Source organism: Platalea leucorodia, assembly GCF_965183815.1.
Source record: "Platalea leucorodia genome assembly, chromosome: 1".
Classification (NCBI taxonomy): Eukaryota; Metazoa; Chordata; class Aves; order Pelecaniformes; family Threskiornithidae; genus Platalea; species Platalea leucorodia.
Genome location: NC_138823.1, coordinates 145,802,000 through 145,929,068, shown reverse-complemented (window position 1 = coordinate 145,929,068; position 127,069 = coordinate 145,802,000). Strand labels below are relative to the sequence as shown.

Below are 127,069 nucleotides of genomic sequence, written 5' to 3'. Positions count from 1 at the left end.
AGGTTTTAGGCAAGAATCGGCTTGGCAAGAAGGTTGTCATTTTCTGCATTTCACCAGCCTGGAGCACAGCTCAGCTGGAAGCCACAGGTGAAAGGGCGGGGGACGTGTCCCCCAGACGGCTCCCTGCCACTGCTCTGTGGTACGTTCGTTTCTCTCGTTAAAAGCGGATCACGCCCTGACGGACAACGCGTTCTCAGGTTAAACCCTGGCCTTGTCAGGAGCACGACAAAGCATAAACTGACAAACAATAGAAACCTGTACACAGGTTTAATGAATGAAGTTAATGAGTGGCTTTTTGAGACCGGTACCAGCCACACGTCATACGGTTTATGGGCACAGAGTTGAGTTCCCCCAGGGCCCCCCCCCCGTCCCCCCCGTGCTCGCCGCGCTGAGGCTGGCCTACTGCTGGCTTAGTGAATAGTGTGTAGGTGCCGCCTGGTGCCCTGTGACATGCATGGGGCCATTCCGGTAACACGACCGTTGGCCTTAGGCTCTAGAGGGGAACTGCAGTTAAACTGATGAGTTTTCTGAAATCCATACTTCAAAAAGATTCATTTCACTAAGAGAAAAAGCATGTTTCACTTTAAAGCAGATTAAATGTTTTCGGACATTTTTTGGTAGGATCAATACTTGCTCTTGGCATGACTTTCTGTCACAATGCCAAACAAATTTTCTGGAATCACTGAACTTCTGCAGAAGAAAAGACTAAAGAGCACTATGAATGGGAAGAAGAGAAATCGGTAAGATTTTTTTTTTTTAATCTAATAATAACTAATGCTTGGTGCATCTTTAAATGTTACAAATACTCCATACCTGTGCATAATTTTATTTACAAATTAGTAAAATGCATGAAGTTCTTTAGAAAAAAACGAAAGTCCAGCAGAGAATTTGTGCTCATGAGGACTGCTGAATGAAGCTGCTGGTACAAGGTTCAATTGATCTAGCCCAACTGACTCTCGCCAAAAATAGTCAAAGTCTAAAATTAGAGTAAATTATCAAACCCATTCTTTAAAAAAACAGGAACAAAGTAACCCACTGCTGTCCTCTAACATTTTATATGAGGAACCACAACAGAAATACCACTGCAGAAGTATTGAAGTGGAGGTCCTTAGAGGAGAGAGGTGGTGCTAAGCCATGTTTCTGTCTTGGAAGGTAAGGAGCCATTTAAAACACTTGCTTTAAAACGAATGCATGGCAAAAGCAAACAGGAACAGCTAAACAGATAATTTTAAAAGAATTATTACATGAAACTTCTATGTGTTCTTCGCAGTATACAATTCAAAAGACAAAATCTGTGTTTAGTAACATTTATGGCTTCATCTCACAATACTGGCATGAATATCTTTGGGTTTCTGTCTCTGCACATTGCTGTCTATTTTATAGCTAATGTCATCGTTCCGAATGCTGCCCGTCCGTATCACAATACCTGCACGGCTACAAACACCCTCCCCCCGCCAGTGACAAAGCACGGACAACGAACGTGCACGGTTTCACTTCCTAGAGCCTGCATGCTTCTAATTTACATGTAAATCATCTTCTGCATGTTACTATACATATTTATTTTTATATAAAGGTATACTTGACGAGACAGTTATATACGAATGGCAAGCATTCCGAAGACTAGGATTTGAAGAATAAGCACTAAAAGGTCCATAACAGTATTTTTTAATTGCCCTTCCCATGTGGCGGGGCTATTCTTTATAAACATTCAATGAGAAGTAATACCAGAATGAGATCATTGGGGCTATAGCTACTTGAAGTAAAGGAGACAAAAGACACACCGCTAAAATGCTAGAAATCGCGGTGCTGGTCAATTTAAAACATTAGCTAATTTTACTTAAATTTACAAAGCAATTTTGGCTGAAAAAGAGTTTTCACTCAGCTCATAAAGCAAAGGAGGAGGTGTCTCAGTTGTCTCAGTTTCCCACAGTAACTCAAAATAAGCGTCCTAGGCACCAGAATTAACATATTTAGTGTAGTTATTTTTTGTCAGCTGCCAAGCTAAAACCACAGAATTATTCTGCAGTCCTGATTAAAATGAAATGTAACAAAAATTCATAGCATTGACTACTGTTCATAATAACAACAGCAAAAATACAGGATTACTAACAAATAAATGTTTAAAATGTTTATTACCTGATAATAAAAATAGAGGCCAAATTCTAGAAGTTTGCTTTTATAAGGCAAAGATCAGCAAAATATCGTGTGCCAGTTATCAGACATCTTTGCTGTAATGTTGCTGGGTAAATTTTTAGTAGCAGTGCCTAGCAGTATACAACTGTTTTTGCAGGTGCATGCTGCTGTTGTATCGTTTTGACGATTAACTCTGTGTTAATATTTACCATTATAATAGCTTTTCTTGGAGAGGGAAAAAAGGATAAAAATAGAATAATAATGTCAAACCTCACTTCCTTGGTTAGAAGTACCTAGGAGAGCCAGAGCAAGGGCAGCGTCAGAGCCGCTCGTCCCCTTGCTGCTCCCCAGCAGGCGAGAGGAGCCAGCGGAGGCACGTCCAGCGCTCGCTGCCCGGCCGGAGCAGGCTGGGGGCAACCAGTGCAGGGAGCATCTTCTCCCTCCTCTTGCCACCACAGGGCAGCTGCAGCTCTGCCATACCACCCTGGCCATGCATCTGCCTTACCGTCACCGACTTTAGCCTGCTGTCCTAAGGACAGAAGGCATATGCCAGCCTCTGCAAAGAATTCAGGCATTTGCTCTACAAACATTTAAGCCAAGTGACAAATTTAGAACAAATCTGACAGATATCAAAGATATTTTATAGTTGTTTCATAAGCAAAAAAACCAGTTGCTGAAGAGCACAGCGAGACTTAAATTGGAAAAGCCGGTACTGTGAGCTCAACCGCCGTACATGGGGGGAGGGCTCTGCTGGCCAGTCCCCAGACACGGGCTGACCAGCCCTCCGGGGGGGTACAGAGAGAGCTGAGGGTATTTGGGGTCTAAGGCATTACAGAAGAACTGGATGTACTGGGAAAGAGGTGGTAGGGGATAAGAGAGGGGAGACAGGGTTACTGCAGTGACATAGCCCCTCTGCAGGAAATGACTCTTTGTGAGTATGACTGCTAATGGAACAGCCTGAAAATTAAGTTTTCAAGATCGAGGAATGACCTGACCCTTGGACAGTGTGGCATGTATACTTACTTTCCCACGCGTTCTCATCCAATTGATATTTAGGGCTTCACGAGGAGCTGAGAAGCCTTAAAAGGAAGGCTTGACAGCAACTCCTCTCTGCCAAATCCAACGCAGACCTGACTAGGGCATTGATTAGCGCATTTACTCAGATGAAAGGTTTGCTAAAGCAAGAACCAAAGTAGATTGCATAGAAGGCGTCAGTGATAGATGAACTATTTACACAACAAGAGGATATGAAATTAGGTGGATGCTAAAAAAACCCCACCATCCTGACAAAAGGTACTAATGGCAATATGTTTATTAAGTGGGGAGTAATTAAATACTTCTACGGTAGGGGTAGACTGTGGCCATCCGGGCCACGTGCAATGTAATACACTATTGTTTTGGCCACTGCATAAATGGGGCAGTGAGAAGCCAGGTGAGCTTCTCATTAGCCATGACGACACTGTTTTGCGAGTATCTTGTGACAGTCACGTGTGCTTTATCTGCTTGCCGGAATAAGCAAGTTAGGACCATATTTTATAGACAATTAATCTGCCTAAGCCTTTGCTACTAAATGAAGCCTGCAGCAGTTCTCCATGAAACAAGAACAGTAGACATGCTGGCACCTAGCTCTTCGGGACAACTGAGTGGTGGCAATCTGAGCATTTTCTTAGACAGGAAAGGGATCCGGATTCATGTTCCTGCAGACAAAAAGGAACTGTACATCGTTGTCTTGTACATCTGAGTGACCATGTGTTCTGCTGAGCAATCTAGATAAAAGGAAGTTATTCTAGTTGTGTTTTCTATGAAAGACCTGAAAGCAGCCTGCAACTTCAGGAAAGGACTCAAGGTAGCAAACGCCATTTAGGGATGAACATGCTACAATTCTGCAACTCAGAATTAAATCCTTACATTCCTAAAAAATAGAAAAGCTGAAGTTACACCTCCAGCAGCATTTCTCATTTGCTGGTTTAGGCACCTTCCCATCCATCATCTTGGTTTCTGTGGGTATTATTTTTAGGCTTTGAAGGAACACTGTGCAGTGCATAGGGAGAGTATATGCAAAATTCAAGGCTGTGGTTCTCAGTGGGTGGCCAGGCCTTAGGCCATTTTATAGATTTAGTCACTAATTGCTTTGAGCTTCCGTATCTGTCGAATGACAGTAAGTAGGAGCTTCTTAACCCCTATCGAAGACGTTATACACATAAATACATTCTAAGCAGTAGGGCTGTAATGCCAACATCATGGTGGCAAGGTCAACTATAAGTGCTCAGAACCTGGGCCCAGCCTCGTGACTAATTTTGCAAATAGAGCTGACTCGAAAATCCACAAAGAAACCTTAAGAAATGGAAATTCATTGAACCCAATTTTTTTTGCCTCAGGTAGCCTTTGCCAAACTTCTGAGTGCTCTGAAACCCTACCTGGTCAGTTCCTAGGGAGCCTGAGCTTTCCAGCTCCACAGCTCTGCAGCTTCTCCTCCTTTCTGCCGCCGCTGAGCGGGCAGAGCCGGAGCCCCCAGGCTGCCGGGCAGCGCTGCCCACCGCCCCCAGCACAGCCCGCCCGGGCACCGGGAGCTGCCCCCGCCAGCAGCGCTCTGCGGGCAAGGGCCCCTGGACGCACATCTCTCCTCTCTGCAAAATGCTGCCATATCCGCAACCCATCTTCTCGGGTTTATGACATGCTTCCAAGTGCTGAAGAAATGGAAACGGGCGTTAGCATTGCATTTTGATACGACAGCTGTGTAACCATAGGAGGCTTGCAACAGGGAAGGGCAGACTAACCCCAGACACTGCGCTAACCCAAGATCCCCCTCCTACCCAGAGGTACGAGCGCCCTGGCGAGCCTGCTGCTGGCGGACAGGCCAGCTCCCGGGCAGCAGCACCGACCAAGCCCAGCTTCCCCCTAAGGCGCCAGCTCCCGCCCCAGCCCGTCCCCGGCGCCTGGCAGCCTGGTGGCAGCCCCTCCCTCAGGGCCGCGCTCCTCTACCGGGCAGGCTGCTTCTGGCGTCCGGCGGTGGCACCCGGCTGCCCGAGGCCCGGGCCTGTCATGGCCCGGGCCACGACAGGCCCAGCGACCACGCCTGCGGCGGGCACGGCGCTCTGAGGGGCGGATCCGCCGAGCCGAGCCGAGCCGAGCCGAGCCGAGCCGAGCCGAGCCGAGCCGAGCCGAGCCGAGCCGAGCCGCCGTCAGCCTCCACCTCTGCGCATGCGCCAAAGCCTCACTGGCGCTTAGCGGCTTGCGGCCTAAAACCCGCTGTCACCGACGGGGCGCGCTTATTGGCCAGCGAACCTTCCTCCGCCGCCCCCAGCCAATGGCCAGCGGGCCGGCACGGCGGAGGCGCGCTGATTGGCCCGGCGCCTCCCCCGCCGTGGGTGGGGCCGCCCGTGCGGCCGGCCGCTGCCCGGGGAGGGGCGGCAGTGCGCCTGCGCGCGAGGGCGGGGGCGGTGGCGGCGGGCTGGGGCGGGGCGGGGCGTGGCGGGCGCGTGCAGCCGCGGGGAGCCGCCCTCCGGGCCAGCGACCGCCGTCCCGCCGCGTCCCGCCGCAGCAGCGCGCGGTGAGTGCCCCCGGGGCAGCGGCGGGCCCGTCCCTCCGCCCGGCGGCGGGAGGGCGGCCGGCGTCCCGGGCGGGGCTCCGCAGGGCAGGGCTGGGCTGGGGCGGGCGCGGGGGGACGGGGCGGGGCGGGACGGGACCCCCGGCGGCGCGGAGCGGAGTGGGTGGGCTCGCCGCCCTCGGCCCCCTCAGGGCGGAAGCCGTGTCCGCGCTGTCCCGGCGGGCGGCCGCCCGCGGTCGGCCCCCCCCCGCCCCGCCTCACGGTGCCCGTTTCTGCCCCGCCCAGACCATGTCCAAGTCGCTGAAGAAGATCGTGGAGGAGAGCAGGGAGAAGAACCAGCCCGAGGTGGACATGTGCGACCGCGGCATCTCCAACATGCTGGACGTGCCCGGCCTCTGTAGGTACCGGCGGCGGCGGGCGGGGAGAGCGCGGAAACTTCCTTATTTGTCCCGGGACCGGCCGGGGGCAGCCGGGCCCTGGGCGCGGCGGCTGGGGCCCGCCCCGCTCCCGCCCGCCGCCCCGGCCCTGGGCGCTGGCAGGGCGACCGGAGCCTCTTCTGTGCCGGGTGCCCCGAAGCTTTGGGTATCGGGGGCTCGGGGAGGGAGTGGTGAGCGGGGGGAAACGCTCTGCTTCCAGCTCCCGGCAGCACCGTAACGAGCTGAGAGCCTGTCCAGGAGAGCCCCGGCTCCACCGCACCGGAGAGACCGGCCTGGGGAGCCGGGGCTCCCGCCTGCCTCTCCCCTCACCCCTGCCCGTGCTCCGCCCGCAGCCCTGAGCGCTCCCTGTCTGTCCCTGCTGTCCGTCTGGCACTCGAGTGATGGGGAGACATTGCCTCCTGTCCATCCTGGCCTCTTCCTGCTACCGAAGCAAAAACACCCGCCAGGTAGCATCTCCGCTGGTTTTTGAAAGGGATAGGGTGAGGTGAGCCTGGAGCTGGGCACAGCTGGTCCCTGAAGGAGAGTGAGGTAATACTGTATTACAGGTACAGCAATATCATACTTTGGATATTGCGTGATTGCATGTGCTTCCAGAATTGTGACGGTATGTTGTTATTGGTAGGTTGCGTTTGCTGTAGATAACTTACAGCAAATGCAGCATACCAATAACAAAACCGTCAGAATTCTGGAGAACTCATAAATGAAGAGCAAGGCAGGTAACTTTGCCTTGCTTTTGCTTTGGCTAAGAGTGCATATGATGTTACAGTACAGCTGATACGCAGTAAGTTAAAGTTGTGGCTGGCTGTAGCATGCCACAGGCTGAAATTTTCCTGAATGCATGATGTAATGAGAAAAAAGTAAAATTTAAAACAACCAATGTACTTGAAACTCTAACTGTATCCTGGCTGCGCTCTTTGCCATGTTCGTTAAACTTGGTAGCAATCAGGAGCAAGTTTATGTAACTCTTCTTACATGATGGAAATGAGTCAGGGAAACACGGCTCACTACCAACTCACCATCATCTGCAGAGTCAGGACCAGACCAAAGTATCTTCAATCCCATCAGTAAAGGACAAAGACTTCAGTACACTCTTGCAGAACTAGGTGCTGTACCGAAGTCTTCATCCTTTGCTGATTCTTTTGCTGCTTCTGAGTTGTGTATGGATTTCAGGAAGATGACACTGTAAAGCCCGTATATGTGAACTCATGTTAAATAGAAAGTTTCACTGTATTTCTGTTGGATGAACAGTTGTTTGAGACAAAGTCGTGTTTGGCTCGCGTTAACTACAGACCCATTTTCAGAACTATACTTATCCCTTTCAGATAAACTAATGCAATAAAAGTGTGGGGCAGCAGCAGAGTACTGTTGCTTTTGTTAAGTAGACTTGGTGCCTGTTAAACTTATTAACACTAAGACACATAATTAATTAGCCAGCTTTGATCTTTCAGATGGGGGGAAAAAGATAATGTTGAAGTATATCAGTAATGCTAAAGTAAAAAAAAAAACCTTTTCTTGTACAAAAACTGTCTCGGGTTTGTTCTGCAGGCAGGGTTAGGGACCACAGTGTGGGACACTGGTCCACAGGTGGTCCCTGATATCAAGTTGCTAATTAAGCATTTGAAGCTTGTTTGGCAGGGAACTCACTATGTGAAGTGGGGGCTCGTGGTACCCTAGTTAGACTGCATCAGACAAGTCTATGTGCAGATACTCTTGGTGCACATTGTGTGACTTGCTTTAGTTGTGGGGATTTGGGGCCTTCTCCAGTTTGAGATGTAAGTTAGGGGAGGGGAAATGATGACTAGTTTCTGGTCAGTTAATTGAGACCTCCTTGCTTTTTCAGTTACTCTGCACTCTGGCAGAGAAGGCATTACAAGTTGGCTTTTTTGTTTTGTTTTTTTTGTTGTTGTTGTTTTATTGTCAAGGTATTTGCCACTTTTCATGTGGAGAAGGAATAACTTCCTCCAAATATGCCTTTTAAAAAGTAATGAATAGGTATTACCTCTGAATTTTAGGTAATGGTTTAAGAAAATGTTAAACTTGCTTGTTTTCTAACCCTGTCATCTGATTCCTAATGGATGACCTTTTCTAGTATAGATTGGGTGTTTTGGTTTTCTCTGTCTCTCAGAACTGGCAGGGAAGCTAAATGAGTGTGACCTGGTGCCTTCCCTTCTAGGTGTGTTGGATATCTTTCCAATGCAGTGCAGTGTTAAAGCTTGCCTTTTCACAAAATTTGTTTTTTCCATGAAATAAAAATTTTTGTTAAAAACAACCATCATGATTCATGCCCAGTGACCGTTCTTTCTTAGCATCTTGTCTTTAATGAGGGCCACTAGTAGATGTTCGGAGATAAGCATAAGATTAGGTTATGATTGGAGAGAACATATTGGTGGTGTTTTCCCTGGTTTTGGTCATTTGAGGTTTAAGGACTTACTAGGTTGGAGGATACTCCTAAGTTACTGTGTTCGATAGCCCCTGATAGGGATTTTGTCTCATGTAATTATTGAATGGTTGTGAATGCCCATCCCTCCCAGTGGCCAGTAACTCCTAAAGTAAGCTGCTCCCTATAGTCTTTGCTATTCTTCAAGAAGAGGACCAACCCTTGTCCCACTGCATATTTGAGTACTTGCTGCGGAGTGGCTAGTGGGCTCGTATTTAAGCTTTCTTAACTTAATTCACATAGAGTTAACGCAGACACAAGGATTTGGAAGCAGTGCACCGTGTAGCATCTGCTCAGTGTGCCCATCCTCTTCCATCAGGTGCAGACCTGTTCTTGTCATGTGTGGTTTTTAAACAAAAACAAAACAAAACAAACCCAAAAAACCCAACAACAAAAAAAAAACCCAAACAAATCATAAGTGATCATAGAAAACTGGTGCTATGTGGGGCCAGAGAGGAGAAAAGAGAAAGGGGAATATATGCCCTGGCTTGGACAGGATTCTCTTCTGGCTTCTTTTTCCAGTCTAGTGAATGACATGCTACAATACAGGGTAGCCACTTGTATTTTCTTTTGCCTTGACTTCCACCCTCTGTAGTAGCTGTGGGAGAGACAAAACAGACCAAACTTGCCTCTGTCAAATACCAATGTCTCTTTCCAAATCAAGATGAAATACTTTTCCTACCTGGATGGAGACTGACACTCGGTATCTGAAAAACTGTCTTAAACCAGCTTAGGCCTAGAAGCTTGGCAACCTCTACATGTCTTCCTGCTTTTGTGTTTAGTAAAGGGAAAGTGGAGTTATCAGCTTGTTTATAACATGGTGTTCAGATTCACAAAGAAAAGTTCAGTAGTGCTGGAACCACTGCTTGCTCAGGAGTTCGTTAAAGTCATTACAAGTTGAGTTCTATTTTTGGAATATTCCTCGAATCCAGGCAGTTCCGTGTTTTCTATTAACAACTTAAAGTACAAACTGGAATTATGCTAGAGGCCTTCAGAGCATCTGAATTTTCAAGGCTTTCAGAAACATAATATGAGAAAACTCTTTTCAAAGATGTTCTGTAGAAAAGAGATTTCATTTGAGACTAAAAATATCCCTTGATCTAGGTGTTCTGTACTTTAGCCCATCATACTAATGCAAAGACCATGTGAAACAGTTTTAACCTTTAAAGGCTTTTCTTATTATTCTGGCATGCGATAAGACAAATGCCATACCATTTGTGAGCACATCTTTACTATAGTTGTGCATCCATACACAAATAGTTTTAAAAAATGTCTTGCCCTGTGGAAGTGTTCTAATTTCTTTTTTTTAATTCCATATTGTGAAATAAACAGATCATATTTGTATGCAAAGCACCCAGATATTGACAGGTAGTGGCAGAGAGCATTAATAGACATCGTGTAGGGTGAACAATCGGATTCAGCAAGTAGGGCATGATGTGCCTTTTCCCTAGCCTGATGGTTAGGGCATTTATCAGTAGGACTTTAAACAGCCATGAACAACTGTGGAATTGTTCTTTGAGTAGGGAACAGTCTCTAATCTCCGATTTATCTTTAAGTGATCGCTATGGGCAAGCTATGAATTAAGGAATTATTTTGCCCAAATAAATTGAGACATCTGCTGCTCTCTAGTCTTACTGTCAGGGAAGGAATATTGGATGAAATCCTGTTTACTGTGTAAGTGTTAATTTGCTCTCGTTATCATTCCATCTGTAAGCTATTCATATTTTACATAAAGTACATGCTTGTGTGGTAGGAATTAACATGCCTAGAATTTTTTATCAGAAAGTTAGTGTTGGTATAATTGTCCGCTCCTAAAATAACCAAAGCACAGAAGACAGAGGGGCAGGCTACTTGTAAGTCATTTTGTAGGATACTGTAATGCTCATCCTGCATTAACTTCCTCTGATGGGACAGACAGTGTCTTATCTTGGTTCAGCAAGGTCTCTGGAGTCTTCCTGTTTTGTGGGTTTTTGTTTGTTTTGTTTTGTTTTTTTTAATTCAAGTTTTGTCAGCTAAATAGTTTATGTAAAGCTAACTTGCAGTGCATGACAACAGTGTATGAAAAGGCTTGATACTAGGGCCAAAAGGGAAGAGCTTAAATATTCTTCCCGTGACCCACTCTTTTTTTGAAGCAATAGTGGGACTGGGACCATAATGGGAATTTGTAATTACTGTGTATGTAAATTGTTCTGGCAAACGGTAGTATCCTGACTCTCAAACTTCTGTGTGGATATTTGGTGCGTTCTTGAAATCAAAATAACTTATCGCCTGTGTGCTAATTACTGTAACGTTAACAAGGCATCTGAGGTCTGCAGTCCTCAAGGAGCTGCTGCTTCGTGTCTAGGAGCATCTCCGGTGGCATCATACGGAGGTTATAGTAATTCCCCTGTGGGAATCGCGGTGCCCTTCGAATCTCAGGGGACTGGCGCTCGGGGTGAATCGTCTGACCTGTTGAGTGATCCTCAGCGGGTCCTGCTAGTTATGCTTGCCTGAGCTGCATACGTACAAAGCAAAATGGCTCCCCTAGGGCCCCTTCAGCCTTCTAGATGTTACTCAGGGATGTTAATTAGTTGCTTAAGACATCTGTCTTTATCAGAAGAGCTGATAGTTTAGTTGTCATGCAGAATTGATTTTATATATAGGATGAGATAAAACAGCTCTTCCCACTGCACAGTCCTTTTCGCAGGAGTAGGCGAGTGGCAGCGTACTGAAAAACTTAGTATTTCCAGGGGCTGGTTGTTTCACACAGGTCAGTTCAATGTAAGGGAGCAAATTCCCCTCCTTGTAAGGAGTGACCCGATGCCGCTTTATATCTAGGCTCCCTTTCTTAAAATGCTTGCGGACCTGTCTCCGAACTGGTACGAAGCTTTGGACCTTTCAAGACTGAAAATCTTTTTTGTCTAGATATGGCTAAAATGCTGCTGGAAGTATTCCAGAGCACAGATACCTAAACCTTTGCTCTTTTCAAAGTAATATCAGAGTGTTACCTTTTTGTTGCTTTGGGGGATGTCAGTCTGCTTTGCAGGTCAAAGATGCAATGGGATTCTTTGTCATGGATTGACTGAGATAGTGGAGTTTCAGACAAAGTGTCTAGGCTTCAGTCAGATCTGGACAGTAAAGTCCACATTGAAGTGTCTTTGGTCTAGGAATTTTGGCCTTGACATTTTTGATATTGGGACTTCATTCTATTCTGTATAGACACGTGAGAAGAAAATACTCATTTGAAGAAGACAGTGATGTGACAAATGTGGAGAGGGAGTAGTGAGAATAATGCTTGTAAGCTTGTGTTGTTAAAGGCCAGCAGTACGTGTGGCTTGATGGTTTAGTCAGCAGACTTACCTTTAAAAACTAAATATGCACAGAACTTTTTATGATATTTAAATTCAGCAGGAGTTTGATGTTCAGAAGACCCGAGTCTGCAGTCCCAAAGCTTAATTGCCCTTGAGTAAGCATCCTCACTTCCTATGTATAGAAATGATGAAATCATGTTAGGAAGGGTCCTCCATATGCGTACACGTGGATTAGATCAGAGTCTGTCTCAGTTCTCTGTTAGTAAAACACTTCCTTTTCTTACTGTTTTGTTTCTTAGGTCAGTTTGTAAGTGATCCAGAGCAGGTACTTGCATGTGTGCTGCTGTCTAGCACTTAGTGCAGTTCAGTGACTTTATACTTCTGTGGTGCAAAGAAGTTGCATGCAAGTAGTGTCTCCTCATAAGCTGCCTTCTTGCAGGGTTATGAATATTATTTGGTATGTTTTTTCTTTTAAATATTGAATTACATCTTGAGCACAGAAACAGAAAACCTTAAAGACTTCTTTTAGTCTATTTGAGTTGTCATTCTGATTTGTGTGCTTTAAGTGGGTGTTTCACGTAGTGGGGCATGGGGGCGGATCAGGACTGCTTCCTTACCACTGCCTTGAAGAGTTCGTTTTATTTTGATAACCTTGGACATGTCTAGCCTTAGTGTTAACAAATAATCATTCATAGAAGTAATACCCTCTTCGAAGAAGAGGTGGTTCATAGGCAGAAGAGTTGAGAAAGGCCTGTCATATTGGTGGATGTATGAGCTAAATTTGATGCTTTCCTCACATAGTTTCTCAAGTCAGTCTAGCTGCTTATTAAGAGGCACGTAATGGGGATTGCTGGTTTTAATGTAATGAAGTTCATTCTGGACTCCACCAAAGTAAAGAACAGATTATCTGAGTTTTGGATTCCGTCCTGAAGCTGGCAAAGCTCTGTGCAAAACTGGAAAGAACTGGTCAAGGCCACAGAAGTGTGGTGACAGCTTCCGTCTCCGTTCTGCTTTAATAACCAAAGAAAGCATCAACTTCAAAGGGGAAAAGAAATAGTGCAAAAGTTCTCTTAGAACTCACTCTGTGCCTGGAGGCCTGATTTGACTTCCCAGTCCCTGCAGTTTAGCGTGGGTGTTGCAGCCCTTTGCCTGGCAGCAGCGATGCAGGGGTCCCACCTCTTGGGAGTCCACTTGTCCCTCCTGCGTGTGGTGAGGTGCTGGCTGTTTAGTATGAGGTTGTGTTAGTTGGTCTCGTTCTGCCACTGTAGGTCAACTTTTCTGCTTCAAAAACAAGTCTTAAAGTGAGGTGGGAGCAACTTTGTACAGTATCAAAAAACAATAATGAATTTTTTTGTGAAAAAGCAGGTTAAACAAAATCGTTACTTTCCAATGCTACTGTCATGGGGAGGGCAAAGGAGAAATGCTGAAACGTTCCTGTACCCCAAATCGAGAACAAAGCTGGAATGCCATCTCGTCCTGCTCTTTGCAGCGCTCAATGCTTCAGCCTTAAAGGCTCTTCTCTTCAGTGTCCTTAACACGCAGAGCTGCCTGACATCCCAGCGTGGTGATTTGTAAAGGCACAGGGACCTAGCTAGTCCTCACCATCGCCTGTCTGAGACAATTGAGAATATGAAGCTGGTGGAACTCTTTGGTATGTGTTGTATGCTTTTTCCTGCCTTTTTGATCACCTAGGATTTATTTGAACATCTGAGGCTTGGGGAAGATATTACGTGACTAATCAGACCTTTCCTATATTGGCTAATGGGGGAAAGGAGGCATCTTGGACAGGAGGACATTACATGGATAGGCACACAAGCCGTTTGAATTGTGGTGCAGAAGATACCCATTACTCTCCTTGTGGGGTGGGAGGAAACGGGCGAGGGCAGAGTAGGTAACTCCGCTGCCTGGTAGGAAAATCTTTGACTCTTTAAATACAGTGGAGCAAGGCTGATTTCTTGTCGATGCTGGTGAGTCTAGCCAAAGCTTCAGAGCTCTAGAATGACTTGGTTTCTTAAGTTAAATGCAGGAAAAGGTATTTTTTCCTGGCATTGGTGATGTCAGTTTGGATCTGGCTCAGATCTAGATAAGGTTGTCTTAGAGCTGGAGATGTCAGACTAGAGCACTTAATCTCGGGATGCCAGCAGATGGGTTTCCCTACGGATGGCTGGGCTCTTACCAGTCAGGGCTGGATATCAAGGGCCTGTAAAATGCTGAGTTTCGCTGATGGTCACAATTATTAAAATAGCTAAACCAAGAGAAATAAATGCTGCATAAGGACTACTTAGGCATTTGTTCACGAGCTTGTAACTTATCCTCAGCACCTTCTCTCAATTACTTTGTGTAAATTGAGTTCATATATTTAGCTTTATGTGTAAGTAATCGCTAGTGTAAGTGGTTGCTTGTGGTTCAGATGCTGATGTGCCTTTTATGTTTTAAAGCTTAGAGCTCTTTGTGGAGGCTGCTGCACTTGTCTGCCCCTCAGTGCTGGTTTTTATATAGTAGTCTTACAGGCTTCCTATGGGCTTCATTCTCTGTCCTCCTGTTCTGCTTCATGGGCTGGTGCAGGCAGTACTTAGAACGCTCGTATTTTAGGAGAAATTTAGGGTGGGTGCACTGTTTCTTCCTTTCTCCTCCCTGCCTTTCCTTCCTCCACAACCTGCAATTGAACAGGGAACTGTGGCAATGCTTTTGGTTTTTTGCGCTGAACTTTACAATCTGTTCCTGCCTTGGAGTGACTGCTTTCATTCTGTTAACAGGTTATATTTGCCTGTTGTAAGTCATGAGCTTTCAAGGGTTAGCTGAAACAGGTTGCTGTATCAGTAAGTAAAAGCTCTCCAAGGTGTTTGCTTCAACTTGCAATTTAGTAAGTATTGATGAGCATGGCCAGTTTTCACGCATGCTGCGTTAGGGAACGAAGATATCCTGGCGAGCAAGACCCCTGTGGGCTATCTCTGGGCTTAATGCTAATGATGTTTGTTGCTTGAGGAAAGGTCTGAGGGATGAGACACGTACCACTGTCAGCTGTCCTCCAGGCAGGAAAATTTCCCAGCTGCCTAGGAGGGCTGGCCAGGTAGTTTCTATAGCTGTTTTGAAGAAGCTATGCTGGAACTAAGGAAAAAGGTGTAGGGGAGGAAAATGTCTCAATTTTTCTTGTTCAATAAAGTATATCAAACTTTTTAGAGGGAGGAGGAGGATGTTTGAGAACTACTTCAAGGTGTGAGTTTCTCCTCTGACTATTTTAGCATGTTTTTCTGATCAGATAATGTTGTCAGTTGTAGGCTATGGAGCTTCTAGGGAAAGCAGTAGTGGTGTGGAGGGTGGAAGTAGGCAAGAAGAAATGTGAAGGATGATGAAGTGTTGGGGGAGTGCTGGACTCTGTGGCTGCCTCATGCCCCGCACTTGTTTGTTCAATAAGGTGGAATCTGAGGGGCTTGGATCAATCAGATCATTCAGTCAATTTGAGTAAATATTGCACATTGTCACCTGGCCATTTACCACACAAAAATGATGCTAATCTGCTACTGTGCTTTATGGGTGCAAGGTTGTAATTGCCGCTATTGGTACTTAGGACTTAAATTTAGCAGTGACTTGAAAATAATGAACTGGGAACGTGTGGAAATATAATTGCTCACGTGGCATGTGTTCCTGTTGGGATAAATGTTGCAGTACCTGTGGGGTTTCCCTTGGGAAGGATTCAAAGGGTGGAAATGGGAAAGGCGTTCATGTGTGCCCAGAACCAGACCTCTGCTGGGAGACACCAGTAATTACCACTTACGTTGTTTGATGCGGTAACAGAATCGCAAAGGGGCAGAGGAGTGGCTGGATACGTCCTTAAGTCTTGAGCTTGCCTTGTGTTTTGTGACTGTGCATATGAATCTGGAGTTACTGGAGTGGAGAGAATAACTTGCCTCTTTTTCAGCTGAAATAGATGCAAGCTCTCAGTTGCCATGTCCATAAACTGACTTCTTTCTCTCTTCATTTGCAGTTACGTTGTCTCATATCACACAGCTGGTTCTGAGTCACAACAAGCTTACAAGTAAGTATAATCCCGTTTTTGGACTTCGTTACAGGCAGTTGAGCAGTATCGAAAACCTGACACAGCTAGCTTGATTTTTTTTTTTTGAAGAGTGTAATGTCACTGTTAAGAGTGTTGCTTGGTGAAGCACTTTATTAAAACTAAAGAGATTGAGGATGTGACTTAGCAGCCGTGTTCAACATGCCTTTCCAACTTTAATACAAATCTGCCACATACTGCAAGATCTTTAATTCTCTGTCTTGTTACCAGTTCAGCCAAAAATCCATTCCCTACTACAGCTCTGAAGTCCTTATCTTTGGGTGAGGACTTCTGATTTTTTTTTTTTTCTTTTAACTGTATCAGAAATGATACAGTTTTCATTTTAGTGGCTGGATAACTAATTTGACTGAAGCAAGTGAAAATAAATTACAACTCAACTGCATTATATCTATAACCAAACATATGTGAGCTTCAGGCGTGAAAGTCAATCTACTCCTGTCAAAAAAAGCATCTTTTAGAGTGTAAGTTGTCTTGCTTGTACTGCACACACCACCTTCAGTTATTACCTCGTGGATTCTACTTCCCATAGTAAAAAAGCCCTTAAGTGAAGTGTTGGTGAATAGCATGTCATGAGAGCAGCATAAACATGAGACTTAATTTAGTGGAAGTAGGTATCAGACTGGCTTTTGCAAGGCAAAAGAAATTATTTCTTTGTAGGAGAACACTTCAGGCTTACCCGTCAGTGTCTTGTGCAAACACTCCTGCTTCTTGGTTGTCGAAATAAAAGCAGTGAGTTTCATCTAATCCCTGTTACTGTGCATCTTCTGAAGAGAAGTGTTGGTTTTGTTGATATTCTGCTTGTCCTTGTCTGCTCTCTGCATGTGCCAGTGGACTTCTGTCTCAAACAGACCTTCCCTTTTGGAACTGAAGTTTTTAAGAGTGCAGGAAACGGGGAGGGGAATGAAGCCGCCAAAGAGGGAGGTGCTGGGGAGCTGACTGCGCAGGTGCTGTAGCACGTACCAGGCTATACCCAAGAAAAGCTTTACAAATTGAGACTGAGGTTAAAAAACCAACAGAAACCTATTGAATCCTAAACTATTAGCTGCATGAGCTGCAAGATATTATTAATTAATAATATTACATATTAAAACATATGTATTAATGCAAAAATCTCGCTTTAAGGCTTTGAGCATTTGCAGAGGATTAAGCATGAGGAAAAAATGAAAATATTCTCAGATTCTATCACATAAACTGCATCCAGAGAAGTGTTTATTGGGTACTAATGCATAGCTTAAAGGGTTTGAAGCAGTAGTAGGAAATAGATAAAAGTATTGGCACTATGTGAGTGGCTGTGAGAAGTATGAATTAGTTATTCTAGGCCCTGCTTCTGATTGTATAGTGTCGTCTAAACTGGCATCTTGCTGCTTGTTTTTGTCCTTATAGTAGTTTTCAAAGAAATCTCAATTTATTTATAAATATGGCCAGCAATTTCCAGCCATCTAACATGTAAATGATGACTGATGGGTAAATTCATGGGCAAATTCAGGAAGGGAAAATTGTAAGCATTGCTATGAAGCACATAGTTCTACCTCTAGTTGAGAAGGACATGAAGTTATGAATAGCTGGCAGCTGAGAGAATGTTTTGGGAAAGCATTATGGTAAACTTGGTTTGGGCATATTGCCGTCTGGCATCTGTTATCAGCCACTGATGGAGTTGGGCTACAGAGCCACGCAGCTGGTGGCTTTTGTGTTCCCTCAGGTCACCGCAAGGAGATGCCTGTCTCTGAACTTGAGCTGCCTAAAAGCTAGGCAGTTAAATGTATTGAGCCACTTCGGCTTTCTCTGCAGCTTTTGGAGGGTTGTGGGCGCCTTGAGACAGCAGTTCATTTTGCACACCTCTGTCTGTGTAACAAGGTTGGACGACTCGTCCAAAGTTGGGTACCTAGCGCTGCCAGGCAGAACTTCTCTCTGGTGCCGATTATCTGCTGTGGTATCTTCTGCCTGAATGACTGCTTACCTGGGCTGCTTACCTGGCACAAGGATGAAATGAGTTGTAAGCATTACTCTTGGAAAATTTGACTGTTCTTTCTCCGAGGTTTGTAAAAATCCTACAACTTTTGAAAGCTAAGACTTCCAAGGACTTAATCAGCTCTTCCACATGACACCTTACGAATCTTAAATGTAGCTATAAAGGGTGAGTTCAGCTGAACACAAAACTGGCTGGGCAGGCAGCAGATATCTACCTTGCTCTGAGGAAGAGAAGACAGGCTGAAACTCCTGCAAGGAGACTCGAATCACGGCAAACTTGGCTGTCCGAGAACTGAGCCTGCGGAGGGTGACGTACTTGAACATGAGCGCCAGAATTAAAAGCTACGTAACTAACCTGTGTCCTAGCTATGAGTCTTAGCTCTAGACCTGACTGGGAGAAGAAAAAGATACAGTAATAAGGTTTCCAAGAAGGTTGTTTAACTATTCAAGAAAAATGCAGACTATGCCATTTGTTTAAAGCAGTTTTAGTTTTCAAAATACCAGTTTAAGGATTGCCACTTCTCTAAAATTGTGTTATATTAAATCTCAACGTTTAATTCCTGCTTTATTCTAAAGTAGCCCTTAGATCAGCAGGCGGCAAGTATATCTGTTCTCTCAGCCAAGGGATTCTGTCAGCCTTTCTAATTGCTATGTTTTGGTTTCTTTTATGGCACGGTAAAACCTCTGCTTTTCCTGAGAAGTAACTCATCAAGTCTGAACCTTACTATTCTTTCACAAATTGATGTGGACATTTAAATAGACAGCACAAGTTTTAAAAGGCTAAATTTCAAGTTCATATTCTCGTATCTGACACGGTTGACCTAATCTTTTAAGCTATGTAATTAATTGTCGTAGCAGATTGTTCTTAAAATGACTAGGAAAGTGGTGGCAGTGACACTTGACATGCTACACTAAGGTCATATTAGCATCTTCTACTAGTTTTATGCCATTTAAATGAGAGTTCTGCTTGCTGTTTTTTTCTGCTGTTTAGAGTAAATATGTCTATCTGGAAGAATAAATACATGTAAAAACTGGATATGCATATTTTTATGTAACCATAGTTCATATTTTCGCCAGCAAACTCTATTAAAAGTAAGTAAAGTTTCATTAGCAAGTATGAGGACCGCACTATTAAATCCATCATACTGCTTAGAATATTTTTGTGGCATGGTTTTTGTTAGTATTTCTAGTAAGCCATTCATACTGCTACGTTTGTTCATTTGCATGTCTGTAAATCATTCGTTATCAGAAGTACTCAAATCCACATTGATTTTTTGGTGGAGAATATTAGGCTGTATTTTTTCAGATGTCTGGTGCTGTACTAATGGAGGCGTCTTAAACTGGCTGCTTCTGCTCCAGGTAACTTCTGAAATAGTCGAGTCTGTCCTCTGCTGCTTGATGAGAACTTTGTGCTTCAAAATCAGAAGCAAAACTCTAGGGGAAGCTAAATAGCCATGATTCTGCAGTCCTGTTGAGCCAGTTGCTGTGTAAGTGACAAACCTGGGACGATTCCACTTTGGGGTCTCCTGTGACAATCCAGTTGAAAGCAGAGGGAGAAAGTGAGTATTGGTGGTTTTTTTCTTAACTTAATGTAGACATACGTATGGGCCAGTGTCTCCATGTATTGTACTGGGAGTTTTTTGTTCCATCATTTAGTGATTTAATGAGAAGCAAAATTAAAGACAGTCATGCTTATGCTATTAGCCTGCATAGGTTGTCTGATTGTGACCCAGATGTCTTTTGAACCCATTGGCTAATATCAAAATAAATGAAATGGAAGTCCTGACAAATGTTCCTGAAATTTGTGGAAATGAGCGGCTGAACGATAAGAGATCCGCCCTTCAGTGTGGCGGATTAATTTGGGTAGATGTGACTAAGTTGTCTTTGTTCCATGCCATTTGATGGGAGCTGGGGGACATACAGGTGGCATTCACCTCCTGCTCAGTGAGACCATTAATAGGACACGAATAGTGGTAGGGAGTTAGGGTAGCTGTGCTGGAGGGGTATGGAGGGAGTTGGAGCCACAGGACATACTTCTGTAGAAACTGTGCTTGATCACTTTGGTCAATCACAAATATTGCATCTTCTGTGCAACAGTCATAATTTTTATGGGTATCCATTCTACTGTTTTGTGCTCTTCTACTTAGGACTGCTTCACCCAAGTTGAAGTGGAACTTAACTTCTCTCAGAGTCCGCAGCAATCTTGGCCACTTGCTCTTTCTGACACCCCTACGCAGGATGAAAGTGAACTTAGGGTGTTGGTGTCGATCTCCATGTTTTGCAGGGCCAGCCAGCATGCTGCTGCTCGGGTTCCTGCTCCGTGGTTGATGCTGGGGTGGCCGTGCCAGTCGCGTGTGCTGCTGTGTTTTCGTTTCCAATGGTTTGGAGTGGCAGGAGGCTTCTGAAGTTTTGTGTTACGGAATTTGTCATAGAAGTTCTTGAAATCAAACTTTGTCCCACTTTGTTCAAACCTCTTCTGCGAGAGTTTGAGACTTCATAACAGTTCTGAGGGACAGTTGTTGGGAATTGCAGAATACTGGGATGTGCAGGGAGCCCAGATCAGGGAGAGGAAAGGCATATTGCCAAGCTTGGCTGTCTTTTCTACTCTGGGACTTGCCCCATGTCATTTCAAGCAGAATAGTTTGGATCTCTGGGAGAGAGTAAAATAGGTGAGGGCGGGTGGTGGGGTATCCAGCTGGGAATAAGGTTTGTGTATCGCATTGTCTTGAAGGCTTAGCTTTTTTAAAAATTGGTTGCACTAGAACACCAAATAGCTGCCTTTGACTGGAGGAAAAAAAAGTACCTTTGCAGGCTCGAACTGAAGTCAGCAGGGTAGATTAGGCTTCACCTTTTGGTCCCCTTATGCCACTAGATTCGTAAGTGAGCAATAATTGGAGTAGAATTAACAACAGAGAAATGTCCCTTTTTAAAGGAAACATCTAAGACTGTTTGAGCGTATATATTGTGGCTTACACCTTACCTGACTTTTTTTTTTCCTTGCGGAGCAGCTTTTGTGAACTATTTTGCCATGAAGTGGTACTGAAACTTCTAGACTTTAGATAGCTAGGCTAACTCAAGGTATTCTCCAACTACTTAAAGCGTATACAAAATTTCACATCCTAGTATAGTCACGCTTAATACCCGTACTTGGTATGCTGATGAGGTTTAACAACGAAGATCCCTGTACTGCATGATGAATAGGAAGCGTGCTTGAAGAGCTTCCAGAAGCTCAGGTTAGCAGTAGTCCAACCCAGGAGCGCGCAGAGGGGAAGACGTGACTGGAAAGCAGGCTGGGATGTTAAAGGTTACTTCAGCACTGACAACAGGTACGAGCCCTGGTCATCACTCTGCGCGCAACTATTGCGCTGCCAGCTTGACGTGTTTTATTTTCACTTATTTTGGGGATATGCTGTAACTTTTTGATGGCTTGTAACTACTGCAACAGTCATTTGACTTACCTACCTGATAGATTAATTGATGCTGTAATCATTTGGAGAATCTGTTCAGAGATTATAGCTCTTGTGTCATTATTCGGTCGTACCTGGAGTCCATGAGTGTTTCTGCTGTCAGTGGAAATGCTGGTATTATATGATTTGTCCATTAGAGGTCACTGTTTAAGTATCTTTAGCAGTTTCTTCCGTGGGAAGAGGCTTATGCTCCTGGTAGCAATTCAGTCTGCCTGGTAGGTAGTAGCGAACAGCAGCTTAGCTTTGCTATTCTCCTCAGTCTCCTTAACCTTAGGTGATCCTGTGCTTGCCAGCTTCACCATATTCTTGTGCTGCCTTTAAATGCCCTCAAAAGTTGTTTGCTATTCATAGCTCACTCCTGACGATTTTTCTATCCATTTGCTCTTGTGTTCTGATTCCTTGCCCAATATTATCAAACGTCTGAATGACAACAGATTGGGAACAACTATTTTTTTTCTGAAACCTCCCCTGTATTACTCGATGTCGCATTCTCTGTCCTCCTCTCCCTTTCCTCTGAGCTGCTGTCCCTTCCTGTCCTCTGCTCTTTCCACTGCTTCTTCCTTGATACTCAATCCTTTCCTCATCTTTAGTCCTTTCCTTTTTGTGAGGTGACCCATTAGCTTTTAGCTGCTGGTTCTCATTTCCATGCCTGAATTTTGTTTCTGAGTTAACTTTCTGATCCTGTCAGAATAGCTGTTTCTCGTTCATCATGTTCCTTTGACAGCCACATGGTCACCCTTTATCATCCTTGTGCACTTTGCCTTCTTCCAGCAGAGCAGTTACCCAGTTCAAAACTTTTCTCTCTCTCTCTTTTTTTTTTTTTTTTTCCTGCTCCCACAGCTTACTGCTTCTTTGCTCCACCATCTCCTTCCAAATTGTTTTGCTCTCTGTGTGTGACCAGCACAGAAGCTTGTCCCTTCATCGCTGCTAACCCTCTTGAGGGTGTCCTTGATCTTATTTAATATGCTGCTAATTTCCCTTGATGTCGTCCTTACAATAGGCCATCTTTATAAGTCACCTTTCTGGCTGTAGTGTATACCTAGATGTACTGGAGGTAGTCCAAAGACAGTTAGCGACCCCGCAGCTGTCTGTCCTGAACTCCTCCCAGTCTAGCTGCTTTGTCTTCTCCAGACTGCTGAAATGCGTTATGGTGTCTCCCACTGGTATTGTCTGACGCTTTGCATTTTGCCTGGTATCAGGTTATTTATATAGCAACCTTGCTGACTTCTGGAGGGAACTAGATGCCCGTATACTCTTTACTCTTTGTTGCTTCTTGTATTCTCCTCTGCTTTGGTTCTGCTTCTGCTTCCTTCTGGTAAGTCATTCCACACTGTTGTACTGACATGATATACCCCAAAATGGTGCAAGTAAGCTTTCTGCGTACTGAAACTAGGGTTGTGTCCAAAGCACAAGACTTCTGCCTGACAGTGGCCTCTCAACTATGCTGGGGAGTGGTGCTTTAAATTAACTGTAAGCCTTTCATTTTTGTTATATATTTCGATTTGCTTTTACTTCCCATTTCTGGTGCAGGGATCTCTAAAGGGAAATCTCTTTATGAATGCAGTGCACAGGGGGACGTGAGAAGGAGGGGAAAGGAGATCCCTATACGTATGCCTTACTACATTCATGACATCAGAGTTCTGCACAAATGTTTAGATTAAGTACCTTGTTAGCTTTTTTCTTTTCTCCCTGAAAAACACCCAAACCTTTGGTTCTGAGAAAGTACAGATAGTAGAGCATTTTAGCTTTAAATAATATAAGTTTTGGTTTTAAGAAGCTTTGGGAGAATGAAGCAGAATATTTATGAGAGAGTTTTGTGCTGTAATGGTATAAAGAGTGCATGCTGAAACTACCCTAATTTATGCATAAATTAAACTGTCAAAGTTTGTGCTGTATGGCAACAAAGTCAGTTTTGCATCATAAGTAAGCATATGTACTAATTACAGCACTAGCCACAAACCACTTGTCTTTAACATAGTTCTTCAGAAGCTGTTCTTCTTTTATTAAAAGGCATCTGCAAACATATTAACTCCTTTTTTGTAAGTATCAATGTTTTCTGACATGTTTTAGTATAAATTTCTTGTGTCTTCACTTATCTCCTAGTGGCTTAAAATGACTAATTTTTTTTGTGGAAGCCCCATACAGATGATCTTTCTCCATGTGTCGGAAAAAGGTTGTAATGTAAAATTGTTGGAAATCCTCTTGCCAGATACAGACTATTTTGAAGTTGGCATTTTCAAAGCTAGTGAATGTTGCACAAGTGAACTCACTTCATTAAAGAGCTTAACTTTGTATCATCTTAAACAATTTACTGTCTAAAAAGCCCAGTGGATTTTTTTTTTTGTTGCTAATATTGAAGGACAGAGGTGAGAAGGTAGATTTGGTCTAGACTGAGGGGAAACTGGGTTTAGTTTTTTTGTACTTGGGTTTGTACTCTATTTTCTACATATTCATAGAATCACAGAATGCTTTGGGATGGAAGGGACCTTTAAAGGTCATCTAGTCCATCCCCCCTGCAATTGGCAGGGACATCTATAACTAGATCAGGTTGCTCAGAGCCCCATCCAGCCTGGCCTTGAATGTTTCCAAGGATGGAGCATCTACCGCCTCTCTGGGCAACTCATTCCAGTGTTTCACCACCCTCATTGTAAAAAATTTCTTCCTTATATCCAGTCTGAATCTACCCTCTTCTAGTTTAAAACCATTACCCCTTGTCCTATTGCTACTGGCCCTACTAAATTCTTTTTGTTCTTCTAGTAATCAGGTGTGTTGGTCTGAAGTGGGTAACCACACAGCATTTCCTTTCAGACCACTCACCCATCTGGCCTCTTACTCTTTCCATTGGTGCCCTATGTCAAAAATACTGTAGAGTGAAATAATCCTTAGGGTGAAATAATTTCCTGATCTTTATATGAGGATGGGTAATTTGTGGTAACATGGTTTCTCTTGTCTAGGAGGAACATCTGCTGTAGCTGGAAATGAAACGTATAGTCAGCTGAAGCCTGGGATCAGCTAACGTAGAGGTGCACGGCGGTCTCTACCACACAGACTCGAAGAAGTGGCTTTAAGTACTGGGTATAGGCAGCCCAAACGAGGAGGGAGTTTAATTCATTCCCTGCTCTGAGGGCTGGAATAAGAACACGTTTAAACACATGCGCTGACTTTGCTTTTGAGCAGTGAGGTTTTTTACTGCAGCCTCTTCTTGTGCGTGTGTGCTTAGAGGACAGACTGGTGTCTGGTAAACAGTGTCAGTGTGGCAGGCCCTGATGCCGAATGGGGGGAAGTGGCAGTGAAAAACAGTCCTACGGGAGTTCTTAAAAACATTCCAGTGGCATAAAAAGTGTAAACTACTAATGCTGTCCAATAAAGCAAATGAAATTGTGGACTATTTGTTTAGATACTCAAGTGAATGCAGGATTTTGTAAACAAGCACTGCTAAGCACACGAGTAGATCGTGTAAGAGGCTGAAGTGACCTTCACCTGTGAGGGGTAACCTGTAGTACCTGTTCAAGACCTGGCGTTCAGGGCATCTTTGGTTAGTCCCTCTTGTAGACTGCAGAAAGCATGTTAAATAGTCTGAAGTAAAGAGAATGCTAAGGGAGGGGAAGGTGAACATGCTGAACTTCATTCAACTGGTTTGATTTACTTAAAGCCAGCTACTGTGCAGTAGTGTGAAACTCTGAAAAGATCATGCTTAAACAACTTAAACGCCTGAAGGAGACTCGCTGAGACCATTCACAGTTGCATTTTGTGGAAGCGTAATAATAAATCTCAATTTAACACTATCAGCTGAAGTTCTTTAGTCCTGCAGAAGTTATTTTTCTTAACCATTCCCTGCTGTTGAAATATCAACACATACAGATGATCTGACCTGTAACAACGGTATGTAGCCTGTGTTCTTCAACTTTTTGCATGGTGTACCACATGTTTTTATTTTTCTCCTGGCATAAAAGTAAGCAAAGCCTCTTGGCTGAACTGTGCACTCCTCACAAAACCATTACTGAAGCTGAAGATGCTGTGGTCCACCACAGTACTTGCATGTCACACTAATTCAAAAAGCTTGGCTAATACTCTGTTTTCTTTAAAATTATTTGTAGAAATGAAGCGGCATGTTTATATCCACATTTTTGTACCCATCCTCACTTGAGCAGTACTGTTCCTTACTGCTGTAAAAAAGCTAACAAACATCAGATTTTTGTGAGCTCTTTTGGTGTGGCTTCAGTTCTTTGCTGTTAGGTGGTTTATTTTCAACCTAGTAATCCCTTCCTAACCTCAGCCCCTGGTTTCTAGTATTTCTCTGCAAACTCTGAAGTGCATCTTCAGCTTTCTTCTCAGCGAAGAACAGATTTGTCCTTTGTCTTCACTAGGTGTCACTTGATTCCCAGTCTCTTCCTCAGCCTTTCTTGTGCTCACGGCACTTCTCCTTAGACTCTGTCTTCTAAATTAAAACTGTTTATTGATAAATTGTTTTGTTAGCACAGTAGCACATCAGTGAGCTGTAGTATAATTTAAACATGTTCATCAGAACATTTTCATAACTGCAGTGCTTCTGAGGATAATTGCAAAAACGAACTACTGGTTTCTGGAAAGAGCTGAAGATTAAGGAGACAAGTTTGGTTTTAATGTTTTCAGTATGAGGAAGGTTGGTATCCATCTTTGGAAGAGAGCGGAGAGAGGGCAAAAGGGGAAACTTGAACTACATAATGTGTAAATTAAGTACTGTATGCTTCACTTGGGATAAAGATTCTCTCCACTTCACTGCCAAGTATGATATCAGCATGCCTATGAATATTTAAAATGAAAACTGTTGTGTTCTCCCTCTGCTAATTCCTCTTTGGTGAAGCTGATTGCTTCTCTCTCAGTATAACAGAACCCTTGTCAAATTAATCTAAACATGACTCTAGTTCTACGACTACAGTTATATTGGATGCACAGAATGCATTATATATTTAGTATTCTAAATTCTTCCTCCCCCATGAAATGTGAGTAACATTTCATGTCTTTATGACCTTTATTCTAAGGGATCCTTACTCATGAAAAGTTCCTGTTGACGCTAACTGGATTAGCAACAGTCTGCAGAACTGCGTTTATTATATTGTATAGCCCGCAGGTTTTACTTTAGGCTTAAGAAGTAGGTTCTTGCTCTTGGCAAGAAAACCTTACCTGGTATCTACAATGGACTGATAGCACTCTCAAAAGTCTGTACTGCGTTCTCTTTACTCTGTATGACTCGACCAGGTTTTAAGTGGAACAGTTTAATGAGAAACTGTCAGAGTCTTCTAAATCTCTTCTCTGACAAGTAGTGCTATTTTAATAGCTCTTCTGGATAAATATTTCCTCAGAACCTGTAAAGGTTTAGAGTACTATTGAACGTCATGTTTCTAGGTGCTGCAAAATTCCTTCGTTAACCAAAGAAACATTCTGAAAAAAACAGAGATTCTGCAGCTTAAAGTTTCTAAAGATATGAATGCCAAAGAAACTAATCATGTTTTAAATAATTAAAATTCCTATTTCACTTGATGTCTGATTCAAAACCCATTGAATTTAATGGGAGGTTTTCTGTAGCCTTTGAATTGTATTTATTGAGGAGATTGTAAGCTTACTTGTGCACAACTTTATGAATAGGCAGGTGTTATAGATACGGTTTTCCAAGCAGCAGTGGGACAATGTTTATTTTGAACATTCAGTGTTAAGGTATACATGAATTGAAATGTTTATCTCAGTTTACATACCCTGTGTTCCTCTCATGGAGACTTACAAAATCATTTCACTTGTCCAGTTGGGTGGTTTATTGACTCCTGTCATAGTTTTCATCTGAGCTTCCTTGTCTAAAATGTTTTTTATATTAGTTTTAACTTGTAAAGGAAATTTTTATATGGGTCTTTTTTTTATTGAGTGTCTTTAGAAATGTTTGATTTAATGTCATTATCTACTAAATATGAAAAACCAGACTAGATTTTATCTTTTAGATGAAAAGCAAATGAAGACTTAATCTTGCATACACCTGAGTTTGTTTACTTTTAAAGTTGTGAGGATTCCTGTTGTTTTGCAGTGCTCCACAGAAGCTTCAAGAGAAATAATCCTGGAGATCATTTGCAGAAATAGACACCAAAGCCTGGGCATTCTCAGCTGTATGAAGGGCCCTGCCACCACGAGAGGAATTGTATTGAAACCTAGATGAATGACTAAAGCATGGCAGAGTGGAACTGGAGGGGGGGAAAAAATGCACTTCCTTTTCTCCTCTTCTGTTTTCTGTGTCCTTCCTCCCTCGTCAGAGGTTGGGTGTACAAATGGAGCTGGATCTAGGTGTCAGTGCTAAGTAGCGGTATGAGAACCACTCGACTTCCTGCTTCATGAGAAAGGCTGACATCTGAGACATTTGTAACTCCAAGCTGCTTTAACTGATATAAATGTTCTTAGCATGTTTCTCTGCATGATAGCTGTTTCGGATAAAAGGTCCATCTAACCCAGTATCTGTTCTCCAACAGAGGGCAACATCAGACCTCTAGTAACGATAGATGTCTCTTGTTGGCCTCTGGCTCTTGATGTGGAGAGAGAACTAAGGGCCAGATCCAGTTATATATAGGCCATGAATAGTAGCGTTTAACCCTTCTTGTGTATGTTTTGGAAATCATATCAGAACTTTTGAAGAGCTGCTGCTTATGTACGAATAAAATTTAATAACTTGCCTTGAGTGAAAGGCTGCTCTGACGGGAATATATTTTAGTTCCTAAAGAATTGCCACTAACTTCAGGGCAAAAACGGGCATATTTGTTTTTAAAAGCTTTGAAGTATAACAAGTTGCCAATCCTTATTGCCAGGAGCATGAACAAAGTCCTCTTATTCCTTGGTGTGCAGCCTGTAGACCCTCTCTTTCGCTATCAACCAAGCTCTTGAAATAAAGGTGAAGTCTATAGCTGTCATAGTGAATCACTGTTTGCAATTTCCAGTATTGAACAAGGGGAAGAAAGCCGTTTCTGGTCTTGTGAAGTGAGGCTTAATATGAATGGGGCTTCATGATGTGACTGAAGCTTCACAGGAGAATGCAAAGGCATTGGGCTGCCAAATTTTACTAGCATTTGCTGAGGGGGAGTTTAGTTGTTAATGACACTGGGCAGCAGATGGTCTTAGAAGAGTTGTTAAGACACTGTGGATCGTACTGTAAATATGTGGGTGAATGGAACCGGGATGCTGACAGTTCACTCTCACTGCTCATCATGCGAAGGTGACTCGAGTGGAATTCGATATTGCCAGAACATGAATTTATTGGTATTTGGCAGTCTGCTATATATCTGGGAAGAATTTTGCAACATAACAGTGGGATGGTAGTTGGGATGCACTTGGTCATGTAAAGTCCGGAACAGAGAACATTATATGCGTAGTCAACCTTGCTTGACCACTGCTCATCTTTAGACCTGAGGGTACTGAACCTGTGCAGTTTAGCTACGAGACCAGTACAGGAGTTAATTTTAGTCCTCTGTTTTTCTTTGAATCCAAGACAGCATTCATTCATATTACAAATGAAACTGAATTGCTGAAGCAGAATATAAGCTGTTACAGGAAAGAGTGCTGTCTCCCCTACCACAAGCCTGTGCTACTAGCACAAGCTACTCATCTGTTTTTCCTTCTCAGAAAATACCTCCAGCCCCTCCATCCAAACCGAAAAACCCAATTGTGGATTGAAGCTTTTTATTTTAACAGGGTGAAACACAAAGTATTTAATCCAAATCCTTTGCTAAATTTTTAGCCTTTTTCTCATCTCAGCCTGCTTACCCAAGCAGCTTTTAATATGGCTTGAAGAAAATAATGATATAAAGTATCCTAAGTGTGATTCACAACATGAAATACAGTATGTGGGAATTATACAGATATATCAGAAACTTAGTGGACAGCGTGCAAGGACACAGCTCCTATTGCTCACTAGGGACACTTATTCACACCCGTGCCCTGACAAAAGAAAACCAAATTAAAAACCTCTGATAAACAAGTCAATGGAAGTTGAGTTTTTGCCCTGTGTTTGCAAGAATTTGAGAACTTCAACTGTGTAGTAACCCACTGAAACTAGGCTTCCCTTTGATGCTGTGATCTTCAGTGCAAGTGTAATCTTCATGAACAAATTTCTGGAAGCCATTTTCTTCCTATTTTGATGTCTAGGTGTCACCTTTTTCTAGGTAGTTTCATGGTGGTTTTTTTGATTGTTTTGTTGGTTTTTTTGTTTGCCTTTTTTTTTTTTTAATTAGCTGTCCACCTTCTTCCTTCATCCCTCCACAGTTTCCTAGCTTAAGTCAGAAGTGAGGTACAGGCTTAAGAATTCATTTATTCTTAAATGGGAAACAAGCTGGTTTGGACAGGTATTTGAAAGGACACATCCACTAAATCAGCATCACCTATTCAAGGTAGCTCAGTAACTGGGTCCAGCTTTGTGCTTTGATGTCAGTTATTGTTTGGACGCTGTCAGGGTGCTTGGAGGGTACTTGTCCCCTTCTTGTGGTCTCTTCACAGATGCAGAACAGCTTTGTTGCTACTCCATGATGCAAGAGGTCGTTAGGTAACTAAATCCACTGTGAATAGGACTGACTAAATGTAAGGTGCCTGTTAACCAACACTGATTCAACTGAAACTCAAGTCAGGTATTATTGCTGGCTTTCCCTGCATGAGGGTAGCACTAACAAATTGTCTCTGTAGTCTGACAGTTTCTGTGGGCCGGCCTCACAGCAAGATCAAAAAAGTTTCATGGGCTTCCTATCTTTGCAGTGGTAGTATTGTCCTTGGTGTAAGATGTACTTTTTTTTAGTTGCCTTTGAGAACTTTCAGTATCTTGGATAATAGCTTCTTAATTTCTTTATCATCTTGTGATGGTGTTCAGCCTGAGTAATTGAAATAAAGAATTGCCACACAGGCAGCCAAGCTGACTGTAGGTTTGGTAAGTCTGGCCTCCTGAATGTCACGCTCCTGTTTCAGTGTTCCTACAACAGAGCCCTGCATTACATTCAGCATAACTTGTGATGTTAAGTTGCACCTTTTTTTTTTTTTTTACAGGAGAGTGTAATCTCTGACACTGTCAAAAAGGCCAAAACCTTCATACCAGATTTTTATTAATTCCATCAACAGTGTCACTTCAGGAGAATTGTATTTGGTCTCTGTGTTGTTTAGGCTTTGACTAAACTAAAAGCTGTATTTGCTAGTACTTCTGATTCCTTGTCTTGCATAAACATAGTATATGCTTGAGAAGGCAGAAACATGGTTTGCCAGTCCATTGCATCTCATCAAAGTCAAATTATAAAGTCTAATTTCTGAAAGGAAAACATTTTAATACTGGTAATTACTGTTCTGGTGAAATATTGAGGCTGGAAACAGCTGAATTATGTCAATTAAAATCCTCAGTTAACTTCTGTTAGTGAGTAATTTAAAACAGTAGTAGTACATTACCCTTTACTTTCTGAAGGCACATAACTCTTGCCATTGAGTGACAGATGTGCATGGACCAGTTGGAAAATACCACAAAGAGAAGGCTTTTTAATGTTCAGATTTGCCTTAATGACTTTATAAAAAAAGTCTGCTAAAAATCTCCTGCAATGAATATGACCCTCAACAGTAATATTTATGTAGTGTAATTAGAGTGTTTGTTAGGGATCCCGTTATTGTTCACAATGTAATTAGGCTTATAATCTAGTAAATATGACATACTGTAATGATCTGCTTTGTAAACATTATTGACTCCATTTTAAGACTGAGATTGCCTCATGCCAACAAATAAAAGAAAATCATGGCCTCATAAAAACTTCTGATTATTTAGATGTGCACTCTATGGGTTCCTGATGCAGTAAAAGTTGAGACTGAACCAAGGTGAATACTGAACACAGGTGCAAGCTTCAGTGCAGGTGATTTGCCAACCTCCTTTTATGTAAACCTCAGCTGCCTGCTTAAATCTCACTAAGTTTAAGGGAGAAAAGATGCCAATGTGAATAGCTTTTTAACCTCATCTGCACAGGCATATTCATATTGTGCTTCTGCCGTATTTTTGATGTGCCTAGATAGTAACCAGGTATTGATTTGTTGCTAATCCAATGTAACCATCTATGTGTATTGATCAGTTACTCATTCATGGGAGGTAGCTGAAAATGAGCTTGGCTGAACAGTTCATCTTTTAGGGCTGAACTTAAATTTTTGTAAATTTTGTTGAATATTAAATGGACAAGAACTTGGATACTAGATTACTTAAGCAGTAAGCAGAGTGGGCCATTGCTAAAAATGAATTATTTCATGTTTTTTATTCAAGGCCCTTAACAAAACGGTTATCTTGGTGTAACTACTTGTATCATCCTTTTTGTTTTTTCAACTGAAAGAATGACATGGTCTGAGTCTCTTAAGCTCTGGTCTTTTGAGACCTGTGTGTGCTACATGAACACAGAGGAAGCCCTGCTTCTCTCTGTTAGTCTATGAGAGCATTCTCTCTGCAGTGGTCTATGTTAACGAAAATATCTTACAATACTGGTAGTAATTTTCTGAAGAGTACAAAGTGACTGCTCTCAGCAATGAGAACAGATTCCAGATAGGAGAGTTTTTTGATATAAACTTTGCTTTTATTGCGATAGCTATTAGATGCTGTTTCTACTATCAGCCACTGTACAAACACAGCAAAAGACAGATGCTGGTAGAGCATCTATAGTCGAGGTAGCTTGCTCTAATTGCAGTCTCTCACTGTGAAAACTTTTCCGCAGCTGTGCCAGCAAACATCGCAGACCTGAGAAACATAGAAGTGCTCAACTTTTTCAACAACCAGATTGAGGAGCTGCCTACACAGATTAGCAGCCTTCAGAAGCTCAAACACCTGAATCTTGGGTGCGTATCTCAATGCAAAAATTTGCTGTAATAGAGGTGCTGTCAAACATTGGTGCAACTGAAACTGGAATTTCTTATTTTTTGCTATTGAAGTTTCTTTTTGAAAGTGCTTGTGATGACAACTTGGCAATTATGGCTTAAGAGTGTTTAGCTAGTGTCCTGAATAATCAGATACGTAAATGATCAGGCACTTACTGTCATACACTGATAACTATTTAAGGGCAACAGAAACTCACACTCATCTAATACTGAAGTCAAACTTAACAATTATTGAATTTTACTTCCCTAGCAACTGTCTTTTAATTCCGTGGTTGCTGTGTAAGAGCCAGGCTGTATTTTCTGTTCTGCATTGTTAAAAAAAAAAACAAAATTAAAAAAAAAACCAACCAAATACTGATTTTTCCATGTTAATTTAGGACTTTAATTCCAAAGTCCCAAATTTAGGATTAAAGAAATTTCAATTTCTGTTAAACCTGTAAAAGAAGCAGCAAATCTTTAAATGTGATGTGCATTTAATTCAAAGAGCTAGTATTGACTGAATTTGAGCCAGAGGCATTCCTGTTAGGTGTTCAGATACCATATTCCAGTACAGTTGGTGATACCTTATAATAACTACAGTTCCAGAAGGCTCTCTTGAATTACTAAGAAAATAAATGTGAAGCACAGAACCTTCTCAAAACTAACTGGACATATTAAAGTGTAACTACTTAGGAAAGCACTAGTAGGGGCGAGCGTTAGCTTTATAGGCTTCTCATAGAAGGAGTGCTTCTATTTTATAAATTCAAACTTCTAAACACCTTAAACAGAGGATTTTTTAGCTATTTTAAATATCAAATGATTTTGGCTAGGCTCTGTGTATCCTGCTTTAGATACTTTTGTAAAGTGCTGATAATTGACTTGCATCCTGAACTGTTGGAATGCCAATAAATGTCTTCATGATGATCTGCCTTCTCTGGTCTTTATTTAGTCACTTTAGATCTCTAGCATGCACTAAAACCTGTTTGAACCTGGATTTGATCATGAATTAATATTTGTTCTGAAAAGCAGCATTTTATATGCCTTGGGAGTTAAAATCCATATTTTGGAATGGCATATAGAAGTGTTGCAGTGTATAGAGGGAGGAAGAAGTTGGGCTCTTTCCACAGATTGAAGCAGTCACAAGTGTTTCTGTAGTTCAAGCACTGGACTTGACCACATTTTTTCTATTAATGTAGTACGAAAGGCCACTTGGGGTTAAGACCAGAATATGTTTAGGTCTGGAACCAGAGTTGCCACCTTTGTGTGTCATGTGGTCCAAGGTCTTGTAGATTAAATGCTCTTCCTTCTTAATCCCTTCCTTACCCATATTCTTCCAGACACAGGCTTAGTTCTGCAAAATGGGTTCTGCTTCAGGAGTCCTTGGAATCAGTGAAGGGGAAACTGCTCTGGTCTGATAGTTTGGGGCTGGGAACCTAGAAACCCTCTTGTCATCTGCAGTGCATGTGCACACGCAGGGCATCAAAACAATCCTCTGGGGGAGAGGGGAAGCCTGAATAAGAGCATAGATGATTTCGGTGCTGAATGATCAAGTAGTGGGGTGGGAGAGAGAAGGTGTACTGCTGCACTGAAAGCTTAAAAAAAAAAAAAAGACATTTGGAAGGCAGGTGTGGCACGGTTTCTGTGGCACAAGCTCAATGTTTGTACTTTTGCAGGGCTGAATAATGTTGGGCAGGGACTTTCAGCTGGTTCTTTTTCAAAGAACAGATACCATTCTGCCTGTTGTCAATAGGGAGAACACTTTCTCTGCCCGTTCCTTGCTTATAAAAGGGAAGGCCATCAGGGACACTTACTATTTTTACTAGTGAAAAAGAAGCTGCTTTCTTTAGTCCTATTTGGTATTAAGAACAGTTTTAAAAGCAGTGACAAGTCTGCAGTAGCAATAGTGAAGAATGCCTGTCTGTATTTTAATAGCTACTACTGTGACAGTAATACTATAGGTGCATGTCTGTGGTAGGACTTCTCATCGGGGATGAGGAGGAGGAAGATATTATTCAGAATTTAGCTACAGAGAGCTGATCTCCAAAGGTTCGTGTTCTGGTGGGTCTGGTTCATGCAAAAGTGGGAGAGGAAAAGTGAGATTAGTAACTGAGAGTCTGTAAAAGAAATATTTTATGTGTAGTCATCAGGCTTAGTGTGGAGGTGCAGCTGCTCTTGTGTTTAATTCAGCATCCAAAGGACTTTTAGAAGATGGGCTTTTTAAGTGTCCTATAGATGTCTTTCATAGTATTTATCACAAAGTATAGCACAGTGTTTGACAAACGTTGCATGAGAGGGGGAGGGAAGGCCCTGGAGAATAGAGCCAAAAGTCGTTATTTTTGGGTACCCAACTTTGTTAATACTTTGACTTGAGTTTTCATGGATTTTAGCATTACATCACTCTTCATAAATTCACATTATATCTTCTCTTGACTTCAGTTGTAGCTATTGCTGCTTACCACTTTTGTGTCAAAAGGAGAGTCAAATTAAGAATACGTTTAGAGATAACGTGAAAGGTCATGACTGTTTCCCATCGTAAGAATAAAATCCAGTTCTTCACAATATCTACCTGTACATGTTCTTCCTGAAGATGACTGTCTTCGCTGTTCCACTTTCAAACCCGGGTGACAAATGAAGCAAAATCCATGCAGACAAGCTGTATGTTTGGTGTATGTACACTAGGGACAGTATAAGTAACGGGCTGGTAGTTCTTCTCTGTTCCTGTGGTAAGCAGCCAGAGCTCTAGCTTGTACACGAACAGTGAGGTGCTATGAATATCGTCTCCAGCTCCTTGCCTTTGTTGTCGCTGCTGCTCTAGCGATTAGCTGGATCCCCCCATTCAAGCCCTCTGAGGTCAGAGAAATGTTACTGTGTTTTCTGTAGCTTGTCTGCTCCAGGTTATCAGAGAAACCTTTTTCTCCTGTTAGCTTTCCCCATCTTCTTCTGGCTTCTGCCAGTAGGAACTGGTATTCTAAACCCTCTAAGACTGGCTGAACGAGCTATATTTAGACTAAGCCTCATCAATCAGAGGGCTGACATTTTATTTACCTCATGCTCCATGTGCATCAATAGTTATCTAGTGACACAAATTTGCTGTTCTTAAGAAGGGGTTTGAGCAGCAATTATCAATGAACATAAATACTGTGCAGTCGAGGTACTCCTTGTTGTATTTGGTACTGTGGTGAAGAACAATCTGGTATGGGGGAATGGCAGATAAAGATGCTGTGCAAAGGGGCAATTTGTAGTTTAGCTGGAAGATAGGTCACCTACCATGGAGCAGCTTGCTCAGTGGCAGGCTTTAAGATGAACATAGCACTGTGGCACCTCTTTCCCTTTTACTTTGTCTTTCAGGTGTGGCTGTTGATGGACATAACGGACAGGATGCCTTGCGAGTGCATAAGTTTTGGGCATATTTATGAGAGTAAGAGCTGAAAAAGGTCTGCGCCACAAAAGGCTTGCTCAGTATCTTGTAGCATCAAGCCCTTTTCAAAATAAAACAAAAGGGAATTTTGGTGTAGATCACGTTTTTTAGAAATGAAACTCTTGTTGCCTGTATTATTCCTACCAGATGATGTGAATACTGAAGCCATGTTCTGTTTTTTCCTCTTCACCTACAGCATGAACAGGTTAAACACCTTGCCAAGGGGATTTGGCTCTTTACCAGCTCTGGAGGTTCTTGACTTGACTTACAACAACTTAAATGAAAATTCTCTACCGGGAAACTTCTTCTATCTGAGTAAGAAACTTTTCTAAAAACTCTACAAATCTTCATGATATGGTGCTGTGCTTTCTGCAGTTGAAATTTATTTGATGGAGACCAAACTCCAACAGAATTTTTTTCTGATATTTATGTTTTTCTTTGAATATCTCTTGAATATTTCTACATAGCTCAGCAATATTTATCACTGATATACAGTCACCTGACACCATTGGACACAAGAAGACTTGGTTAGTAATCGTATATTAGCTTTCTTCTGAGTAATATTTCCTTGGGTCCCATACTCAGTTAAAACTCCATAGAAGCTTGCAAGCCTCAGGGGAAAGTAAACTCTTTCACAAGGCAACAGTGGTGTGTTGACTCTGGAAACAATTGTGTTCCCGATAGTTCATTACTGAAATAGTTTTAACAGCTTGTGGATGTTGAAGTGACCAGTATGTTAAAAAATATGCTAAGATTACAAAGCTTGGCACAGGAATGGTAGAGCTAAGCTGACCTTTGCACATGGTAAGAAAATATACTCTCAGAGAGTTAAAATAAAGGTATTGTAATGCATATGTGCAAAGGGGCTGCATTATGGTTGCCTAAGCAACCTGAATTCTGGCACTTTCTGGATTTCAGTGATTCTGCTACTTTACTGATCTTTTCAGTGTACAATGCTGAAGTGACTTCAGGATCAGTGCATGTAGCAGCAAAAGTGGCACGTGAGGGGAAAGGAAAGAGTACCGCTGTCTGAGAGATTTCGTGATTGTAACCTGTCAGAGGAAAATTAAGTCAGCATTATTAAAAATGGTCACATGTAATGAAATGAAAAGAGGAGGAGGAATAAACTACGTAAAAGAAATGGGATCTCCTCTCTGATGGAGAGGAGAGGTTTTGCTGACCTGACCACCTTCCTTCCCGCTGCACCCAACAGTTCTTTGTGAGTCTCCCTGTTATTTTTTTTGTTCTGTTTTTTCAAACTGTCCTGTATGCTCGTTCAATAATAGAAAGCTACATGGTTGTGCTGGGTCATCTCTTTTTCTGTGAATTTTGTAGAGACTAAGCATGGAAATTACAAATTATACAATTTGAGTCTTCTGTCTTGCTCTCTTTTAAGGTCTCTTTCCCAGTTTTAGGCTGTGCTTTCTATAGAGCTTAACATAGAAGTGTATGTGTCCAAAAAACTCAGATGATTTTTTTAATGTTTGTTTAGGATGCAAATTGATGTAATGAATAAGAATTGGGGGTAATAAAGAGTAATTATTGTATTCTGACAGCTGAGCATTGAGACTATGTGCCAGAACCTGCCAGAGTCTACTATTGCAGAAATTGTTAATTGTGCCCGTCCTTTTGAATATAGATGTTTTCCTGAACTCACCAACAATACAATAAGCCAGTAAATCTAAGTTTAACCTGCTTGTTATTATTGTGAGCCCTGGGTATGTCAAAGGCTTTTCACCAAGTCAGGGTTATTAATCAAACCTGACTCCCTTTTATTGATTAGACCTCAAATGGTGGGGTTATATGCCACCCTGTTTATATATTGCTATTTAATTTGCAGCCACTCTGCGTGCACTCTATCTAAGTGACAACGATTTTGAAATCCTGCCGCCAGATATTGGGAAGCTCACAAAGTTGCAGATAGTAAGTAATTTATCTAAATTCTTGGAAAATCAATTCACTTTTGCAACGCTTGTAGGAATAGAATCTAGTCAATTTGAGGAGTAGTAGGGTATGTTTGCAGGAATAGACCACTACACCTGGAACTGTTTCTTGTTTACCAGCAGACACTTGTAAATAAATTGGAAGAATTGAGTTTTTAGGAGAAAGATGGGGGCAGGGGGAGTAGAGTTCTGTTTTAGGCTGCTTTATGGTAACCGAAAATTGTTCTGACTACTTTATATTCACTCTTAGCTGAGTCTTAGAGACAATGACCTGATATCACTGCCTAAAGAAATTGGTGAGCTCACTCAGCTTAAGGAACTTCATATCCAGGGAAATCGTCTTACTGTGCTGCCCCCAGAACTAGGTAAGATTATGGATGATCATTTATTTATTTGAATAATAACGACAGTGATGCACTGTGTTTCCTCTGAAATTAAACCAGCTGTTAATCTCTAGGAAATGATTATGCTTAAGTTGTCATTGCTGCTAATATTTACTTTCCCCTGAGAGACACACACTTTTTCACTCCTACTGGATATGCAGGAGGGGCCAGAAGATGATGTGTGTCTGGATTTCTTAGGTTTTTTTACATGTTACGTTTTCCTTGTGTATTAGTACACCTAACTGCTAATTTGTATATGGCATCTTGCTTTACATAACATACCATAAATATTGGGTCTGCAAAGCTATTCTTGTCTCTGGCTGCGTTTTGAGAACACTATTTGGATCAGCCAAAATTATATTAAGCGAAAATGACAGCAGTATAAGTGGCATTTTTGTGACTGTTCCTATAAAAATGGAAGTTTGATCAACTACAGTAAGATATAGCTAAATTAGAGGAATTTTTTGTTTTTCTGTTTCAGTAGTCTACCTTTCTTGGTGAGTTGGCAGCTCTTTCCTTAAAGCAGTGGAGCTAGTTGATGTACTTTGAATTTGTGATATTGGCCATTTAAATGCGATTACAAGTAGCTTCTTTCAACCTATAAGGTAGAGTTTTTCTTTGAAACGTCAGTATTGATTTTGCTGAATTCGTATTGCAGTATTCCATTTTATGTGAGGGGCATTAACTTCAATGAAGTTGTGCCTGTTTGCCCCAAGCCAGAATTTGGTTTCAGATCTTTTTAAAGATTGTCATAAAATATTTTTGTTGGGAATAATGTAGCTGCATCAATTACCTATTGTTGAAACACCTATTACACAGGGTTTATTCCTTGATTCTTGTTATTGTGGACTGTTATATAGGGAAACTTCTTTGTTGCTACTAGTACCTTCCAAATAATAGTTCCCAAAACTCAGAAAGATAGTGACTGAAGTTAGCATGATAAAGCAAAATTGTTTGTTGTCATAAGAACTTGCTTTGACCCATTAGAGAATGTGGCTGCTGTGTGCATAAATATGACAGTCTGCAATGTATGCTTTTTGTATTATACAGCAAAGGAAAGTGTCTGCTTTTTTTCTGTGAAGTGGGGGAAGATGTTTGTTTTGACTTTTCTTTGTTTACCCACCATGGGTTTTTTACCTTTTTCAATCTAGTGAACTATATGATGCTGAGTATTTTTTTTTTCTCAGTGCTGGTAGATGAAAGTTGCTCTCATTTCCTTAATTTTAGGTGTTTATGCCTTGACACAGGTATACTTCCTTTAGCTTTTTGTCAAAGTCATATTTATTTTTAAAGTCTCTTTCAACAGCAATAACATTTCAGAAGTGTGTAGTACTACCTTCTGTGGTTAATTAAATGTTCTAAACATGCTGCTGCCTTACAAGCATAACAGCAAATTCACTTTAAATGGTTTTACCGTCGTTGTCCGAATCGAATGGAAAAATTTGAAACAAAATTCTTGATGTTTGTTTTATGCTGATCTGCAAAACTCAGGATGGCCAAGGGAAGCATTTCTTCTTTTGGTTAACACTTGTTTACATTACAGAACAATATCACAATCTGGTAGAAAAAGGACTTGTAATTTTGCCCGACCTGATCAGGATGAGGTGCATTGACATGGCTTAAGTGCTTGTCATCTCCATTCTTTATTATTCAACTGCTATTCTATAAATTATCCTTTCCTCTTCGTGTATTAATTTACCAGTGTTTCATTTGATGGTCTTACCCAAGATCTTCATTCATGATTAGCTGGCATAATTTCTATTGCAGTCTATGTCATGTGTAGCACTAGAAGTATATAAAGTATTTAAAATGGCTTAGATTTTGAGGTATATTTCCAGAGAACATTACACTGAAGTCTAGATTTGTAACTTGTGCAGCTTGCAAGCATATTTACTGTGCAAAGCAGTGTTCTTGCTTGTTTATTAAACATCTAGGCAAACATTTAGGGAATGGAGTTCAGTAAATGGAGCACCAGGCTGGGCTTTGGAGGGCTTGTTTAAGGCCAGGTAGGAGCAGGCCACAGGCAAGCATGAATCTGCTGAATGATTAGAGAAAGTCACTTCATCTCTGCAGCCCTGTTTTCCTTTCCGCAAACTAGGACACTTTAGAGAAGCAGGCCCCTTTGCAGGCAGTTTTAAAGTCTGCTAAGAAAAGGTGGTATGCGAGTGTTACACCCTAATGAATGGACTGCTAATTCCATAGTCGCCATCTGAGGAAAAGACAATTTTATCTGCTGAGTTCTCCCTCCTAAATTTTTAAAATTGAATTATAATGTTAGGAGAACTATCCAAATACTTTGTGCCATGCATGCTGGATAAATAGCTTTTCAATGAGCAGGTCCTGTTTGCATTAATTGGAGGTACTGCTGTTCCAGGTAAAGTAAAGAAGCTTTCCTCTCTCATTATCACTTTCATAATTAAAGGCGCTGAAGGCTTTTGACTGGCTTAGTTTGGGCACTGGTGGACAGCAGTGAGTCATTAGATGTTCATTTACCAGGGAGATGGGCACAATATAAACACCAGAATAAACCAGTGTATTTGAATGAGGAGAAGGGGAGGAAGGAGTACATTAAACTGGTTTTTAGAGGTAATGGAAATAAGTGCAGAAGAAGGCACGGAGAGTAGGGTAAGAGAAGAGGCCACAGGCAGGCATTGGGATCGCAGTTTTGGAACGGAGAGAGATACCAATAAAGAAAACCCTGCAGTCTGCTCTTAATTTCACCTGATGCGATTGAGCATGGCATGCGCCAGTAAGAGGGCAGGGGGAGATCAGTATTATCCTGTGTGTTTAGCAGCGAATACCTATCGCTAATTTAAGAAAAATATTCTTGCCCAGGAGGAAAAGAGGGGTCTAGAAGAGTGCACTGGTGCTCTGGGTGAGGGTGCTTGTCTGTAAATACAGTACGTGTGAGTGATGAATGCAGGAAATGGCTGGGAGTAGGGGGGTGGAATTTTCAGCTTGTTTTTATCATTTGTCTCTCAAAACCCCGTTCATGAGGAATGGTGGTGGGCAGTCATATATAAACTTTAAAGAAGCGCTGGCATTTTTTTCCCTAGCATTTAAAAGGTTATGTGCTGCATTGCGAGACAAATAAATCATGATTCACTGCAACAACAGAGTTGCAGTCAGTTATATAAATTGCCAAGGAAGCACTAAATCTGTCACTTTGTGTATTCTGACCATTTAACAATTGGAATGGTGTTTGGAAAGAAAGCCGAGTAGAAACAAGAATCACATAAAGTGGCAGATGCAATTAGTAAGATCAGTGATGGTGCTTTAAGTTCATTGTATGGTCATCTGAGTGGACCCATGTGTGCCACATAAAAGATTTTCTTAGCAGAGTCAGGAGTGTTAAGAGTGGTATATGGCGCAGAATATTCACAAAGTTGTAGCTAAAATGTGAATAGCCACTCAGAGAATGTAACGAGCTTATCTGTAGATTTGTGGTTTTGATGTGAAAACAAATAGCATGATTTTTAAAACCCAGATTCTAATGTTGACTGTGTTCATTACCCTGCCACCAACACACATGTGCGCACACGTACACGGAGTTCGCTCATGCTTATGCATGTGGGAAGAACAGTGATTTCTAAGGATGCATTTTTAATTACCATCCTCTTTCCAAAACTGAATGTTGGCATCAATGGCTTTTAAGTATACTATTCAATACTGTTCTAGTTTATCAAAGAATTTCCTCAGGTAAAGGAAGACACTGTCAAAACTGCAAAGTTAGGTAGATACTTGAAAAGTGGAAAATTCAAATTCTTTAAAAAAGAAAAAAAAAAACTTGATGGGGCAAGTTGCCATGTTCCTTTTTAAGAAGGGTGAAACATTTTGTAAATTAAATCTGTATGGCAGAATGGCTAAGTAGTTTTTTCACCTCTTTTTTAGTTTTGAACAGCTAAATTATCTTCTGTGGATAAAGGTTTGGCTTTAAATAGAAAGTTCAAGGAATCATGCCTAAAGTCTCAATATTTCCATCACAGGAAGACATTTTAAAATTTAGGCTTTTGAAATGACTCTAGAATTTGTGAATGAATATTATATTACGCAAAGTAGTTGCTGCAGTTGTTTGTTCAAGTTAATATTAATCGAAATAGGAGTTTACTTAGGTAATTATAACAGGCATGTGCAAACATAGGAATCACTTATTTCACAAAAGATATTTCTTTTCTAAATATACTTGACATAAACGCCAAACTTGTCTTATTTCAGTATAAACTGTCGCTGCACTCTACCTGCGTCACAAGACAGCGCTGCTTGCACCTGCAAATACAGGTCTGTGGTGCTTGTTGGAAGCCTGAGCATCCTGGGGCCCTTTGGACACCAGCTCTGAGCACTGGAACAACTAACTGATACCCTGCAATTTTAAAAAAATGACCTGTTTCTACTTTTGGAACTAAGGCAAAGGTGGTGTAAGAAAGTAAGGGGCTCTACTAAACTTCCCAGTGGATAAGTTTTCTAGAACTACTGATGTAGCAGTTATTAGTTAAGGAATAATAGAAAAATGTACATAACGAGATAGGTCACAGACAGATGATTTATGTAAGAAAAGCATCTCTGAAAATTTGTGCATATTCTAATTGTGTTCCTCATTTTAGCCTTATTTTAAGCTAAAAAACAAAAAAAATGAGCAACACCAAAACCCACCACTTTTTACGTGGTTAGGAACAAAGTACTTGATGGGAGTTAAGGCGTATGGGAAGAGAGACAACTCTGCAGTTTCATTATACACAGATGTTTTCTATAGCCCACTATTTAGATAAGCACCACAGGCATTCATTTCCTTACACTGCTGTAATTCTTGCCAAACTTCCCAAGATTCAGATTTGATCTCACATTAGTTTTTAAAATATGCAAGTCCTACTGTCGCTTCTCGGATGACTACAGTGTGTGCGCGTGTAGGCTTTCCTAATGTTGACTGTACTCTGATTATGAGTACCATCAGCATAATAGTGATGTTTCTGTCAGCAAATTCTTCATCTGTTCTCTCAGAGCTGTGCTAGGTAAAAGTACCATAATTAGAGCAAATCTGAGCAAATGTTATATTTGTTGTTGAATTTGGTTCATTTTACATGTTTCATAGTACTTAAGCGGTTTCACTCTTCTGAGTACTTGGCAACCTGTGTTTGAATGGAAATTTCAAAGGTGCGGGGCAAAAGCAATACAGTGAATCCTTTTAGAACTCATACTTTTAACTAGATTTTGGTCTGATAAGGCACCCTTCAAAGAGAGAATGCTCTGTTGAATTCCTGTGTAATTGAGAATCCCAGGGGAGTTCCTGAGGTTGGAAAAAATGTGCAATATATTTCAAAATAAATTGGGATGCTGATCCTCTAAGCCTGTAATACTTCCTGTGCCATTAAAACGTCTTTGATGTTAAACTACTTTGACATCACGTTAATTCCCTTTGTTCCAAAAACCATCTGCCACATAGTGTGTTTCTTGGGTTTCTTCACGGGAACACTTAGCGATGACTGTCGGTTTGCACCTCGAGATCCCAGTCAGCGCTGGACATTTTTACACAGAGCAGTGAAGGAAATGGTATTTCCAGCACAATGTGTCACCTTTCAAAGAAAGAAATGGGTGAATCTTAGCAATACTTGCAGGTCTTCTAGTGAATTGTCTCTCTCTTACTGTAGGAATGTGGGAGAAATTAATTTAATTGAGTTGTAAGTAATTTGAAATAATTTTAGAAAGAATATAGGAAACATGTTGAAGTAATTTCTTGGATTTTTGTCAAAATGCTGTTTCTTCTGCCGTTCCCCTTAGCTACCCACACGACGGCATCAGCCGGGTTGGTTGCCTTGGTACCTGAAGGCTGTGTGTGGTGGAGTTTGGCTGTTGAAACAGCATGATTTGCCATGTGGAAGTACGGGCCATTAGCAGAGTGTGGTTTGGCTAGGAGTGCCTTATGTGCTGCATTGAGTAAGTTCCTGTTTTGTGGCTTTCATCTGTGAATGTTAGTATTATTTACTCTTTCTGCTAGTTGTCCTGCTAAGGTCAGGTTTGTTGTGTGGAGTGACAGTAGAAATTGCCAGGGCTTTCCCCTTGTTCCCAGAGAGTTAACCACTCCTCCTGTCACCTGAATATGGAAATGTGAGTTTGCCCAGCCAGGTTAGGTCTATATTCTGCCTGTACTTAATACCTGAAATGTGGTTTAAGGGAGAAGTTCAGCCTTTCATCCATTCTGGTGTTTTTCCCAGGCTTCATCTTCAGTCCTGTCATATTCTTGAGTGAAAGTCTCCTTGTGCTAGCCTCCCCATTACACTTTGGTATGATTCTGGCTCACCTTTGCTGTGATACTGGAATTTCGTAAAAATATCTCAGGATTAAATTCACTTTGTTTTAAACTCTCTTCTATGAAAAGTTGAGGTGGGACAGTGCTGGAGAGTAAAATCCCCTTCCCATAGAACTGTAATAGTGGTAGCTGAGGCAATACCAGTTTGCCCTGTATCACTTCACCTTTATGTCAAGGGTAAAGAATTCAAGATTTAGTTGGTCTGCTTTTACTTTATTTCAGCTGTGGTCCTTTTGCTAAGGGTTGAAGCAAATGGAGTAGCTATTCTGGGATCACACAATAATCAGTCTTCATTTAACCTGTCAAAGGGAAGAGTGAGAAGAGACTTCTCTGCCGATCCTCACTAACTCCATGAGAAGGAAGCACAGGTCATCTTTCTCCCTTGTGGATGGGCAGAAGCAGCAGCAGTGTTTGAGAACTAAGGCAGCTCAGTTCAGCACTGAAATAAAGAATGCATTTTAACAGTGATAAACCATTTGAACCAGACACCGCTGGCAGAGTCTCCATCTCCTGATGCTTTTCAGACCAGATATTTTGCTGTTTGAAACGCCCTTGTTAAACTCTTCAATTACTGAACTGACACAGAAATCTGCTGTTAGATGTATTCAAGCGAACATTCAAGTTGAGGTCTAATCTCTGAACTCATTATTGGAAATTCTTATTTACATCTAAGAAGCTGTTAGAATAATGTGTGATGTTACAATATCTGCACTCCTGTTTTCTGCCCTGGAAATTAATTGTAAAACTGAGGATGGGCTTAAGCTTCAGTATTTGGCTTTCAGGTTGCTTATTCAGCCTTCTTTTACCCTGGGGCTTCCTATCTAACGCTCACAAGTGAGGCTGCAGACATTCCCGTCTGTGTGGTCAGGAAAGCAGTCAGAGGAAGACTTCCTGCCTTCTTCTGTCTGTTGGATGCTCTGGAGTATCTCTGTGGTTTATTTGTATGTACTGAATCTGACTTCTTGTTATTTGAGACTTGAACCTTTTCCCCTGTTACATAAAACCACCACAAATGCTGTTTTGGGGTTCTCTGAAGCGCTGGTGACTCCAAGTGATACTGTTAGACCTTCTCCGGTACAAGGATGCAGGGGCAAGAGGGCAGAAGTGCTGCTGGGATTAATCTTTTGGAGGCGCTTCAGTCTAAGTTTAGATTTACTAGTTGGTTTAGTGCATAGAAACTCATCAATAAGCAAATGTATATTTTCAACATATGCTATGGAGCTGTAGATTTGTTTATCATACTGAATATTTCTGTGAATATTTCTGCTGGTTCCAGAAAGACTGAGTCACACTTCACTTATGTACAAGAAGTCTTTGCTCCCTGTTGTCTTACTGCTCCTTTATAACTGCTGTTTAAATCTACTCTCTGCTGTTACTAATCCTTCAAAAGTGGTAGAGGTCTTCAAAGCAGAGATGATCTTTTTTATAGGAATGGTACGAGTTATGGATGCAGAGCTTACATGTGCTTAAGATTGGTGTAAAAGTCATTTGCTTTTGATAACACTTTGTGGCATAGAAATCAGTATATATTTTCATTTTTTACATAGATTTAAAGACATTCACAATTAATTGCTTTGATATCATTTTTATGACATAACAGTCATATCTCTTCCACCCCCATGCTTAAACCAATCTCTCTCTCTGTGGGGACAAAGCACATGCCACAAAAGTAATAAAAATGATAAGCCCTGTAGTGTAAAGCAAATCTGAAACAAGCCAGGACAGACATATTTTTACATATAACGTAAGTTTAAATTTAGAGTAGTAGATCGATCCCTTACTTAGCCTTTAATAAAACAGGATTCAAGGGTACTGATATCTAAATAAAGAAATAAAACTAATTTCATTCCTTCTGTCCTTATGTATGGCAGTGAGGGAGTAAGACCTTTGTGTTGTAAAGGGAAAGAATGTTTAAATTGCAGTCTTAAGAGGAATTGCTAAAAGGGATGTGTTACAGCCTGAGGACTCTCCTTGAGGTCAGTGCAGTAGGGTGTAGGCTGGAAGGTGAGTCAGAGTATCAACGGGACGCAGATGTGGAACTCGACAGTATACCGGCTAAAAATGATTTCCATTGATTTTAATGAAGCTCTACTAGGGATGAATTTAAACCGTTACAAAGAAGCGTTGATCTGGTATTTTACAGCTAGGATCATGTTTCTTATGCTGAATGCCAACGTTCACTTCTCAAATGTCAGCGTTGTTTAATTACTTTATTTCACCTTTTAATTTTTGAAAGTATTTAAAGTGTTGCCAAGCGGCATTCGAGTGGAAAGGCAAGTCAGGTTTGTGTTCATTCTGTTTCCTTTTGCTTGTATTGAAATAATGCCTATGTACACTAGTCATACTTACTATACCTTAAGTATACATACATTGGGTAAATATTGTACACTCCATATAGCATAAGTCACGAGAGGCTGAGGGGCTTATAGTTGCCTATAAGGGTGCTTGAAGGCTAGATCTAATGGACAGAAGGAGCCTGGGAAGTCTGGAGACACCCTTGGTCAAAGTGATAGGTAGCATTATCACTGCCTCTGACACTTATTTTCTGCAAACACAACTGCAGGAGGCAATATTTTGTTTGCTTTTATGAGCTCTTTTCTGACCTTTGCAGGCAGTTGAGCAAAATATGAATGTTCACACAAACCACTTTTTATTTCAACAGCACTGAAGGAAAATAACAAGAAACATTGAGTTTTAGATCAAATGCAGGATAAATTTATTGAGGGAGGTGCAGGGAAACTGTAGCTTCCTTTTCCCGTTAATGTCACTCAGGATGGGGTGTGCCCACTGTCACATGAGATGTCGTTTCTCCCCACCCATGGCTGTGGGAGCTCTGAATTTAAGCAGTGATAACTGGTATTTTTAGTCAATGGATGGCATAAGCTAGAATACATGAAAATTAAAAATATGCATACTTTGATTTTATCCTTGAATTTGCAAGGGTTTGTTTTGGTGTACATGTATTTAGTGTAGCTTCTAGGTGGCAGCTAACGACATTTGGGCAGCAGACAGTTTTCAGGTCTGCACACCTTACTAGTTGGGCATAGGAACAAGTTGTTTTTAAGGTGGGTTAAACACAGAAGTTCAGTCACACTGGTCCAATCAAACTTAACGGTTCAGGATCATCTTTAGATACAATGAGTGCTGAGACAGAAAAAAAATGCCAAGATCAGGTATTTCTAAGACCACACAGCTGGCTTCTTTTAGAAGGCTTGTGGTCATTCTGTGCAGGTTATCCATAGCAGTCAGCTGTTACACCTTTAGCTCTGCGCTTCTCTTTTCCAGACTCTGTTCTGTTTTCAGTGTCTGCTCACTGGTAGCAGCATACATCCACTTTCCATTCTTCCTACTTGGAAATCTATGTCTGTTCAAGATAGAAAGCTTAAAAAAAGTATCCTTCAGGCTTAGAAATTAGAAGGTTCTTTAAGCATGTTAGACCTGGGTTCGGGGCTATACAGTTTTGATTATTTATTTATTTATTTATAAGAATAATTTTAGAAGCACTCAAAAATAATTTGAAAAACATCTCTGTGATCTAGGAAGGGGGCTGTGCTGGCAAGTCTTAAGGATAGCCTTCTCCTCCCTTACCAAAGGCATGTGACTGTAATGCATTTCAGTGGAGTTGGTCTCTTTCAGTATGGCAAAATGGCAAGAACCTTAAGTCCCCTATGAAGAAACACAATTTTAGTCTAGTAGTTATGCCAAATTTTAGAGATGATAAATATTTTTTAATAGGCTGATGTACACTGAAAGAACAAACCAGCAATGACCAATGCAATCTCCAACCCTAATATATTTTGTGATTGAATCTTCAGTACTGGATTTTTACTAGAGGCAATTTTGTATTTTGCTTACTAAAAATATCCGAGGGATTTGATGTGATCTGTGTAGCAGAACAGTACATAAATTTCCTAAAGGCCTGGGGATAGCGTTCTGCTGATGCTGCTGTTAGACAATATGCATAAAGGCGCATCTGCCATGGCTCTTTCCCTGGCCCATGGCTCTAGTGCTGCAGGGATGGAACAACAGCATTTCTTAGCACAGTGCTGCTGTAAAAAACCTTCTAGGCAAGCAGACTGTTGGTGGGGGGACAGGGACGCATCTGTAAGGTGTCCAGTTGCACAGCACTCCTGCAGTGAGCCTGGTACCAGGGCCATTGCTTCAGGCAGGTTTGATCATCTCTTCCACGCTGCTGGGTTCATCTTGGTGCACTGGGGCAGAAGATTCAGGCAGGGCTCCCATGTGTTTGGTCACCCTGGCACGTACTGGTCCTGAGATGTTACTGAGACTTTGGCCTTGTGCTTGGGACTCCTGGATGTCCTGCAGCCGGACCAGAATTAGGTATGCCCTTGATTCACACAGGGTTTAGTTGTAAGGGCAAAACGGACACCAGGATATGGCCCCAAGCAATAAATGCTTATGCAGGAGTGACACGTTTTCATCCTGTCTCAGTTTTAATTATACGGCTTCTTTGTTCTCAAGTGGCTTTTCCTTATGGCAGGAGTGCTAGACTTTGTTTCCTCCCTAGTGCTGCTAAGGCAGGGCAGGCTCTCCGTGACTTCTTACCCTGCTTAATTTTCTGCCCATTTGTGTCCTTCATTTCCAGACGGAGATTTCGGTATTGAACAGGGAGGAGTTTAAGGCATTGGGTGCCCCCTCCGTTACTCCCCTGCGGAGCAGCACCCGCTCTCTGCCTGGCGCTTGCAGTGCGGACAGACGGGTTGTTCCTCTTCGCACTACAACACTTCATGAAATTCCTTAATTAAAACCCCGGGCTGTGAGGTGGCAGCTGACCTCTCGCTTCAGCTGTAGGCAGCCTGTGGGATGGGCAGGGAGGGGGTGAATATCAGTGCAGATTATGGACTTTTGGGTACCCCAGTTTTCTCTGTAACCAGACTAATTTTACCCTTAGGGCCTCCACCCGCCCCTTCCTTCTGAAGGTAAAAAGTAATATCTTTACCTGCTCCCCCGTATGTTTTGGGGAAAAACAGAAGGTGGAGGAAAATGAAGTGATTACTTTATTAGCATGGAGACCTACAGTTCATTTTGCTTGAGTCCTCTTTTTGCTGTAAGATTTCTTTGGCGTTAGTAGCATAGTATTTATTACAATTAATTACGTTTAAATGGGCCATGTGGTATTTGGAATGGAAGTGAGCACACTACGCTGCGGGGATGGAAAAATATGGCAGCATCCCCTGGGCGGTAAATTTCTGACACAGCTCGGGACGAGAGGTTTCAGCTGTGAGACCCTGCCTATTGAGATTTTTGGGAATGTGTGACTTATTCCTGCAAGCAACATTGAATTTGACCCACGATGAGGCCAAGCTTGCCTCCCCAAATTTAACTATTTTTATTAGTTGTACACAGATTGATCATTTTACCTTGATGCAGTACTTGCAGAGCTGTAATTAAAAGTGAGTGCTTACAGCATTGGTAGTTTTGGAGAGCAATGTGTGTGGTTTTTTGCAGGTAATAAAATGGAAAATCCAATTTGCAATTGTAAAGCAAGCCCCTGAGTGATACATGATCTTCATAGCGGCCCCGGTCAGAGGGTTACGGCTAATCACAGCGCTGGCTTGCGTCCCTGGTGGCCTGTGCCTGAAAGCCGAATAGCGAGCAGCGTGAGCCTGCACCTTGAGCCAGCATAGATTTAGACACACCAGTTTCTAGCTTATTAGGTCCTCTTTGTCACAGTACTTAATCCTGCTTCCTGATCCTTGTTAGAACAGGGCTGCCGAGTCCCTTAATAAAGGAGATGGGTGCGAGGCTCCTAACGAGGCGCAGTGAAGCGTGAGGCAGTGAGGGCAATTGCCGCCTGACTGACAGAGGGGTGAAATGCTCCCTGCCTGTTGTGATTTCCAAAGAACAGGCCTCAGACAGCTGACAGATGAGCTTGCTGAGGTAATGGTAACTTGTTGATAGGCCGATATGAGATGCGTGACATCTTTTCACAGGGTGTAATGGTCTGTCTTTACTCTAATTGTGTTAACCCTTTTCACAGAGAGAAACACGTCAAGGACTAGCTGTAACGTAGAACATGCACCGAAATGGCCAGCAAGCACACAGCTTGCAGCAGCTCCTGTAGCATGCATGTGTGTTCATGCTACTTAGATGAGTGCCTTTTGAAAAACTAGTACATCAGGCTGATTTCAGATTTCTCTGACAGCTTGGCTCAGTCAGTCTTCAAAACCTTGTCATTTTTTTTTTTTGCTTTGTTTCCCATAGTTAAAGATTATTTTATTTTTTTTGTTACTTTAGATTTGGGGGGGAGGGTAGGCCTCTCTTCATCATAAAATTTACAAAAATAAATTTTAAATGGTAGCACAGATTTCTTAATTTAAAGAACACAAGAAAATATTTCAATGACTAGATGTCCTGGAATTCAGCCTGTTGTATCCATAGTCATGAGGAGTTTCAGTAGAGCATGTACTGTTTTGGTTTTGGGTGCTAAACATTTGCAGAACAAACCAACCTACCAACCCCAAGCAAATGCCTAAAATGTCTCTTAAGTCTCCCTGTCAACAGAATAGGTGAAACTGGCATGTTGCAAGAATGACATTTTTGTTTGTTTTTCTCAGTATAGAGAACTATAACCACAGATCAGTGGTAGGATCTCGGTACAAACAACACGTTGGGCACTGGGAGGGCAAAAAGCCTGTTGGGCATCGCTTGCTGACATTATGCTTGGAGCAGCGATCAAGAAATGCTTTGCAGTGCTAAGCTTCAGCAGAGTAAATTCCTACCGCAGCGTCATTCTCCTTTCATACCTGCAAGCCATGGTGGAGAGGGATACTTTGCCGAATTGTCCCATAGGCCTGAAGATTATATTTAATGGTAGAGTCATGCGAGACTTTTAATGCTGCAACAGAGCTAGGAGGTTCGGAGTTAGGAATCAGGGAGCCCCAAGTTCTACTGCGGTTGTTGTGCCCAGGCTGAGTGAATCTGCTCGCCTGCAGAAGGACACCTCAACACCTATGTGCTATTAAGCCCTGCTTAAAACTAATTTGATGAATAAATAATATATGCAGTGGGCCGAGTTCAATCTGTTGTGCAATATGTAGTAGCACTGTGAAATGAATAGAGCGGAACTGCATCCATCATGGTGGGAACTACCATGTCCTCCTTTTCCTCTCCGCTAAGACTGAAATATTTGCTTTTATTATGGTTGTACTCTTTGAAATGAATGAAATGTTTTATATTCACAGCAAGATATTTCTTCCAAATTTTTCATATTTCAAATTTTTTTCCTATTCTGTTTTGTTTAATCGCTTTCAGGTAATTTGGATTTGACTGGTCAAAAGCAAGTCTTCAAAGCAGAGAACAATCCTTGGGTTACCCCGATTGCTGATCAGTTCCAGCTGGGAGTATCTCATGTTTTTGAATACATTCGTTCAGAAACATATAAATAGTAAGTATACTGTAGATGTGGTGTTTTTTTTTTTCCTGTAGTGTGTTTGGCAAAGTCTTATCAGCTACACCCTTCTTTCACAATCCATGCAGTAGCTTGGTATTCAGGGCAAATACACAAACCTGTACATTTATATTAAGGAATTTTATTGACGAGAAGGTAAATATATGTGATTTAGACATATTAGGAAAACGGAAAGACTTTGATATTGTCCTGCATTTCTTGTTCATTTCTAAGAGCTATTAACATGAAAGATGTGAAAGAGCAAGCATTACAAGCCTTTGAGAAGTACTAATTTTAAGTATGTACAGTAAGGTTTTATAGATTGAAATAGGTATTTGTTAACGTTTTTGGATGCAGGTTGTTACGTTCTGAAAGAGACGTCCAGAATTCAAAGTTTTTTTTGATCTGGACCAATTTATAAAAGTCTACAACCCTGGTAATTCAAATACAGATACTAGTATTTTCTTCAACAGTGTAACTGGAAAAAAAAAAACCTCATGCTGGGACTTCTCTATTTTAATTCAAAATTCCATGTACAAATGCTAAGTATTTGTTTAGGAAATAATGTCTTTAATCATTCGCTGAATTTAAATATTTCTTCTCAGTAAAAATTTCTGTGTTACCAGTCCACAGTAAACGGGGAGTTATTTTTATGTGTCTGACAACAACCTTGATGCTGTCTGTCTTCTTAGAAGCAATAGGTAGTAAAACACACAGTACAACGTCTAGGTTGGAAAGTTAGTTTTTGCATTTCCCCTTTATTTAAAAAATATATTTTAATAATCTAGAAGCATTTCTGTCAATTTTTTAATATGGTAGCTATCTGAACTCAATTACCAAAGGAGAGTATTCACAAGTGAAGGTTTTGGGATTCCAATTACGTAACTGAGATGCAAATTTCTATATGAAACTAAATGATCCAGCAATGGTTTTTGTAGGCTGCTCTTCATTTACAGGATTTAAGTGAAAAGGATCACAGATGGGAGAGTGGTTACAAAAATTGTGTGTCTCAGAAGTGTCCTGATATTTATGTGGTAATATGTGTTCTCAAGATAGATTTATTCATAGATTTAAGTAGGCTGCAACACCCTTCTTCCAGTAGTACTCTGTACTACAGACATGGTGTAGGAAAACAGCTGTCTATCTCCTTAGACCATCCCTTCACCATTGCGTAGCTGCATCTAGATTTCTTGATAATGTTTTGTGATTTTTTTTTTTTTATTGCCAATTTTATAGTTCTGTTTGAGCAATGTAGATTAGGGACCCTTATGCAGTTCTCACAGGGACAGCTCTGGGCATCATGAGGACAGCAAAGTTTCAAGAACTGAACTACAGTTTTGAGGATTTGACCCATATTCAGTCTGGGGGGGTTGGGGAGCTGTTGTTATGTATCTATTTATAACTGTGGATATATTAAACTGCTCTGGCAACTTTCCTTGTGCAATCAAAATTGATATAAAAGGCTCTGTAATTCATCACTTGCCTCAACTATTGCTCTTTGTTTTAAATTAGCCATATTATGTTTGCTGTCTTGTTCTTTGCTGAGGTGTAACAGTGTCTTATTGGCTAATGGGCTGATTTTGATTTTGTCCACAGTAAATATTTGAAGCCTGTATAGTTAACAGTGTAAGCAAAATCAGATTCTACCCATTAATGGGGGGGGGGGGGGATAAAATTAAAGAATCTTTCCATGGCTCGTTCATGGCTTCTATTTTGATCTCAGAAGATTATTCAGTTAAAATGTCATTATTTTCAAATATTAGTGATGAAAACCTCATGCATGCAGACGTTAACAATTAGATGTCATTTTTTTGTATTCAGCATATAACCATTTTATATTTAAACCATAAATTAAAAATATCTGCATAATTTTGTTAGAATCCCAGTAGCAACTTCTTTTGGTTCTTGGTTGTACTTGTTTCACATGCTATAAAGAGAGTTTGTGGATTTTTCTGCTGAAAAAGATTGTTCTTTTTATTTTCAGTTTCCCTTAATATGTGATCTGAAAATTACTTGGATGCCACCTGCTACAGACATTTTTCTGTTTGCATTTGATTTTAGGTGTTAAAACTCATAAGCAATGGCATAATCTAGTTAACAGGTCTAGTAGCATTATTGTGCGCAAAAGCAAATAAGCTGTGAACACAGAAGAAATGAAAACTCCTTTTTGTCATGAAATTTTGATCTTTTCCCGCTAACAACTGTACACCACCTTCAACTTCCTTTTTCTTTCAGAGCCTATGTCCAGGTACTGTGTCTTTTTTCTCATTAAGTGAATCACAAGGTTGAGATGTGAATGTAGTAATTTTCTCTGTAGATATCTAACTAAGCAAAATTGAGCTCTTGGCAGGTTTTTTGATCATTCAACCAAAAGAAAAATTTAAAAATTAACTTGCAACATTTGGTAGACCCAGGCAGCTTAACTTTTACTCTGAGACAAAGCAGTACAGTTAAAGGGATGATTGGATAGAATGCTGTTTAGATAACCTCACTTGCAACACTGAGAAGAGAGAACAGCTCACATATCTTAGCAGCTGACAATCAGGTCAGTAAGTTTACTTTCAGGTACTTTCATAAACCAGGAGCTATGCATCTATGTGGTAGATGGATTTTGAGCTCCAGAGATGGTAATTGTCTCCCTATGCCCATTGCTTTTGCTGGCTGATTGGAAATATTGATTTTACTTTGTTTACAAGTCTAACATTGTCTGTACTAGCTAAGACAGAGAGGCTATGCTCATACAATCACAAGTGCCAAGTTTCAGGGGCTTAGCAAGTTACGTTTCACTAAGTGGGTTTATGCTAATACAGTTTATTTTGTGTTTGCAATGACTAGAACATCATATTTACTCAGTTGCTGTTATCTCAGCCAGAAAGTGGTAACTCAGTAAGTCTTGGCAACGCGCTCACTTGCAGTCACACTACTAAACCTTGAGGTTTCCACTGATGGCTGGCACAAGCCATAACTGTGCGCTGCAGTCAATATTGGAGATTTCCATTCAGATTCTGTGAGGTTGCGCTTGTGAAGCAACTACCACATAGATCACAAACCTCTTCTTTTCTTTGTGAAGTGTACTGGCTGTTTCAAGCATATCTAGTGAAAAATTACACCCCATTTTTAGCCTTGTCTTAGGATATTCATGCTCTAGTGATTAATTGGTAAGTAGGGATGACACCCATGAGGGATGACTGTCTAAAGATAAAATGTCATTTGTCTCACATACTTTTTACATCTTCACACTCCTGTTTTACATGACACCTAGCACAAAGTATAAAACTGGAATTACACTTTACTTCAGAACCGTGTTAGCCAGTAGGACCCTCAGATCAGCTCTTCTTACTTTGTAGCTTCTTTCATTTCCTTTAATTTCCTTACCTTTCATGAGAAATGATGCCAGGTGATTTTTTCAACCCTCATTTTTCAAGGAAGACTTGTGCTGACAAAAAGATGGGCCATATATTGTGGCAGAAAATGTGTGTGGAGGGGCTCTTAATTCTTAACAGGAAATTCAGCAGCTCTTGGCACTTTGCTAGCTTTTGTTGGCTAAAATATGCCCACTGCACATATCATCCTGTGACAGCATCATTTGGAAATAGGTCAGTTTGCCAAGTATATAATGATTCTTAATCTCTGACTGCCGTGCTAACTTTCTGAAAGTTAAGTTAGTAAGCTGAATTTTGGCTTTGATTCTATATATGCTCAGGATCTGCCATTTAACTCCCTGCGTGGTGTTGCGACAGTGTTGAAAAACAGTTGAAGAACTTGCTCAAACAGTAAAGGGTAATGGCAACCTCATCTCCTCAAAAGGCTTAACTACATGTTTTATTTTTTATTCATGCCTTTAGTCAACTTTCAAAGTGACCTTTATGTTGTAAGCATATTCTCAGAGGATCTTCTCTGTCTAGGGTACTGACAAAGAGATGATGGATTGTATGATTTAGTGGTTACGGTGTACTTAGACAAGTGCAGACAGACATGGATGTTTGAAAGAAAACAGTGAGTTAAGCTCCTATGAAGAACTGAAATCCTGTGATGCTCGTCAGGATCAGTGTAAGATAATTAGTGATTTGATTAACAGGTAAAGCTGAGACATGCAGTTGGTACCAGTGGGTGGGCTTGGTTGCTGACATTTACAGCAAAGTTAATCCAGAAAGCTGCTCTTTGGGTACATTTCTGGCATTAATCATGTGCTTTTGATCAATCTTCATGTGAAACTCGCTCTTTGCCTGTTTGTTCTTGTAACAGAAAGGGTAGTGATTTTGGTTTTGTCACAGCAGAGTCTATTGCAGTCATCATCATCTGATAGTGTAATCTCAGCTAAAACAAAATAATTTAGTAGGTCCTGAGTGCTTAGAATAGCATTCAGACTTCTAGCATTTTTAAGCTGCTGTTGAACCCAGAAATCACCTTTTAACACTTTATTTAATGATTGTTGTCTCCCTGTTTGACCTCCTTATTCCAGTGCAGCAGAATTACGATAGAACAGTCACCATTTGTTAAGTTTCTAGAAAGCAGGTTTTCCCCTCGAGGCAGTCAGTTTGGAGTCAAGAGGCTGGACAAGATGTTTTGCGAAATGAAGTAAGTTGCACTTTTCACATTTCCATCAGGAAAGGTGGTAGAAGAGCAAGCCATTTTAAAGACTGACACATTAACTCTTAGCAGAGGAAATGGTTTGACAAGTGCTGTGCTGAGCATGTATCACTCAGCAGCATTGGAACATAGGTTTCCCTGGGCAGGCTGCTCTGTGCTAAGCATTGTAATTGAAAACCTCATTTTATCGGCAGTAACAGTCTGGAAAAATCCACTCTTGATTCAGTCCTCTATTTAGAGACAATTGCACCAGCTTTCTTCTTGAGAATGAGTTGTTGTACTGGACCCCCACTATTATGTAGCAGCTACTTCCAGGGCAGCAGACACAGGTCATGAAGTAAGAGATTTTTCTGGGTTATATTAATGGAAGAGTATTTCAGCATTTATTTTTAAGAACTAGAGGAGACTGGCAAGATACTCAGAGTAATGCACTAGAATACAAATAGTATCCTGAAATAACTCCTGTTCTTATTCCACAGTTGTTAAGCCTATAAAATTTCAGCTGCATGATTGTTGCTGTCCAAGATGTAAAGATGATGATCAGTAAAACCACCCATCACGGAGTGGAAAAGAGGTCAAACAAGTAAAAAATCCGTGTGTTGGTGGCTGGGAAGCATGCTGAGGAAGTGGGAATCACCAGCAGTTGAGGTGGAGGCATCAGCAGGTTGAACTGATAGGAGGAGAGATTGTCCTGGAATGGTGTTACTTGTGCAGCACAGTCTTGGACCTGCAAGAATTTAATTTTTTTATGTTAGCACAAAAAACAGGAGTATTTAAGTGATGTTTGCTGATGACACAAAGCTAGCAGCACCGAAGAGAATCAGCACGCCACATGGGAAGAATTAGCAAATGAAGAGGAAGGCTTGGGTATATTAGTTACGGGTTTTCTGTGAGCCGCCAGTGTGATATGCGGGAGTGAGGGGAAGAGAAGCACGATCTCCAGAGCTGGGCTAAGAGAGTGGAAATTTTCCAGTACAGAAAAGGAAATATTATGCAGTTCTGGTCGTCAAGTTCATGAAAGATGAATTCAGGCAAGAACAGGCAAAGTGAGGAAGGGTAATAGTATGATAAAAGGAATGAAGAGCCAAGAGATTTAAAAGGTATTTGGTTTATTTAGCAAAGCGAAGACTGATAACAGAGATCATTGCTGTCATTGGGAAGGAGAGGGGGAGGAAGAGACCTTATTTAAGGCATTAAAAAAACGGTGGACCTGAGAGCAAATATAAATAAGCTGGTCTGATATATATTTGAAGGAAGGTCTCTAATTATTCAGGGAGCAAAGTAATAACCTTCTGATAGAAATAGCCTTCTGACAGAGGAAATGAAGGCCAAAATCTTGTTTGTTTCAAAGTGAGCACTGATCAATTTGAGCAGGAGTCTGTGACATGATTGCTTATGGCAGAGGACGGCATGTCTGTGATGCAGGCAGACCTTTGTGCTCCCGTATTCATGTCTCCTGATTTTCTCTATATGTTTAGACAACTGAACAGTGCAATTGACATTAAGCTAAGGGAGACAAAGCTCTGTTGTCTGTTAATATAAGTAAGACAAAAGATTATTTTGCATATTTCTGCATTTAATGACTTCTTTAAATAAACGTGCATGGCAGGTTTGTGCAATAGTTTAAAAGGACTAAAATTATTTAATAACCTAATAATTACTTGTTATTATATAAATTATATATTCATCAGGAAAAATTCATTTGAGTTTATAAAAATCTTCATAATATTCCTTTCTCCACTTAGATTGAAGAGATAGATAGAGAGAATGCTTCTCTTTGGCTGTCTCTAAGTAAAATTAAATAAATTCTTGTATTATCCAGTCATTATCTAATCTTGTAACAATACCAGAAGGAACCAAATTGAACACAGTATGATCTCAGGAGTAATTTCTAATGGTGACTATTCAGGACTCTCTGGGGGAAATAAAGACCATAGATAGGAACACAGATCAATTGCTTTAAATGTCTAATGTAGATTTTGCATCAAAGGAGTACGGTTAGATGCCTCAGCTGTTTGTATGATGCACAGAGGTTAATGAAGATTTAAAGAACTTGGATAGTGTGAGTCTACCCTGCCTTGCTAAGAAAAATAGGCCATAATAAATGCTATTTTCCTTCTTTATTTTTCTTTTCTTTTGTCACTAGTATTCTTTGGTCGTTTGTGGAGTAGAAGGCTTCATGCACTAGTTTTCTCTTAGGCTCACCTCTACAAATACTTATACTTCTAGAACAGGTATTCTCGTTGTTCCTAGAGGGATTGCTCTTGTGCATGTGCTCGTAGGATGAACCTTCAGTAAGTACTTCATTTCCCTTCTCATTTGCACAGTGTGGTTGTCCTGGGCGCCGTACAAAAAATAAGGTGGTGTTTTGTGTCCAACAGTCCATTGCTGGAGCTCACTTCTGTATTTCAGTGACTTTTTAGCCTGGCATCTTTACCATCTGGCCCCTGATGTGGATACACCATCTGTGCCAGTGGTAGCTGTGACCTCGTGTATTTTAGGGTGGTTTCAAAGACTGGGTAAAGATAGTGGAAAAGAGATGACCTCAGTGATCTGCCTTAGGTGAGATTCTCTGAGATGTTGCGTCTCCTGGGAAGATGAACTCACGGCAAATTAAGCTTCCCTCGAAGGATGGCAGGAAGCAAGATCCATCATAGCTAAGAAATAAACAAGTGTTAACAATCCTGGTTCACACATTTCGATCACGTACCAGTAAAAAATTTTAATTAACCAATAAAAATCTTTTATCAACCTGATGTGGGGAAATATAAAAATGTCATTTACATTTGGTTCTGTTGTATCAAAGGCATGGTACTGTATATTTTATATGAAAACACTGATTCGTATTCCAACCAAATGTTGTATTTATTGGCTGTATTTTAAAAATTGATAAATATATTAGTACATTATTTCCAACAGAGAAAATAGATGACTCAGAGTCCTGACATCTTTAGACAACATTTACATGCAAATCTGTAACTCTTCCCTAAAGAAGAGCAAACTGGAACCCATGTTGAAAGATAAACAGGAAAAACAGTATCTCTGTATATTTGTGTTTATATATTACTAAGATGGATATGTAATAAAAACAAAGCTATCACTGATGTATCTGACAGATGTAGATACTGCACATATAAATACTGGTCTAACTACTGATATTACCATTCCCTTTGATGTGAACTTTCATGTAAAGTTTAGAATATTGTGCAGTAATCCATTTACCATGTCCAGGATGATAACCCAGGGCTTAAGTCACTGGGGCAGATGTCTAGGGCTGTGTTAGAAGCAGAATTGGAATGAAGAAGTGAGGAAAGTGCAGAAGCTGAGGACTTGATGAAACCAAAGGCAGGGATCCAGTGACAGTAGGATACAGGATTTGAGTACGGAAACAAGACAAAGTTGCATCTAACTATAGGGCAAGGCAGGATCAGTAGCTGAGTTAAAAATCCGTGGTAATTATGGTAAAATCCAAAATGAGAAACAGGTAGGGATGTATCAAAGAAACTGGTAAGAAACAGAATCGAGGACCTGGCCTAGAGGACAGGTTGGGGTCTAAGCAAGCAAGCAAAGTGTGAGATGTGCAACTGCAGGCAAGTGGCACCCTGAGCAGGAAAAATGATGGGTGGGGCTGAATAAAGCACGCGCAGTGGGAAAGAGGGCCGATCCAAAGTGGGATCTATCTTGTTAGGCTCTTAGTCATCAGAGAGACTGGTTATGGCGATCTGATTATGATAAATCCTAGAAACTAAATGGAGCCTTTTCTGAACTACAGTAGTCAGATTATTAGTAATGATGAAGGACGGAGAGTCGTGTTCTGTTACGCTTCTATTCTATGTTCAGTGCAAGCAGGATGATCTTTTGGGGAAGATGAGTTGTTTCTCAATCCACTAAGTAGAAGCCTGACCAACATTTTGTTGTGAGAAACAGTTTTAAACCTCCGGGCCTGTGGACGTGCACTCAGAAGGTTTAGGAGACTTGATTGACAGAATCTGGACTTACCAAAGTTCAGTCTTCATTAAATTGTGGTGTCAGGGAAATACCAAAAAGTGACAGTAGGGCTAGTATCCTTCCAACATCAAGGAAGGTGAATAGACCAAACTGGGTTATTATGACCTAGTTTACTCTGGCATCAATTTTGGGTTAAATAGAGAAGAAGAGACATGGGATACTACTAGTAAAGATTTAAAGAATATAACTGTAGTATGAATATAATTAATACAATTAAGGCATGAATATGATTGAGAACTATTTCCTGAAGAAACATTATAAATTTCATTGGTCAAGGCAACCCTTTAGCTACATAGAATTTTGTGAAGCATTTAGTTTGTACAGCTGCACAACATTCTCATTAGAGAACGAGCACTGTATAATTTCAATAAAACACTAAGAGGAATTAACAACTGTCTGGTAGGTCTTGGGAGATAATTACAAACAAGGACATTTCTGGTGAGCTCCACAGAGATCTGACCTGGAACCATTCGATATTCTCAGGTATCTGGAAGCAAATATACAGTCATCTCTGATTAAAAATTGTAGATGACCTGGAAGTTGATGAAAGACAACAGTGAAAATACGGGCTGTCCTGGATCACTTAATAAACTGTGCCTGTGCGTAGTGTATTTTAAAGCAGCTCAAAGAAGAGTTGTGTATCTGTGAATAAGGTATGCAGGATATACCACGTGTTGTGGTTATGATTACAGGAGGAGATAAAAAGGAGTGAATACTGCTTTCCAGAAAGCAGTTGGCTCTGAAAAGTGTTTTAAGAGATGTAATATAACTGAAACGCTCTGTCGGCTTACAGTTCAATGCTACATCTGAAAGGCTTAAAAGAAGCCTTGGGTTAGTGAATACAGGGATAGGAACTTACTACTCTCAACATCAGCTGAGGCTGATACTGAATTCAGTTCTGGTGTCAGTAGTTTTAAAGGGATGTTAAAAATGTGTTTAGATACAGACACCTCAATGTTATTTGAGAGCAAAAGTCAAGCAGATTAAGAAAAAAAAGCAAGGTACAACCTTGTAAAAGGATGGTTATTAGGGCAAGCTGCCAGGGAAAGTAGCAGATTCATTTTCTCTTACTGTCCTCTGATTGCTTCGGGATACTTTCTGGGAAAATATGCGTTAGAGCAACATCTCGGTATGAAAGTTACTGTATGAACTATGATGGCTTTTAATACATTATGCCTAGTATACAAAGATGATGTTCTATTGTCTGATTTTAGACTTTACCAAACCTGCCCCAATTTTAAGGCCTCATATCCAACAGTGTGCTCTGCTGCTCTAGCTGCTGTGGGTACGGTGGGTCCAGCTCTTCACCTCCAATGTATTCAAGGGCTTTTTTCAACATTTCTGGGTAGTGCTGTTGCTAACTAAAGGCAGTGTGCCCAAAATGCAAGCAATTAAGAAACTTGACTGATGGTCTCTGAAGGTGCCTCACCTAATTTTTTTTTTGTGAGGATATTGCAGAGAACGGAATTCGGGCTTCACAGTGGGTAACAAAAAGGATAGAGCAGTTTAAAGAAAATCCTTGAGACTGCAAGAGGAGAAGTATAAATAGGAAATGGCAGACAAAATAATGCTAATTGAGAACTAATGTGAAAAACATGTTGGTAGCAATAAGGGTTTTCTGGTAAACTTGTGTAGCTAACTGTATGTAGTGGTAAGCCTGTTAACCCTTTGTAATCTTCAAAATTCAGTTGATTTGCTTTCTTGTTTTCTTCTTCAGATTGGTTCTTTACAACCAAGCAAGAAGAGTTACTACACACATTTGCTGATTTTATTTGAGAGATAAATTAAAAAGTGGCGCTTTTATAATCAAGCAGAACTGTCTGCAATTTCTATTCTCTATGCAGTCATATCTGTTTTATTACATGCTGGCTTTTATTGAACTCCAGTTTCTTATTTCAGTTGTGCATTATTTGAGGGTTTTGTGTGATCTTTAGCAATTTTTTTACCCTCCTGGTGAGGGCGATCAGTTAGATAGTGTCCCTAATTTTATGATTGCCTTTATCAACTGTTTATCCAGTGAAAGGCTGAGGTGGGAATGATTCTGGTGTAATCTGCTGGAGCCACTTGTAGTACAAGCTCTGATAAACTTTTTAAAAGCTGTGATTTTATTTTAGCAGGTATTACTGCCATCCGGTTTATATGCACTTTTACAGCCCCTAATACATAAGGCACAGTGTTGAAAATGGTTGTGATCAGATTTCATTTTAAATTCTTGTTATTAAAATTAACTTTTTCTTGAAAAGTATAACCTGAAAATCAGGAGCTTCTACTGCATATGACACAGGATTTCTCAGTCCTGCATTTCAACGCTTTCCTCCACCCAAACAAGAAAAGGCCTACTGTTAAATCTAGGGATAGTCAGATTTAGGTCCTGTTTAGGCAAGTCCTTTTGACTACAGCTTTGCAATGTCTTTTTTCTATTCTGTACCCAACCACATTAATAATTTAACCCTAAAAATCTGATCTACTGAAAATCACTTAGTATCAAATATCCCAGGAAAAATATCCTCTAGTTTTTCTTCTTTATTACACTTGGTTGGGAAATTGGGGAAAGAAATTATAGTCTAAAGTGAAGTATGCAGGAGCATAAAGAGTAAATAGAATTACTTAGGATACTGACCATTTCAATTGCTCCAGCTTCACCAAAGCAATAATAATAAATGCAAGAATATTAGTCCTCTTCATAGTTTTGCCAGATGTTTTAAGAAGCTGACTTCAGTGCTAGGTGTAAACAGCAGCATTTATTTCACTGAATGGGGAACAGTGATTCCCTGAATCCTTTTTGTTATCCATAAAGCCCACTTATAAATTTATAATCAGACAGGTTTTCAATCCTGCAATCATATATCTTGCAACAAAATGCTGTCACATGATGGTAAATATATGCAAAAGTAAATGGAGCAAATCCTAAACCCAGTGCTGTAAGTATGGGTCCCCTTGACAGGAAAAGGAGAAATTTAATCCCTATTCATATGTATACCCAGATCCCTATCTCTGGCCTGCGCCAGTGTCTAGTTTTGTGGGGCTTTCTGCATGTTAAATGTTTTGGGGAGTTATTCAAAGAAAGAGAGTGGGACCACAGAGTCCCAGACTCTTCAAAGATGCATTGCAAGAATGTGCTACATGCAAAAACCCCAATAAGGAGATACTGCAGTTTTGGAAGAATGGGATTTAGGCACGGATATATGTGTGCCAGTTTTTACTCCTAAAATACAAGTGAATTTTACTTACAAAAGCTGCAACTCTGAGAAGACGGTTTTTAATCACCTTTCAACTGGATGTAATTTCCAAGCTAAATTCTGAAAGTTAGTTTTGATTATTGCATTTGATATTCTGTCTCCAGTTCATTTCTTGGCTGTCCCAAATTTAGATTTACTCTAGTGTTGACTTTAAAAAAAGGAAAGGTATGCAAGGACTGACAGTGATGATCCTGAATATAAATTATATCAAGCAAATTGATGCAAGATAAAATTACCAAATCAACCTTTTTTATTCTATATTTTATGGAATATCTAATGTATGTTTGGCAGTAATTTACTCTTGCACATGAATTTCTGACAGTTTCGATTCTTTGGGCTTATTAATCAATGTAGTCAGCACCAGAGCAATTTTTATGAGACTCACTAGTCATCAAAAATTTATTATCAGATAAATCAAAGAAACAACTAGCATCTTAATAGGGTGAACAAAGTGGCATGTAAAAGATCATTCAAGACTACATGTTTTTGACACTTGTGTATTGCATTTACTGCTAGGGTCAGAGGTTTTGTTTGCACTTTCATTAAAATAGTCATCACTGCGACACAATTGCTTCCTTTTGAGCTAGACTTTTCTTCCTTCAGTTTTTTATACATATGTATGTATATTTCATGTTAGCACCATTCTGGTAAAGCATGAAACTTCTATGTAAAATGTAATATAGAACTTTAATTAAAATCTGAAACTTTTATAGTTAGTTGCAGTAGATATGTGTGTGCTTCAGGAGCAGGGTGGGATGGAAGTACATTGTGAGTAGTATCGGCATGCCCCGAATATGCTTCAGTCTCTGATCCGGTTGCATAAGAAGCTCTGATACTTGTTCCAGTTAAACCTCTAGTGTCTTATTTGATACAGTAACCTTTCTCCTTTCTGAAAAGATTGCTTGTTTGGTATTTTAAGAAGAATTTCCCAGTCACACTCCTTGTGGCTGTTGTCGTAACTGAGTAAAGCCAGAGCTGAATACTTCCCAAATCTGCCTTTTTGTTAAAGCAAAATGCTTGTCTTACCAAAACGCTCCTGCATTTAGCATTTGCATTGGTCGAGTCTCCTCTCCAGTCTATGCACGAGCTGTGGGCTTCCCTGGCCCGGCTGGCCTGTTTGACTGCAAGGGGACTAGCCACAGGTGTGTGGTAAGAACATGCTGGTGACAGCGCTGGGAGCGTGGCTGGTGGCTTCACCTTCCCCTGATAACTGCGCTTGGCTCCCTGGCCTGAATGTGTCGGTGGGAAAATCCACCTGCAAGCTGGTAGCCCTGTCCTCAGAGGAGGACGAGTGTTTCGGGAACGATGAAGACAGAAAATTGTCTTGTTCTATGAAGCCTGGCTTCATCTCAGTACTCAAACGTAGGCATGTCAAGCAGTCACAAGAAGGGTGAAAGAATCACCTTAGGTTGTCCCTATAGTCAAGGGGGCACCTCAGGGGCCCAAATAGTTCACCAAAAAACTAAGTCATGCTCTTGAGGCCCAGAGGGGAAGGCTGGGCCCTTGGCCACCCCTCCACGGGTGGTACGCTGCTGAAGCAATCGAGTGACGCCAGCCCTGTGTGTCCACCCCTGGCTGTGCATTGCCACCCACGCGCCCAGGCCAGTGCTGGCTCTCGTGTGACCATGTAGCAAGGAGGTTCGGGGAGCTGACACAGCTGGAAACTAATCACTTACTTTTGCAGTTTTAGTCTGAATTACCTCCTTGAACTCAGTGCCTGACCACCAGTGCTAGCCCAGAGGGCAGTGATGCACAGCCATAGAAGAGGTAGCCCAGCTGGGCTAAGTTTAAGTTTCAGGGGCTGGTTGCCTCAACCCCTCAGCTGCGCGTCCAGAGGCATGAGGAGGACGACCTAGGTCCTTACGTGCATTTTCTGCTTCATGCACCAAATAAAGCAAACCTCCTATGAAGAGAACACGAGTGCTTTTAAGAACTTAAAAATAAGAACTCTCCAACATCAGTGAACTAATGGGAAGTCTGGATTTGTCTATGTCCAGAAAACAGGGGGAGGGAAAAAAATCCTGACAGCCTGTGTATTTCACATGAATCTGGTGATGCTGAAAATAAGCAAGTCTCATTAGTGGAGTTCTTGTAGCTAGCTTTCATATATTTTGCCTAATAAAAAAAGTAACTGAAGGGAGATTGAATTTATTCTGTGTTAATAACCAGAAAGGATGTTTCTAGGTGGCTACCAAGTGATGCAGAACTGTGAACGACACAAAAGAAACCCTACTGTTCCCTTTTCCACCCAATGCGTGCTTTTACAGGAGAAACTTATTGAACTTCAGCATTGTCTTTTTCTGTGTCTGTAGTCCCAAGTATGACTGAAAATAGGGCTGTCTGTGGGATGGACGGCGTACAGAAACACTGTTGTCTTGTAGCTCTCAAAGTTTGTCTCCCTGGTCTGATTCCAATTCAAGTGAGTTATGGCTGAAAATGGTTGCTGTGGGTTGCTCACTTAGTGGTGTATATAAGGTGTAAGACAACTAGATATAGTTCTCTTATTCCTCTTATAGCTATAAAGGTGTGGTGGTTTTAAAACTAATGATAACATCCAGTAATCAATGCTAGCATCCGACTGCAGCTGCACGTTTTCTTTAACTCTCTTTACCAGCCTACCTACAGTTTCATCTGTGTGAATCTTCAAGATTAGATTTTTATCTTCTTTTTATTTTTGAGATAAATCTACAATGAGACAGGAAAGTTCTAAGCTGGTGTATTTGTCGTTAACGTGTCAAAGTAACTAACCATCTCCCTGTGTACCTTTTATATGGCTGTTGCTTGGTAGCATTTGCATTCAAAATGGAAAGGACTGATCTTCTCTGGTCTTGATTTTAAGGCAGACTGGAGTTTGGACTGGTCCAGGTTTAGGACACCTTTGTGGTGGAATATATAAAACTACAGTTAATAGAGCTGTTACTGTAGATTAAAGGCTGTGATTTGGACAGTGGCTCAGGAGGCTTGCTTGAAATACATATGTATTTCAGAGTACTCCCAGAGTAAGTTTGGAAGCATCCGTTGGATGAATAGTGAAGTGGGAGTTTGAGATCCAAGTCTTTCTATAAGCTGGAGAGGTATCAGGAAGCTGACAAGGTGTAAGTTAGAATTCCAGTCCTGCGTCTGTCGCAGATTTCATGTATAGCTTTAGTGACTTCTACACAGTGACTTCTTCTCGGGGATCTCAACACAAGGTGACTTTAACTTAGGGCTATAAGCTCCTAAAGGTCATACCAGGCTACCGAATGCATATACAGTAAACAAAAATGTACATGCATTTTACCATGGAGAATCTGCAGTTCAGATGGCTGGCGAGAAGTCAGCCAGTCAACATCAAACCAGCATTAAAGCACACAGTTTCTGTTTGCTCTGTTTATGTCTTTCCCAGTGTAAAATCTACCTGGCCAGGCCTTCATTTACCATAACTTGACTAGAAGTTTCTCGAGTGCGATAGGTAGGAGAAAAGCATAAAGATCTACCCTTTCTTCAGCACACAGAGTTCAAGCGGGGGGGGGTCCTGCTCATCAGCTCCGAGATCCTTCAGCCCCTTCCATAGGACCTACCACTGATGGAAAGGGTCAAGAGCTGCTCTAATCAGTAGTACGGAGAACTTGAGGGACAGATGATGTTTTCTTTTTTTATGAGGTTGTCTTTTGTACCCTGCATTTTTGTTAGAAGCTAGTGAGGATGAATTCTGTTCAGTGTATTTGGACGCTTACTGTTCCTGACCTGATGCATCTGAGGTGGTCTCTGGTGTGATACTTTTGATATAACTGGGAGAGATGGTTCAAAAACAGTTTTACACATGGGTACATCAAATCATGCTATATTGTCTACAAATTTCTCCACCAAGCCATTTTGCATTTTTTTTTAATTAGTAATATTGACTCCTTTTTCTTTGTTGATTGGCTTTAATTTGCAATTTTACTCTGGGAATTGAAACAAAATAGTTTCTTCCTGAAGTTGGGTGAAATTCTAGGAAATTCAGTCTGGCATTTCGGGCATTTCACAATTTAGGTTTTGATTAATTTGTTTACTCTTTGCTTGCATTTTGAGACTATTCTGTAGACACATGCCAAAATGAGATTTTAATCTCTTCTGGAAAAGTTGGTTTGTTCTGCTTTCTTTTTAAGTACAGTCCTGTTCATATGATGACGTACTACCAACTAGATTGCCCTAGAGATTCAGCAGTGCCTATGATCAAAATCTGGCTGATAGTAGTGTATCAGTTCCAAGTGATTCACTGCGTAGTTTCATAGCTTTGGAGGTAGCAAATACATGTCTGAGAGTTGCAATAATCTGCACATCCCGTGTTGTTTTATGGAGGAGAGTTTGCAGGTAGAGGTTCTTATGGACCAACTTGAAACCTACAGGTGCATTTTATTAGACTAGTGACTAACCTGAGCACCCACAAATATTTGACACTTCAGTTTGCAAAGATAAACATCTTCCTTTTACATACTGGTGTTGTGTTTGGATTCCTATTGGATTATGGCAGTACTGATGCTTGCTCCTTTTTCTGAAGATTTCATAGAATCATAGAATATCAGGTTGGAAGGGACCTCAAGGATCATCTGGTCCAACCTTTCTAGGCAAGAGCACAGTCTAGACGAGATGGCCCAACACCATGTCCAGCTGGGTCTTAAAAGTGTCCGGTGTAGCAGAGTCAACCACTTCCCTGGGGAGATTATTGCAATCGTTGACTGTTCTCATTGTGAAACATTTTCCTCTTGTGTCCAGTCGGAATCTCCCTGGGAGGAACTTGTACCCGTTACCCCTTGTCCTCACCATGTGACTCCTTGTAAAAAGGGAGTCTCCATCTTCTTTGTAGCTCCCCTTTAAGTACTGGTACACGGTGATGAGATCACCTCTAAGCCTTCTTTTCTCAAGGCTGATTTAATTTTATAAGTATTGCATTGCTTGATTATTACTTTTTCGGTAATATTTACCTATGGACATATAAATGCGTGGTATTCTGTGTCTTATGGTGTTATGAATGGTAATTAAAACTTCATATTCCTTCTGCTTGGCAACTCATGTATCCACTAATCTAGATAATTATTCATAAACTTAGTTTCATTGCTTCATTATGTTTAATGTTTAGTTTTAATCCTCTGAAACTTGGTTTACTAGAGCCAGGTCTACCTATGTTCACAAAGTAAGTAAGTAGTGTGAGTTGCTTTCATTACTTCGTCACTGAAAAAGGTATTAACATTTATGTGTAAGAAAATGAGATCCTCTTAACAAGGGTGAAGGTTAGTCATTTCTCTTTCCCTGTAAAGGACTGATTTGTGATATTAGGTAGTACTAGGACATAGTTCACACGAAATCTTCCTTTCCACAAACAAATTTCACGGACAGTGGAGCTGGGAATTGGAAAGGCCACTTTCACTCAAGTGTTTGTACATTGGCATGGGAATATATGCATGAGCATTAATGAGTATATATATTGGAGAAGTAGGGAGTCTGGATTAAGATAAGCTAAAACACCCCCTGTGTTTGTGCTAGAAGGAGAGAGGTGGACTTCTAACAAGTTGCGAGTTTATATGTTCGTGGTGTATGTGTCTCTGCACACACATCTATCCATAAATATTCACCCACGTTCCTGTATATATTTAGTTTAGTGCTGAAATTATGTATTGTTCAGTAGATGCATCCATTAACTCAGCTTCATTTTATCGTTTTCTAGGAAGAAGGATAGATTTAGAAAGCAATGAGCATTGCAGTGTAGAATTCTGTTGGCATGAAATAAAAGTACGAATGGTGTTAAAAATAAATTTGTAAAAATAATATTCATAGGTAAAATACTCAGATGATCAAAATGAATCACGGGAGGAACTGAGGCAAAATGCAGATATTGCAGAATCCAAATTATTATATTCATGGGGATCATAATTAATTATTTAATTCTAGATATACACATACTATAGCCTAAAAATGTATTGCAGGTTTACAACTGACTAGCTGTTTTATGTGGCAGAATGTAGTCTTTGCATATTTATTAAAATTATTCATAACTGGTTGCTGCCTAGATGAACTGCTCTATTCTTATGTCTTGCTTCAATACATTATCTGAACCATTTTATCATGACATTATAATGGAAATTTGTCTAAATTTTAGAATGATCCATGGGGCATTTTCCAAAACCCCTATCAGTATCTCTTAAAAACACGTATTTGCAGTTTACATTTAAGAATACTTTCAAAGGGTTTAGTAGCAATACATATTTTCTACATATAATTGCTGCTTTTTTTTTTTAAAAAAAAGGGTTTTATTTAGATGAAAAAGGGATATACATTGAAAAAAGTTAGAATATGCATTTAATTAAATTTTATGTGCTTTTCTATTCTCAAGCTTACAACTATAAATTTCTTCTTTTAAAGATATCATAGGATGGCGAAACATGTTGGTAATGCAGTTTTATAACCTTCCCCACAGATGTCCCAGCAAAGTTATAAAAATCAATTATATACCTACTGAATGTGTGGTGCCTCGCAGCTGTTCCCCCAGATTTGTCAGGGCAACAAGACTCTTTTGCTGGAAAAAAAAAAACACAGGATGGGAAGGCTTTCCACCAACCTGATATGCAGTTAGAGTGACTATAAGATAGTCACAGTTGCCTTATCTGGTGGCTGTTCTGCAAACCATTGGCTAATTTGTGTCCACAGGTAAGACTTCTTTATTTCCAATAGAATTCAAACAAAAAAGTCTGCCTGTACCAATATCCAGAAAGAACCCAAGATGATACATCTTTTGTATGTTACTTTGTCAACCATGTGTTGGGGTTTTTTTTCTTTTTTTAAAGTAATTTGGAAGAGCACAAGAAGAAGTTTTCAGAAAGAAAAATTTAACTTAAAATGTTTCCACATTAGGAGTGTAGAACAGTTATAAGTTGGCTGGGGCTTGTTGTGTAAAGCCAAAGGAGTCTGATGCTGTAGCTGGAATGTTTTGCTTTACAGCGTTACCTTAGAAATGGGTTACTGTACTGCCATTTGCATGGTGATGCAGCATTATTTCCACTAGTTGTCAAAAGCAATTAGAAGCTAATGAAGTTCTGCACAAACCATCAGACGGACACTTTCCATTTGATTAAATATGTCTTGGTGGAGAATAAAAGACCAATCCCTCTTTATACGTTATTATTTGATGTCTTCCTGGAATACATCCAGATTCCTATTTATAATTAAATGGAAAACAGTTTAAGGAAAACCCACATTAGTTCAAGAACTAACCATGACAAATCTGCATGACAAATTGCTTTGTGACCACTGCTGCCATGACCATGGTTTGCCTATAGAACACCTGAGGTATGGCAATTGCATTACATTCAAACAAAAGACACAGTCCCAGCTGTGCACTCCCTGCTCCTAAAGAAATGGAGCATCTCTCTGTTTATCAAAGGATTTTGCAAAGCATCAGAATTGTTTGGACTCCAAGTGGTCCGGGAAATCCTGTTGGAAGATCAAGGTCTTCCACATAAGCATAATGCTGCAAATAAAATGGGGAAAAAAAGAGAAATAAGGAAAGCTAAATGAAAGAAAATGCAACTGCATGTGTTTTACCTTATCTCTGGCAAGGTTTCTAGATGGATTTGCTGGCCAAGTGTAAGTATCCATAAGGAGAAATCCAAGGATTTTTTTATTATTATTTTTATTTTTTTAGCCAGCCTATTTATCCACTTTCTATCTGAGCTCACCATTACATAAACTAAGTAAAATATCTTTCCATAGTGATATTTATTCATTTAATTCCTGTGCTCAAATGTTTGGGACTGTTGTTCCAGGTTTTGGGGGCTGCCTTCTGTTCTAACTTTTCATTAGAATAACGTGTGAAAAGTCTTTTTCCTCTGCAGAAAGTGGGATACTGTGGTTCAAGCCAGTAGGATCACAGTAAAAACGTGCCATTCAACTTCATTAGGTCTCAGGCAGAACAAAAACTCCGCTCACAAATTACCCCTGTGCCTCTTCCCAACCTAAGGGTGTTGTGTCGTAATGGTCTGTACATCCAAGTGTGCTTCTCTGAAGTGATGTGATGACAGAAATCAATTCCCAGATGGTGGTTACTAGAAGTTTTTGCTATAGCAAGTGGACAAGGCATATACTTGAAGTGACTGGATTCTGAAACCTTACAGTCTGGTAGCAGCAAACGCCAAACTGTGTGCTGATTTGAGAGGGGTGACCGAGCCAGGCAACAGAGCAGTACATGACGAAGCGCCTCAGACCCTCTGTGAAATGGTATTTGCACTACAGTTAGCAAAGGGATTTTCTCGGTATACAATCCAACATTTTACACCTCTAGTTGGGCAGCAGGTTAAGAGAAGCACCCAGCTGTCCGAACAGCCTCACCCATCTGTTCTGCCAGCACAAACGGCGTAGATAAAAGATAGTTGATGGACTTTCTGTGAGTTTTGTAATTGGAAGGAGTTTCTCTCTGGCTATCCAGCACAAAAGGAGGCAGACTGGCTGGAAGCTACTGAGAGACCAGGACGGGTTTGCGCTTACAGGCTAATAGTGAGCCAGTGGTATTAATTTCTTTGCGAAGTCTCTGCAAGCAGTGACTATCCTACTACCTGTGGGTTTCAGGGCGGCGGCAGGCTCAAGGTTTACTGTCAGCACAATTGTTTTGGGGATGAAAGATGGACCACTTGGAAAGCTTAACCTTTCTCTTCTCCTTCAGAGAGCAGACAGCCCTTTTCCCTCTCAGAACAACATGACATCCATTTTACCAGGGGAGGCTGAAAGTTTTTCAGCCTTTTCTTTAACCAACATAATAGACAATTTGGGCCAATAACTACCTTTGGTCAGTCCATCTGTAACAGCAGCCAATGAGATACTGTCATCAATTTTATTATACCCTTTGCTTTCCTGTGAACCTACTCCGTGGAGGGGCAATGCTTAATGCTATTGTTATTACAATCTCAGAAACTTTTCAAGTCAGTAAAGAGTAATGCTAGCTCAAACTTGGGACCTTGTTCCTGAAGTCTGATTTAATGTAATTGTTATTTATGGCATTACAGAGCAGTAAAGAGCTGCTTGTGCCTGCTGGGCGGTTTTTTTGCTGTTGGTTTGTTGGGTGTTGTGGGTTTTTTTTCCTAATGATGCCAACAAAAGTGACCTGGCGTTTTTCCTTTAATTAAAATGTGCCTTTGTGAATTAGTGTGTGAAAATCATGGGATACGGCACTAATTGGAGTTTAGGCAACTGCTTCCCTAACCTCTCACAGTGAAACTTCTAAATGAAATGTTTCAGTTTTCATTTAGTAGCTTGAGAGTGCTTCATAGCTAGATATAGAATAATGATTCTTGACCTTTTCAAGCAAATATATTGGGTTTTTTTCCTGGATAAAACCTTTACAGCTAGTTCATTTGTGGCTAGTCTTGCCTGTGGTTTGACTGCTTCAGCTCCCAGGTTCTACAATGGACATCCTAAGGACATAAGAAAAGACTTTCTGTGTTAGACCCGCGATCCATCGAGCCCAGCAGACCCTGCCTGAGAAGTGGCAGGAGATAGTGTTCAGGGAGAGCACACAAGACAGGCTGCTCCCTGCCGTCTCTTCCCTTGTTCTCTCCCAGCATCTAGTGTCGTCATATTGGGGGTGATGGAGAGTACATCCCTGACTCTTCCTTTTATCACCTATTTAGGGACCTGTTGTTGGCTAATTTGTCTCATTCTTTTTTGAAGCTCCTGAAACTGCCAGCACAGTCTCCTGTACCAGCAAGTTCTGGAAGTTCACTAACTGCTGGGTCTTTTTTCTGTTTGAACTGATCATCTTGATTCATTGAGGGCCAAACACGGGAATGGGATTTATTACACTTAAGATCAAATTGTTCTGCTAATACACAGATAGGGATAGTGGCAAAGAACAACCATTGTGGCTGGACTTTCAGATGAGGCACCATCACGCAGAAACGAGCAGCGATGGGAGCTGAGAGCCACTGTTTGATACTGAAGTGAGCCACTGTGTACCAAGTAATCCACTGCAGCTTACTCCTTAAGTGCTAAACAACAGCTTCAGGAGCATTGGTCTGGTGAGGTGGTTTGTGAGTTGGCAGGGGGGTGTTGCAGGAAAGGGAATGATGAATTACTGGGAATGGGTTTAGGATCTTGTAGCATGACGGCAGGTGCGCGGTATATGGAAGGCGACAGTGAGGATGGTGCGGCACTGTTGAGCTGCGTTGGGGACATGCAAGGGGTAATAATGTCACTGCAGTACGACAGTCAGGCAAGCTGGCATGACAATAGTGCACTAAAGAAAGAATTTACTTCAATATGATGAATACTTGTTTCACTGAAAAAATCCAGATCAAGAGTAAAGTCACTGATAACATTTACAGTTTTCTTATGTCTTTAGGCTATGATTATGTATATACTGGAAGTTTACAAGTCAGATGTTTGTCAAGGATGCATAGAAATAGCAGAGGATTTTGACAGTGTTAATGGGTTTTAAGTATAAAATTCTAGGTGTCCTAATTGAACTAAGAAGTGCTGAAGGTTGCCGTTTTGGAGGAAAGCACTCCCGCATAGATTTTGAGCACCGATTATCAATCTACGCTGCAGTAGACTAGATCAAAATCAATATTTCTGCCTGGAATTCACACAGCCTCTTTGAGAGACGAGATTAATATGGTTACTGTTCGACTCTATGTTCTCAATCAGCTAAGTATGTGCACTTGTCATTCATATTTTGTTTTTAGCTTGTTATTCTGACAGAAGAGTCTCTGAGGAATGAAAGGAGAGCCAGTTTGAAGAGTAAAGCGATGTAACATTTACATATTTTCACACTGTTAGGGAAGCCGGCTGTTAGACTTTGAACATTATTTATTCATTTGATGCTGCTATTTGTTACAGACCTCGGAAGTATGTTACTGACAGTAACTAAACCATCCGTTTCACTTTAGGATTTCTACTGATTGCTAATTTTGTTGACTAAGTGGTGGAAGAAGTTCAAAATGTGTTATAGCTAAAAGGACAGGGTTCTATTAGGGGTTTTTTCCTAATACCCTGCTCCCATACTGAGTTGCAAGTGAGGGTTTTTTAATGTTGGCACATAGGCTGAAAAAAACATCATGTTGTAGGCCTTGCAAATCATGCAGATCACTTCAGTTTGTGCTGGTGTGTTCTAAAAATCATGCAAATGAGCTTTCTATCATGGTTGTTTACCCAGTGGGTGGAAATATAACCATCATATTCAAAGGGGTTGAACCAACCAACTCTAAAAGCAATTACTGGCAACATTGATTTTTCCATTAATTGGCTGAACCCTTTGGAACATGAAATCTCTAAGGACAGCATTGGAAATGTGTTACTGCTTTTATTGCTGTTATGATTATTAGATTTTGGATGCTACCAAAATGTTCTGGACGACACTCAAATACAAGACAGTTCCTGATCTTGAGAACTGAGGAGTCTGAAAGACAAAACAACGTCAAAGGGAATAAACATTTCCCAAGTGATTTATAATTTCATGAATATTTTTGATAACTGTTTAAATGCTTCACAATATAAATGGGACCTCATTGAAAATGTTGAGTTATAAGGGGGTAATTCCTTGCCATAGCATATCAGGAGAGATTTGTCCATACATGGGTTGGTGGAAGATCATCAGGAGTTTGCTATGTGGGAAGTGGGTAAATGGGGCAATAAAGCTAGCATCATTGACAGGGCAGAGGAAATGGGATTGATAGGGGGGAAAAAAAGATGGTCCTTTTGTATCAGGTTGTAGTTGGGCAGAACCAACTGAAGAGAAACAGAAAATTGAACACAATGGAATGAAGAAGGGTAAACTATTTTTGGTAACTTCTGGTATGGACTGGAGAGGAGTGACATATGCAGAGGGAAATGATGCTCTTTGCTATGTGGACGGTGGGGAATGGCCAGATCTTCAGAGTGTTGTGAAGGAAACAGCATCAGGATTCAAATCCTGATTGCTCCAACATGTGACTTCTGGTGGAAGAATTTTCAAGGCTTTGCAACAAAACTTAATTCACGCAGAACATTATTCACATTAGCCAACCTATGTGTTATTTCATTACAGTTTTACACCCCTCTGACTCCCTCTTTGTCATTACTATGCTTGTTGCACAGGGCACCTCGATCAGAGGTGCTATGTAATTCATTTAATAGCTATATATTCCCTTATAGATGCCTACAGCTGCTGGGCACTTTTTAGTGCTTTAGCACTGTACTGGATCAGAGTGTAAGTATCTGCATTGGAAAATTACTCTTCAGAATGACCATGAATGCTTGAGAACATTTTCAAGTCTTCAGCCTCTTTCTTGAGACAAATCTGAGTAAAGAAAACTTACAGGAAGGCAGTGGCTGGTTTTCCCAGAATAGCCAGTATTGCTGTAGGAGAAATCAGATGTTTCAGCAGATCTCTCAAGCAGAGTTTTCCTGGATGCTGTCTTTAACCCCATCTCATAGTGCAAGTCAGATTCTCTTTCCTCCACTCCTGCTTGTTTGGGAGAAGTTGTCGCTCTACTGTACAAAAGGTTAAAGCACATTCCCTTCTACTGCTTGATCCTAAGGTTGCAATATAAGCAGTTGCTAGCTAAGAATAAAGGAAAAAATGAAGAGAAATATGCTACCATGAATAACAGAGACAAGGTATATCAGTGTTTATATCAGACATTATTTTTCTTTCTCTTTCTTCTACTTACTGTACTAGTTGCCTACTGACTGTTTAGTCATACAGTTTATTTGCATAAGAAAGTATTCCTCTGAAAAATTTGGAACTTCTGTATCTGAGAACAGTAGACAAGTATTTTTTCTGTAAACACGACAGCATGATAAAGTGATTAGCAGAGTTGAAGAGAAGATAACAGTACGAAGATAAGGGTACAGGAGACAGAGTTACAATAAAAAAAAAATCCACCATGGATGATTTTGGGAAATAACATTTGAAATGTAAATACTACTACCACTACTGTGTGCTGAAAAGAGTAGCCCGCAGTTCAGCAGAGCTAAGTGTAAAGTACTGGCTGCAGGAATACATGGTTGGGAATTACTGCTGAGCGCTGGACCTGCAGAATGAGCTCTGGAACCACAGAGGGTCAGCAAATGCCACCACATCACTGGAGAAGTGTTGTATGTGACACGGGAGAAGTAATGTGCCCGCTGTACTCAGTTCTATCAGCCCTATTTTAAGGTACATATCCCAGCTGCAAGAAAGCTGGGAACCAGTTAGAGAAAGTCCAGAGCAGAGGAACGGGCAAAGTCAAAAGCTAGAAAAGGTCACCTATGAGGAAAGATGGACAAAGTCGAGGGGTTTACCCTGAAGAAGTAAATGTTTAAATGTTTTCAAATATTTTACAAGTCTTTGAAGAAGAGGAAGGGAAAAAAATTGTAGTCCTGAGTGAGAATAATACAAAAAAACTGGACTTACGTTGACTTTGGTCATCACTGGAGATCTTTAAAAAGATCTCAAGACAAACTAGAGTTAATCCTATCATGAGGCAGAAGATTAAAGCAGATGAGTTCTCAATGTCCTGTCAGCCTTATTTTTCTGACTCTGTTTCTTACTGTCTTCTCAAATTCTGGCCTCTCTTCACCCTTCCTCTTCCCTTCTCCCTCCCACCCCCAAAAAAGAAAGAAGAAAAAGTACCTTGTGCTTTACTTCTCCCAAAAAAGCTACTGAAGTGATAATTAATTAGCACCATCTTTGTTGCTATGTAATATCGGATGATCTTCAGGTCTGTCCATGGTGCTTTAGGTGCATAAATATTATGTAAATACATAATATTTACATGAACAAAGATTAAAACGGTGACATCAAATCCCACAGGGGAAAAAGAGACCTGACACTATATGTTTTGGGTTTTTTGGGGGGGGGGCATTCAGCAGAGAGGTCATAATTTTGATAAGCAGCTGTTTCTAAAGGCCACATGAAATCTGGAATGCAGGTTTGGTTTGCTTCCAGCTTTCTCAGTGGGCAGAGTTCATTGCAAGGCAATAACCTCCATCATCTTAACCTCTGTCAGGGAACTGTAGTCCTCCTATTTCAGACCCATCAGGTTGCTTTATAGTGCATGTTTTGCTAGAGGGAGGTGTGAACCACACATAAGACATTACAGTAGATTTTCTGATTTTTTTAAAAAATAATTTTCTGTCCCAGCCCTGAAGACTTTTTAACACAGAAGAGGGAGAGAAGTTTATTTACTTTAAAACAAAAGTTAAGAGCTTTTACAATATCCTCATGTTGCTGAAAACACAACTTTGTCAGGAAAGAAAACTTTCAAGTTTCTTAGTAAGCAAAAAATAAGTATTTAAAGTAGAGAAATGTGCCACAGCATGCTTGCTACCTTATGAGGTTGTTTTCTGCTCTTGTCAAGTGTGGCTTTCAAAAGATTTTTCCTTTGGAGATTTTTTTGGAAGCAGCAACGAAGCCTGAAAGATTGTATTCTGTAGGTCATCTTTAAAATTTCAGTGTGAAAAGATGAAATAAATAGAATTTCACTGTTTTGTTAGTCAACGTTACTTTTTTTTTTTTGAGCTGAGAAGATAACTAGGAGAAAGTAAGAAATAAAACTTAAATTGATGCATGAAACATATAACTTCAAGATTGCTGTTCTTATTAAGGTATGTATTAAGTATTCTTTTTGGTTCATCCCACAGTATAGAGATGGTGTATGGCCAGTTGTGGAAACATGCTGCAACTTGTCTTGGTCAGAACCCACACCTGCATTTAAATTGGTTTCCCCAGTGAAATCAACAACTGATTTGGTTTTGTTTGAAACACCTATTGTTTCAGTCTTCAGAGCAATTACTGTGCATATTATAACTAAAGTAAAAAATATTTTCCTGTAAGCCTGATGTACTGAAAATGAGTCTTATTAAGAATTTTTAACTTCTTGGAGAGGAAAGCAGTGTGTGCTGTGCTTTCTTTGTGCTGGGAGTTTTCACAGTGCAGTGAAAGGAAAAACTATGCAAAACTGTTTAGTGTCAATTGTGCAAAATGCAGATTTATGAACACAGGTTTTTAAGCACACGGAGACCTTTTTTGAGTTAAAGTTGAATATGTAGAAAAAAGAATTGCGTAGTGAAAAAGGTTTTAGGGGGAAGAAATAAGGGGAGATCTCTTAAAAAGTTAAATGTACCATCAGACTTGTTTGACTCTGCACAGTAAACAGGTTAGGGTCGTAGCACACTGCAATCACAGAATAGTTACTCAGCATGTTCATTTATGATCTCAGCTTGGGTAAAGTGATTTAGTCTTCCATATTTCACTTCTGCCACTCAGTAAATCACCTCTTCTTGTGCCAGCGCCCTTTGGTAGGGGGGAGATCAAGCACCTTAAGCTCCACCACGCAGGGGATGCTGCCCATCCATAGACCTGCTGTAGGTCCTTTGTCAGGTGAGGTCCAACACGTTCCGGCTGCCTCAGCCTTCGTGCAGGTGCGGAGGTCGGGCAGAGCACATGCACTGGCAAGTGCAGCAACGCCAGAACACCCAAAATACAAAGTGTTACAGCTGTCCTCAACATTGTTGAGTTCTGCCAGTCTTTACCATGAAGTGGAAGGTATGCTTTCCTTCCTTATCCTTCACACTGTACCTTATAATATTATTTATTTACAGGATATACAACCATCGGTTCAGTATTTAAAACCAGGAATGTTTTATGTACCTGACTAGCCATCCCTAAGCAGAGAGAGTGCCATGCTCCTGGGGATCCTCATAATCTCCGACAACTACCTCACTGTTGGACAAAAGGGCTTAAAACTAATCTGATTCAGAGACCTGTGTGCTGAAATAAAGTATTTGATACGGTTATTGAAAGATAAATATAAACTTTTTGAGTGTTGAAAAACTTTAGTAGTAATTACTACCCAAATTTTATGGTGGGGGACGAGAGGGGAGTGAAGAAGGAGAAATAACTATTTCAGAGACTGAAGCTAAAGAGGTGAGAGACATCACTTTATCAAACATAAGCACCACCTCAGTACAGAAGAGCAGTGGTATTTTCACAGGAAAGCCCAGCAGTTCAGGGAGGCATACTTAAATATACCGTACGCTGTATCCTTTATCTTTTTGGTCTTTTTGTTCACTTAGGCATGTGATACCTGGGGGTTCTTTGTATAAGCTGAATTTAAAAGGGCTGTTTCGAGATCCATAAACATGATGATGTTGGATGGACACAATGAAAGCAAGTGTATTACTCTGTATCACTGTTACTTGTAGAATTATTTAAAGAACTATCTAAGTGTTTTGTTGCCACCTTCCCTCTATTTACACCTTGTAGATTTTTGGTTTATGAGCAGCAAAAGCAAACTGTCACTATTTGCTGTAAATTGAAGCTTTTAATAACTATGTCTGTTCTACAACATTTGTCAGCTTTGAATATTCTGTCAGTAGAAAATAAAAATAGCAGGAAATCTCAGCAACAGTGACACTGAAAATTTATCTGCTTATGCTCAAAAAGGTGTAAAATACAGGCTTCAAGAATAAGCAATTGTAGTTTTCCTTAAAAAAAAAAAAAACAGATTTGCATTTGCTGTGGCTAACAGTAAACTCTGTATACATCACCGCCAAAATAAATGACTAAGTATTTGTATGCAATGCAGTTATCTACACAAAATACTATTAAACCCCTTCAGCAATAAGAGATGGCCAAACAGGTATTGTTTGTCAGACTTCAGCGTTAGGTGCATTGCTGGACACAAAGATGAAGTTGTAGAAACGCTCTGAAGAGTAGTTCTGCTCAGTAACAGACGTGTTTTATCATCTTGTAGAACTTGACTGTCATGTCAGGGTGTTTTAAAGTAAAAAAAGTCATTTCAAATGTAAACGGTTTCAAATAGCATTATTTTATTTAACCTGGAAATGTGCTTGGTAAAATGAGTATATATAAAAAATAAAATAAAAAGTTTACATATGCTGTCTCTAGGAAAACTGTGCATATTTTGTTGCTCTTATTTTTCAGTGTTGCTGAGGGAGATGTTCTTTTGGTTGTTATCTGGGTTTTTTTATTTTAGTGAAGCATGTTCAGAGTAACAGTACAAAGTCTGAAGTACGAATGTTTTATATTGCAGTGGAGCTCTTCTTACAGAACAGGAATATTGTGGGACAGCCCTGGCAGGATTTTTGCTTGTCCTTAACTGAAGTGTTTTGTTTGCAATGGGATTAGTTCAATTCTACAATCAGAAGTGTGTTATATCCAGCGTAAAACACTGTTCTCCACCTAATGCAATTTCCCTTTCAGACTCTCTTTTTTTCTCATTTTATTCGTAAAACTTCTAACAAGGTAGAATTATGGCTTTAGTCTTAGCAGATACTCTGGCATATACCTGTCTCTTGTAGTCTTTCTGTTCAGTAGGGGATGGCTAATGTTTTAATTGTGTTCCTTTTTTCTGGCAGTCAGAAAGCCAGTAGCCATCATTTTCCTCTCCGATAAACCTTCTCGTTCACAATCCTCCTTTGAAATTCTGAGGCTCATTTTGCCAAAAGATGAGACCGATTAGAAAAACACTTTCCATTTTAGGAGAGGGTCTACAAAAATTTTATCCGGTCAGAAAGAAGTGTTACAAGATTGAATTCCTGTCCTCTGCAGATGTAATTTTTGTGTGACAGAGCCTTCAGTCTGCTGTCAGTGTCTTTCAGGAGTAATATGGGAACGTAAAGGCGGGGGGGAGACTTACCTAGAGAGGGATAAAATTATTCCTCTGGGAAATACCTTTTGTTTGTTTATTTCACAGCAAAGGCTTGAATCTGTTCCTGAGTGAAAGGGCAGCACGACCTAGAAGGGCCCAGCAGGGAGATCGTGACATATAAGGATTTGTTTAATTTAGAAAAAGAAAAAAAAAGAATTCTTAATTCTCTCTTTTTTTTCTGTTGGATTTCACTGGGCAGCAATTGTATTCTAGGTGAGCAGGCATGATAAAAATAATGTTTTTGTCTTAGAAGTCATTGTGCCAATTGAAGCCCGTAAAACAATTTCTCATATTCTGTAACTTTCAAAATATTTACTAGGTTAAGATTATGCATACCTGTATCTAAGTGATTTGTGTAGTACACATCTGTAAAACTATAAAAAAAAATCTCTTCAGCCTGGAATCATATTGAAAAGAACAGTGAAAAATTAGTCCATTGGGTGAGAAAACAAAATTTACAATTTTGGATCAGATTTATAGCAGAAATAGTTGAAGGGTTGCAGATGCAGAGCTTATAGGCTTTCAGTGGCTTTACCTAGTTAGGAAGGGCAGGCATTTAAGTTAAGATAACTAATATTGGAAAACTGTGTATTCAATGGAGAAGTATAAGACAAGAAATAAAAATACGCAGAAATAGACTTGAACTCTCCATCCTGGAAAGGAAACGATCAACCAGGATGTGTGAGAGCGCTGTAAAATAATAAGTGGCATGATACAGATGAATAAGGAACTCTACTCAGTATTTCGTATAATCCAAGAATTATGAGAAATAATCTGGGACAGATGTAAAACAAACAGAAGGAAGGAGGGAGGTGGTTTGGTTTTTATCACATATCATTCAGTTGTAGAGACGGATAGTGTAAACTTGTTCCAGAAGCAGTTTGACAAACTGGTGGAAGAAAGTCCTGTTAAATAAGATGCACTAGGTGTGACCCCAGTTCAGGAATTCTTGAAAACTGATTGCTGGAAGAGAAGAGGATCTGCCACAGGAATGAATGGCTGTGCTGAGTCAAAAAAGGCTTATCCAGTCCTGCAGTCCATAGCACACAGTGCTGCTGAAAGGATACAACAAAAGAACATGTACAAAGAATTTTTTTGTGTGCCCTCCTATTCCTCTTCCTTCTAGGGTCATTAAGAAATACGTATATTAAGGGTGAATGCTTAGTGTGCAGCTATCTGAACATTTAGCTTGTGAAGAATCTTCTCTGCTGCTTAATTCCCGTGGCAGCAGCACGAACACGTGCAGACCAGCGTGCCAGAGAAAGTGCTGGATGTTGTACCTGCGCCTCCGAGTTCCCTGTCCAGCTCCACGTCCCAGCCTCTTTCTGCTGCTGTCTCAAGGCAAGACCACTCCTCTTCATATTTATTCCCACAGAAAAGGAACTGGGGTGCATGGACCAGCCAGGAACAGGCACATTAATTTGGATAAAGGTGGGATGTCGCAATGTGTATCTGCAGAACAGTTTATAAACAGCCTCTGTACTGACACAGAAATACGCTGTGTATGTAGCAATAGTGGTCCATAACACATGCCATCGCCTGACCTAGGCATGGCATCTGGCTACACCATCACTGCCCAGGCGCAATTTTTGCCTGTGGGAAGGAGCTGCTTTTCAGTCTCCTGGACGTTCCTTGCATGCAGCCAGACTACTCATGTTCTGGGTAAATGCATAATATTCAGGTTATTGGAGAGGATCCATCTAAAGCTCTGTGGGCAGAAAAACTGTTATTACTCAGGTATAGATAAGATGTGAGTTAGAAGGTTGTGCAGTCACCTATGAGTGACAGGAGGAGGGAGTGACACATACCAAAGACAAGGTGCATTGAGACTTGGGGCTGACTACCCCTTTATGTGGGTTTTTCTTCCTCTTGCCCATGTACCGTCATGTTATGTCAGCTGTCTGTTTGACATAGTCTGTGTAAGAGTATATTGCAAAGAGGGCCACGTACTTCAAATGGCATTCAGCAGAAGAGGAGCTAGCGGTTGTAGTGTGCTGAGAGGTGTCCCAGAGAAGTAGTGTCTCTGGCACTTGCTCCCCACCAAGTTGTTGTCTCAGAAGAGCTGGTTCCTCCACAGAGGGTGGATACTGCTGGTAAAAGGAGAGCCCTGTTTTCCTCTGAGATGCAGCATCTTCTGGTACTTGTTGGGTTTCTGCCGATTTGGGATGGATACATGCAGTCTGACATGACTTGTGCAAGGTTGCTGACCTGTGGTCTACATAGAGTCACTCTGTAACTGCTGCATTGCCTGAGAGGCTACGATTAATTCAGGACCAGTTCAGCTTTTTGGGCTGGAAGCTATTTTTAAGACCTCAGCTGCTACAAGTGTGCTTCTCTGCCTTTTCTTCCATGCTGAGGCTCAGAGCAAGGGTGAGATGCATGGTCACACCACCTTCCGGCGTACCAGCTGCTCCCTGAGACCTGCCAAAATGCACCCTCATGTCCTGAGGCAAAGGTGCTTTACCCCTCCAGTGAAGGTCACCTGCCATGGCCGGAGGACGCCTGCGGGCAACTCGTGAGCTGTAAATCCACAGCCCAGCGTACCGGTGGTGACTTGTCCGTCAAATCGTGCAGTTTCTGGAACTGCAGTCTGCACCTTAGATAACATAGGGGGCCTTCGTCCATCTCATTTTCACAAATGTTCAGCATGCATATGTTTTTTTAGGCAAGTTTTAAAACACCTAGAACTTAAGAAATATTTTTCTTGTACTCATAAGATCTCTCACCTCCATTTTGATAGAGTTACGGAAGCTTCAAACCAACTGTATAACGATATGAAATAGTTTTCTTGTAACAACACCTGGTGGCCCCAGTTCTTATTTATGTTTCTTGGATTTGTAACTCCAACAACAGTATTTTAAAAAGTTAGATAAAGTGGTTTTATCTATTGGTTGTATTTTTTGATGCTTTGGGAGATACGTTTAGTTTTTATGTTGGAAGCTGCCAGGCTATTTTAGAACCCGTTGAAAAACGTTGTCTGAGAAGAGGAGCAGTCATAAAGCAAGGCTTTGGGAAATCACAGGTTTTCAAGTGGAGTTTCTAGTAAATATATTAGATCTGTAGTTAAAGACACCGCTTTTAAGGAGGATGTGTTCTTGCAGAAATAACATTTGTCATTAAGTCTTTCCTCCTGAGTAAGCACCCTTAGTTTGGCATACTGCAAGAATTTCTCGGCATGTAAATAACAACACACAGAAATGTCAGTGGGAGCAGGGCTTAATGTGGGACAAATGCTTCACTGCTGCTTCTGCTCCCAGAGAGCTCTCCCCTGTGCTTGACATAACAGTCCTAGCTGATTGCTCTAATATTTTTAAGACATCTTTTTTGCCGTCTTCTGTCCCCATGTCTTACACACTTCAAACTTTGAGCAAATATTTCTTCCTTTCAGCCCAATTGTATTGTAGGTGCTGCCAGTTTAAACTGTTTTCCTGTGTGAATTGGTTCAGTGACAAATGCCTTTCAAAGTTGTCCCTCAGACCCGCAGAACAGTGCTCTGGTGTGACAGGTAATTCTGGTGCCTTTAGAACAGGAACTCTCAATATAATTACATTTTTTTATTCACACTTGGGTGATGGTGATCTTTTTTTTTTTTTTCCCCCCTTACTTTCTTGACAGTCGGTATGTAAAAGAATATGTATGAGTGTGTAATTTAATGAATGGCTCTGTTGTACTTTTCACCTCACTACTCTGTCCCAACCTTAAAAACAAAAAGGAGAAAGAAAATCCCCACTTCTGAGAAACAATTTTGATTAATGCATTGCTTCAAAATTCTAGCATCAGGGAATAGAAGAAACATATTTTGGATAACTGGATTTTTCTGGAAGACCTGCTTTTAAAAGATGACACGTTAAAAGTGTTTTTATATCTTTGCCTGGGTTAAGTGGTATAGCAAATGCTTTTGATATAATATTTGTATTTCATCTGAAGGCTGTAAGTATTTTTTTCAGATCTGCCTCTGATATCTCTGTGTTTAGCAGAAATTCTCCCTCTAACTGAAGCATATCCATCATTCTTCAGGGTATCCATCATTGCACATCCTGATTCAATAAGAGATGATATCTTATTATCCTTCTAGTGAGTCACCGTATTTATGGATTTAACTGGTATTGTCCAGATGTATCATCTTCGATTCAGCGTGTTGGGTACTGTGGGACTTACTCCTCATACTCTGCATACCACAGGTTGCCGTTGTGTGGTGCTGGGCCATCCCAGGGACCATTTTTATCTGTGAGTGGTATCAACAGATAACAATTGGTCTTTTGTCAGTGCAGAGTTTATATATGCGATTTTGTTAAAATGGGGAAGGCTTCAGTTTAGCTTATAATACTGAAAAGTCTAATCTGATTTGGTAGTTAGGGGTTTTCACATAGTTTCTTTTTCACAGCCATCACAGAGGATGGCACATATATATTTGCCCTTGTTTGGTTATTCAGTGTTATGCTAACTCTCAATAAATGTTCACCAATTCTACATGGATATTTCAGCTCTTTTGAGAATTAAAAGGCATAAAGTATATTCAGATTGAAACTTCAGTAAGTATTAATTGTGAGGGAGTATGTGACATGCCAGGTTTTCACTTACAGAAATATGCTTTTGAAAAGACAGTGCGTCACATAGCTTTGCATGTCGTTCAGACATGTCCATTTTAACTGAGTATGAATGATTAAAGTTGTCTTGTTTTCTGCTTGTTGTAATTACAGTAAGATACCTTGTGACCTTGTTACAATCCTCCTAAAAAACCCAAACCAAAACACAGAAAGAATGCAGAACCAGGTGTGCTTTTTTAATGATGAAAAATACAATACAGATTTCACAAGATTAGAGGGCAGTAAAGACATCTTTTCTTATTCGTGCATTTTCATAAAGTAATTTTAGAAAATAATTGAGGATATAGGCTTGCAAATAAAGCAGAAGACACACGAGGAGCCGTGCTTCCGTGGCAGTACTAGTTGCTGGTAGTGCAGTAAGGGGAGGAAGTTAATTATGGGATCATAGGAGTCTACAGATGTTTAAAAGATGAATACACTAGTCAGAGTAATTTTTTTTTAGCTTGTTGCAAGTGGGATATGGACAGTTTTAGCCTGAATGCCAGGGAAGACCTCTTCATAGCAAGATACAAGTGAATTAACTCTTTAGATCATACTTTCCCCTGAAGTGCTTATAACACATTGTTAGCAATATTTAATAAGGGGGAAATCTTTCATTGCTCAGAGCATGGGCTGGGTTCTGTTTCTAGCTGCTGTGGTGCTTGAAGCACTTTTCTTGGGGCCATCCAATTACAGCAATCTGTTAACCTCTTTGGAGAAGAAAACTGAAACCCATGTCCAGAGAGATGAATGAGATGGACCTGAGGGCAGACAGCTCGCAGAATAGGCTTTTGATTAAAAAATTACCTCATTCTTAAGTACTGATTGGGGAATTTCAGAGAAACAGCTGAGATCCTGATATAGAAAAATTCTTGTGTTTCCTGCTGGAGAAGAGTGTTCGTGCAGGCTGGAAGTGGCTTAAATAGCCAGCTTTTAGAAAACCCTCTTTGCAGAAGAGTGGTAATTTCACTGCATGTTCGAGGGGCAGTTGCTAGTTTTCCCAACAGGTGTTCCCAATGGTTATTACATGGTGGTAGCAGCCAAGCAAAAGAGAAAAGTAATTCTCAAGGAAGAAAAGATGCTCATTTTCAAGAAGCGAAGGCATGATCCAGATAATTTAGAAGCCGCATTTTTAAGCTTTGAAGTCCCTTCATGTAATGCCATCGACTTGCCAAATTAGAGGAGGTGAGAACTTAAGAAGTGATGAATAGCATCGGAGATAAATTCCCTGAGACAATTTGAAGAGAATGTTATGGGCGCCCAGAGGAGGGGAAACTGCTTCCGTGGAGTTAGTGGGGTGTTTTGGGGAGTGGGCTGGCTGACCAGGCAGAAGAGAGATGTTGTTTTAAAGCCCAGCAATTCAGTAAGCAGATGCAGCATGAAGGAGAACCTCTCTTCACATTCTTCAGTGCTTACAGGCTGCTTAAATCTAATAGATGTGTTGGCGCTCCAGCATCCTTCTTCATACTACGTAGATCCAGTCTCAAAGAGGTCTTTCCAGTGACGAATCCTCTGGCCCAGTGTGGCCTTCTGTATCCCACTTTTTTCTGGCTTACGGTTGGTGAGTGAGTTCCTGTACTCTGGGGATGCATGGCTAATTAAAAAAAGTTGCCTAGCTGCATCACCGTGTGTTGGTGATAGATCTAATACTCAAGATCAGCCATGTCCTCTGAGATCAGAGCTTATTTGATCATAGCGTCTCACAAGACAAAGTTGCTAATTGTTCATGAATAGAGACTGGTAAAACTGAGTTCTCCACTCATTTTTTATTGTGTTATCCAGGTCTTGTCATGCTTCCCTTTCCTTAAATATGGAATGTGTTTTAAACTTTGCAAAACGAGTTTCTTCTCTTCTGGTGGGATTTCTTCAGATCCCATCAAGTTAGAAATTATCATTCCCAGAGAAGAGTGAGAGCAGGTATGGGGAAGAGTTGTTACCCGCGTGTTATTTTGCTTGCAGATCCCCGGTGGTGGTCCTGGCCTTTCAGCTGCTGATGTTTGCCGTGCTGCTCGGCTTGACTTGTCTGATTCTGAAATGTGTTGTCTGTCCAGATTGACAGGTTTCTTTGTACTATCATCCTGGCTTTGTGCTTCTGGATAAAATTTCTTGCAAACATAATGGTTCCTTCATCTGTCTGGCTGATTTTCAATAGGTGTGAGGCTGTGGTGTTCGTTGTCAAGATTTTGATAGGGGTTTTCAGGTTTGGCACTCCCCAGATTATGTGGTACTCATTGGTATTTGAGGTTTCCTAAGAGGCAGTTTAAGTTGGTACCTTGTGGAGTTAAAGAGTATTCTTGTCTGTCAAAGAAGTTGTCACTGTCAGAACAGAAAAAAGTGTTCCCGCACAGGGAAGTAAAAGGAATATAGAAACAGTTATTCCGTTATTAATACTCATACCTGTAAAATATCCATGCCTTTTTTTTTTTCCAGTTCTTTTCTGTGATGGAAAGGAGGGACTTTCAATGTTTCATTTCTTCTATTTTTGTTCATGTCTGTCCATCTGAATCTTGTATCATGTTAATTAAATTTAAACCTCCTTGCAGTCATTTCAGTGGATTTAAATCTTGTCTGCTGGTGTGTTTGCACACCATATGTGTTCCCAATGATTGATTCTGTGGTAACATTTCTGAATCATCTGTGAACTTGTTTATCGCTATAGCCAGGCCACCCATTGAATTTTTGAGTATAGTCTTGACAGTTGATGTCAAAGTTTAGATCTTTTACCCTGACATGTAAGAAAAAGGTAAAACTTGAACACGTATATACTCTGAATTCACTGTCTCTTAACTTCTTAAAGTTATATAGAAGGATTGTCCACTGACGTACGACGTCAAAGCTCCATCGTGCTGTTTCAGCTTACACCTAGCAAGGATGAGCCCCATGAGATGTTAACAGAGCACACTTCAAACATTGCTTATGTCTGTTCTTCAGAGAAAAGCCTGATCCTCAGCTTGCCAGAACATATTCGAGCTGGCTTTAATGAGTAAGAATAACAGTAAAGATACAACAACATCAGGTTCAGCAGTCTTGTGCAGCTGAAACTGGTAGCTCTGCTTCTTCACTCCTTGCTGTTGTCTGTGCTACCTTGGCTGGGAATCGCTTCTTCCCCTTCAGTACAGACCTGTGGTTAAGGAATGACTCGTCCCTTTCTTGCACTGACATTGACCTCAGCAGAATTACTCCTTTTCTATGTGCGAGCAAATGAGAGGAGAATCAAGCCCATAATCCTGAAAAGAAGAATTGCTTAAATTTGATCTCATGAATAAGTACTGAGTCCTAATTTCATACTATTTCTGGTGTTCCGATGGAGACAGCAATATATTAGGGATTAAATAATAGTTTTGAAGCAGGACTGAAAATGCAGCGTTTGCAGTTGCTCCATTATGACCTTAACTGTGTAACTGCCCCCAGCCATGGGACCCCGGCGATGAGACCGCACCAGCTGTGTTCACTGCCTTCTGATGCTGGCTGCTCTTGCCATCCAGCACTCTGGTTTTTGCTTTCTTTTAAAACACATCAGTAGGATAAATTATTATTAAGAGATTGTGTGCACTGAATGGCGATATATGTTCCTGTTGAGTTACTGTAAAGCTGCCTTGTTTTACAACTAAACGGATGCATTTTAGGTGAAACTAGCATTTGTACCCTAAAGCTTGTTGTTAGGTAATAAGTCCATAGTAGCAGTCTTCTGACATCTATTTGAGGTGCTGGGATTCAGCTTCTGAGGTGGAGCAATGTTAGCATGGTTTGGTCAGGTATTAATGTCTTTCCTCTTAGAGAAGGCAGGTTTGAAAGAGGCGGTGTCACTTTGGTGAAGCTGCGTTCAGGACTCAGACACATGCAGTGTTAGTGCCTGGTGTTTGACATTTGGAAAGAAGGTGTTTCACGTTAGTAACTCTGAGCTGTGAAAATGAAGATCCTGGAGGAACAACTTCCAAATTGTGAAACAGACTTTCCACTGTCCAAAAAATAATACTTTCAAAATAAGAAATTATTTCTTATTTATATGGCCTGCATCTGTGATTAAGGTAACTATGAATAATTACCTACTGAACTCCCGTTGGCCTAATAGCAGTGCTGTTCACAGCTATTACTCTTGAGTGGAACAAGATTAAAACTTAATGGCTTAAATATAAAAGAAAAAGACCATATATATTGTTATTGAAATCTAGTTTCACCAGGTTAGAGTGTAACAGTGAAGTGTTTAAAAAAATTTAACAGGAAAGATCAAAACCCTTCTCATCTGCCCCTTCCGGTCAAACACCTTTTTGTCTCAAACGAAGCAATTGCTTCACGGGCTCTGTAAGAAATGACTCGTTACCCAACAGTAATAGCTGAGCTGTCATTTCTTGGGTGTTTTGTTTTGTTTCTGTTTTTTAACAGGTCTTCATGATCAAGCTCCGTGTAGCTACACTTATGTTTAGGAGAGAGTAAAAAACATCATGTTTTTATGGTAATGAGACGTCGCATGATTTCTTTACATTGGCAGTTTGTCAAAGTACGTTCAGGATGATACCTTAACTGCCTCCCACTGTCTTCTGTTTGCTGGGGGCAAAGACCAGATGGGGTGAGACATTTGCCAAAAATTACAGCCCAGTGGTGGGAAAGGACTTGCATCAAATCTAGATAATATGGTCAAAATCCTCAATGATTGTAGGTAACATGAGGAAAAGCTGCTCTGCAGCGTGGTCTGTGAAGGGTCAGGGATGCATCCTTCCAGCATACTGAATCAAAGGACTTTGCAAACAGCCCCATGTTTCTCACTGCAGCAGTTCCTGGTAGAGCCGTCTGGTTTGGACGCTGTTTTGCAAAGTTACGTTCCCTCCTGACCAGTATTCCAGTGAGCGGGTCCCGAGGAAAGTTGTGCATTGATCTGACAGGGACGTTGGAAGATCATTACTGCTGAGCAAGCCAAGGCATTGCAAACCTGTCACATTAATGCAGCAGTGCCTGTAAAAAGCTGTATTCATACGCTCGGGTAAAGCGGGAAAAGCGCTTCCTCTTGCAGCTGTGAGGCAAGGTGTCCAGTCAACCTGTCCTCCTGCACTCTGCTTTCTGGAGAATAAGAACTACTACATTGCTGTCTGGATTCTATTTATTTGCATGCCATTTGAACTTTCAAGCTGTAGTAACCAGCCAGGGGTCAACAAGCCAAAGATCACAAAGCAGAGATCCACGAAAAAAATGTTTAAAAGTGATCTGCTAGGAAAATATCGGCAGTGTCAGACCGAGGATACCCAGCCCAGAGGAGTCATTTCTGCCTTTCACACCAAGGGCAAGTGAACAGGGTGCTGGGCTCTCCCCTCACCAGCCATTGCAAAAGCAGCTCAGTGCTGGGGACTTGTCCCTTGTAAGAAGAGCACAGCTATCATTTAGAAAGATGTGTGGATGGTCTCGGAGGAGCGTGTTAGGCAAGTGGCTCTACTCACAAAGTCATTTAGCCAGTAAAAGACCCACCCAGTTGTTTTTACTAAGCTGTTCATGGTGTAGGAAAGAATGTTTTGGGGTTTTTTAAATTCAGCTTTTATGGAAAAAGAGCAAATGAAACAGGAGGTATGAAGAGTTGCAATTTTAAAATCTCACACCAAATCATTCAGCCTTCATCCCTGCCAGAATTTATCTAGAAACAAAGGGGGTGATTTGTCTGAGGTGGGACTTGATCTGAGGGTTTCTGTAAGAGTAGGTGATACAGAGAAATATGTTTCACAAGAGCTAACTATTAAAATGTATTCGTAGCTTAAAAAAAGGTAATGAAGTTGGAGGTAACCTGCTCAGAGCATATTTCGGCATGTTATTTTTGCTTAGTGTACGTGCGGCATGGTGTGGGTTTTTTTTAAAGCGTAATTCTGTGTGTGTTTCCAAAGGCCAGCATCAGGAAGATGGGGAGCAGCGGGGGTTTGAGTGGATCCTGTGGTGATAGGAATGGTGGAAATGGATGCTCAGTGCTGGATGAAAGCCTTTTTATTTGCAAGCTGACTGGCAGCTAGTATTAAACACTTGATCCCCCGTCCTTTAAATTAGTCAGTGGAACAATGCCACTGGCAGACTGCCCAAGTAAAATGGCATTGCAGTGCCTAGGAAAACTTCTCTGGGAAAAATTATACTTGTTCAGCTTAACCCCCCCATTTTCAGATGCAGAATTATCAATGAGTCTTAGAGGATTTAACCCTAAAATCTCAAGGGGAAGCTCTAACCCCGTTGAATGCAAGGGACTGGAGTTTTACCATTGGCTTGAATTGAAGCTGGGAGTTTGTTGCCGTTCTTCTGACGGGTTCAAAGTATGCCTTTATCTGCAAAGAAATAGTAACGCTCTTCGCTTCCCCCACTCCATCACATGCCAGGTAGTCTTAAGCATCTTGTTTGGCCATTCATTTGTTTTCTTATGCTCATCTATGGACAAATGAATTGTGCATACAATTTTATACATAAATCCTGATTGGGGCTACCCGTTTCTGGATTTATCAGGTTTAGCCCATTGTGGACAGCACAGCTGAGCCATTGAGAACACCGAATGACTATTACTCAGCTGAGAAAATTTCATAGCGGGTCACTTTTGCTGCCACCGCAGTAAAAAATAGTGAAACCTGGGAATTTCGTTCAACACAGAAAATAATTAGAAGTTCCAAGACAATCAGCAGGACTCAGGTTCCTTAGCAATTTCGGGAGCAGCAAGAGGATAAGAGTGTCGCTATATTAACCCCTGGTGTCCTGCTGGAAGCCTAACATCTTGCCTAACCTGATGGTATAAAAGTTAGCAGCATTTTGTTATATTCAGTCCCCCAGTTGCAAAAAAAGACCCCCAAAAATGGTAAAAGAGGTACTTGTGCTCTGAAAAACAAGTAACAATTTGTAGCCCTGCAGATGCTCGATATAAGATCAGTTGTTATTATGGCAGTACAGGGGTTTGGTATTAAACTCTTCCAAAAATATGTTGGATCGTTTATATGTAGATAGATAGATATTAAAAATTAGAGCTTGTAACCATCTGTTTTTTACGTATTGTTGCAATGAAATGTGAACCACTTGTTCCCGGGTCTTAAGCTGGACATCCTCATGAATTGCGGTGCTACTGTAAATATTTCTCAACATGGACAGGTAGACGCTATTGGAAAAAACAGAACAAATTCTTAAGTTGCCAATATTGTCACAAAGTCTCCCTGCAGAATGAAGTTGTTTGACAAAGTGTTTCCCTGGTGATTTGGCTGCAGATGAAAATGTCTTCAGCAATAAAATTCCATGCTCGGGTCTCAGCTCTCTGTGCTCATCAATCAGCAAATGACATATCAAGGATCTTTTTTGCTGGATTAGTTAATATGGTGGGGAATATATGTGAGGCATTGATACTCCTTTGAATTCTGTACATAGGGGTTTTTTTCCACGCTCAAATACACATTTTTTGAATATATATTTATATATATTGTTGCCTACAGCTTCCTTTAGTAATCAATAGTGCTGCAATAGGACTAATGTAAAACTATTTTTTATGTACACGGATTTTCTTGCCTGGAGATAATGCCTACTCTCAGAAAATCGCTGTCAATCATAGGAAAGGGAGAGGTGGGGGAAGGGTGAAGGAGACACATACGTTTGGTGACAGCGTTTCTACCCTCAGTTCACTGTCCTTTGTGGCTTAATACATTAATGTTTTGCCAATAAATGGCATTTTGTAAAATTTTTGTGGCTCTATGCGTGTAAACACAGTTTTGCTGGGGATAATCATGTTCTGTATCTGCTGATACTTTCATAAGGTATCATTAATGGCTTTAGAAAGTTCAATTACATGGCTGCAAAGAAATAAATCACCTTATAGTTTAATTACCTCTAATATAACAGCAGCAAATATCTTCTGGGAAGCTGCCTCCTGTGTTACTAAATAACTGTCAATGATGAAGCTGCTTTCCTTAAAGGATGCTCTATTAAGGAGATCATTTGACAGTGTTTTATGCTACATCTGTTGCTGCCACTACTAGATTTTATAAAGGAATTTAAAATATGACAGATGTCAGTAATAACTTTTATTTCATGCCTACTTTTTAAGGAAAAAAATGGAACTTACTGCAGTTCCTATAAAGATTTATATGAAATGTTTCATATGAAATCCTTTTTAAATACTTTAAAAATATTTTTTTGAATGATGATATGGGATCCAGGGAAATATCTTAAAACACATTATAGCAGATTCCCTCTGTGTAGTGTGTGTCCATCTGCTGAGGAAAATGCTAAGAAGAGTCATTCATTTTCCTACTTAAATGTCTCAAAACAGTCACTCCTATTCAGATCCAACCACCTGAGAGGCAAAAAGGGAGCTCAGATGGAAAGATGAGCATCCTATATGTAAAAAAAAAAAGTGATAAAACAAGGAAAGGAAGGAAGAAAGCATAAAAGTGGTACAGGAGGAAGACCAGTAAGAAGGCGAAGGCTGACGAGCTGGAAAGGGAAGAGAAATGGGAAGAGCCAAGATTCTCGACAGGGAAGATAAATGAGGAGCATCAGCTGATTAGGCAAAGGGAAGAGATAGGAGGAAGCGCAGTAATAGCAGAAAAATGGAGAATTTAGTAAAAGCAGAAATCAAGGACACCAAATAATCAAAGCATAGGATGTAAAAGGATATTGGCTGCCTTTTCCTCCCATTACCAATCAGTACTGGGAGAGAGGAATGATGGACAAATGTCAAAGGCACAACCAACTTGTATTTTCTTGCTTGTCCTCTTCTTAGGACTCTGGGTTTCCTTTGCGTGATTCTGGTTTACCATGTTTACTTTCGATAGACCACGCTTGTTTTAATACCACTGTGTTGCTAAACTCTGTGACTACTTTGAATTATTTGAATCGTATTATTTTGGGATCATAGCTTGAACTAACAGGCTTTAAAATGATTCTGAGCAATTTTGGATCGTCTCTTTTCGTTGTGCTTCTAGAGAAGTTCAAGTTTCAGTACATCCCCTCCCCTCTTTTAATACAAGAATTAGCAAACGCTTTGACTTGATAGCTCGAGCATATAAGGGTGCACAGCGTTCAGTGTGCTAAGTACGGTGGTGCGTAATCTCGAGTGTCTCCCTGTCCGTAGGGTGGTGGGGTGGCTCCAGAAAAGGTACAGAGCTTCCAGGATCTAGACACCGACCTAGATGTGTGTGTGCGTGCGGGGATGCTAAACCCTTGGCCGTGCTGTGGCCCACCCTTTCATTTGCTGGCTAGCCAGCACGGGAGGGTAAAAGAGCAAGGCTTTTTGAGTGGTAAACCCCCAGTACATTTTTGTTCTCCAGAAGAGAGTGGATCAGGGAGTGTGGCCTGCCCTTTTCTTTGGGCAATTTCCTTACAGAAGTGGTTCATGCGTTGTTAACACCTTACAGGGTAATGGGTAGGTTGTTAACTAATGGCTGTTTTCAGCTTCTAACTTGCAGGATATAACAATAAGAATACATTCTATTTCAAAGGGTGGTTTTTTTAAAGGAAAAAATGGGTTTTTTTTTCTGAATTCAGGAGGTGGGAGTTAGGCAGCACTTAATGTATTGAATGCAGTGAGAGAAAATTTGAGCATAAGGTACAGAGACATGTAGGTTGGGTTTGGATGAACACATTTGTGTGTGGAAAATTATATACTGCCTCAACGAAAATGACTTTCTCCTTCTGAAAGAAAATGTTGTTTTCTCCCATGTATTGAGAGAAGTTACAGATCTCCCATTGTAGCATGTGTAGTTTTTATCCCCATACACGTAAACAGCAGTACTATTAAACTAATTTTTGCAAAAATTATAGAAGACTCCTTCAAAAAAGTGTTTTTCTTCCTTCAAACTGTTTTTATTTTATGTGCTGATTGTTTTATCTTGAAGCTGTGAACCCCTGACCTGTTCTTCATTGTTCTGGCAGAATTAAAAAATACACCATAACTGTATTCCCCTCCTTACTAAAAATAATTCCCAAATAAAAAAAAATATTCAGAAAGGCTGCAAGAATATCTGATCTAAAGTTGCCAGTACTGAAATAATATTTCACGAATATAGTAAAAACTCAGTAATAACAGAATCAAGTTAAATGAAATCTTGTTGTTTCTCCCAGGCCAGGATTAATGTAAATACAGAATGGGTGTAATGTGAGGAATAATAACATATAGTCACAGCCCAATTAAACAAAACAGTGAGTAAGGAAGATGTATCCTGGAAAAAATCTAGATCAAAGGAAAGCCCAGCTATTTTGTGCTTGCCTCACTGTTTTTATTTTGGCTGTCTACAGATGATCTTCAATGCCTTTACTTAGCGGGGACAGCTTTTAAAAGGGAAGGTCATCAGTCTGCCTCCAGTCTACTTAGAGATATTCACGCAATGTGCTCTGTGTTTGGTTTTTACTTTGGCTCTTTTACCTAGTCCGGAGCGGGACCGCATCTGGGGCAGCCGTGGGTTTGCGACATGGGGCAGTGGAACTGTCTCAAAGATGTGGGGACATCAGCAGGGAGTAAAACTCAGTTTTTAGAAAGATTGCACAGGGAAAAGAGGCAATTCTTAAAACAGCTTAGATGAATGAGTGCAGAGTGAGCCCCGAGTCAGCTGGTGCTGTTTGCAGGATGATGGGCGTTGCCATAGTGACCGGGGGGGGGGGGGGCGGGGAAGGGAACAGAGGAGTTTTGAGGAGAATATCAGCTGGGGCTTCAGTAATGCTAACTCGGCGTGTGATGTCTGCCAAAGAGCCCCGCTGGGGAGACGGGCAGTAATGTGGTGTGGGTGCATGAGAGCACCGAGGTCGCCCGGCGTCTGCTAGCGAGTGAGTGAAGTCGTGGCTTGGACAGCTGAGGAGGTGGTGGAAATAAACTCACCTTGTGTTCACATATGGAAGTTATTCCCAAGTTATCTATTGGCACATTTCCTGACAGGGTAATTGCTGCTGCTTCCTCTCCCATTCCTGAAAATATTAGGTTTAATTTTAACAGTGACTGCTATGGAGATAATTCCCAGGTCCTCTGTGTCTTGGGAGCACCACTCTCGCGTCCCAGAGGCTGCACAGGCTCTCCTGCCCTGGCTGCCTGGTTCTCTTGGCAAATCAAAAAACTATGAGAGTAGCCATGGGCTGAGCTTTTCTTTGTGCTTCAGCCGTAGTTTTGTGCTCTCTGTTTTTTTTTTTTCCCCTGGATTCAGGGAAAATGCAGCGTTGACATCTGGGGTTGGTTTGTGTTAGGGGAGCAGATTAGGAAGGGGGGTTACCTGCATGAGTCTCTTCACTAGGGTCCTGCATCTGCACTGTTAGGACGTAACATGGATCTTCATGGCCACATGCTGAGTGAAACTTGGACCTACTGCTTATCCCTCGAGACTGGGGACCCATCCACTCTCTTCATGGAGCTGCAAATTTCTCACAAAGCATGAGGCCAACTATTGTGTTTGGAGCCAGGTGACTTCTCTCTTCAAGCAAATAGTTTGAGCTGTATTGTGTCTGTACTTCACAGTAAGTCACTATCCAGGATTTGAACTAAAAAACTCATTTTTGCTTAAATAAAAATTATTGTCTTTTATTAAATACATGAAGCCCATCAAGTGGGTACAGTACTAAAGATGTCGAGTGAATGAATCATGGGCAGGAAGGAGAGTCAGGACAGAGTTTGTCTCTGTAGCGTGGAATCAGAATCTGGACAAGGCTAAGAACTGCTTGAGATCAAGATATATGACTGCTCTGATACAAAGTAAATAGCGTTTTTAAAATTAATGTCCTTGGCATTGGCTATGTTAATACTTCCCTTTTGCAACATTTATTTTTTCATTAACGGAGCTAATGTGACTGAAAGATGGATGTGAAGAAGCGACGAGCACCATGTATGTTTAAACGGGGAAGGGTCTGCTGCAGTCTGTGCTCATGCTGAACGTGCTTGGTCTTGAAGTAATGGTACTGAAAAACTTAGACCAAGGAGAACTTGCACAGCATTTGGGGGATATGCTCCTTGCCTCTCTCAAGAGCCCCCCATGTTCTTCTGTTCTATACCATAAAGACTCCGTGAATTCACATGGTCTGCATGCTTATCTATTCTTCATTCCCTCCATGCTCCCTTTCTTCACCAAAGTGAGAGTTGCCTATGTGTTTCTTGCAATATACCGGTGTTGTACTCTTTTTCCTATGCCAAGGTCAGCTGCTTTTCCATACGTGAAGCTTTGTGTGTCTCTTCATCCCTCTTTTGTCCTCATAGCTCTTCCTTCCTCTCTTCCATCCTTTCCCTAGCTTGGGCTTTCTTCTTCTCCCTAAGGCCATTTGTTCTGGGTGTCAGCATTTCTAAACTGTACTGGGAGCAAGTGCTGTAAAGATACAGGGGAAAGGCAGGGACGCTGGCAAAGAAGGTGGCAGCCATCCACTGGCTTTTTGATCTATAGGTCATTACCTACAGACCTGGGTGGCTGAAACAGCTGCATCTGCTAACTAACTGCAAGAGGTCACAAACCCTGTGCATATACCTTTCCCCTTTTATTTTCTTGTTTTCTTCAAAATCAATATGATATTGCCCATTGCCTAGAACGTTCCCTGAAATGTTGGAATTCATCAAATAATCCAGCGTCCTGAAATTATCTTGTAATAGACAAATGCATGGAAAATGCCACTCGGCCAACAATCATAACATCCAGGGATGAAAACTACCCTACTGTACTCGTAGGTCATCAGTCCCTCAGCACAGTTGTTTTTCCAGGCTACGCTGAATATCTGACAGTTTTCTTACAAAGGTGTTCTACAGACTGATCTAATACCTCCTCGGCAAGAAATCGGGGCTGACCGTTACACTGTGGGTCTCCCTTCCGTTGTGCTTGATCCTCACCACGCTTTATGGCAGCTTAGCATCGGCTTGTGGGCTTCGAGTGACAACGACGTTTTCTCCACAACATGTATGCGTGTCCTTCTGTGTAGTTACACCTTCTGATTCATACCGTCTGATTTGTGTGGGGTTTTTTAGTTACAAAAATGGATTGATCTATTTTCTTTCCTTTACCTTTTTCCTCTGGCTAGGCTTTCCCATGCCTCTATCACATTAAATCTGGTAAACAGCCAGCTGCGTAGTCATGTTAACTTGCTGACCTGCCAGAAAGCATGCACCCCAAAAATAAACATTTTCTAGAGCAGTGTAACTACAGTGCTGGAAAGCGGTCTGAGTAAGCTATACCATGAGCACTAGACCAGGTGAAGAAGTGAAGTCGGCGTACCTTTGGCTTTGGTTGCTGGCGTTTAGTTACGTTTATTTTGAATTTGCAGTGTGGCTTTGGATTTGTGGGTTTTGTTTTGGGTTTTTTGGTTATTTGGTTTGGTTTGGTTTGGTTTTTTTATGAGGGGATGTGTTTGGGTTTTGTTAGGCAGGAAACTAATAGAACAGAAAGTTTCTTGAATAGAAAGAAATATGAGTGGTTCTAGAAATTGTTTCTTTTGATTTTCAGTGTAAAGTATCTCAAAAACACTTTTAGTTGGGAAGTTGACGTAGAGCATAAGAAAACACAAGTATAGTAGTGTTTAACTTTTGAATTAAGTATTTTTCATTAATACAAAAATATGTTGTGTATATTTTGGGTTGGAGTTCAATCTTACTCCAGTTTACTTGCTGTGATAAAAACTGCAGGCCACTGAAGCACCAAAGAGATTCATAGAGAGCAGTTTTCACCATAGTATCATTTCTCAAAGATAAATTATGCAGCAGTAAAGACAAGTTCATAAACTTTATTGTATTGCTTTAGTAGCAGTGCTTTAGGTACTACCGGGAAGGCAAATTCAACACTAAGGACTTCCCCAAGGTTTATTAGACTGTCTTAGAAGCTGCCAGTGTAATTTTTTTTTTCCTTTTTAGGATATTTTTCTAAGCTTAGTAGTGGGAGGGGGGAAGAAGAGGATGGTCTTTTTTTCTTGATCTTTGGATAATCTTTCTGACTTCCTACTTACACTAGCATGTAAAAGAATCATACTATAAGAAAAAAATGATACTTTTTATACTTGATTGACTCAAGCACATGTAGCTTTTTATAGGCTTGCCATTTTTCTTCAATAGCATGCATCTTTGTCATAGTTTAAATATTATCTAGAAATAGTACAGTTACAGTTCTTAAAATTATGTGCAGCTATGAGCAATATGTACTATCCACATTTTCCATATGTTGAGACAATGTTCTGGTTTTATGTGTATAGTAAAAAAATTATCAGTGATAAACAGTCAATTGAGTGGAACTCTATCTTAATTGAATACTGAAAAAATCCGGATCAAAGTATTTTACATTTGCATGCAAAAGAATTTTAGGACAAAATGTTCTTCAGGCCCTTATGTGGTAACCCTGAAATATTAGGTCTTTCTGGCCTTTGCAAACTGTACTGGTATGCAATATTGGCCCCAGAGGATTTATGGCTGTTTGCCTTTAATTGATCATTTTTTCTTAAGAATTTCAGAAGATCTTTAAGCAGCTATCATTTTCACTATTTACCTCTGGGTTTCATTTTAGGAAGAACGTAGGAATGTTGAACTGTTGCTATTCTAGCTGATGTTGCAGTCTCTTCAGAGACATAGTTCAAACTGCAGGTTACAAGACTGAAAGACTTAAAGAAAGATAAGAGGAAGAGTTCGTCTTCACTGCCTGTGCAGGTATATCTTTTACAGCATAATAGCTGTTCTCCTCTAAAATCCAAGGCACAGATTTTTTTTTTTTTTTGCCACAATGTCTCTAGGTGAGCTGAGTCCTAGGGAACTGCCTAGCTACATCATGGTAAATACAGCTTTGTCACTGTGAAGGTGTTGTGAGGAGGGAGCAAACAAAAGCTACTTCTCTTGCAGTAAAAATCTCATTTTGACAGTAAAGCATAGGCAGGCAGAGAGCTGATACCTAGCCTTCGAGTCATTTTTTAACTCCCACTGCCTTTACCTGAGATCTAACAGGTGAGCATCAGGAATTCAAGTGCGATCTCAAGAATGCAAGCAAAGTCGTTGCAAAAGGGACCAGATGTTCCCCCTATATTGGAGCAGCCGTGTGGATCTTGAACCTCGTGAATCCCCTTTCTGAGTCCTGTTTTCTAGAGCATGTGCTAATCCAGTGGGTAAGCTGTCTGGAAATGCCATTAGAAAGCAACCTGTCCACAGTGCAGTTGTTCAGCTAGGGATGCATCTATTCTGTATGTGAACACATGCTCTGAAAACATCTGTTGGTCCGCTTAGAGCACTGAGCAGTGAGCTGATGGTAGCTGGGTGCTTCAGTGAAAATACAGCACTGTCTCACTGATGGGCACTGGAAAATATATTACCTGAGATGAGACTGAGGAAAGTAAGCCATCTTCTCTGTATGCCCTCACTTTGGCACCAAGCAACTTTCTGACTTCCAGGGACTCAAGTGTTTAATCTACATGAGCCCCTCTCTACTGATGCTGCTCATTTTGTTTGTCAGTGAATAGGAGAAAGCAGCCGAAAACACAGCGCCAAATTCTCCAGGGCCTGAGTATCTGCATACAACTGTTGTGTCTAGGCAAAGTTGGTATTTATAAGGGCTCTGGGGTGGTGAAGGAATGAGGCATCCTATGTGAGGGAGAAGATGTTTTAGGCCTTAAAGAGGGATTGATTTGTGGTTATTATTGCTGCCTTTGATCTGCCAACAGGGATCTGAAACCAATCAACCAGAGCAGCACTAGTCTGATATATAGTGCCAGATGGAGATGCCAGAGTAGGTTACTCCTGCTGTCTTTGATGCTGCCTTATCATGAAGTGATAAAACAGGTAGTACAAAGCAAGGCAAGCAAGGGTTAGGAGCGTGTGCGCTGCAGGAATGCTGCTGGCTGTGTGAAGTGACTGCCAGTTGTTAAAGCCGCTGCAGGATCAATTAGCCATTCGCAGCATTATCCTAACCCGACGAGGGGCTGAGGGACCGGACCACACAGAGCGGTTGGTAGGCGTACAGAATTGAACAGCACTGGGTACTTCCATGCCAAGCTGAGGAAATAGAAAATGCAGACTCCCTGTATTTTAAAAGTAATTCCATAAGCACAAATGGCTATAGAAGTGAAAAACTGTTTTCGATAAGAACTTTTATTCACCATTACGTTCATACCCCACCTATGAAGTATATCAAAAATGAATCTCATTTTAAAATGTTGTACTGTAAGCAGTGAATATGGTTTAACTGCTGAGATATTGGTGGGATTTTACCACTTTTGGTTTCATTTTGTTTAGAAATTAGAGCACTTTGGGGCTTAGTACAGCTATTAGTTCTCCATAGATCTCATGATCATGTGAGTCAGCAAGCTCATTGCATAAGAAGAGCTTTATATAGATGTCGGATCAATTGGCAGTGAGCTGTCAATAAATGTATCTCCTAGACGCTCTGCAATTGACAGGCTAATGAAGTGCTTTCTCGGTGACAGAGAGCTGTTGACAAATCTTTTGCCACTTTGCTTTTCCCAGTCCTGCATTTCTCATAAATCCACTCCATGCCGCCAGCTTGGGGAATACTAGGATGGTTTCTCAAGTAAGGGGGTGCCTGTTTGCTACCTTGCGTGCATAGGCTGGGATTTGGCAAACATCTTAGTAGCCTGTGTGGTGAGGAACCAGAAAGTAAGGACAGTAGTCCAAGGACCATGTTTGCCTTCCCTGCAATGTGTTTTCCAACATGTTTCTAAGAAGATGCAGAGTAGATGTCCTGCAGTTTATCCTCCAAGACTGCAGTTGGGGTTCGGCTCCCCACCGTTGCACTCTTTCTGCCTTGTTGCTACCGTGGCACTTAGACTGATTCAGTGCAAGTGGTTTCAACTCCATGTTTCTCTTCCTCTTGCCCAGAAGCAGGTGGAACCACTGTTTATTTTGCATCACTCTTGAAGGCTCCCGTGGGTGCCTTTTGCAAATGTCTGATGATCAAGTAAATTAGTTCTTGTCCTTTTACATGAAAGTTCTGTATTTGTTCCTCTAACTCATGAGTGTACGTAAGCACCAACAATTTAGGATGAGTGCTGCCTACCTACGGCAAAAAGATGTTCAGCAAAACCAGATCATATTGGTATGCATAATCGCACCTTCCTTGTAAGAGAAACTATTTTGGTTAATGCGTGCATTAAGAAGTTTACAGAGTGACTCATTGGCCCTAGCTATTACTAGCACTTGATGAGAAGACATAATTTTCACTCCAGTGTTCATAGCCAGCCTAGATGTTGTTCGTATGTTGCTGTATAGTTTGGGGCTTGTGAGCTGTACTGCATGTGCAGTTTGCCTGTTTGCTTGCATAGATAATAATGGCCATGTGTAGATGATTTAAATAACAAAGAACGTGCTGTTTGATTGACATCGTAAAGCTGTGTTTGTTTTTGTACAGTGTCCAGATATGCCTCAGTTGCTAACACTAATTACAACAAAAATTATTATGAAACCTCTGTTGTAATTCTTAAGTAATCTAGAGGTCTTTGCACGTCCCAAGTCACTCGGTTCAGGAGAGAGCTAAAATAAGAAATGCAGGTGATTTCCAAGACGACTGTGATGAAACCTATCTCACGGGATAGCCCGTGCTGCGCAGTGTGCACTAGTGGATTTTCAGTTGTCAGGAATAGATTGCGTGACACTAAAGGCCAAACCTTGCACCCACTGAAATCAGAAGCAAAACTTTTATTAATTTTGTTGAAATCAAAAATCAGACTGACACTGTATTGCCATTATCATCTTGACGGACATCAGGGAGGAGAAAGCCTTTCAAAAACCTCTATGTTCTTCACACTGTGGGCCTTGAAAGACACTGAAAGCAACTTGGGAAGTCATGTGTATTGGATGACATCAGAACTTACTGATGTCAGTGTAACTGCTGTTTTCCAAAGGGGTGGTCAGCTTCTTGCTTTGCAAGAGGGAAGGAAGCCAATGTAAAAATCTGCAATGGAGCAGGGACAAGGATTCACATAGCAAGTGAGACTTCTTGTCTCACCCAGCTCATCCAGCACTATGGAACACATATCTAGGAAAAACGCTGCTGTCAGGAAAACGTGAGTATATCACAGTTTGTTTCTGGTAGATGAAAGGAAGCCCAACCCTTTGCTAAAGGTGCTAATGGCATGAAAAAATATTATGTGATTTTCCTGTTGTTTCAGAACTGCCTCCAACTGTAGGCAAGTTTGTTTTACAGAACAGAGCTTTGAGAAAGAGGACAAGCTAAAAAAGAAATGATAAATATTCAAAGAAATGCTAGTGTCTTGTGTTACCTCAGGAGCTGGTTCAGTTTGCTGATTGCTCAGTTTCAGTGTGGTCTGAGTAATGAAGAGCTGACCAGTGAGCCTAGTTTGGTGTAATTCCCTGAGTACTCTTGAAGCATAACACACCCAGAAAGACTGTAATGAAAAATAATAGAAAGGTAGCTGGGGGCTTAACTTACGATCTCTGCTCATTACAGTAAGCGACGTTTTCATTGCAGTGTTACCATAAAGATTATTGGCTGCCACATAACATAGGTCCCTCCTGAAAAGATTCTGGAACAGCTTTGTTGGCACAGTAAAAGCCATGGAAAAATGCCAAAGATTTGCTTAAACCCCAGTAATTGTTTGCCAAATATTAATGATGTGATGCTTTGTTCAAAACTGGCTGGGAAATGGAGTGAATAGTCTCTATCATTTTATTACATGGTATCTGTGTGACCATCTTTGGTCTTCTGCAGTAGATGTATGTAACTGAAAAAACATTGTATTGATATTTTTTGCTTCCATAATGAAGTACTTAATCTCTCGCTTTCAAAATTCCAGCATTTTAACATGAATGGTGACAATAATTTTGAAATTGGCTTTACATCTTCTTGCTCCTTTGCATGTATGTGGACCTGTCTGAGCACAACTGATCAGAGTGTCTGGAAGATTGACATCATTGGCATGTTTGTGCCAATGTTGGCCAGGTGGTAGTTGAAAGGGCTGTATTTGGGAACTGGAAAGAGATTTCGTGAGGAAGATGGCAAAATTCAATATTTGCATTGACCTGTTATGTCAATCCAAGAAAGTTCACCTGGAACAGCCTTTCTGGAAGTTATATCCAGCATGAGTCAAGCAAAGCCAACTCAGGTGACTGGGTGAAATTGGATTGTCTGTGATGTGTAGCACTTCAGATGTAGTCCTTTGTGTCAAAAAGGTGACAAGAGTTTCCTCATTTCTTCACCTTTTTCCTGGTAGTGCTTTTGAGCAGCTAAATAGTGGGCTGGAGGAGCCAGGGAATTCCTCCACTGATGGCAGTGAGCAGCTGCTCTGTATCCTTGTTCCCTTGTCCTGCCAGTAGCGAGGCTAACCACAAATTCAGAACATGGATATACACATGGCCAGCCATGAACAGGTTAGCATGAGGGGAGGACAGATGCCCACACAAACAGAAATGGCAAACAACAGCCAGACTGCATTTCTAGGGATCAATGCTCAGGGAAAACCCTACGTCAGGGATCCCTCTGGTACCTGGCTCTCAAATCTTGTCAAGTATCAGGCCCCCAGACCCAGACTTAGCAGCCTACAGCCGCTCAGCCTCCCTGGGAACTGGTCCCAGACCCTTGGTCTCTCCAGTATCCAGGACTCAGTCCGTCCTAGTGACCAGTTAGTCTGGCTTGAACTTTGCTGGTGGGTCACGTGGAGAGCACACTCACACAGAAAACAGGTAGAAACAGGGTTTAGGTAGGACAAAGTGGAGGCGACTTGGCGCAGAGCTTAGCCAAGGAAGTATGCTGACCAGCCTCCTGCTTGCACACTATTGGCCTCATTTATTCCCTGCCTGATCCTCTCTCTGTTTTCCTGCACTTGTTCTCTGCCATCCACCTTGATCCTTCCCTTCCACTCTCTTGGTCCTTCCCCTAAGCTTCTCATAAGTCCTATATAATCCTTACTTTTGCTCAATCCCAAGACTCCCCCTAAGCATCCCACAGTAAGTCCTGTGCCCCCTTTACACAGTGGTCCCCAGAGCTTGCACAGCCTTCCAGAAGGAGTTTCTTGTGTTGGGTCACACGAGGGGGTTGTTCATCAGGACTGGGGCTTAGTCCTTCACCTTTGAGGGTCTCAGGAGGGGTGATTCTGGGGGGGTTAGGTTGGTTGAGTTCCCCACCATGTTGTGGTGTCCCTCGTCACTGTTTGGTCCTTGTGTCTATTTTGAGGAGCTGTTAGGCAGCCGGCTCTGCAGCCGGTCGGGATGACAAAGGTAGACACCTTGGGAGAGGCATGTCAGCCAGCCCAGCAGAGCAGGGCAGCTATGTAAGCCCTGGGTGTGGAGAATTGCGGTCCCCTGAATGTTCTCCCTGCTACTGCCAGTGAAATTGGTCATCCTCAGTATGCAGCAGAGCTGGCTCAGATTAACTCAGACACTTCAGTTTTGCTTAAAAAAAAAAAAAGAGAAAAAAAGAGAGTCTGCGTATCAGTATTTCCCCAGAGTCCCTTCTATACGTTTTATTGGTACACTTTGTCTAGTTACTGGAAAAGAAGTACATACCTGCCAGACGTAGAATAACTTAAAGAAAGTTCCTTGGCTTGCACTTAGCTATTTTTACCCTCTGTTTTCCTTTTTTTTAATGTTAATTAGGTGCACAGCAAAATGCATGTAGGAAATCAATAATAAAGATTATGTAAGGGGATTTATCTGAGCAGCAAGCCCCTTAGTGTAGCATTCAAAAAGGAAAATGAGCACTGGTTTACTTAAGCCCAAAGGACTCCATGTGGACAACAACATTAAAATAACATAAGAATGAAGAAGACTCTGTTGGGTTGGCTCCACGTAGGTGTCTGTACTGCGTGCCAGTATGTTTTCTGCACCGTGTTCGCTGCCTGTCCAGGGTTAGTTTGAGAGCAGGCGGGTGGCCCTGAATATGGTCCCAACAACATGTTTTGGTGAAATGGAGCAAACTGTTGATTCATCTACTGCATGCTTATGGAATTAGAAATACATAAAGACAAGGGTTGTGATGATACAGATGACTTCAGTAAACAGAACACACTTCTTTCTCACTTGGATGGTCTTTTTCCTTCTTGCTGGTGCATTTTTCTCTGCAGCCACCTGTGCTGGCTTCTGCCGAAGAAGCTGAGCCTGCTCGTGCAGATTCTGAGGCTCTTTAATTCCTTTTGATTCATTAGGTGGAGGATGTCATTTGTTCTAGTGGGTATCTCAGCCCTCAGGGTTTGCAGCTGATGCCTGTATCTGGCACTAAATTCTGTTTTCTGGTCATAGGTAAGTGGGACAGCACCATTTGATCTGTGAAAAGAAAACAAGGGGAAAAATATTTCACTGCAATCTGTGGGAATTCTAGGCCGTGAGGACTTCAGGTTCTGACCTATGAACTTTCTCTACGGCTGGGGTGGATCCAGGGTCTGGTCTGCACATGCAGGCTGAACCGCTCACCGATCCATTCAAAAGGAGATCAGCCCTCCCAGATGCGCTTGAAGATGTGAGTCCCAGTGAGAAATTCTTCGTAACTGAGGTAGTCTGATAGGACTCTACTCAGGTGCAGAAACAAATTGTTCTCTCCCTGGTCCTCTCAGGCTAGCTGGGGCTTGTTTAGATATTTAGCATAACAGATTCTCTAGATGAAATCTTAATTCATGGTTGTCTCTGTTTTTAAAGAAATAAGCATAAGGACGTCCCCTCCTTTCCATCTTCATGACAGTTCCATGGAGGTCCCCTTGTGTGTCTCTCTGACTTTGTATCACAGCTGAGATTTTCAGTGCTGAGCTCCCTGGCTGTTAGGTATATACGACTTTGAGAAAGCAGACGCTGGTGTTTCATGTGCTTTCAAAACCCTCTCTGCCAAAAGCCACATTTCTTGTAAGGTCTTTCAAGTTGGGTATGCAAAGTCATTAGCCAGTTTTGCAAATCTTTGCCTGTATGTTTTCCTTTAAAAAAGACTTCTTTTTTTTCCTAGGTTTCTATGAGCTTCCAGCTGTGCTCCCCTAACAAGTCCCTCATTTAAAGTACTTGCTTCAAAAGGCTCAAAAGGCCTCAGAGAACGTAAGGAGAAGGGTTTCTTTTAGTACTGTATATTAATTAAAGAAATGCCCAACACCTACTTGGAATTCCTTTCTGGAAAAAAAATACTTAGTTCTCCTTAACATGCAAGATGGTGAGTTCAAAGAAGCAGGGATTAAATTAACCAGTTTAAGAGCGGACGTGTCTGGCAGAATTAAAATTATCTAGGAATTGCCAGCCCTATACGAGAGCAAGTGTTTGTAAATCATAGGTACCTTGGCTCAAATCTCCCCACACAGGCACATTTCCCCCGAGCTGTCTCCTTATACATCCGACTGGACCGTATTCCCTTTACAGCTGCTGTGTTTGGGCTGCTGAGGCATCACGGCAGGACTGCTGATGCTATCATGAGGAGCACCACAGGGAGCTCCTGAGCTCGGGCCAGAGGTCCATCTGGTCAGGGCCCACCTCTGACAGTAACCTGTAGGGAAAGAGGGTGGGAAACACGGCACATAGAGGTTGAGTCTTTCTCTTCTTCAGGTATATGGCAGAGCAAATGTAAAGAGGAGAGACTGGGGTTGAGGGGTCTGGCAGAAGGGAGCCTTGTGGGGAACTGAATGATGAAGTGGCCAGTAGGAGACACATGGGATGGGTGGGCTTATTTTGGAGGACGCACGTTCTACACAGTTGCTGAGGGAGCGAGCTCCAGGACAGTTTTGGCAGAATACTTTTTTTTGCTTATTGAGATTTGGAGTGTTTTTAGGCAGGAATTCACAGTAAGTCAACGTTGGACTGTATGACTCAGCAGAGTCTATAATATAAAGTAGCTAACAGCTTGTGAGAGTGTGCGAAGTGGGAACAGAGAAGGAGTGGTTGCTTTGGGTGGACTTCATCTAGCGTTTTAAAATATCTAAACGTGAGTGTCTACGTGTCAGCTAGCTGCCCACTGTCTACTGTAGCTGGTGAAAATCTGTAACAGTATAGCAACTAAACATCTCAAGAGCAGACACTTGTATTTGGTCACCCAAAAAACTCTCTACTCCACTGGCTTCATTAGCCAGATCTCCACTGACTGCAACATGGGCTTGGATACCTAGCTTTCCACCTGTACTGAATCCTCTCCTTCTTATCTAATTCAGGCTCTAAAAAATGAAACTAGCTACAAAAAAGAACTAAACCAAGATGGGAAGAGGTGATCAGTTCCCCTGCAGAGTGCCCAAAAAGCACTTGAAGGGATTAGGGATTTCTGGTGATACAGAAAGCCTCTTTGAAAGGTGAAGTGCGGGACTTGGGGGGATTAGGGAGGGTGATGCCAGGGCAAACTCTGCAGGAACTTTGGGTTATGAAGGTGATTGGGGCAAGTGGAGGGAACAGAAAAATATCACAGATTGTTACAGTTCAGAGTGTCTTGGGGCTGGGCTCTGGGGTGTGGAGATTTGGGGCAGTCTGAAGTGTTAGGCATACCAGAGCGTGAGTGGGCAATAGAGGGAGACAGACTGTTACAGACCTAAAAATACTGCAGCGGTTTTGCAACACGTTAAGAGCTGCAGGTTTAGTAGCCCAGAGGCTCTTGCAGCGTAGCAGGCACGCGTGCCCTTCAACCAGGCAGCGCTGCCTCCATTTTGGAGCATGAGGAGTGAGCTGGTACGCAGACAGATGACAGGCCAAAGCTGAAGTTTTTGAAGAAACTTGCAGAGAGCTTCAGATGATGAGCATCTCTGACACTGCTGCCATCTGCTCTCAGAGCACTCACAAACAAGGGGCAAAAAATTAGCTGAATAAAATGAGTCACTCTTGTTTGTTCTTCCTTGTTAAGAATCGTAAAACTTCAGCTTGCCATCCGAGTGTGCAAGGAAACCAGATATTCATTTCACTTACCCTTGCAATGTTCCTCTTAATTTAAATCATGACTTATGTCACAGAGAATAAAAATAAATTATCGGTAAACTACCAAAATAATATGATATTTGCAAAGTAGTTTTAACCCCCACGATTTTCCCTCACTGGTACATTGCTGGCAAATTAAACCCCAGTATCTGCCCCCTTCCCGGGAGAAGGTGTTGTTTGAGGAGGTGACACATTAGCAGCTCCCATGGGAGAAAAGGCCAGTCTCAGTTGCTCAGAGGGGATACCAGCAGCAGCAATAAGCTACGCAAAAGCTGCCAGGGCAAAAGCATCTTGCATTAAGTGATTGAGAATTGTAACTAATACGGGCTAGCCAGCGCATATCAGTCTTGCAAGCACTTCTTTCAGCTTTGCGTCTCTAATGGTACCACCAGTGCTTCAGGCTTTCCCCTCTCCTGCTTCAGCAGCTGGGGCTGGGGACCGTCCTGTTGAGGTCACTGTAAATACCCACATTTGAAGCTACATCTGAGCATAAATACCCACCTGAACCTGAGCTCCAGCTTTTGGAAAAGCGAGCAGTGCTGGCATGTTTCACCTTTGTTTCTCAGATTATGGTACATACCTGGAGGTAGCATCTCTCCAGGATCGTGTTTAACCGTGCGCATCCTTTTCATTCTGCGTACTCAACCTGTAGGCCTCTTACAGACATAAAGTGAGAGTGATGCATTTCTTATGGCTCATTCTTGAAATCCTCTTTCAAAATGCTTAAACTCAAGAAAACCAATGTGTGCATCAAACACTTTACACTAGTTCACTAGCTTACACAAGTTCACTCTTTTCATCTTTGGGAACGTGCAGCCTTCAGCTAGTGAGTGTTTTGTTGTATGAGAGAAAAATGCAAGGCAATTGTGCCAAGGTGGTTTTTGAAAGTGGCTCTTTTGAGCTTTTGAATTTTAACTATAGTTCTTTTTTAAATTCAGTGGTTTTGATAGCAAGACTGTATGCTTTCAAGTTACAAGGCTCCATGCCTGATCTTATCCTGTAAATTGCAACATTTAGCAATTTGTAGTTTAATTTAGAAGGATCACCTACTTTCCTAAATGCTTAAGTAATGTGGCAGGCTGTGGTTATTGATTCTCTCTGAATTTATTACAAGAAAGCTGTATTCACTCTTTCCTCTAGGGAATGCCCCTCCTGAACTGCATGCTTGCTAGTGACAGCTTAGACCCCTGATACATAACCAAAGACCTTGCCTAATATCCTTGCAACTGCTCGGGGAATTTTTATTAAGTAAAAGCATCATTAAAGTAGACAGAATGATGAAGTTTAATGAGCATCTTTCTCACTTGATATTGTTAGTTTTGCTGCAGCAGCCATAGTGCTCTCATTTGTTACTTCCAGTGGGGCAGATAGAGAATGCAGGGAGATTTTGTTTATATTTGCATACAAAGAAACATTTATGTTTGTGAGAGAGATTTGCTTTGAAAATATATACAAGGAAAGAAGGCAACTGGAAATCTGTATCTGAGGCTTTCTGCGTTTTCAGTCTTGCATTTAATCTCCCCTTTCACTTTAACATAATGAGAAGGCTGCGTGCAATACTGTAGCTGCTAAATCTACAAAGGTTCAGCAATTTGTGAACTGTGGTTATAATAACTAGCTTCTGACTGTTGCGGCAAACAACAAACATCTCAAATATTTGTTTGCACTCCAGATTGTGTTCTTCAGCTAAGGTTTTGGTCTGCGAGCTGTGTGTAGTGTCCTGCTCGGAGCTATACCAGCCCCGTGAACAAGTGATGTTCCGAAATATCAGGTGTGAAGGTGCTGCCATGAATGTATTCTCAGCACTTATCTCACAAATCTGCTTTGAAACAGTAGCCACAATCTGCCTCAATATTCCTTTGTCTGTTTATGGAGACCATCTGCCTTTGCGAAGGGTCTAGTCATGCAAACAGATGTGTCAAGGTGCCATCTCCCAGTACATTACCATCCATCAGCTGAGCTGCGTAACTGCCTGTGTGCATGTCTTAAGCTGACCTCCGCTGCCGAGGATGGTGTGCGAGTGTCTCTGCCTAACACGTTTGACTTCGCAGTGATGCCAGAGCGAGAGCATGTACACGTTTAGTTACTACAGCTCGGCTGACAGACGCTGACGTGCAAGCTATGGTTTCTGTGACTGTATTCTTCCAGTAGGTATCGGAATCATTAAGGACTGTATATGTAAATTCCACATCTATTACAGCCGAGGGGTTATAGGTTCTTGTGTAATTCAGATAGTTGCTTCTCCGTGTGGATCAGCACCATTAGCTTTTTTCTTTTATTTTTTTCTCTGTTTTTTTTTTTTTCCCTTGGGAGCTATAAAAGTGGTGTCTGTTGTTGTACCAGAAGTTCACTGAAAATTGTGAATTCTCTTTTCCCTAGTGTAACAGAAGGCAAATTCTGTCCCAGAGGCATTATCACAGTCATTATTGTATTTAAATGTTGTTGTGACACCATATGTCTTCTCGTATTTGATGTGTGCAAACACAAGAGAGAGTCCCTGTCTGTGAAGGCTTGTATAATCTAAATACGTCTGATCCTTGCTCTTTGTGTAACAGACTACTGTGATAGATTGTAAAGCACTTATCTTCAGTTGAGATAGCAATGTGCAGCTGAAACTTCCTTGAAATTTTGCCAGAGAAACCTAAGTAAGTAGATATATTTGATTTGCTTATTTCAAACCCAATAATTATTTTCCTGGATGAACCTTCAGTGCACGTGCTGATAGAAGTGGTTGGACATGAGAATAAGTAAAAAGACCATAAAAGTGCTGCGGGTGTCTGTAACTCATGCACATCTACTACTACTAACATAGTATTTGCATGGGGTGGAGGGAATTGCTGGGGCACCAATAGCACTGAATATTGTAAGAAGCAAATATCAAAGAAAAACTGCTACCAAAAATACTTACAGGACAATTGGGATTTTTACTGCTTAACGCATGCAGTGTCCACTGGACCTCATTTCGCAGTCAAAAGACATTGCCCAAGTAGATTTTACTAGAACTCTGAAGTTCATTCAAAATTGTCAATATTCAGTTTCTGCACTTCAAAAGCATCCGTGTAGTCAGTAGAATTCCCACCACACCCTTTTACTTCAGAAAAAGTTCACTAATCTGAGCTCTGCCAGTCCACAAACTTGAACATTTGCACTGAGAAAGTAGGAAATGAGAGGCAGAATGAATGCCAAAAGTGTCATCCGAGAGGGAAATTCATATAAAGTTTCTGAAGCAAAAAAGTGGAGCCTAAACCAACCTGAGCAAAAAAAGGGTACGTAACACCTGAAAACCACTAAAGCTGTTACAGTCCTCTCTGGGTTGGCATTAACAGGGCAAAGGAGCTGCGGGGCAGCAGGAGGTGGAAGACGGGACAGTGACAGGGGACTTCTGTTCCCATCCGCGAAGGTTTTTTTTGTGCTCAGATACAGTGAATCAGTGGATTCTCTGTTAATTCAGTGCTTTTTTCTTACATGAAAAAAACTCACATTCTGCTCCAATGTAGCATTATTTCTCTAGCGCCAAAAAACAACTTGAATGTTAATTTAGTAATTGGTTAACTATTGGCGTTCACAGATTTGAGCATGCATTTCCACTTCTCTGCTGCTGACTTCTCAGAGTTACAAAATCATTGCTGACAGTGGTTCAAATGCTGCGCTGCATATCGTTGAGAACAAGATGATGCTTGTTCCCTGACTTTTTCTGCCTTGGATTGGTTTCTGATGGGACAGCCTCCTTGAATGACACTTCTGTGCTCTTCCACAATGACAGTATTTCCTGATACCGAAACATCTCCTTCCGTATCTTCCCTCCCTCGACTCACTTAATGCCTTCCAAAACAGGACAGTTATTTAGGATGGGTATTTGATTAGTACGCATACTGTGTACTGAGATAAAATACAGCCTTGTACTGTTGGGGCTGTATCTCGTATGAAAAAAAAAAAAAAAAAGTGTATTGTAGTTAATAGTAAGCATGCAGTTATCACAGAGGGTCAGGGCTCTCTGCGTTCATCAGGAAATAGCATCTGATCCCTTGTTGGCAGTAGGTGATGGCACACATAAAATTTCAGTAAGGTGAAGTAATGTCATAGTTTACAGTTGTATTTTCCTTGAGCAACGCTGTTTTGGGTACAGCGCACCTTGACAGCAACCTGTTTAGCAGCATGATGTAAAACTGCAGCTGCTGAGGAGGTGAAAGCAAGCGCTGCCTCTCCACCCCACCCTGCGAGAAGCTCTAATCCCATTCTGCAGTCCAGGCAGGGTTGAACTGTCTTCCAGATACAGCAAAGTAAAGCTCAGAGCAGGTGGTAGCTTTTAATCTCCTGACGTGGAGTGGAATGGAATGGAGTGGAGTGGAATGGAATGGAATATTTCAGTTGGAAGGGACCTGCAACAACCATCTAGTCCAACTGCCTGACCAATTCAGGGCTGACCAAGTTAAAGCACGGTATTAAGGGCATTGCCCAAATGCCTCTTAAGCACTAACAGGATTAAGGCTGTTGTGGGAACTGGTGCTGTTATCTTCTCCAGTAGCAGAATTCCTCTCAAATGGTAGAAGTTAGTGTCCAACTTGACTGCAACAGCCTAGTATGGGATTGGGGCGGACACTCACCAGCATTGGGCTGAAGTATTAGCAGGGGGACACCTTTCAGAGGGATTTCAGTATTGGTGTCAACATTGCTGGTGTTTATACACCTGAATGACCAGAAATAAAGCTCGTCTCTGTTCCCTGCTAGGTACACTGACACCCCTGCAAAGCACATCTTCAAAAACCACTTTATGTCAATAAGGGAAGTTAAGTTTGAGCTGTGTTTATTTTGGGTAGGTTTTTAATTTAGTTTAATCAGGATTACTCATAAATTATCTATTAATTACTATGTGATATTTAGCAAGATCCTCTCAGCCATGTAGTCTATTTAGCTTCGCTGTGAATGCTAGCCATCTTAATTGTAGGATACTTTGTCAACATTTAATCAGTGGTACTTCCTAATGTGGCATTGATGTGTTGGTAGCTGTCCCAGTACTATCAATCATGTGTGAGCAGCAAAGGCGGCTGTGACACCATTGCTCTCTGTCACATTATCAAGCCCTTGGGTTTTCTGCTTAGGGATGATGCTCACTTTGCTCTAAGTGGGCACTCTATCTCTCCAGTTCAACCCAATTTTTGTCATTGTCGACTTGAATACACATCCTTGCAGCCTTCTAAGCCTTAATCCCATAACTGCAGAATAAAGGTTGCTGGTTTCTGAAGGCAAAATTCATTGCTCCTTCACTGCTCCAAAGGCCTGCTCTTCCCAATCTTACTCTCCTGGTAAGTCACGAAAAACCTAATATTATGGACTGCAGCATGAGATCTAACAGAAAATCCAGCATGTTGAGACAAAATAAATATAACGACCTTCCTTTTTTTATTTTTAGTAACTAGATGCATTGCTTAACATGCTGCAGAGTGAAAGCCTGTGTTTAATGGTTGTATCACAAATATTCTTTGTTCTCATTTCCTTACAGTCTTTATGGCAGACACATGCAGGCGAATCCTGAACCTCCAAAGAAGAACAATGACAAGTCAAAGAAGATCAGCCGTAAGCCTCTGGCAGCCAAGAACAAATAATTCCCTGGCTTCTGCCTCTGTTTTTATATCTTTTACATTGCTTTTGCATGTGCCTATAATATTCCTACGCATCTCCTGTTACCCAAAAGAAAGCAGACACTAGAGGTAAAAGCAATTTACTATGTATACTGCTTTAGAAGATATTGCTTAAGGAATACAAAATTACAGATTCTCCTAATTAAGGTCACATTTATGTAGCCATTTAATATATCACTGTCAAACACATTTTCTATTTATATGTATATTAATGTCCTCTCTTCACATGTATCACAATCTCTTAATATCAGGGGTTTTGCACCTATATTATACGATACTAAATTTCATATAATATTCCAAGTGATTTTAATAAACGTCTTTATTTGTATTGTGTTTCAGTTTCTTCAGTAGGGCTTCTGAATAGCAAATTCCTTGAGGAGCGCATGTGTCCAGTTTTCTGCAATGTGTTAATTTCTTGTGTAGGAATGTGATAGCATTTTATCTGATACAAGTTAGTTAAAATGTAAAGCATTCTGTTCAACGAGTGAAAAATTTTAATCAGTTTCTATTTTTTTTTTACATTGCTATGTCCTGCTTTTTTGCCTTGAAGGTTATTTTGAAATCAAGGAGTAGGGGAAGGGAGAGAGGAAAAAAAAAAGATGTCTTTGTAAAGAGCTGCCAATTGCCAGCCTCAATTTGGGGAAAGAGAACTTTCTCATTTGAAGAAAATGGTATTTCTGCCAATTTTTTAAGTGATCTTTTTTTTTTTGAGGCAGAAAACCCAAATAATGTATTTAATCTCTGCTGAAAGTGCTTGTATTGAAGAGCTGTTCCAAATGGCTTTTGAAAATGCCACAGGTTCTATATTTATCTGTACAAAGCCGGCACCACAACCAAGCTCAGAAGCCACAAATTGTTTAACATCTCAAATAGCTTCAGGTCTTACCAGTGGGGAATAAAAACCTAAAATCTACAGACAGTGATTTCCAAACAATTTTAGCCTTAGCAGAGCAAAAGCTAACCAGGTAACTGAAGGAGCACGAACAGATACTCATACCTAGATCGCTCGTGTCAGGACCTTCCTGCCCTTCATGAATTCATTTCATGAATTTCATACCCCAGCAACCCATTGCCGAGTTTCGGCTGCCATCCGGACAGCAAGCCAGGAAACATGCCCAGACTGCCAAACAGGCCCGTTGTGTTCAATGAGAGAAGAAAAGGTTTTAAATATCTCATGCTAGAAACGATACTTTCTACAAAAGCCAATTTCTATCTGAAGACTCTGTTATCAGGACCAGCCTCTCCATCGCATTTAGGATTACCCCAGCATTTAAGTAATACATGGTTGCCTTAGTCTGGGAATAAATGTATTGACATATATTTTGCAACAGATTTTTTGAATTGGCAAGCAGGGCTAGGAAGTTGGCATCAAGCTTTAGACACATTTTAAGTGGTCTTTGGTACTTCAGAAGAATGAGGCAGTCTTGGTAGGCAGATGGAAAACAGTAAAAATGGTAGACTTGTCAGGAACAGTCAATTCTATCTGTTGCAAGCTCTGCAGAGGATTTTCCGGACCTCTTAAGTGATCTGTCTAGGGGAACGGGTCCAACCAAAACAGGCCCGTGGAGGCGCTAGGTTGGGTGCACGTTAAGAGTTCACAGCAAGAACTGGCCCCCAGCTGGAATGCACACAATTAAATCCAGCGTAGGCATTAACACGTGAGGGTACCTAATGACAGTAATCATCATGCTACAAAAAGCCCTGAAGAAATGGCAGTGAAATGTCAGAAGATCCCCAAACTGCTATTGCAAATTCCTTTTGGAACAAAATAAATAGCAAAGGCACCTCTATCGGGAAGGGGTGAAGATGCTCTAGATCCTTCCCCCAGTATCCTTCCCTGGCACTGAATGCTTCCCCAGCCCTCGGGGGTGGCAGTGCCCACAGGGCTGAGCCACTGCTTTCCTGACAGATGCCTGCAGCCACGGCTAGAGCCCTACTTTCAGCCTTGAAGATGTTTTACGTACGCTCGCTTCCAGCTAAACTGGATTTGCCTCTTTTCTGAAATCTCCCTGGCTACACCTGGACGTGGTTTTCTGTGAGCGGGGGAGCAATATGGCTCTCCTTTGATTTGAACAGAAATCCAGCCAGAGCTAAAGGCATCCGGGTGGTGTCTGCGCCTGCGTCCATCACCTGCTCCGTGTCTGGGGGTTTCGAAACAGAGAAGTTGCTACAGGGCTACAAGGGTTTCAAAGCATGGAGTAGAGTCTCTAATGTAAAAATAAAAGCTTGTTGGAGAAGGCCTGATAATGTTATTGGTGGGAAGCTACAGCACAGCTTTAAAATAAGCTGATTTTCAAGCATTAGTCAGATTTCCATTAACTGCTGTTGCAAATTTTGAAAGTGTTGAAAGACTCGAGCAAGCTCTCCTCTGCAGGGTTTCGAAGTATTGATTGGAGCGTTCCTGGGTGTTCATAGCAAAAAAATCCACCCAGCCTTCCCACTTCTTCCCCCATGAAGGAGGAAGAAACACAGTTTTGACAAGCAAAAGCAAGAATGAAGGGTCTGGGGAAGAATAAGTGAAAGGCGTAAAGATGAGAAGGATAAAAGAAATCCTAAAGGGAGAAGTATTATACTGAAGATGGTGGCAGATGGGGAAAAAAGAAGTTTCTTGAAAAGAAAGATGAAAAAATAAGATAATGATCTGAGAAGATGACGAAAAACTGAAATGTATAAAGCTTTACAAACAGAAAACAAAATGGGAGGAAAAGGAGTGCTCTTCAGAGGCTCAGGGCAGAATAAAAGACATGGGGAAGAAAAGCAAACCATCTGGGATGTAACATGCTAATGTTTTAGTGTTTTTAAAAAGGTACCAGCTTCTTAAAGCAAACTACACAACAGTTTTAATGTGAGTTTGATGATTTTATGTATCTGTCCTCTAGAGTCATCACTTTTTTAATATTTAAAAACAACTCGTTTCATTTTACTGGGTCACATTTATTTCCCCACTGTACTTCAAGGAAAGGAACGGCTGTATCCTACTACGGTGAAGCAGTTAATGAGCATCGCGGCTCGTGATGGTCCCTCTGATGGTCCCCATGGTCATTTCTCCAGAGGATCCATCAAACTGAGGCCCCTTCCAGTGAGCCCTTGGGTGCTGCCCCAAGGTGAGCGATCGTGTTGTGCCACCTGGAGCACGGAGCTCTGTGAAGGCAGCTCTTTGCTCCTCTGGTCAATGTTGCTGCGCTGGCCTGGTTGACAATGAGATCCCTGATCTCAAGGTGCCTTGAAAAGGACTTTTTTGCCATCCGTTCTTTCATGGGCACTCGTTCAGTTTGCCTCTTTGGGCCAACCTCTCATACAGCCAACAACTTGCCACTTCAAGGGGAGAAAATTATTCCTGTGAGAAGGAAATTTGCTTTTTAAGCTTTCCAGCATCTGGGAGCTCTTTGAAAACAACGATGCAGGTAATTCTCTGTTTTGATTTTGCATATGGTGAACTGGAAAGAGTTTGGCGATTTTTTGCACACAATCCATCCTGACAAAGAAAACTTCTTTGAATTACCGTGAGACCGGTATGCTGTGCCTGTGCAAAGAGAGGTCTGGGGAATTAATGCTTCTTGCTAAAGATAGGGCACAATGAAGCCAGAAATCCCACATGTGCAGGCACCATCCATGGTTTTCTTGTACTTACAGTGTCTGTTAACCCTGTATTGCCTCCTGCAGTACTCCTGAGGGACAGATAACAGTTGAAAAAAAAAGAAACACAACCAAAAATATCTTATCTCTGAGAACCTGGGCACTGCTGTTGTTCTCTTTCTTATTTAAAAAAGATATGGGCAACAAAATTGTGATTCTAAAGTTTCACCTTTTTATGATTGTTAGTCTGGAAATATGTTTCCCATGGAGTCACTGGTATTCAAGCATCTTTATTTTGGTTTTAGCCAGGTCTTTCCTATTAAGGAAATGATACTGTAGCATCTGTTCATCAATTAGCTGCCAGCCTTACAGCTGGCAAATCACACCGGCAGCATGGGCATTTCTCCTGAAATGGCAACTTGTTCGGAGGTATGATCCAAGCCAGTGTGGCCCTCGCCTGTCCTTCCTCCAGCACCCCATATCCTCCCCATCCTCCCGCTCTGGGCTCTCCCCGCCACGCTGCCGTGCGCAGGCCCAGGTGCTGGGCTCCTGGAGGAGCCGGGGAGAGGGAGAAACCTTCCTCCTGCTCTGCCAGACCCCCTGCTCCCTCCCAGGGAGCAGAGTGAGGTCAGGAGACATTTCCAGCCCCGGCAATGCTTGGGTGCTCCGTGCTGGCTCGCGGCTTGGTGCTGGTATGAAAGCTGGGAGGACGAGTCTGTGCCGTCCCCACGCGTGCTGAGCAGCAGGAGCTCCGGAGACGGGTAATATTTCCAGTTTGGAGCGGGTGGTAACTGTTAATATCCTCATGACAACCAGGAGGAGTGAGATTGTCATCCGTTATATTAGTTGTTAATTTTGTAAATATTAACAATTTCTAGGATTATGGCACAGGATGTGAGCTGTCAACTTGCTTTATTTTCCTCCTACTCCTTCTTGCAATGACACATCTTTTATACTCCCGGATTCGTGCCATGTGTTTGTTGCCTCGCGCTGACACCGGGGCTGGCAGATGTTCTGGGACGCAAGCATGATAACCTCCCAAAAGTTAGATTTTCTTCCCCTCCTGGGTACTTTGTTTTCTCTGATCTAAGGAGAAGTAATTTGCCTGTAAAGCACAGTGGTTTATAAATACCTGTGGTTGGTTTCCATCCAGCGCTGCCACTGAAGCCGCTGCCTTTGGCACAGCTGAGCTCCCGCCTCCCAGCTCACCTGCGAGTGCTGCATGCAGGCGCTGCGCTCCCCGTCCCCCTTGGAGCAGGAACTGAATTACAGCTTGCCAAGAACTGTTTCCCTATCGTGAAAAAGCCCCTAAAATTGACATTTTGACAATATATCTCAAGAGCAAAATTTTAACCGTATTTTTAGATCAAGGATCATGGGAATCACGTGAGTGCCAGCCGCGGTACTCACCCCTGCAGCTTGATAGACATGTTCGGAGGCAGCTTTAGCGACGAGGTGCAATCGAGGGCAAAGCAGCGGGGAAGGCGGCTTTGCCAGGGCACTTGCTCCTCGCCTCGGCTCCCTTGCAGCTGGCAGGAGCCTCTCTGCCCCGCTGCTGTGCTGCGGGCAGCCCTGAGCGCACAGCTGGTGCCCAGCCAAGCGGTGATAAGCCCCCGGCCGAGCGTAGCTTCACAATTTTCCTGACATCCCGGTTATTCAGGATAATGTTTCAAATGATCTGGCGCCGGGGCAGATGCCAGCACGAGAAGGAGTGGGGAGCGTGGCCTTGGCTGGCTGGGTGCTAGCAGGGGGATGAGCCTGGCGCTGAGCTGTCCCCTCCAGCCTGCAGCGATTCATGCCTGTGCCTGGCGGCATGCAAGCACTGGACAGAGTACCCCCAGTTTCATTAATTGTTTTAATGGGGTGCCCTCTGCAAGGGCTGGCATCCTACAGGCCCTTGGGGAAAGGCTTGCCCTCTGCTTGAGCCTGGGCAATGCTGTGCTTCTCTTGATTTTGCTGATCTTTGCTTTGCTGGCATGGAAATCGCAGGCTGGTGGCAGCGGGTTTCCCAGCAGCACGGAGCTATTGCCAGGCAGAGCCTGAGGAGCAGGGACGCCTCCCGCCCCGGCAATTGCCCCGTCATCCTCACAAGCCAACCCTGCACCCGCTGGGGCCACCCCGGGCTCGGTCAGCAGCGCGCCCCAGGACCAAAGCGCCAGGGCAGAAGTCGCTCCTAGGGACCCCCCGTGGGGCTGGGCATGGCAGTGCCTCGCCGGGGAGCAGCCGGAGGGGAGCAGAGCCAAAGGGCTCGTCTGAGGCTCAGCCCTGCAACCCAGGGCACCGCTGCTGGAAGGGCAACGCCGCGAAGGCCGGGATGTGTGCTGGGATGGGGGTGGCTCAGGCTCGCAACGGCAGAGTGGATTTTAGCTTAATACTGGGTGTTGTTTTCCCTCCAGCCATGTGGTTTAGGATGTAACATCACAGCAGTGGCACAACTGGTCATCTTGTCAACTGCCCCCTCGGAGGGCTTCGTTTTAGAAACCATACTGTTGGTGGCCTGGTTTGAGCACCTTCAGTCACCTCTTACTTGTTCTCATATCGATCCAGATGATAGATATACTTTTATTTTAGGTAGCTACTCAAACGCTTCTGGCATACATGATTTGCCAAGATCACACAGAAATGAGCATCTGTGTTTGGAGCAGAAGAGAGCGCTGATTCAGAGGAATGAGGTGCACGGGTGCTTACTGGGATATGATTTTAGCAGTTACCATCCAGACCGTCCAAAGTGACTTTCCTGTCTTGCTTTCTGGTCGACTTAAGCTACTCAAAGATTTCTGCTCGCCCGGTGATATCCAGAGATGCATTAAACACCTTGTAGATCAGGAATTCAATACTAATCCATTCTGAGGGCAAACATAAAAATCAAAACTTTGATTTAAATTCAGGTACCCTGCAGATAATGTGTAGGCTTGGAGCTTAATTGTCAGAAGCTCTCAGTGGCTTGTGCAAATCGGAAGAATGACCAGCAGCATCTAGAAATGCAGTTTTCCGCCTTTGCCAGCAGTGGGTGCAGTAATACAATTAGAACAGCGAGGAAGGAAAACACCAGACCTGAACAAAAATTAAGGCCTGAAATCCTTTTAATTCCTCGTGTTTCTGGTACAAAACCATGCCGAGACAGTTCACAGCGAGTGCGACTGTCACCCCCAGGCTTGGCAGGGTGTCCCCAGGGAGGCCGCTGGTATTTCCTTTCCCCTCACTTTGCTTTTACATCAACTCCTCCAATTAAGAAACCAAATAATTCAGAGGCAGCCATGCGGCACGAAGTGCCATAGCAAGGGCTAAAAATAGCCCCGAAGCCTCGGAATAAACAGCTCCTGGGCTGCGCAGCGAGCAGAGCCCCGTTGCGATGTGTGCGAAAAGGATGGCAGCCCTGGCTTGCCCCGTTTGGGGGGCAGCCAGACCCCCCGCAGCTGGCCTGGCTGACCCCTCGCGCTGGAGTTGGGGGCACGGGGAAGCCCGCGAGGGCAGGCCCTGGCAGCGGTGCTCCTCTGCGTCCAGAAGCCAACTTCTGCATCCCCGAGGTAAGCGCTGACCTAGAAACCAGCTGGGCCTGGGTTTCGGACCTGCCACTGACAGGTTCGCAAACAGAGAAACATGGGACAAAACTTAACAACCATTCCATTTTTCAGCAAGAAAACAGAAACACCCGCCCTAGAAATAAAGATTGAAAAATAATTTCTCCACAGCCCTTGAAATGAAAGGGGGGGGGGGGGGGGAAACATGGGTTTGGGAGGAAAATGGAATTTCTTTTGACTAAATAAGGCACCAGGGAAGGCCAGGCCACCTGGCATAGCTTCACAGCTAGACCCACAGTCCTGTGAGGTACAGGTGGTTATAAAAAATAAAATAGCACATCCAGTTCTGCATAGAAGTTTTCTGTTCTTGTAAACCCAATGAAATTAATCATTACATTTATCTATAGGCTGTTCTATAAAATCAATAAGCTCTAGCACTGCATAGCATTCAAAATATGACAAGGCACTTAAACTTTGCCAACTCAATCCAATTAATGATATCTTCGTTAGAAAACAGTCATTTTTATAGAGTCAGTTGACTCTTCAAGGACTATAATATAAGCTTGATATAAGCTCATTGATTTTTACTTTATGATTTCCAGTTGAAAGCAAACAGAGATCACTCGCTTTATAAAACTGTGAAAATATGTGTGTATTTAACATACCAATATTATTTATAAGCAGCAGCTAATATTTAAGTGCCTCTTGTACGCCTTGGTAAAAGTGGTTCATGAATTCAGCCCTCTCAGATGTTCAGAGGATGTTCTTCCACATTATTGCTATCGTCATTTGTCTTTCCTCTCTGACATGTGCAGTTTTTTATGCAGGAAAACTCTGTAGACGAGGCTCGTCAGCAAGGAGGAAGGCAGCCTGAATACCTATGAGGTGTCGCTGGAAACCGAGAGCCTCCGAAAATCCCAGCCTGGCTCTCCCATCTTTCCACGCAACAGCCTGGGAGCTTGCAAGGCAGGAGGGTGACCAAGGGACCCTGAGGAAAGCAAGAGTGGGATGACACTGCAGGTGGCAGGGAAAAGCTTATCGGGTGGTAAGGACTTTTTGGCGTGATGGGTAGAGGGAGAAAGGGTTGGTTTGGAGTAGGGATTGGAGGGAGGAGAAGGACACCGAGATTCATCGGGTGCTCGTGAAGCTCACAAGCCCTCTTGGGAAATGAAAGGTAAAAGACAAATCCTGCAAAAACGTACACCAGGAGGCGAGCAGCATTGAGCCCAGCTCCTCCCCAAAGTGCAGGTGGGGACAAGAGCTCTCCTCTGCCACACGGTGGTGGTCGGCACTGCGTACCCGTGGGTTTTGGAGGGGTGTCCCCATGCTGTGTTGCCCCTCAGCCACCCCCCGCATGGAGCCAGTCAGGCAGATGGGCCTGAGCCAGGGCCAGAGCCGAGCCTTGGTGCTCCCCCTGGGACTTCAGCTTTGCAAATCAGAGCTGAAAACCACAAGTCACAGGGGAAGCGCCCCAGTAAATGGCGCTGGCAAGAGCGGGTGCTCAGTCCCGAGGGCAGGAGGATTGCACTCCGTGCACACAGGCCCTGGGGGCTGGTCAGGCTCAGCGCCCTGCCAGGGTTTACAAGAGGTTTGATTTCAGTCTCCAGGAGCATCCAGGCCCCGAGAGGCAGACGATGCCTGGATCCAATGGGATTTCATACTTTTTGAGCTAACGTTCATGAGGTTAACATGAGACCACCTGGTCTGAGCAGTGGTTTTGCTGGCAGGGGACAGTATCGCCTGCCTTCAATAAATGCATGGAAGAAATCAATTTAACCAGCAGGAAGGTGCCACTCCTAGGTCCTCAGGACCGGCAGGAACATCTAGGTAAGTCACATCAGTGCCACATAGTTCTTAGTAACAGTCCTTACTAGGGCAGCCACATTAGTGAGTGCAAAAAAATGCCACAATAATGGCAAGTGCTTGGGTTTTGGTGGTTTATTGTCACTAATAAGAGGCTCTTGTTAAAAGTCTGAATCTGAGAGGGAAGGATGAGCCAAGCTGCTTCTGTCCCATCAATGCCCAGATCTTCCCACAACCAAAGGAGGGTGTCCAGGCAATGAGGATCTGGGGTTTCAAAGAAAAAGACAAGAAACAAAGAGAGGAGTGAGTTTTGTTTCCTTTCCAAAAACATGAGTGTTTTCAGTCACGATACGTCAGATACAGATGAAAACAAAAGAAAAAAAATGGCATTTCCGCAGTAATTATTTGCCATTACGTGGTGTGTTACTTCTAGCTTCGGGAATGCCTTGCCTAGCCAAGGTGATGCAAGCACCGGGGCGTCAGTGGCACTCACCAGAGGTTGCCACCCAGCACCCGCAGACGGGGAGGGGATGCAGACGCCCTGACACCGTGCATGGGCTGCATCTGCAAGTGGGCACCGCCTCCGCTGCGGCAGGAGAGCCGCAAAAGCCAGCGAGCGTCCAGGGCCACTGCCATCGCCAGGGCGTGGGCGCCAGGGCTCGGCTCAGCAGGCAGGAGGACTTGGCGGTAGGAGCCATTTGTGGCGTATTGCAAGATATACAAGGCTTCATGCCCCTGTGGGCTCGAGTCTTCGGGGAAGTGAGCTGTAACAATCTACCGAGGAAAGCTGCTCTGAGTCCTCCAACTGCTCCTTCCCCCTTTCCCACCCTGGGAAAGATATAACAGGGTGAGTAATTGGACAAGTCTCAAAACAATTGTTTTGACGGTCTTGAAATCAGCCAGGTTAATAGAAGTTCCTCAAGCCAGCAACGGGGGAAGGGGAGGAAAAAGCAGTGACAAGAAGAGGCGATTGGCAGACTGCGCCAGGGGAGCCCAGCCCAAGCCGGGGGAGCTGCGACAGAGCCGGCACCTTCTCACAAACACGGAGGCTTTCCTGGAGCGGGCAATCCATTTCTGGCCGGGGTGAAGCGCGAGCACGCGTAACAGATGCCTCGGTGCTGCCCGCCGCTTTCCTGCGGCTGAGGGGCAGCAGCTTCCCCATGCTCCACCCGGCCACCGGCGTGGGCCAACCCCGCAAAAGGGCAGAGCCGTAATTAGGCTGAGGGCAAGCGTCTTGCGAAGGAGAGGCTGGGTGCAGCAGGTGAGAGCGGTGAGAGGAGACGGGGTCGACCACTCTTCACGCATCCCTGTCTGGGCAAAGCCTGCCTGGTGACCCGGCTAAGCCCTGCTCCAAAAACTAGCAACCCCAGGGCCGCAGCAGCGAGCTGGGCGGCCGGCGGCATGTGAGAAGCACTGCCGGGCCGGTGCGGCCAAGGCGGCAGCCATGGCCCCGCCGCCTGTCAGTGGCAGCTGCATGCCGCTCCGTCCCCGTGGAGGGAAGCTGCCAGTGCAAACACAGCAGCAAGAAATCCCTTACAAGAGTGAGTGACAGTAATTGGGAGTAATTGCAGCAATGCAGACATGAAGAAGTCTGTTTAGTAATTCACCGCTCCATCTAATATGAACAATCCCCCCTCTAAACTGATGGTTATGACTGCAGCCTCGTCATTTTTTTCAGTCTTCCCTTAAACTAATTGTAAACTGAGATAATCAGTTTCTGCGGGATTATTAAGAAAATCGCACATCTATTACATTTCTCAAATCAGCCATTTTTCCACCTTGTATTTACTTAATGTCTTTTTCCTTTTAGTCACCCTTAAAAAGAAGAAAACAAATGTAATTTGTCGCTGGGGCCAGCTCTCCTGGTTACAGGCGCCATGGCAGACGTTTCCTACCAGGAGGGCAAATAAAACTTGGCCCACATTCTGAAACACTTCCATAAGGGTCACAACTCCTGTCTCCAAGGTCTTGCAGCACCTCGATTTTCTTGAGCGTGATGTGACACTAAAAGAGAGGGAGGCAGCCATCAGCAGCCAGTACAGGAGCTTGCTCTGGTAACAAGGCTTACCCAGAATTTAGGCCAAAGAGCGACTGCTGGCACCATGTAAGACCCTTGCCCAGATACCAGCCTTCAGACCCGTTTCAGGTGCAAAGCTGTCAATGAAGCCCAAAGCACGTTTGCTCCATCTCAGGCCTTAGTTTTTTATCTGACAGGGCTTCCTACCTTTTCCCTCCTGCCTCCCAGGTTGTCTGGTGGCCATGCCAGCAGGATAGAAGGCTTTATTTGTAATCTGTAGCATCAATGCTCAAAAAATTCAAGCGCGATTGAGAAGGAAAGGCGTATGTTGTGTTTGGAGTAACCTTCGTTCAGTCAGTATTTTCTGTTTCAGCATTACCAGCCAGCAGAGGAGGCTCAGCTGCCTTCGAGGCTGTGCTCATGCAACCTCACCACATTGCTGAGAGCCCTGGAGCAAGGGCTGGTCTTCCGCATGGCCACTGGGAGTCAAGTGGTAGCACTCGGAAAAGAAAGGGCATAGGAAACCGAGGGCAAAGGGTCAAACTTCTCAAGGGAGTGGGCGAAGGAAGGTGCACCTGGGTGGGAGTTACAAGACATTATGAAGACGAATAAACCTTCAGGACCAGGACAGGGAGCACGGTGCCCTGCGTGGGGACGGCCGTGCAGGCTGCACCGGCGGGAGCCCTGCCTGCTGCCACCTCTCGCCACTCACCCCGCTGCAAGGACCGAAGGCTGAGGGGTCCTTGAAATAAATCTCCTCTGTACCCAGGGTCTGTGGTAGAAAGCAGTATTTCCATATTTCTGAAAGCCAGGCCGCTTACGTGAGTGTCTGAAAAGAGTTAATGGCACCACAGTGGGAATCCTCCGCCCTTATTTCACAGAGCGTGTCCCTCACAATTTCAAATAAGACAGGTTCACCAAAAAGCTGGTGGAGTTCCCGTGAACTTTCCTTCTGAACAAAGTATGCTAAACTGCTTCTGAGTAGTGCGAAATGCTTTAATCTGACGGTTGGTATTCTGGTACGCG

The 127,069-nt window shown here is 41.8% G+C and overlaps 1 protein-coding gene across 2 annotated transcripts; it reads left to right on the top strand.

Annotated features, from left to right (window-relative positions):
- Nucleotides 1-5,583: 5,583 nt before the first annotated feature.
- On the top strand, nucleotides 5,584-115,420 carry RSU1 (Ras suppressor protein 1). Of its 2 annotated transcripts, XM_082310573.1 has the most exons (9): nucleotides 5,584-5,683; nucleotides 5,966-6,077; nucleotides 15,830-15,880; nucleotides 32,076-32,196; nucleotides 35,829-35,947; nucleotides 37,473-37,555; nucleotides 37,826-37,940; nucleotides 51,535-51,667; nucleotides 114,988-115,419. In XM_082310573.1, exons 2-9 carry the CDS (start codon nucleotides 5,969-5,971, stop codon nucleotides 115,088-115,090), a joined length of 834 nt encoding a protein of 277 aa, XP_082166699.1. In that variant the 5' UTR covers nucleotides 5,584-5,683; nucleotides 5,966-5,968; the 3' UTR covers nucleotides 115,091-115,419. The 2 variants fall into 2 exon arrangements, with proteins under 2 accessions (XP_082166699.1, XP_082166700.1); XM_082310574.1 differs by lacking the exons at nucleotides 5,584-5,683; nucleotides 5,966-6,077 and adding an exon at nucleotides 13,442-13,495 and having other exon boundaries at nucleotides 114,988-115,420.
- The last annotated feature ends 11,649 nt before the right edge of the window (nucleotides 115,421-127,069 follow it).

Coding starts and splice junctions, on each gene's coding strand:
- RSU1 (XM_082310573.1), top strand. CDS start 5,969: ATGTCCAAGTCGCTGAAGAAGATCGTGGAGGAGAGCAGGGAGAAGAAC. Junction 6,078..15,829: donor GCTGGACGTGCCCGGCCTCT/GTAGGTACCGGC, acceptor CTTCATTTGCAG/TTACGTTGTCTCATATCACA. Junction 51,668..114,987: donor CGTTCAGAAACATATAAATA/GTAAGTATACTG, acceptor ATTTCCTTACAG/TCTTTATGGCAGACACATGC.